The following is a 144,179-nucleotide window of genomic DNA, read 5'->3' on the forward strand; positions in this document are numbered from 1 at the left end:
AGTACAAAGCTGTGGCAGCTGTGAAGACTTGAAACTGGTCTTGTGATGGGAAGATGAACACAGAAGCAACACAGGAACCAATTTGCGATGCGTAAATCGTCTTTTAAAATGGGAAAATCTAACTATTGAGATCCGTTTAAGTATTTCCAAAAAACATCTTACTTTAATGTCTTGAAATGTTATAGCTTAATTATGAATAATTGAAGTGCAAATTTGACATTGTGCACCTTTAAATATTAATGCTGCTTTTTGTGTTGAAAATGGCTTTTCAAAAAGTGATTGTGTATGATTAAATACGAATTATTACAAACTTTACTGGTTCATCTTTCTGTCAAGCAAGGATATTTTTTAAAGCCACATGCATGATAATCTGCATATTGCTTTGTTGACCAAAACAAACACTGAACAAAGATGGCAGCAACAATTGGCCAATGAGGGTTACAATGTGGCCCCTGTTTCAGAAAAATCCTAGAACCGCCACTGGGCATGGGTCTCAAACTTGCAGTATGCAGGAGGATATTCTGCAGCCTCATTCGAAATAATTAGTGTAATTAGTAATAGTGTTCCCTGCATGTATTTTGCAGTTAACAATACATTTTTAAAGAATTGACACATTTTTTGAGGGAAATATCAATTACCTAAATAGTGCTTAAAAAATATTTTTATTTATTTATCATTATTATGTTCTACTCGATATATACTAAAAAAAACTTTAACATATTAAATATTTCAAATATATTTTTTCCCCCTTTTTTTTTCACAACTACTCCCCCCCCACCCACTCTGTCTTAGCAGAGAATGGTTTGACCCGCTATGGCGCACTCAAGGCTACACTACGGACGTGCGCTGAAGCGGGAAATTAAAGTCTGTCATTGTTATAAACTCTAAACATGGCAAGTCGTCATAAATCGAGTGCGCAGAAAAGAAAAGAAAAAAAAAAGAGATGAAGATCATAGAAGTGAACGTGAAAAATGTTTTTAAAAGGGGGACAAGAAGTCAGAGAATTGGGGCTAGAGTTGGCTGTGGACCGTGATTTCGGTAAGTGAACAACAGCTGCTAACACAACGTTGACATTCGCCATCACCGTGACCAAAGCCTGATTCGAGTCTGTCACAGGCCGCTTGTAGCATATTGAACTGCAGTATGACAAGACATGCTGCTCTCGTTAAGCCGAGGAGAGAGAAGGTGATGGGAGATCAAGGATCTATGTTAATCTGTGGGGAGAAGGTGCACGAGGTTGAACAGACTCTGGTCCAGCTGCTGGATTTATTTACAAACCACTATGTATTATAGCAAACGCTAATACGAAGCACACTGTTACACACGTGCACACGCGTAGCACACTGCTACGTATTTTCTTGTCTTTGCCAGTGACTGTAGCTGGAGGAGAGCGAGCCTTCAGTAAAATGAAAATAATGAAAAACTACCTACGCTCCACCATATCACAGGGCAGGCTTAACAACCTAGCCATGCTCTCCATTAGGCGTGAGCTTGCTCAAAAACTGGATTTCACTGATGTTATAGATGACTTTGCTATCAAAAAATCTAGGCGCATCACTGTTTGAGGGCTTGATAACCCCAGGGATGTGGACGGGGCAATACAGGTTGTTTAGTTATACTGTTTTGTTGCTTAGCAGGCAGGCATAGCACTCTCAGTTGTTTTGTATTGTAGCCTACATGGGACAATGGATAGAAATTGTTTATATTGTGTCACATCACATTACGGTCTGTTAAATTTAACTGTCCATCTCAAATTATTTGAAAATTTACACTTTCATTGCTCGCAAAGCATTAAAAGTACTGCGTATGTTGTCGTGACAAGCCGGTGGCAGGGTTGGGAGGCCCTATAATGGTCTCTTGCCCCTGCAAGTCTCTTGATAGCCCTGGCTACCACAACACGTACTCTGTGGCCTGGGCTGGCACTGAATGAGTTAAGAGAATGATAACTTTTGGAGTTTATAATTAGCAACATTAATATTTGGGGTGATTCCTTGATTCATCCCTGACTTATTTCCAGCGACCCTTTGAATAGCTGTCCACTGTCGTGACCACCTCTGTCCCTGAAAGGGTTAAATACGTCAGCGACGTGACGTCTTATTTAATCGACGTCTTCGCGAATTTACGTCATCGAGGAATAAACGTTTTATGCTGCATTCGATGGAGGTGGGAAATCAGAATTTTCGTACCCCCGATCAGGAAAAATGTCATTGGAACGCCACTCGAACTAGAGGTCCTAGTCGTGAAGTCGGGGCTGGGTCCATGTATTTTTTTCTCATAAAGAAATATCTAATAGAAGTGTAGTTTACAGTGTAGGCTATACCTCAGCTGTCGTTTTTCCTCCACTATTTCATCGCTTACGAAAAGGCAGGTTTGGTGGAGGTCAAAATGTCTTTTGATGGCCAAAATAAAAAATGAAGGAAAAAAAAAAACAACTTGTCGTGATCAGCCATCTTTAACGTTTTCATTTGCTTGGAACGTTTTGATGTCGCACCATCCGAGTTGGATCAGTCCGACTTCCCACATTCCTTGAATGCTGCGTTATTTCCCCGAGCGTTTGTCTCTTCTTTCCTCTGTTGTTGTACTCGACTTTTCTACATGTCTCTTGCGGGATGAGCTAAAATGAACAAAGAATAGAGAATGGTGCAGATTGAGGATGAATATTGCCGCATATACCTGGCCGAAAAGTCCAGGGAAATTGTCCCGGTGTAGGGTCTCGTGCTGAAGCGAGCCAATCAGCGACCTCCGGACCTAAACACAAACTAGTACAGATCAGTCAGAGATGGCGCCTAGTGCGAAATCAGGACAGGATAATAGCAAGCACAAAACACAAAGAAGATACAAAGACCACATCGTTAAACTTCTCGTGCGAGGGAAGGTATGCTGGATATTTACAATACTTAGAACTGCAATATATTTTTTTAGTAATATGATACGTGGATCCTTGTTTTCATCTGTGACCGAAGCTAACTTGGAGCTGCTACTTAGCTCGTTAGCGAATTAACAGAAGAGAATAGTTCAAAGCAGGTTCGGCTTTAACTTCTTAAGACGTGAAAAGGCATCCCAATAGAGCTCCCTAGTATTATTTTGAGTCATGTCCATCTTGTCTCAGTCAATAAAGACGCTAACAAACACCCGTTCTGCTCTTATTGTTCTATTATCTAGCTTTCAGGACAGTTTTCTCAGCATCTGTTCAGAAAGCTCCCTCCTCGTGTGTGTGTTCCATTAAAGAACATTGTCAGTGAAGAATACCTGAGAGCAGGGTAAGCCTTTGTTGTTTTTACATCCCCTCACTATTTGCCACTATTGCATTTGAACAAATAGTGTAGATGAACACAACACAATCGGTGCATTAATTACCTGCTTGATTTCTAGTAGTGGGTACCTCCTCCTGATACGATCTGCGGTACAAGGCTCACGATAACGATTATATGTATATGGCGGAAAACACAGACAATACTGAAAAAGCAGTTTCTGCTCTTGCAAGCCTCTTTAAAATAAACTGCTGTATTTTAAGCCAAAAATACTGTTGTGTTTGAATGAACAATATGTCTATATGCTGCCATAACAGATTCATGGCACATTACCCCCCCCCCCCCCCCAAACAATTTTTAATTTGTCCATTGTACCCTCAAAACCCCCGTTTACAGACATTGCACAACCGCTTTTGTTTCAACCCAGCCATAAAACCTAGGTAATTAATAATATTTATTATTCAAAATGTCATATTTATCTTAGAATCATTAATTGATGTCTAATATTTCGTTTACAAAACGAAACGAAAACAACTTCAAAAAATTATTCACCCGCATATTTTAAACGTTTAAACAAATTGTCACAATGTAAAAAATGGTGTCTGTAAAAAGTCAAGGATATCTTACCCCATAACTATCGTTTAATTGTATTCTTTCTTGTTACTAACACATTTTCTCCGATATGTTAGATGATAAATAATTGATCCAAAGAAAAATTGAAAAACAACATTTAAAAGTGTAAATGAAAAAGAACATCTCGACCACTCCTTGATGTCTGTTATATTACCATGTTTCACCCATAAACAAATTGGGGGTCTCAGAGCGGAACTTCAAGTCACCTGGGTGTTTTCTGCCATATGATCTTTTTCAGGAATCAAACGGGGTACATACTGTATATATCCCTCCATATAGCGATTAGTGTTGCACCAATACCATTTTTTGGCTCCCAATACAGATTCTGTTACCTGTCTGTGATACTGCACCTATACCACATTTTGTAAAAACATGTAAAAGATTATTTTCCCCGCCTTTTAAGCACCAAATTACTCACTTGAATGTGAAATAATTTGTTATTCTGGATTGGTCAAATTGCCTTTGTGTCTACCTGTTATGATTAGCAATAAATGAATGAACACCTCAAAAACTTGAGACTTAAAGGGAACCTCGGACTTAAGACTTGCAGGATCTCATAAGCCACAATTGTTCTCGTTTACTAAAATATGTTATTAGAAACACATAAAATATTGCCACTGATTTAAAAATGTATAATATTTAGTACATGTATTGACCTACGGAGGCCGCCATGTTTTTACACCTGCAATGAACACTCGGGGTGATGTTGTAGATTGTCACTGTCAATACTACCGGCTAAATGCAGTTCTTTCTACGCGGAGAGACGTCCAACACATGCACTCATCGGTTAAAAGTGGCGAGTACTTATTATTTGTGTTTATGAGTCTTTTATTACCTTTTCATTGCATCAAAATACTTTTTGCATGTTTCCCTGTCATACTTCTAAGCATTGTGTTTTCTTGTGGCAGCTTTAAAGCAGATTGTTGATCTGTTGACCACATTAGTCATATTTAGGCATATTTAAACCACCCTTTTGATATTACTACATTTAAGTATTTTCTTAAGACATCTCTGGTATGTTCTGTCTGCATGCATCAAAACAAAACAAGCTGAAAGCGCACGGTAGTACTTTGGGTGTCAAATTCGCCTCTTGTAGGATGTTTCGCCGGTGAAGCACATTTCGGCAAAACACTTTTTTTTTCCTACTCTCGTCTCGTCTCATCCAATCTTTCCTGTTCATTTTGCTTTTGCTGCTCGTTTTGTGAAATCGATGGTGCTGTCATTAGACATGTGCCGATTACCGGTTTCAAGGTATGCCGTGGTATGAAAACGTCACGGTTTCAAAAGCGCAAAAATGTTCAGTTCGTGCCGTTCCTACAGTATTAGCTATTTTTTATGTCTCAAAAATGCAGGGAGAAATCCCTTGCTAGCAGCTGCAAGGCTCAACCCTCCCCCACCAGTTGTTGCTCAGTGTCAGTGAGTCAGCTGTGCTCCACGATGGCTGGGGGAGGTGAAACTCCTGAACTTTTTCCCCCATAAAAGAAAACTTAATCGCCGCTACTATAACACTTCGACAACAGAAAAGTTACAGATGGCCCCGGCTTAAAGGAGGAGGGCCAACCGACATATAAATATGTTTGCGGAGGGTGGCTGCCGAGTAAGCGATACCTCCAATATGATTTCACTTTTATACATATATAAAAGCTACTAAACACTGTCATGAACGTTTCCCACCAGCTACGAGAGTGAACTTTACCTTTTTTTTTTAAAACCCAGATATCTCAAAGTAACACATTTTAGAGATGTAATTGCAATACCATGAAACCATGATATTTTGGCTTAAGGTTATCATACCGTCAGAATCTCATACCGCCACATAGAGGCAGTCGGACATCCGGGAATTTAATGACGTCACCAGCCACAACAAAGCGTCTCCATATTGACAATGGGGTAAAAGACGAGTCACTTATAATACAAACGCATTGAACTTCTGTCTTATTTGCCGTCTTTTTTCCGTCGGAATGGCTAAAAGTTGCTTGGTTGTGACACAAGGAAGAGTTCAAAGCCGCATTTGAAGTTCTTCATTCTTCCACGTGAGAAAAAAAGGATAAACAAATGGCTGAGCGCAATTAATCGAGGAACAGTAATATAAGACGGTTCCATGGACTATTTTCGCCTGTGGGAACCGAAATCCAAGCACATTTACGTTTGCAGCCGACATTTTATTACTGGTGAGTTTAATCGATTATTTTTTGCCCCAATTAGCTGCTACGATTCAATAGACTGGGCAGTGGTTATTTTTACCTTAACCGGCAACTCGCAAAGCGTTTTTTTTTTTCTTTTGCAGTGAACTGCTCTGATTAGTCAATCGGTATATTATTGGCCTGGTGGAAATTGGTCATTTTGCCGTGACGTATTGACGGCTAAATAACGCTTGGAGGCGAATTACCGGTAACGGCAGAAATAATCACTTCGTATATACTGCCAATTTTCGCAGTTCCACACAGTACAAATTCCACGTAAATGATAAAGGTCAACTTACTGGGTGACTTTATGAGGTAGTTGTAGATGTTTCCGAACTCCACTGCAGGCCATTCCTTTGTTTATCCAGCTATCAGCTGCGACTTTGTATCGGCAGCCTTGTAAGCCAGTAAATGCTAATTTTAAATTGCATCGCCTCCTCGCGTCTGTTGGCAGTGACTCGTGATAATAGTAAGCCAAGTTTAAGACTTTTTTCGGAAAAAAGACGCAAAACACCCCTGAAATATATGATTTTCAGACGTTTGTCTATGGAATGTTTAGCTGTGCGTACCCCCTTCACAAAATGGCGACACGTTGCTAAGCGAGGTGACGTCATCGTGACATCACGCCGACTTCCTCCATGCCTAGCTGTCATGCTCATTAATGTTCCTCGGGTTCAAATTGAAAGGGTTGAACAGATGACATGTTTGTCTCTAGAGTCATACTCTGGAAACACGGCAGCGTAACCATGTGACGTCAACGCCTTGCGACTTCAACAACAACGGCGACCTACTAGTTAAACTAATTTTACAAATTGTGTAAAAAAGAAAACATCAAGAGGGGTTTCAATATCAAATTATTTTAATAATAAATAATAATAAAGTTTTATCTTTAAGAACTACAAGTCTTTCTATCGGTGGATTCCCTTTAAAATGCTCTCAAAGGACAAAACATCAGTGCAATTAAACAACATTAGTACAATAGCTTAGCTCATGGACTAATCACTTATGCCAACAGAGAACACAAGTTCACTAGCATTCTATTTTACACTTTCCCACTTTCCCACCCTTTCTGACAAAGCCAACATCTTTATAGACGCTCATGTCAGTGTTCATAAATCTTCAAATCTTGGCTAGTATTAAAGTGATCCTCTAACTTAAATACATGTAGGCTCTAATAAACCACAATTGTTCTCTTGTACTAAAATTAGGGGTGTCAAACTTATCACGTTAACGAGCGGTAATTAATTTTTAAAAATTAATCCCGTTAAAATATTTGACACAATTATCGCACAAATGCCCTGCTCAAACAGAAAGGACAGCAAAAAGGACTGCAAAGTGAAAGGTGCACTTGTTGTGTTTTTCGGAGTTTTGCCGCCCTCTGCTGGCGCTTGGGTGCGACTGATTTTATAGGCTTCAGCACCCATGAGCATTGTGTAAGCAATTTTTGACATCAACAATGGCGGGCTACTAGTTTATTTTTTGATTGAAAATTTTACAAATTTTATTAAAACGAAAACATGAAGAGGGGTTTTAATATAAAATTTCTATAACTTGTACTAGTTATTATCTTTTATTTTCTATAAATTTTTATAAATATATATTTTATTTATTTATATATTTATATATTTTATATATCTTTTAAGAACTACAAGTCTTTCTATCCATGGATCGCTTTAACAGAATGTTAATAATGGTAATGCCATCTTGTTGATTTATTGTTATAATAAAGAAATACAGTACTTACTACTTATGTACCGTATGTTGAATGTATATATCCGTCTCGGTCTTATCTTTCCATTCCAACAATAATTTACAGAAAAATATGGCATATTTTATTGATGGCTTGAATTGCGATTAATTACGATTAATTAATTTTTGAGCTGTAATTAACTCGATTAAAAAATTTAATCGTTTGACACCCCTAACTAAAATATGTTGTTAGAAACACATAAAATGTTAAAACAATGGCAATATTTTATAATATTTAGTCCATATTTTGACCGTTAGTTGGCGCCATGGTTTGTGGGCTCGCAGTGATGACGTCATTGGTATCTTTCGTGTTCAACAATTGCTTATTGCTGCCTAAACTCGCGAAGTAAAATGCCACGATGTGGTGCTTTTGGATGCAATTTCCAGTCAAATGGAAACAAGGAGAGTGAAGTGAGTGGTCAAGGTGGAAATATTATCTTTTGTAATTAAAAGTGTGTATAAGTGGAAGATTCTCCCCTTTTTGGTGCTTTTATACACGTATCCTAGCTACCACCGTTACAATGTACAAGACATGGATTACACAAGGTGTGCTCTTTGGCTTGTACTGTAAGCACACGACAGCTCTGGATGCTAACAGTCTACATAATTATATTGGGATAAGTTTGAAAACGCAATATGCTTACCTTGAATATCTGCTAATAAAACCGGACAGCATACACTCTCGCTTCCAACCGGACTTCCCAACAGGACTCTCTCGCATCACCAGTTTTGCTCAACTTTTGTGTTATCAGGTATTTGCTGCACGCATTTTTTCCCTGAAGCTCGTCTTGTGAACGACCGACAGTGCTGTCCTTCTCTTCACTTTTCAGATCTGGTTCAAATAGGAAGGGTAGAACTGACGACATGTTGAGAAAGCTAACGAGTGACACGCTGGAATTTCTGCAGCGGGACCAGTGACGTCACGCACTGCGACATAACAAGAATGGCGACCTATCACTTAAAATAATTTTACAAACTTTATTAAAACAAAAACATTAAGAGGGGTTTTAATATCAAATTATCATAACTCATACTAACATGTATCTTTTAAGAATTACTTGTCTTAAAAACAGATGATCCCTTTAATGTTTAACATGTACATTTATCCACCATTTAAAGTATAGGCTCATGTTAAAAAAAACACAAGAATAAAAACTTTTTCTGATGCTGCTGCTGTTTCTTAGTACATACGCACAACATCAGCGCGTTATTTCTCAGTACAAACCGATACCGTACCGAAGCCTGCATTTTAATGCTATATCGGACCACCTTCCGGTACTAATATCTGTGCAACACTAATACCAAAATAGTAATTATCAATACGAGTCAGGAAACAATTCTACGATACACCTATTAAAGAGAAAAGCACGCTATTTCTAGATGGAAATGTAAACAATGCATATTGTAGTGTCTGCAAGGACAACGCAAACTTGGTGATTAGCCTATACACACTCATCAGGAAAACATTATATTACAATATTTTCAATTAGTTATACTTACCTGGACACCATGTTGTCCGACAGTTTAAGAGGAGGTTTGCTGTTAGCATAAGCCTATTGGGAAAGCAAATGCTATGCTAACGCTACGAGTTACATTTAGTGTGTGATGATCACTCAGCTCAGACCTTTAAAGGCTAAAGCAACATTGCATTTCCTCACATCTCTCGCCAAGAAAACAAATCTTACTGTGTGTGCAAGCCTTCACGGAGACTGGAGATGACACACTGGTGAGTCGGAAGGTGGGATGAATTGGACATCCCTCGCCGTTAATAGCAGCCAATGAGTTCACAGACACACTGTTTTAGTGGAAAATTTTGGTGGCAACTCGTTACCACAAGCCGCAAATTTTGATAGGCTATAGCTTTAACTACTGTATTTTTTTTTTTCAGAACATCATATTAAATAATATAATAAACTAGTTTTAGCTGCAGTCTCTTTTTATGCAAAAATGAAAATCAAGAAATGACACCTATGCAAATTTGGGGCCTGTTTTTTGGAGGTCACTCTGTAAAACAGTAACGTGTTTTTGAAATGATATATTGATTCCTTGCGGGACCATATCAATAACCAATAGGGATTTATTATCGTACCCTTATTGGTTTCAGGCATATCTTTCTTGGCTTCACCAAGTGTGGCCGCTACATTCTCTCCTACACCAGGGACTGTGGAGAGGATGATGATTTCTCTTTCTACACCTACCATTTATATTGGTGGGAGTTTAATCTTCACAGTAGACTCAAGCAGGTAAAATACTTCTTCAACAGTATCTTGGACTTCTACATGCTACTGTACAATCAAATTTGATATGTTTTCTTTAAACAACAATGTTTTTGTCAACCGCATTTATTTTTGTTCCAGGTCCAATATGTGCGACTGTTTGCAGGCGAGGAAATCTACAATGACCTTTATCTAACTGTGTGCGGGTGGCCATATGACCAGTCTAAAATTGTCATCTTTGGTTTTAAGTAAGACAGAATTCTGATCACCCTGTAGCTACAAAATGTGATTCAGTTGATTCATCCTTTAGTTAATAGTAATCCTATTCGCTTACTTGTTACAACCTATTTAGCTCTCTCTTGATGAACTTGATGAGCGCCGAGAACTACAGAGATATCTACATCACCATCGTCTCAATGCCGCCCCCTCACCCTTGCCATGAATGCTGCGCACTTCCTTTGTCCACATCAGTACGCAATGGTAAAGGAGTACGAGCATACTTCTCCGCTGTGCTCGCTCCTACAGCCTGTATCCTCTAATTGTCATGTGGATCTTTGCAGAAAGTGGTGAGTGTCTGGAGCACGGTTACGTCCTCAACAGCAGGTATCAGGTGGTGTACCCCTTTCCCACTTTCCAGCCTGCTTTCCACCTGAAAAAGGACCAGGTCATCCTATTGAATACGAGCTATTCTTTGGTGGCTTGTGGAATCTCCCTCTGCCAAGGTAGGAAACTTGGCTTTTTAAATCTCAACTTTTTCGAATCAAATGCAGTACAGCGGCACTTCTACTTACGAACGTCTCTACAAATGAAAATTTCAGGTAACGACCAGGCCTGTCGCGATAACAAATTTTAGTGTGCGATAATTTATCTCATAAATTATTGCGATACGCGATATTATTGTGCCCCCTCAAATTTTTTTTTTAAGCCAATTTACAATAACACAGTGAGAATACAGTATATATTAATAGATCAAATACGCCTATTTAAACGCGATAAATATTTACTCTTAAATTCAAAAATACTTAAGAAATCACAACTAAAAACAGACGATGCCTCTTAAGTAAAAGACAACAATATTAATACCGCAAAGAAACACAGAATAAATAAAATGTGTTTTTCAAGAAAAAATTAACTTAAGCATTTAGGCAAATAAAAACTTTTCCCCTGATAGCTTCTGCTATGGTGTTCCATAGGGATGCAACGATACAGTTAAGTCACGGTTCAGTACGGGCAACACGATTTTCGATCCGATTCAAAACATTTAATGCAATTGTATTTTTTATTTTTTTGTATTTTTTTATTTATTATTATTATTTTTTTTGCTAACAAGCAAAAATTAAATTGCCATCATATAAACATGCATTTTATTGCATAATATTTATGTGTTTACGTCTTATTGATCTGAAGAAATTTTGTATAAAAGTGCTGAGAACAATCTTTACTGTTTCAGGGTCCCCCCAGGATTGATAAATCTAAATTCAAGACTTTTAAGACCTTTTTTAATGCCATTTCAACTGAAAATTAACTTTTCTCGCACTCATTATTTAGATCATATTGAATCATATTAAATAAAGCAGTGAACATCAAATTCAACCTCAATTACTAATTGTGTTTAACAAAAGAATGCACATATATTGAAGATACAATTAAAACACATTTAAAGTAACATTGTAAAGTCTGTCAGACTTTTTTTAAACACACACACGCACACAATAATTATGGACAAAAAGAGGAGGAGGACAAGACTCAGACCAGCCATCTTCTGTAACAGGCTAGCCGTAGTGCACCTGGCAAGACCCCAGTGAACATGGCTAACTCTTGAGTTAAAACGGCAAAATTCACATTCATTCGAAAGGCAAACCGAAATGTTTAAGCAGGTCCACTGCCTTCGCAAGACCCATAAACTGCAACCTAAAGTATCTGGATGTAACTTGAGCCCCTATCACATACTCCAAAACAACGGGAATATCACGTGACTTAACCGTGCAGCAGTTGTGTGTGAAAACAATTTCCCGTGTCGACTGACATGGGAAGCAGTGGGCGTGAAAGCAGGCGTTAAATTCCCGGGTCACAGCAGATGGCTAATGACTTATATATCATAGCGGCGGCCGATGTAACTTCCTCCCTCTTCACAGTAAAAGAAAAACTGGTAAACAAACAGCGCAATTATAAACATAGCAAGCTGGAAACAGCTAAATTAAACTGAAAACATAACCAAAATTAAAATGTCAATTATTACGTCGGTCCGGGCAAGGGTTCTTTCTCGCTAACTTTTTGAAATAACTATATATTAACGATGTATGAATGATAAACTAAGGAATACTTGTTATAAAATAAATAATTTGGATTAAAAAAAAGAAGGCGCTGTATGGTCATTGCAGAGCCAGAGCGTGCCTATATGCCCTTTTTAATCTTCCCCTCTGCGAGTCCGCAAAACCGCATCTTTTTATTTATATTTAACAAACTTTTACAGCGTTATTTTGTTGTGTAAATAAATTTATAATGATCATCAAAATATGTAGTCTATTTAAACATTAAGAAAATGTGCGTTTTTTTTTCTGCCAACCGAGAATTCGTTATAAAAGACAGGCTTTTATGCAGACATCGTCACAAATGTTATCACACAAAACGCGGGTCGGGCTTTAATACCCGCGGACCAGTTCAGGTCGGGCTGGACTTTTTAGGCCCGATTTTACCTCTATCTTAAAGTCTTGATGAGCTTAAATTGGCTGCAGTTACGAAGTCGGGAATGCTCCCTCCGGAAAAAAACACGATCTGACCAACATTGTGTTTAACAAACTTTTCCAGCGTTATTTCATTGTGTAAGTGCATGATCATAAAAATATGTAGACTATTTAAACATTAAGAAAATATGCGTTTTTTTTTCCTGACAACTGAAAATTCGTTACAAAACGGTTACGACATCGGGAACACTCACTCTGGAACAAAGCGCAATATGACCAACATTGTGACAGCCGATGCCGACCAAAAATGACGTAATATCCGAAACAGATCACCAATGGACTCATTTGAAGTATATGAATGGTGGTCTGTTTTGGTGTTCAGAATCCACAATACTTCCGCCTGCAGGGTTTTCGTTCCACCGACAAACGGACGCATTCCTGATGCAGAGGTGGATGGATTTTCCGTTTTGCCGGGTGTGGGGGTTTGGCACGCACGAGTTGCATTTCGATTTGTAGTGCAGTGCATCGTAAAAATTCTATGCGTCATCTTCGAAATGGATTTTTTTAAAAAACGAAAAAACTTTGTCACGGGTATAATTTAGGTTGCACTGAGATCTTCTTGAAAATTAAGACCACGGTGAAAAAATTCCAGACTTAAAACAGCTAATTTAATACTTCTAATACCTTTAATAATGGAAAACTAAATTCAATTTATTTTTAATACTTTTAATAACCCGCGGGTACCATGTGTTTGTAAAGTGAGGCGGGGCACACTGTTGATTGCTACAGCTCTCTTAGCAGCTAGATTTTCTACATGAGCAAGACATCCTATTTGTGGTCCGAATCCATCTGTGTCACGTACTGAGTTTACAATATTTGCAGCATTATCTATAGTCACTGGTGTGGATTGATTTGGCCTTCTTATCTTCCGTTCAGTCATGGCGGTTTATAATTAATCGATGTAGTATATGGACTACGTGTCCCATAATCACTCTGGGCTCACGTAGCCAATGGCATGGGACGTAGCACATCTATTTCATGATATCTAGTGTGTGCGCGCATTAAAAAAGTTAGCAAACACCACAGAAGTCACGTCTGCTCATTACTGCACATTTCTGCACAACGCGGCATATGACAATCGACTTTCATAAACAGGACGAGTTTGAAGCACAGCTGTCCGTTGTCAAAGCGAGGTTGTTCGTAGCAGCCACATCCGTAACAATGTTTTGGTGGACTTTGTTGTAAATTTCCGGTGTCGTGCTGAAAAATAGCCGCCCCACGTGAATTGTCACCCCTGACTGGAGAGCCCACACGTCAACAACACCGGCACACCGGAGATAGTCCGCAGGCAATCCGGAGCACTGACGCGGCAGGTATACGTTGAACAATAGGATATAATGGGAACGATTGGCTTCGGCGCTATTTTTTGCCGGACCTGGAACGAAGATGCATTTTGAGTAGTTGGTAACAAGGAAGCCGAACTTTTAACAGCTCGTCTGCCGCACGCGCGCACGCACATGCACACAAGGCGATAAATCGCAGCGGAAAAATTACCGCCTTCATTTTTATTTATCGTGCAATAAATGGAATTATTGCATATTGCGACAGGCTTTGTTACGACACACCTCAACGAGAAAATACAGCCTCTTGTTACAAAAGAAATTTCAGATTACAAGAGGCAAAATATACAGTACAGTACTGTAAAAGATTTGCATATACTTTATGCTTTTAAATGTCGCGTCTTAAGATCCTGCTACCTGACTGCTCATTATCTTTTTCATCATGCTTCTGGAAATGAATTCTGTCCTTCTATTGGCCTATTGTTGATGAGGTTTCAATTTGGGTGTCGCAGTATGATGTCGCGCACAGGTGCACCAGTCTTATAGTTAAGTAGCGGGCTCGATGTCTCTGCCAAAAGAGCCTAGCCTCATCGTGTTTTTTTTCATACAGTTTTTGAAGCCCACACATAGGGTTCACTACATTAGTAGCACATTAGATTATTCGCGTTTTTGTGTCACGAAGAGTAAAAAAGGCGACAGGCACCACCTTGAGAGAGAAGTTAAGGTATATTATTTTTCAATTTGCATTATGTTCTATTATTCATTACAGGTATTCTGGTTAGGTTAGGTTAGGTTAGGTTAGGTTAGGTTAGGTTAGGTTAGGTTAGGTTAGGTTAGGTTAGGTTAGGTTAGGTTAGGTTAGGTTAGGTTAGGTTAGGTTAGGTTAGGTTAGGTTAGGTTAGGTGTCAGAAACCCGTGTTTTGAGAGCCGCGGGTTTCTGTGTTTTGAGAGCAGCATGCGCTGCCCTAGTGGCTCCCTGGAGCATTTTCAAAAATGTTTGAAAATGGAAAAAGATGGTTGAGGGAAATATGTTTTTTCTTGTTTTGATATCATTTCTGTAGGAGGACAAAAATGACACAAACATTCATATAGTTTTCCAATTCTGTAAAATGTATAGAATAAATAAAATTTCAACATTTCTGTCCAACGAAGATTTGCGTCATAGCCTGCGACACACGTTTCTATCATCAGGGCGGGATGCCAGGCAGGTGGCTATTGTAAACAAACCGGCGGATGTGTGATGGACCATGGATCCGAAAGGGAAAAAGATTAAAATAACTGACGATTCAACGTTTCTTGGACCGAATCATTTTCATTCATGCCAATGCGGAAGGATTGCCTGTATGTTTACTCTGTGGTGAGAAGTTGTCAAATAATTAAAAGAGTAATGTGGGTCTGCAATAAGCCCTCCCAGACAAAATGGATTGGACGTCTAGCACCGCCAATGGCACCGTAGCTTGAGTATTCACAACTGCTCCTCCTAGTTTAAATAAACTGGATGTTTATTGTTGCCACTGCCAGGCAATATGTAATTAAAAAAAAATATATATATTAGAGCTGAAACGAGTACTCGAGCAACTCAAGTAACTCGAGTTTAAAAACTGATCCGAGTAATTTTATTCACCTCGAGTAATCGTTTATTTTGACAGCTCTAAGCATCACGTTTTGCTCGGACTACTTTTAATGCGGGACAACGCGCTGTCACGTGCGGAGAGGAAGAAGGAAAAAAAAAAAAAACTTACTGCAGCTGACAGCCGCCACAAACGACGCCGACGTTGCCAAATACTAGCCCGCACGATGCTACGTTGGTAACAGCTAGCGTCTGATGCGTCTCATAAAGATCACATGTATGTTGAACTAGATGGGCAATGACAGACTCGGCCGCGTCTGGGCAGCGTTATTAAACAGCCGCCATCTTAAAGCAGTACAGCGCTAAGCGCTAGTAAAGAGCGCTAAGCGCTAATAAATAAGATTAACGTTACTGTTGCTACTAGCTCACGTAAAGTTAGCCCTGCGGAGGGCTAGGTTTCAATTAATTATGACCACTGTCGATGCGTGGCTAACGTGTCTTACATACAGGCTTTAACATAACATAGCATTGTGGAGTGATGAGGGTGTAAAATAAAAACTTTATCATGCTAACTATCAATTTTAGCTCAGTAGTCATTGCTGGATAAAACACCAAGTAGCACTGGTCCCTAATGTGCTCCAATACAGCCTGTATCATACATTTATTTTGAACACTGCAAAAACTCAAAATCCTATCAGGACTTACAGTTTAGACTAACTTAAAACTTAACTAGAACTTAAAAATGGCTTGACACAAAGAGAAATTCAATTGAAACACGTGGGAAAAAATCCTAACTTTTAAGTGATGTGTGTTATCAAGCGTAACGGCATTTTTAGGTAATATATATACATATATATATATATATATATATATATATATATATATATATATATATATATATACTGGACTGTCTCAGGAAATTAGAATACACAATATTCTAATTTTTTGAGACAGTCCTGTGTATATATACAGGACTGTCTCAGGAAATTAGAATACACAATATTCTATTTCCTGAGACAGTCAGGAAATTAGAATATTGTGTATTCTAATTTCCTGAGACAGTCCTGTATATATACACAGGACTGTCTCAAAAAATTAGAATATTGTGTATTCTAATTTTCTGAGACAGTCCAGTATATATCAACTTTAGTTTGCTATTGGGGGGAATATCCAGAATATAGTTCTTTTTCATTTTCATATTGATTTTGTTTAACATAGTATTAATTTATAATTTTGATAATTTTTTTAAATAACATATATATACAAAAATCATGATTAATAATAATATTATAATTGTGGCCTAATTACAGTATTAACATTTGGTATACAGTTGTGGCCTTCATGGCCAAAAATGTTATGAACTTGCACAGTGTTACTTCTGCTTATAAAATTAATTGGTTCTGGAAGTAGTTTCTTAACCTGAAAAGCATTTTCCATGTAAATGCTGTAATCCGTTCAAAGCCCCCACCAAAAGCATAAATATGCATCAAAATAAGGTAATACACGCACGTAAAGCTGTCGGAACAACTCATGGCCCAAAGGCGAATGGCACGGAAGCTGAGATACATGCATCAAAATAAGGTAATACACGCACGTAAAGCTGTCGGAACAACTCATGGCCCAAAGGCGAATGGCACGGAAGCTGAGATACACAAATAGTAGAGCCAATTGGATGTCAGGAAAATGCTAGGCAATAGGCAATGGCAGAGCAGCCAACGGCAGAGCAACTATAAGTATGTTACGTTTAGTACACTCTGGGCACTGTGAGTAGCAGCCCATATTTTATTTTTACCTTTCATATCCTGAAATTTATTTCGCAACAATAGCCAATATTTTCCCCGTTGAGGCGTGTCGTAACCTGAAAATTCAGTTTGGAAACGTTCATAAGTAGAGGTACCACTGTATGTGGTCTTGGTATGATCATTTTTATTTTACTTGTAAATTGCCAAAAGTACTGTAGTTACTTGCCCGGTAAAGGCTTAGGGTTTGGCAAATATTTTTTATGAGTGACTCACAGTGATTTCAGCACAAGTTTACTAAACATGGCAAATATATAATGAGTATTACGAGCTTCACAAACACTGAGCGATAAAAGGTTTTGTTCTCAAATTCATCAATGTTGCATAATTAATAAGACAAAGGGGCTGAAGTTCAATACATTTTGTACTTGGGGAATGGCCCGTTAGAAAGAGTCAAACCACTGTCTGAAATGTGCATTACCTTGCCACAAAACTAGCCTAAAACAGCACCAAATAATTTTTGGGGATATTTTTTTTCTACAGGCATGTTTTTTTAAAGTCCTGCACTATAAATAATGTGACAATATTTATGGCGTTATAGAGGCCCCTAAAATTTATGATGAATTAAGCGAGATAAGCAAATAGTTTGTCAATGTAATCCATGTCGTTTATGCTTAGTATGTTGTTGTGGTTTAACACAACAGTTTATCCGACATTCAATTGCAGTTAATTGGCTTTCTTTGTTTCAGGCAAAGCGGGCAAGTCGTCACAGATTCTCTATACTAAGAGAGCGTCTTTGTCATGTCAGGCGTCCACGTCGTCCTCTCCCAGCGCTTCAGCTTCCTCGCTGCCTCAGGGATCACCTGATAGGCAATCAACTCAGAGCAAATTAACACAGAGTCCCCTTTCTCCCCGCCAATCACAAGCCGTGACACGAGCTCGAGAATTTGCAGCCGACCTTTTTCGACGAGCCCAGGGTGGCGCTGCTGGCGATGGAAAAGAAGCCGCATTCAAACCGTCCGAGCCATTGGTATTAAACGATCGCCAAGAAGAACCGGATTGTCCCAAAAAGATGCAGAAAGACAAACAGACTTGTTTAACAGAAAAATTAACATTGGGCCATAGTTCAACACACTCGTCAGAACAAATGTTGTGTCCTGCGTCGTCTTCATCATCGCCTTCCCCCCCTGCTACGCTGTCGACATCTCAGGAGCTTGAACACAGTGAGCCTGGATATGTCAACTACTCATGTCTACACTACTGTCCCCAGCCGGGCTCATTGGAGCAGAATACAGGGGGCAATACAGGTGAAGTAACAACAGATAAACACCACGATATTGTACAATGAGGCCCAATATACAAAACTGTTGCACCTAACAGTCTGCCTATTTTTGTTTGTTTAACACTTGCCATAGTTTGTCCCTCTTTTGGGTAAAAAGGAACAAATTCACTGTGATTTAAAATTGAACATGACCTCCATTTTTTTTTCTTTCTTGGAAGGTGAGATTTTAGCTCACTTGTCTCAAAGCTTGATTTGTTTTAGGCACAGAATATTTGGATTCCAAACTATAACTTCCAAAATATAACTTGAAATAAGATCAATTTTGACTGCGTATACTTAAAGCAAGGGTCAGAATAAACAGCTCAAAGTGCTGTTTGGACCCACATCCCGCAGAAAAGAAACCACACTTTTTTTGAAAAATAAGCCTTCATGCTTAATTTAGTGTGGGGTTAGGCAATGACAACACATATTATTTCCTTGAGATTAACTGTGATGAATTGCATTGTCATACACTCGATTGCAGTGTTTAGCGCACTTTTGTAGGGCTGCAGCTGTGGATTAAGTAGTTGATTAATCTATCAATTAGTTTGAATAATAGAGTAATCTTGATTAGAAACATTGAATGCATTGCAGAATCAATTTTAGGAGATGTAAAACAGTCTTGCTAAGATTCTTGCTGTGCAGAATAGCACTTTCATTGCACAAGAGCAATATTTCAAATGTATTTGAAAATTAAAATAACTATCTTAGCCTCAAACGGTATGAAAAAATAAGGATCTAAGTACAACAAATGAACAATTGGCTAACTTGCATTGCAAAAGTTCACTAGCTTAAATGCTATAAAATGCTAACTTGTTTTCAATGCTCTTAAGAAATCGTTCAAACACAAATTCCCACAAAAAACTGCTAAATATACTTCTAAACTAAATTACGAATGCATAAACAATCATATTAGCTCAAACAAAAACTTGTAACCTTGTATTGGTCTTAACAGGGAGCACCTGGATCCAGCCAAATGAGATGAGTCATCTCATATTCGCTATTGCCACTAGAGGGCAGTGTATCCACCCAAATCAATAAAACTAAATTCAAATACTTTTAAAACAAACCATTAAGAGTATTGTTTTAAAAAATTTAGCATTTTATAGCATTAAGGCTAACACTTTTTGCAATACAAGTTAACCAATTGTTCTTTTGTTGTACTTAGATCCTCATTTATTTATTTATTCATACCATTTGAGGCTAAGATCAGGTATTTTAATTATTTTTAAATGAAAGTGCAATTCTGCATAGTTTGAGGAAACAAGGAATTGTATTTTGTATTCGCATTTAACGCTCTTTTGAAAGTGCAATCTTAGCAAGCCTTTGTTTTACATCTCCTAAATTTTATTCTGCAACGCATTAAATGGTCCTAATCCGATTACTCCATTATTTGAACTAACTAGTGGATACATTAATCGATTACTAAAATAATCGATAACTGCAGCCCTAGTTTAGTGTAATTTTCTTTAACCGCTAAACAAAAGATGTCATTTTTACTATTGTTGGTGAACTCTGTTGGAGAAAACAAAATTACACTTCTCCGTGCAACATAAACAATTAACAATCAAATATTAGCCTACGTACATGAATGTACGCAGAAACACATCTTGTTTTCCTTTTGCATCGCCCTTCGACTCAATCAGCCAATCACAACTCCCACAAACAGTTGGTTACTTAAAGGCCTCGCAGAAAGTCTGAACATTTTTAAACAACTCAAATGCAATGTTCCAAGTCCGTCAAAATTTTATAGTTTTTTTCACTTCCCAAATACGCAGAACATACTTTTAGGAATCACTTCCATACGTGATGATGATAATGTTCTGGTCTTGTTTTATGTGGCCCATACTAATGACAAATATGTGTTGTAATTGCATTCTGCTTTTTCTACACTTGTTATTTCTGGTGGTAATTGCAAAGTGCACACTTGCAATCAAACAAACTACACATAAGGACTCCCTAAAGGTTTTGTCTTTTAAAGTTGCTCATTTTATTTACCGGCAAGGTTACGAAGACGATAAAGTACAGCTGGCATTCACGGTCACCGATCTTAAAGGGCGGAGCCTGCAGCTGGTCAACGAGCCAGATGATGGACAGGTCAGTCATACAAAGAAAATGTACCACTTTCAGGCCCCATTTTATGCTAGATGTAATATAGATAGGTGAGGCCCTATCACTTTTTTGAATGTATTTTTACGTTGCATTAAGGCATCATTTACATATAAGCAGATGTGGGTAAAGTAGCCAAAACATTTTACTCAAGTAAGAGTAGCGTTACTTCAAAGTAATATTACTCAAAATAAAAGTAGTCATCAAAAAAATGTACTCAAGTACAAGTAAAAAAGTTTGTGGTGAAAAGAATACTCAAATAATGAGTAACATGAGCAAACTGGTCATAATGTTTGATTTTTTTTTTTTTAATGGTTTTTTTTTTTTTTTTATCCATATGAAATGTTATTATACTTTGAAGAAGACTATAACCTATTACATAACCAATTAATGCCAAATAAATAAAATAATAATCATTGAAATCCGACGAGAGGAAAAAAATACAGAAATGAAGCATCATTCGTCCAAAGAGCATGAGTGCCCTTTGGTGGAGAAAACATTTCCTATTATGAAAGGATCATATCTAAAGTTTTCCGTGGTCAATCTGTGCCAAATTAAAACTGGGAGAGAGGTTAAAATCCGTGCTTTCGAGTCATGTTGACGTCAGTGCTCTTTGTCAAATGCTTAACTTTTAACGGCGCTTTAAAAAGCCACATGAGTGAACAAGCCGGCGTGATCATGAAACGTCAAGCTTGAGTCTGATCGATATAATGGGGTCGTGATTCTTGTTGCGATGTCTCATTGGTGAAACTTGTAGTGCTACTGTTGGAGTCTCTGGTTAAAAAAAAATCAAAAACGTATCTACTCAAGTAAAAGTAAAAATTATGGCTTAGTAAAACTACTCTAAGAAGTAAGTTTTTCTCAAAAAGGTACGTTTACTCCATTACAGTTATTTGAGTAACGCATTACTACCCACCTCTGCATATAAGCGTGTTTTCTTTTCCAGAGCGTACGTGTGGAGCAGCTGACTCTGGACTTTGAGTATCTAATTAATGAGGTGATCAGGAGAGATGCTGCATGGGCATCACAGTTCTGCTCTTTCAGCGATTACGACGTGGTCATTTTGGAGGTGAAAACACAAGCGTGGATTTGCTCTTCACAGTGCACATTTGAATAGTTTCCAACCTGTGTCAGGTGTGTCCAGAGACCAACACCGTCATAATCAGCATCGGCCTGCTGTTATTGGCCTTCTCCCCCTCAGAGCATTGCAGGTATCAGTCCTACCTTTTTTTCCTGACTTGGCTAGCAAAGATTTTCTGCTCTTTCTTTCAGCATAATCACTTCTCTTCTCAGGCCCAACACGTACCATTCAAACTTGCAGGTCAGTTGGGACCTTAACACTGGTGTATGTTGCACTGTGGGTGTCGGCGATCTGACAGAGGTCAAGGGTCAGACCAGGTAAGAAAATACTTGTCTGAAAAAAGCAGTGAACAACAATTTTAAGATAATATCTCTAAACCAGAGGTGTCCAAACTACGGCCCACTGCATTGTTTTTTATATGCCCTGAGCAAATTATGAAAGTATCACTGAATATGGCCTGCACAAGAATCTAACAGCATTTTCACACCTGCCCTGTTTGGTCCGGGCCAGTGTTGTTTTTGGCAGCCCTATTAATTTTCGTCTTAGTTGTTTGGACGAAAATACTTAGTATTAGTCATATTTTAGTCATTTCAAAATGTGTTAGTCTTCGTCTAGTTTTACTCAATGAAAAATCAGACAAATTTGGTCTAGTTTTAGTCGGTTTACTAAAAATATTTTTGTCTGTAAAAGTTAAAAAAAAAAAAATTTTACTCCAAAACTAAATGAATAAAGGTTTCCAACTATTTCGAATGAACATTGACAGACGAGCACATATTGTAGCGTCTACAAGAACAACACCAACTTGATGATAATACACACTCAGCAGGAAAACAGTACATTATTTTCAATTATTTAAACTTACCTGGACGCTACAAACTGTGTGTAAAACGTTTTCCAAGAGTTTAAGACGAAACTCACCATGCTAATCCTGACGCTACAAGTTACATTTAGCGTGTGATGATCACTCTTTTAAAGGCTGAAGCAACATGGTGTACAGTGAGGAGCAGAAGTCACTTGCACCCATTTGCACCCCTTGTGATTCTGCAAGTTCACCCACTTAGAAAATAGGTAGATGTCTGAAATTCCAATCATTCAGATTCAGAGATTTACTTGTCATTGACACCACCTCTCACAAGATGACAACAGATGCAACAAAATTCCGTTCGATGAGTGAGCATCTGGCCGCTGCAGACTTTGTTCCGCCCCGCCACTTCTCTCTTTTCTTCAGAAATTACAGAGCAAGTTAGAAGTAGACACACATATATCATACAACATAGCATTGGTATGACAGGCCGCAAAGGAACGTGCAGGGATTTTTTTTGTACGAAAAAAAAGAACTACCAGTCATGGCTGGAGGAAGGGAGGGGCGGGGAATCAGTGATAGTAAGAAAAAGGCGGTGGCGGACCGAAGGGGATGGGGTATGTGTGATTGTGTGTATGCGCAAGTGTATCAGTATTTGTACATTTCTGTAGACAAAATAAGAGTCGCAGGGCCCTGCGACTGGCCTTGGGAAGAGATCAAGGGCAAGAGATAGGGCCATCTGCGCGGCTCTCTTCAGGAGAAGGGGGGGGGGGGGGTAAGGGTGTTCGGCAAAGGAAAGGAAAATTTTAACCAAATTAAGCCGAATAAGTAATTTAATACAGTGGGGCAAATAAGTATTTAGTCAACCACCAATTGTGCAAGTTCTCCTACTTGAAAAGATTAGGGAGGCCTGTAATTGTCAACATGGGTAAACCTCAACCATGAGAGACAGAATGTGGGAAAAAAAACAGAAAATCACATTGTTTGATTTTTAAAGAATTTATTTCCAAAGTAGAGCGGAAAATAAGTATTTTGTCACCTACAAACAAGTTAGATTTCAGGCTGTCAAAGAGGTCTAACTTCTTCTAACGAGGCTTCACTCGTTACCTGTATTAATGGCACCTGTTTTAACTCATTATCGATATAAAAGACACCTGTCCACAACTTCAGTCAGTCACACTCCAAACTCCACTATGCCCAAGACCAAAGAGCTGTCGAAGGACACCAGAGACAAAATTGTAGACCTGCACCAGGCTGGGAAGACTGAATCTGCAATAGGTAAAACGCTTGGTGTAAAGAAATCAACTGTGGGGGCAATTATTAAAAAATGGAAGACATACAAGACCACCACTGATAATCTCCCTCGATCTGGGGCCCCATGCTTGATCTCACCCGGTGGTATCAAAATGATAACAAGAACGGACCTAGTGAATGACCTACAGAGAGCTGGGACCACAGTAACAAAGGCTACTATCAGTAACACAATGCGTCGCCAGGGACTCAAATCCTCCTGTCAGACGTGTCCCCCTGCTGAAGCCAGTACACGTCCAGGCCCATCTGCGGTTCGCTAGAGAGCATTTGGATGATCCAGAAGAGGACTGGGAGAATGTGTTATGGTCAGGTGAAACCAAAATAGAACTTTTTGGTATAAACATAGGTTCTCGTGTTTGGAGGAGAAAGAATACTGAATTGCATCCGTGTAAAGGAAAGAATGAATGGGCCATGTATCGAGAGATTTTGAGAGAAAATCTCCTTCCATCAGCAAGGGCATTGAAGATGAGACCTGTTTGGGTCTTTCAGCATGACAATGATCCCAAACACACAGCCAGGGCAACAAAGGAGTGGCTTCGTAAGAAGCATTTCAAGGTCCTGGAGTGGCCTAGCCAGTCTCCAGATCTCAATCCCATAGAAAATCTGTGGAGGGAGTGGAAAGTCTGTGTTGCCCAACGACAGCCCCAAAACATCACTGCTCTAGAGGAGATCTGGATGGAGGAACGGGCCAAAATACCAGTAACGGTGTCTGAAAAGCTTGTGAAGAGTTACAGAAAACGTTTGGCCTCCGTTATTGCAAACAAAGGGTACATAAAAAAGTATTGAGATGAACTTTTGGTATTGACCAAATACTTATTTTCCACCATGATTTGCAAATAAATTCTTTAAAAATCAAACAATGTGATTTTCTTTTTTTTTTTTTTTTTTTCCACATTCTGTCTCTCGTGGTTGAGGTTTACCGATGTTGACAATTACAGGCCTCTCTAATATTTTCAAGTGGGAGAACTTGCACAATTAGTGGTTGACTAAATACTTATTTGCCCCTCTGTATGTCCAAATACGGTTGGTCTACAGTCAAATTCGCGCTCCTCATGGCATAGGCGAGATCTCAGGTCCCTTAATAAGATGCATTTCCACTCATAGAGACATAATCTAAAAAACAAAACCAGAAATCACATTGTATGATTTTTTTTAAAATAATGCATTTGTAATTTACTGGGGTTCATAAGTATTTGTACCCCTGAGAATCAGCAACAATTAAGAGGTGTCAGTCTACCTTAAAAAAAGTCCACCTTTACCCCATGAGTGAACACCCACCCACCCACCACCCGTTTGAGCTCAATATTGTCGCCTGTTCACCCCACAGTCAGTCATAATCCAACTGCTACCATGGGCAAGACCGGAGAGCTTTCGAAATAGCCCAGAGAAAAAAATTGTTGAGCTCCACAAAGCTGGAAAAGGCTAAGGGACAATTGAAAAGCAGCTTGGTGAGAATAAATCAACAGTTGTAGCAACTGTTAGAAAAATGGAAAAGGCTAAATATGACTGATAATCTACCTCGGACGGGGGCTCCATGTAAAAATCTCGTGGGGCATCACTCATGATGAAAAAAGTGAGAGCTCAGCCTACAACAACACGGCAGGAGCTTGTCAATGACCTGGATAGAATAGAATAGAAAAGCCCTTACTTGTCATTATACACTTGTACAATGAAATTATAGAGCATCTCCCTTTACAGTCCAGGATAAGGTAAAATCTCAAAAGTGACTTGCAAATATAAAAGCATCAAATCTAAATATAAAGTGTCTATGAGATAGTCCTACGTTCAGGCAATGCAAATAATCGAAGTGAAGTAACAGCATTTTGACAGTCAAGGCATTAAATATTGCACGTAAGTAAGTATTGCACATAGAATATGTGTGAATAGAAGTGAAGTAGCAGCAGTTTGACAGTGATAAGTATTGCACTTAGAATATTGCATGTAAATGAATATTGGACATTGGGAGATGTGGTGTTGCATATTGCAGTTCAGAGTGGGGATGGCTTTAGCGCAGAATCTGTTCCGCAGTTGCTTTGTTCTTGCTTTTAAACACCTATAGCGTCTCCCAGAGGGGCTCAGTTCTAACAGCTGGAAACCAGGATGTGAGCTGTCCTTAAGGATGTTTAGAGCTCTGCTGAGTCGCCGGGAGGAGTAGATGTCTATCAGGGAGGGGAGAGGACCTGTTGAAGCCAGTACAAGTGAAGGCCCGTCTAGAGTTTGCCAGAGACCATCAGAATGACCAAAGTAGAAGTTTTTGGTGCAAACTTTACTTGTTGTGTGTGGAGTAAAAAGAAGGATGAGTACAATCCCAAGAACACCATCCCCACTGTCAAGTATGGGGGTGGAAACCTCATGCTTTGGGGCTGCTTTTCGGCAAAAGGAATAGTACGACTGTACTATATAAAGCAGAGGATGAATCATCACATTTTGAGCCGCAACCTCCTTTCCTCAGTCAGAGACTTGAAGATGAGTCGTGGCTGGCTCTTCCAACATGACAATGATCAGAAGCGCACAGCCAAGCTGACCAAGGAGTGGCTGCGTAAAAAGCATATCATGGTTCTGGAGTGGCCTCGCCAGTCTCCAGACCTCAATCCAATAGAAAATCTTTGGATGGAGCTGAAACTCAACAACAGCCCTGAATCCTGACAGATCTAGAGAAGATTTGTGTGGACAAATAGGCCAAAAATCCCTGTTTCCATATGTGAAAACCTGGTGAAGAAATACAGAAAGCCTCTGACATCTGTAAATGAAAACAAAGGCTTCTGCACTAAGTATTAGCACTGGTCTTCTCAGGAGAATAATTATCGGTCTGACAATTATCGGTCCGATAATAGGAATTATGACGCCATCCCAATAAATCCAATAACATGTATTATCGGGCCTAATAATATTAGTTTTGGAAAGGTGTCGGTGGATTGGTATGTGTGCGTTTGTTTCCACTCCTGTTTTGCCAGTATGCAGTTTTGTTACTGTTCTAGAAGCCTAATTTTTCCATCACTGAGTGATGAACCTTACTATAGCAATCAGCAAATGTTTGCATTTTACAGTGTTATGTTTACAAGTTATTGAGAGGGCTATGGGTTATTGACAAACTTGCTGTCCTATAATTGCCAGGCTAGGAAAGTTGTTTCATACACAAGTCTCCTCTCCTGTTGCACCAAATATTTTATCTGCTGACAAAGCACAATACCTGTTGGGTTTATGTTTGTTTTAGTTCTCTGCTTATTGTTCAGGGGAACACATCGTCAATGATATTGACTGTTTGATTGTGATTGTAATTGAAAAAAATAATATGGGCAACTTTATTTGAAGTGAGAACTGTTCTTGTCTTTGTTTTGTTCATGTCATCATGAAAATTCTGGTTAGGTCAAAGGCAAATCTATGCTGAATCCACCACTAGTATTTTTGACCGACAGGTGTTCAAAAACTCAGGTGAATATACATTGAAAAATTATATATATGGCAGAAAACGCAGACAAGACTGAAAAAGCCGTTTCTGCTCTTGCACTCCTCTTTAAAAGAAACTGCTGTATTTTAAGCCAAAACAACTGTTGTGTTTGATAGAACAATATGTCTATATGCTGCCATAGCAGATTCATGGCGCATGAAGCCCCCGAACTATTTTGAATTTGTCCATTTTACCCTGAAAACCCCCGTCTACAGACGTCGTGCAACCGCTTTTGTTTTAACCCAGCCATAAAACAAAGGTAATTAATTATATCTATTATTTAAAATGTCTGTCGTTTTTAGCTTAGAATCATTAATTGATGTCTCATATTTCGTTAAAAAAGAAAAAAAAAACGACTTTAAAAAATTATTCGTTCACATATTTTAAACTTTTAAACAAATTATGTCACAATGAAAAAAATGGCGTCTGTAAAAAAAAGTCCCGAATATCTACCTCATAACTATCGCCTAATTGTATTTTTTTTTTTTTGTTACTGTCACATTTTCTCCAATATGTTAGATAATAAATAATCGATCCAAACAAAAAAAAGAAAGAAAAAAAAAAAAAACGTTTAAAAGGGTAAATATATGAAGAAGAATATCTCGACCACTCCTTGATGTGACATGGAGTTTTTGGATCGAAATAAGGTAAGTACGCGATAATAATTCGTTAAAGTCATGGCGTCTATAATTCTGGTCTCGCGTGCTCTCACCTCCAGATATGATTTTGCTGTTTAAAAACCTTTTTAAAAAAAAAAAAAAAAAAAAAAAAAAAATGCCCTCATGTTCAAAATTTTTCTTCCCCCAAAAAATTGAGATTTTAAGCTTTCTAATGATGATTTGAAAGTTGGCCAAATTGGGGGTCTCAGAGCGGAACTTCAAGTCACCTGAGTGTTTTCTGCCATATATTATCGGTTATTGTATCTGTATCGGCCTTAACTCATTTGCTTCCAGAAACGTATAAATACGTTCTATTTTTAAATGCTCCACTGTCCCAAAAACGTATTTATACGTCTTTTTTTTTTTTTTTGTATAAGAAGCTTATATAGCTTCCGCTGTATCTGAGAAACAAAGAACAACGCTCCAAACCCATTTTAAAGCAATAAAACTGGCAACTGGAGGGCAGTAGCGCATTTTGTAAGACGAGGCAACCCGATTCAACAGCAGTGAACGGCCGGGCAGCATGGTCAGAGCGCTGGCGGCATGAAGCCAGGCGGCGCCCCGACCGAACAAAACAACGAGAGGACGCCTGGGACGCCAGGCGCTGGACGACCGTGCAAAACGAGTGAAACCCCCCCCCGTGGAGTGGCTCGCCAAGCAGACCCCGCAGAAATGCAAAAATAATCCATCTTTGTGAGACAGACAACGATGAGGGAAAAGTTTACACAGCTGACGTGGCGACAATGGCGTCATCTCGGCGACAAACCGTCATCTCTCAGTAGTCGTGTGTGAATAAATTGTTACTTTGCTATCTAAAGCTCTATTTGTCTGGTTGTTCATGGTATTTTGCAAAAGGAAAACATTCAGATGTTTGGAATGTAACTACAGTGCCTTGCAAAAGTATTCGGCCCTCTTGAACCTTGCAACCTTTCGCCACATTTCAGGCTTCAAACATAAAGATATAAAATTTTAATTTTTTGTCAAGAATCAACAACAAGTGGGACACAATCGTGAAGTGGAACAAAATTTATTGGATAATTTAAACTTTTTTAACAAATAAAAAACTGAAAAGTGGGGCGTGCAATATTATTCGGCCCCCTTGCGTTAATACTTTGTAGCGCCACCTTTTGCTCCAATTACAGCTGCAAGTCGCTTGGGGTATGTTTCTATCAGTTTTGCACATCGAGAGACTGACATTCTTGCCCATTCTTCCTTGCAAAACAGCTCGAGCTCAGTGAGGTTGGATGGAGAGTGTTTGTGAACAGCAGTCTTCAGCTCTTTCCACAGATTCTCGATTGGATTCAGGTCTGGACTTTGACTTGGCCATTCTAACACCTGGATACGTTTATTTTTGAACCATTCCATTGTAGATTTGGCTTTATGTTTTGGATCATTGTCCTGTTGGAAGATAAATCTCCGTCCCAGTCTCAGGTCTTGTGCAGATACCAACAGGTTTTCTTCCAGAATGTTCCTGTATTTGGCTGCATCCATCTTCCCGTCAATTTTAACCATCTTCCCTGTCCCTGCTGAAGAAAAGAAGGCCCAAACTATGATGCTGCCACCACCATGTTTGACAGTGGGGATGGTGTGTTCAGGGTGATGAGCTGTGTTGCTTTTACGCCAAACATATCGTTTTGCATTGTGGCCAAAAAGTTCAATTTTGGTTTCATCTGACCAGAGCACCTTCTTCCACATGTTTGGTGTGTATCCCAGGTGGCTTGTGGCAAACTTTAAACGAGACTTTTTATGGATATCTATGAGAAATGGCTTTCTTCTTGCCACTCTTCCATAAAGGCCAGATTTGTGCAGTTTTCGACTGATTGTTGTCCTATGGACAGACTCTCCCACCTCAGCTGTAGATCTCTGCAGTTCATCCAGAGTGCTCATGGGCCTCTTGGCTGCATCTCCGATCAGTTTTCTCCTTGTTTGAGAAGAAAGTTTGGAAGGACGGCCGGGTCTTGGTAGATTTGCAGTGGTCTGATGCTCCTTCCATTTCAATATGATGGCTTGCACAGTGCTCCTTGAGATGTTTAAAGCTTGGGAAATCTTTTTGTATCCAAATCCGGCTTTAAACTTCTCCACAACAGTACCTCGGACCTGCCTGGTGTGTTCCTTGGTTTTCATAATGCTCTCTGCACTTTAAACAGAACCCTGAGACTATCACAGAGCAGGTGCATTTATACGGAGACTTGATTACACACAGGTGGATTCTATTTATCATCATCGGTCATTTAGGACAACATTGGATCATTCAGAGATCCTCACTGAACTTCTGGAGTGAGTTTGCTGCACTGAAAGTAAAGGGGCCGAATAATATTGCACGCCCCACTTTTCAGTTTTTTATTTGTTAAAAAAGTTTAAATTATCCAATTAATGTTGTTCCACTTCACGATTGTGTCCCACTTGTTGTTGATTCTTGACAAAAAAATTAAATTTCGTATCTTTATGTTTGAAGCCTGAAATGTGGCGAAAGGTTGCAAGATTCAAGGGGGCCGAATACTTTTGCAAGGCACTGTAATGCAAAAAATAGCTTTGTTAAAGTCAAAGTTACGTTTGAAATGTATGCGTTTACAAAAAGCTCATTTTTCTCCGTTTTTTCATCAGAAATTGGAAAATTGCTCAAACTAAGCTATTTTCCAATGCTGATTTCTAAAGATTGGAATAAGATACGAACTTACTTTTTTTCTGCTGAAAGAAGAGAGTCTAATCTTTCTTTTGGTGGGTTCCAAGTTAATATAGCAATAGAACAGAATCTTCTGTTGGCCTTACAAAATCAGTCAAAATCCAGAAAAAACAGCCGGGAGCGAAGGGCCTTGCTCTGGTGAAAATGGCTGGGAGTGAATGAGTTAAGGAGCAGGAAGTTTTCGATATCAATATCGGTTTCAAAAAATGGATATCGTGCACCCCTAATACTTATGAACGCCATTAAATTACAAATAAGTTTTAGATTTTTTTTAGATTGTCTCTATGAGTGGAAATAAATCTATGATTGAAATTTCAGACCTTTACCTATTTTCTAAGTGGATGAATTTGCAAAATCACAAGGGGTGCAAATGCTTTTCCTCCTCAGTGTATTTTGCCAAGATTAGAAAAAAAAACTTACCAAGCAGCACTTGACGTTTCACAAAAAGCAAGTCTTGAGCCTGGAGGATGCCGTTCAGTAAGCGTGTGTGCGGGGCCGGTGGCATGTGACACGACCAAATACTGCTACGATGCACACTAACTGCATATATGATAAGAAAATGTCACACATTGTGAATTTACGACGAAAAACTATGGCAAATTTTCATATATTTATATATATTTTCATATTTAGGGGTATGTAAAGGGTTAATTCCGACTTACGCGGAAATTCAGGTTACGTCGCCAGCGTGGGAATAGAACTCGTTCGTGACCCGGGGACTGGCTGCATATTTTTTACCGGATTCCATTGATTATTGCCTCATATTAATAAACTTTCTATGATAGAATAACATAATGAACTTGTCTCTTGTGTCAGCGGCCGTGTGTGGAGCTCTTACAGGAAGTCGTGTGTGAACACGTTGATGAAGTGGCTCATTCCTGAGAGCAGCTCGCGCTACATCAACCGCTTGACCAATGAAGGACTACACAAAGGTTTGTTGTTTTTGTCGCTTCATGTTTACAGGGCCTGAGCGTTGAAAATTGCTTGGAGTTTGAACTGTGGAATTACTTCTCTCTCATATAGGAACATCTCTTCAGGTGTTGGCTGATAGCGACAGATGCACCTGGATTGTTCTGTGATTGGTACGGAGGCAAAAGGAGTAAAACGGGCTCAACTGCACTGTGATAACATGCACATGCATCCAAATTGTACTCGGGGTCATTTATAACTGCACATTTTGTTGTTTTGTTTATACAAGTACACATTTGTATTTACGTAATGTTGTCTACTTTGTAAATACAAAAGAAAGAACAATTCTTAGGGTTTCTTTCTTAAACATAGGCATACCTGAAGTGTTTGTTTCTGAAATTTACAGTATGTATGAACTGTATTTTTGTTGATCTGCATGATCTGTTGATGTGTTTAATGGGGCTGTTTATTGTTGTTCGTGAATAACTTCTTGCCCTATTCAGTTGACTCGCAAGGCTGAAGCTTTTCAAACTTAAGAAGCAAAACAAAACTTTGTTACTCAAAATATGTTTGGATGAGATCTATAAAAATGTTTGATTGACAGAAGTTGATCCCCTACAGTTTTCACTGGTCGATGTGCCATATGTTCACCGCAAGGAAAATATTAAATAAAATATTACGTGGTTGCAGATGTGTATGGAACTCTTGGATTTCTTTTTTTTCCAGAGTAATTTGTACACAAGACCATTGTTGCCAACCTTTATTTAGCCAAGGCACCCATTAAAAATCTCACGGAACACCACCAAACAAAAATGTCACAAAAGAATCGATATTGAAAATGACGTATCAATTTTCTCACTCTGGACTTGATTAAACACAAGGCGGAAATATGTTATCAGGAAGTCATCACTCATTCCTTCTCCCATCTACTGTAATTTTCGGACTATAAGGTTCACCTGACAATAAGCCGCCACCCACCAAATTTGAAACTCAAAACATCATTTGTTCATAGTATAATGTGATTTTTACACCAAAAAAATAATTAACCAGTAACACTTTATTGCACAGCGGCATCATACGACTGTCATAAGACCAAATGAACCACCATGAAACTTTAAACCCATTGACTGCAAATCTTCATTGCTTCATTTGGTCATTGCTCCCTTGGGGGAGACAGTCAACTTCTGCTGCCACTTGCTGTCAACACTGTTGTGGTCCAACATGCCTCCTAGCATGCATCGCAGCGCTACAAATGTAAATAACAAAATTCACGTTCTGTGCTAATTATTTCCTCAGTTACTGCTCCAGTTGTTTAATTGCTAGTTATGGTATATTGGAACGCTTTATTTGATAATAACGCGATAAGACTCATAATTGTGACATGACACAGTCTTGACCATGAATGAATGCTTACAGCAGATGTCATTTAGTGTTATATGGCAAATTATCTCATTTTACAATGGATGTATAATATCCGAGCTGGACATACAGTGGGGAGAAGAAGTATTTGATACACTGCCGATTTTGCTGGTTTTCCCACTTGCAAAGCATGTAGAGGTCTGTAATTTTTATCATAAGTTCTCTTCAGCTGTGAGGGACGGAATCTAATACAAAAAAACAGAAAATCTCGTATGATTTTTAAATAATAAATTTGCATTTAAATGCATGAAATAAGTATTTGATACATCACAAAAATTGAACTTAATATTTGGTACAGAAACCTTTGTTTGCTATTACAGATACCAAACGTTTCCTGTAGTCTTTGACAAGGTTTGCATACACTGCAGCAGGGATTTTGGCCCACTCCTCCATGCAGATCTTCTCCAGAGCCTTCAGGTTTCGGGGCTGCTGCCGGGCAACACAGACTTTCAGCTCCCTCCATAGATTTTCTATCGGGTTCAGATCTGGTGACTGGCTAGGCCACTCCAGGACCTTAAGATGCTTCTTACGGAGCCACTCTTATGTTGCCTTGGTTGTGTGCTTTGGGTCGTTGTCATGCTGGAAGACCCAGCCACGACCCATCTTCAGGGCTCTCACTGAAGGAAGGAGGTTGTCAGCCAAGATCTGGCGATACAAAGCCCCATCCATCCTCCCCTCAATACGGTGCAGTCGTCCTGTACCCTTGGCAGAGAAGCAGCCCCAAAAAATGATGTTTCCTCCTCCATGTTTCACGGTTGGGATGGTGATCTTGGGGTTGTACTCATCTTTCTTTTTCCCCCAAACACGACGAGCCGAGTTTAGACCAAAAAGTTCAATTTTCGTCTCATCCGACCACATGACCTTCTCCCTCTGGATCATCCAGATGGTCAGTGGCAAACTTCAGACGTGTCTGGAGATGCACTGGCTTCAGCAGCGGGACCTTGCATGCGCTGTAGGATTTTAATCCATGTCGGTGTAATGTGTTTCCGATGGTTTTCTTCGAGACTGTGTTTCCAGCTCTCTTCAGGTCATTGACCAGGTCCTGCCGTGTAGTTCTGGGCTGATCCCTCACCTTCCTCATGATCAGTGATGCCCCACGAGGTGAGATCTTGCATGGAGCCCCAGAACGAGGCAGATTGACCGTCAGCTTGAACTTCTTCCATTTTCTAATAATCGCTCCAACAGTTGTTACCTTCTCACCAAGCTGCTTGCTTATTTTCATGTAGCCCATCCCAGCCTTGTGCGGGTCTATTATTTTATCCCTGATGTCCTTACACAGCTCATTGTCTTGGCCATTGTGGAGAGGTTGGAGTTTGTTTGTTTGAGCATGTGAACAGGTGTCTTTTATACAGGTAACAAGTTCAAACAGGTGCAGTTACTTCCAGTAATGAGTGGAGAACAGGAGGGGTTCTTAAAAAAGAACTAAGAGCCGAAATATTTACTAGTTGGTAATGTATCAAATACTTATTTCATGCAGTTAAAAACAAATTTATTATTTAAAAAATATACAATGTGATTTTCTGGATTTTTGTATTAGATTCCGTCCCTCACAGTTGAAGAGAATTTATGATACAAATTACAACCTCTACATGGCTTGCAAGTGGGAAAACCAGCAAAATCGGCAGTTTATCAAATACTTGTTCTCCCCACTGTATATGGAGTTAGTGACATAATTTACCGTATGGCACATAATGACATGTGTCATAAGCATTCAGTAATTCCCATTATAGTGTCATGTCATAATTATGACACTCTTATGACACCACTGTCAAATAAAGTGCTACCTATTAACCCAAATAAATTGGCCGCATTGGACTATAACCAGCAGGATTCAAAATGAAGGAAAAAAGTAGTGGCATATAGTCCGAAAATTACGGTAATTACAGTGGTATGAAAAGGTATCCGAATCTTTTAGAATTTCTCACACTTCTGCATAAAATCACCATCAAATGTGAACTGATTTTTGTCAAAATCACACAGATGAAAAAAAGTGCTTTAACTAAAACCACCCAAACATTTATAGGTTTTCATATTTTAATGAGGATATTATGCAAACAATGACAGAAGATATTGTGCAAACAATGACAGAAGGGAGGAAAGAAGTGAGTGAACCATCACATTTAATATTTTTTGCCCCCACCCCCCCTTGGCAGCAATGGCTTCAACCAGACGCTTCCTGTAGCTGCAGATAAGTCTGGCACATCAATCAGGACTAATCTTGGCCCATTCTTCTTTACAAAATAGCTGTAGTTAAGTCAGATGTCTGGCATGAATCGCTGTCTTTAGGTCATGCCACAGGATCTCAATGGGGTTCAAGTCTGGATTTTGACTTGGCCACTCCAGAATGTGTATTTTGTTCTTCTGAAACCACTCTGAAGTTGATATACTTATGTGTTTTAGATCGTTGTCTTGTTGCAGCATCCATCCTCTTTTTAACTTCAATTGTATGACAGACGGCCTCAGGTTTTCCTGCAAAACATCCTGATAAACTTTTGAATTCATTCGTCCATTTATGATTGCAAGTTGTCCAGGCCCATAATTTTACATACAGTTGATGTGTGCACAGAGATATTGCACTGTGCCAGTGAATTCTGTAAATCTTTAGCAGAGGTTTCTTTTTTTTTACCTGAGTATTCTGCGCTGAACTCTTGGCCTCATATTTGGTGGACGGCCATTCCTCGGAAGAGAAGCAACAGTGCCAAACATTTGTCCATTTGTAGACAGCATCTCAGACTCTCGTTTGATAAACGTCCAGACTTTTAGAGGTGGTTTTGTATCCTTTCCCAGCTTTATACAAATCAACAATCCTTAATCGGAGGTCTTCAGAGAGCTCTTTTGACCGAGCCATGATGCACATAAGACAATGCTTCTCATCAAGACAATTCTTACCAGGTGTGTGTTTTATAGTGGGCAGCGCAGCTTCGAATCAGTGACTGTGCATACACCTGACTTAAATTGTTTGGTAAAAATTGCTTTCAATTGCTCTTTAAGTCTCCTTAGGCAGAGGGTTAACTTACTTATTTTCCCCCCTTCTGTCGTTGTTTGCATGCTATCCTCATTAAAATATGAAAACTATAAATGTTTGGGTGGGTTTAGTTAAAGCAGACAGTTTTTTCATCTGTGTGATTTTGACAAAGATCAGATCACATTTGATGGTGATTCTATGCAGAAATGTGAGAAATTTAAAAAGGTTCAGATACTTTTTCATACAACTGTAGGTAGCATTTAATTGCTCGACCTGTCACTGGCATTGATGAACTAATACATTTGTAATCATTGTAATCATCTGGAAAAAAAATAAATGAATATTGATCATTTTGGTCATGATCCCTGATGTCACGGCACCCTGGTTAGGAGTAAATGCAGTAAACGTACACAATACGCACACTTCTTAGAAAGCAATCTTTTAAAGCTACAAAGATCACAGATTGTACAAAGGTCCTAAGAGGGACATCAAGATCACTTGACGAAAGTTACAGCAGCATAACCTTGAAGGTCGAATCCACATTACAGTGCATGAACAAGAACGCATTACCTTCCAAAATGTTTTTTTTTTTGTTTTTTTAAACTTTTCTCTGACTTCTACCCAGACACAACAAACACACAAAAGATTTTTTTTCAGCAAAATTCTGACATAAACATTCCTGATATAACTTTGTGCTCTTTTTAAAGGGTCAGTCTTAAAGGTCAGCACTTCTCCAAGCCTGGACCAACACCAAAATAGAGCTTAATACTCTGTAGGCTTACTACGACATGTATACTAAGGCAGTTATGGTCAACCAACATAATTTGGATATCTGACACGTGAATACGAAGCTTTACCACTACGAAAAGGCTGGTACAGTAATACACGGGTAACCACGGACAAAGTGAAGTGCTTAAGATTCACTCAAGATTCAAGTTGCCCTTCATCTTGTATGATTGTTTGCATGTGTGAATGTGTCATTATGTACTATGAAGGAAATAGAAGGATGGCAAAGGAATGATGACAAACGACCTTTGTATGAATATGTGATTACGTATCTTAGAGGAAAATGATCAGGATGGGCAAAGCAAAGATGAAACGGCATAGTAGACAGATTCATCACATGGCTCGCATGATTTTTTAATAGCTACAAAAGTTCAAAAACAACAAGGCTACTTCACAGAACCCCATATAAATGCAACAATACAGAATATATAGAATATGAGCTTTAACAATCTCTCAAAGGCACAGTGTATCAATCATACGGTAAATTGGCTGAATTAAACGCACTGAATGTACAGTGGTACCTCTACTTACAAAAGTCTCTAAAAAATTGAGTTTTCAGGTTACGACACACCTTAACAGGCAAATATTGCCTGTTACAAAAGAAGTTTCAGGATGCGAGAGGCAAAAATACAGTATGAGGTGCTGTTCGCAGCAATCGGCGGAGATTGAGGGGGGTCAGTGCCTCCCACTGGACGAAAAATGTCATTGCATGTAATTGACTTTCCTGTTGATTTAAATGGGAAGTTCAGAATTTTTGACGTAAGGCTTAATCTTCGAGTTAGCGGGGGGTTATTTATTTATTAGTCTGTGGAGTTGATTTCAACAAATTCCATGCAGTTTGTTATTTGTTAGTTTCGGGGCTCCGGAATGGCTAAGCTAGCGCGAGTCAATGGTGCCCGCTTAGCATACCAATAAAAACAACAACATATGCACGCATGGGAGTCACCAATGACCCATGCAATCAATAGTGTTGGCCATGTTTTCAGGATAAAACTATTAAAACTCATCATTGCATGTCAATAATTATAGTATGAACAGTAACATTTCTAATCCAGCAGCTCTGCAGGGAACAGACTGTCGAAGCAAGCACGGCGGAGTGATATCACATTGTTTTTTTTTCACCACATTTTTTTTTTGTGGGAACAAAAGCAGACTGAGCTCGAGTAGCCTAAGCACTCCTCACTATAGTGGTCGCATTATGCATCCCAAAAAAAAAAAAAAAAAAAAAAAAATAGTCCTACAGAATGTAATTAATTACGGCAGTGGGGTTTGACATTGTTTTAACCACATGGGTATCTCGAGAAATGATCTGCATTTTGAATTTAGGTGACCATCTGTTAATATCTTTTTTTATTGCCATGCTGAGAAGGCACTTTTGATTCGCACTAGCTCAGCCACTCCGGAGCCCTGAAACTAACAAATAACTGACAAACTGCACTGAATTTGTTGAAATCAACTCCACCGACTAATTAAACCGTCACTAATTGAAAAAATAAGCCTAATGTCTGAAAACTGTTCTGAACTTTCCCTTTAAAATAGAGACCTAGCTGTTAAAATGTTTGCTATAAAAGTTGTAAAGCAATAAACAACAAAAATGAATGAAATGAATAAGAACCCTACAAAGCAGTTCATAGTGGGTCAAAATTATTTTTAGAACAGATCATGTGACTAACACCTTAGAGGTCCTTTGCTTTGCCTAGCAAAAACTCCAGCTGAGGAGGCAGGAATGCATCCAATAGCGTACCGCACGAATGCTATTTTTAAACAGTGACGTCGCCATCGTAACTCGGAAGTGGGTCAACATGGACAGGCCCTCACATACAACTCATGTTATTATTACTCCTTTTTTCTGCCGGTAATCTTTCAAAAAAGAACATGCCGAGTAAACACTGCTGCTATGGAACTTGTAGAAATGACTCTAGACATTACGACGTATGAAGGATGTTTTTTTCATACATTTCCCGAAGCCAAAACTCGCAGGAAAAAATGTGAAGAATGGATCAACTTGTGCGGACGTCAAAATACTAGTTTAACGCCAGCAAGGTGAAGCCATTCACATTCATATGCAGTAAACATTTTGTTGGGGGGCATGGCCCTACAGTGGACGAAGAGGTAAGCCATTTTGATATTTTTACTTATTTTTTAGCGTGGCGTTTCGCCGTGCTGCTTCTGTCTTGACAATGAATGACCTAAAAAAATTAAAATGATATCTGCCTGCCACTGTTGTCACCTTTTCTGTTGTAAAAAAAAAAAAACTTTAGTAAGGGGGAAGTGTAAATAAATTATATAATCAAGATGTTATTAGTGAAAAAAATAAGTGTTCGTTGGCTGTCACTAAGTAGCATTTGCGATCGCTACACAAAAATAGCAATGTATATTACCTCCAAGAACGGTCAGAGACGTAAGACAACCACATGATATAATATATAAAAAAGACAGGGCATATGGTGGTAAAGGATAGATTGTTGAAACAGGAGAATGTCATAGTCAGTGGCATAAGGCAACGCACACAAGAAAAAGGTCGATAAAAAAAAGCTACCTCTGGATCAGGTCAGCTTTTTTCCCTGTCTTTTTCAGCCCCCGACACTCAAGCCATCTCTTTAACTGAACATTTATATGTTCTTCCACATCTTTACCAGTGAATTTGGTACCAGGGACATTATTTTCGGACAGAATTGGTAGGTTTAAGTCAGTAAAGATATTATTCGTACACTATTTCCATGCATTTAGCATTAGGGACAAACGCAAGCTTGACCTGACGAGCAACAATTGCTAACGTCATGAATATTAATGAGCAAAAGTGACGTGTTGCTTGCGGTACACCATTGTAATGGACGCTGTCGGAGAGAGGAATAATGTCGTGGGAGAAGCCAAAAGTGAGTTTAAAAAAAAAACTAAATATGGTTAGCTACAGGTGAACCCTAACTTTTTTTTTTTAACATTGCAAAACTATATTGACCAGAAATACAATCCAGTAGGAATAAGGAATAAGAAAAAATTATGGTAACTTGTCACTAGATTTGTCGCTAGTCAGTTTTGACAAAAAAAAAAAAAAAGTCACCACAAGGCTTTGGAAAGTTGCCAGATTTAGCGAGAAAGTCACCAAATTGGCAAAACTGAGAGGGACGTTTACTGTATACGTATGTGTGTATCCCAGCATCCTCCTCGTGTTCCGACAGCTTTGCATGACTGTATTAACTTTTATTCTTGGTTTTTTACATTATGCACAACTGTCATTTTATGTTTATTGTGCAATAATCCAATTGTAACATGTATTTGTTACAAGTTTTGATGCATTTATGTCTGAATTTGGGGGGGCTTGGAACAGATGCGGGCATTTACGTGGAAAATGCGTGTCTACTTACAGAATTTTCATGTTACGAGACTACATTCAGAACCGATTAAATTCATAAGTAGAGGTATCACTGTATATCAAACATGACAGCCACTCCGCTAATATCCCTTGTTCCTGATTATAGAACACCCCTGCATAGACATTGCTTAAAAGGCAATGTGAGTGCCATTTTAAAAAATCACGTGGACAATTTCTCCGCATCCAGTAAAGGTTTAAGGCGGGGCAAGGGAGACGCATAAGGATATCAAACGATTATTATATAAGGTAATCATGTCAAGTTTGGGCAGCGCTGGCCACCAAATGTTCTGGGAAGGCACGGGGATTATACATGATTAGATGACCAAAAGAATGGCAGCACAGAGGGCAAAGATTACATCATTGGCATTAAAAAAAAAACGCTCCCATTTTCTTATACATGCTGGACAAACACTTAACACCAAAGTATCTTTGAGAAATTCAAAGTACAAAGGACAGTGGGTGAAGAATGGGATGACTTGATGATGTTACAGCAAAGTGTGTGTTTACATGTTCTCTATGTGTTGTGCGTCTCTGTCAGATTGTGCAGGTTTAAAGCAGTTCTAGGCTGCTTGGCTGGCGGCTCCAAAAGCTCCTTGTCTTCCAGCATGCTCAAAGAGCCGGACTGCAAAACCAGATCGGCGCTCTCCTCCTCACTCTCCTCATCCTCATCCTCCTCTGTCTCATCTGATGGACGAGACAATCAGGCATCAGTGTGGAGATTCCAAAAGGTACAGTATCAACATTTCATAAAATTAGCAGCATAGCTTCTACACTGCATATTTATAACATCTTAATCTGATTATTTTTCTTTAAATTTAGTCAAATAATTTTCTCCCATCTTGTTTTTAATGGTTAAAGACTAGTTAATACAGTACTTCTCAAATAGTGGGGCGCGCCCCCAAAGCGGTGCCAGGGTGGGAGGGGGGCGCGCATATGATCTCACGGAACATACTTTTTTGCGTACTAGAATAACGTGTAATTGCGCATCCACTCAGCGGGTGGCTACAAGAGTAGGGTTTAGTAATCGATTATCTATCAACAAGTTAGTTCGTATAATCAATTATTAGGATTAGGAACATTTAAAGGGAAACTCGGAATTAAAAGACTTGTACAGTGTTTCACAAAAGTGAGTACACCCATAGGCGGAGTCTGACTTTTGGGACGGGGGGGCACAACATGTTGACCCCGAAACGCAGTGTCAGCATTAAAATTAACTTACAAGAATATTTATAATAATAAGTTTAAAATGAGCCTTTTTTTGTCTCCCGTTATTCTTGAGGTGAATTCTAAATCAGGCTGCTGGCAGGACAGCTATACTTTTCACCAAGACCATCATCCATTGAATATGGTACACCCGCCGGTGTCGTGCCAATGTAGTTACCTTAGTCACAAATTGTATCCACTGGGTGGAGCCATATGGAGGTAGATTTGATTCTTCATTATTCGATCAAAAAAAAAAAATGCTTCAATCAAAACAAAAAGTTGCCTCAATCAAAATATATATTTTCAATAAAAAAAAGTCACTTCAATAAAAAAAATGTGTTTGAATGCAAAAATAAATATCAAACCCCCAAAAATGCATTTTAAAGCTTTTTATTTATTTATTTATTTTTATTCAAGTCTTTTTTTTTTTTTTTTGATTGAAGTAATGTTGTTTTGTGTTTGGGCCACATTTTGGCTAGGACATGTGTCTTTATTATTGAATCAAAAAATTAAGTTGCTTCATACAAAAAAATATTTTCAAAAGAAAGATCACTTGAATAAAAAAAAAAAAAAAATTCAATCATAAAAAAAAAGTTTTTGAACGCGAAAAAATATTTGACGCTCAAAAATTTGCATTTGAATACTTAATTTTTCATTAAAAAAGTTTTCTTTGATTTTAGCAATCCTTTTTGTGTCTGGGCCATATTATGGATAGGACATTTGTGTCTAAATCATTCAATCCCCCAAAAAGTTGCTTAAATTAAAAAAAAATATTTTTTTTCAAAGAAAAAATCATTTGAAAAATAAAATTGCCCTCTCCTATTTTTAAAAAAATAATATGTCACATGATCTGTTCAAAAAATAATTTTGACCCATTATAAAAATATCTTTTTTTGTTCATTTCATTTATTTTTGTTGTTTGTTTTCTTGCTTTACAACTTAGACTTTCCTATATATATATATATATATATATATATATATTTATATATATATATATATATATATATATATAGGAAAGTCTATTACATGCAATGAAACTTTTCGGCCAAACTCCGCTTCTGAGTACACCCCTTGCATTCCTGCAGATATTTAAGTGTATCTTTTCATGGGACAACACTGACAAAATGACACTTTGACACCATGAAAACTACCGTATTTTTCGGACTATAAGTCGCAGTTTTTTTTTCATAGTTTGGCAGAGGGTGCGTCCTATACTCTGGAGCGACTTATGTGTGATTATTTATGGTCGGGACGACTTCTTTCTCGCTAACTTTTTTTTTAAATATATATATTCTCATATATTTATACTAAAACGATGTACAGTATGGATGTTAAATAACATAAATAATTTGGAAGAAACAGAGAAGGCGCTGTGCATGCCTGTGCACGTAAACGCAGTGGTTCTCTTTTCAATCTTCCCCTCCTGCGCCCTGGCGCTTTCCACGACCATTCTGGTATTTACTTTTCGATATGGAGCAGCTATAGGAGTGAAAAACAAACTAAGGACAGGGGAATTGAAAAGCAAACAACTGCAGAAGTGGGATATGGAAAGGATTGAAATTGATTGTCAAAGATGCTATACATGAACCTTTCATTCGCTGAATGTAAACGAATGTGGCGCTCTGGTCTCATACGAGAAATATATTTAACAAACTTTTCCAGTGTTATTTCGTTGTGTAAATGCATTTATAATGATCATAAAAATATGTAGACTATTTGAACATTGAGAAAACTTGCATCAGATTAAAATAAAAGTCAAATCCACTATCCGCCTGTTAGAACAGACACGCAAATATAAAAGATATCTATCTTAGAGTCTTGTTTAACTGGGAGAATTCTTTACAAAAGACAGGCTTTAATTTGTTATCATTATGCATGTATGTACTGGCATCGTCACAAACGTGATCACACAAAACGCAACCACGCATCGCATCCCCTCCTTCTCCTGAGTCCCCACAAATCAAACATAAAATTTCTCTGTTTTTTTTTCGGGCTCGTGCCTACAAACAAAACATAAAATTTCTGTTTTTTTCAGGCTCGGGCAAGCAAATCAAGTTGATTGATCGGGCTGGGGCCGCGTTGGGCTTTTATACCCACGGGCCGGTTGCGTCGGGCTGGATTCCTCTTCTGAAGACGGTACACAAGAAAGCCCGCAAACAGTTTGCTGAAGACATGTCAACAAAGCACATGGATTACTGGAACCATGTCCTATGATCTGATCTGACGGGCAGGGTTTCTTGTGTACCGTCTTCAGAAGGGGCTTCCTCCTAGGGTAACAACCATGCACACCAATTTGATGTAGAGTGCGGCGTATGGTCTAAGCACTAACAGGCTGACCCCCCCCCCCCACCTCTTCAATCTCTGCAACAATGCTGACAGCACTCCTGTAACTAGTCAAATGACATTTTGGAGGGAAAATGACAAGCAGTACTCAATTTGGACATTTAGGGGTGTACATAGTTTCTATGGGGTGTACTCACTTTTGTTGCCAAGGGTTTAGATATTAATGCCTATATTTTAAGTTATTTTGAGGGGAAAATAAATTAACTCTATTTTATAAACTGCACACAGACTACTTTTCATTGTGTCAAATTGTCATTCTGTCAGTGTTGTCCCATGAAAAGATATACTTAAATATCTGCAGAAATGCAAGGGGTTGGACCGGTACTCACTTTTGTGATACACTGTAGGCTCTGATAAGCCACAATTGTTCTCTTTTACTGAAAATCTACGGAGGATCTACGGCGGGGCGCCATGTTTAATGGATGCTCGGGGTGATCACGTAGAACAGGGGTCGGCAACCTATGACACGCGTGTCAGCACTGGCACGCGAAGGGTTAACCAGTGACACGCGAGCGCATGGCAAAATAATAAAAAAAAAATATATTTTTTTTTTTTAACCTGAAATTAAGACATTTTTAGTCGCACGCCCTGTTATTTAGGGCTTTACAGGAGCGTCCCTCCCGACCCCTCTGCCTATAGCATTATTTGCGAACAATTATGGATTTTAAGCACACTTCCAGCTCTTCAATTTCTCGATTCCTGCGCTCGTCGTTTTTTTTTTTTTCTCTGCGCGCTCAATTCTGCGCGCTCAATTCAGCACCCGCTACTAACGTGTCACGAAGCCAACCACTCAGAGAGCTGGTGGAAGTACATAGTGTTACCAGTCTGCACTTTTTGGTACTGTTACTCCAAGCCCCAGTGTGGAGGCTGGCGGGCCAGTAAGCGAGTAGACAGCCGGCGAATCGCCGGCGTCCGTGCCGGGAGCCCCGTCGCTTTAACTTTGAATTGAGATCCCGATGTCACACCCTCGCCCCGGCGCGGAGGCCGGTCACTTAAGATACGGGGCTGTACACCCCTGTCCCGGTGCATCGCAACACTCCGGTTGGACCCCGATTGCCAGCCGTCAGGTCAGGGCAGCGGTGAAGCGATGCTTGCACTGTAGTATGGAGTGGACCGGCGATTAACGTGGCTCGTTGCCGTCGATTCGTCCGGTGCTTACTTTCGGAGAGGTGGCAACGTGTATAAAAACACTGTGACGCGTTGGATGGCGTTTTACTGGAGACTTTTATTAAACAAAACAAAAACCAGCGGGGGACACAGCCTCTTCTCTCCTTTTCACGGCGCTCTCCGCTCTCTCTCAACACCTTCCATCGCTCCCTCTCTTTTTCTCGCCCAGACGCCCAATTCTTCTTCTACGCTTAACAAGCAAGCCAATCATATTGTAGGGGACAGCGGCCCCTTGGGGATACCGGTAACAAATGGTTGCCTGGTTACTTCTGGTAGCTCTTTTTGTGCATTATGCCTCGAGAGAGTTGTGTGTCGCACAACAGGTGTCAAACGCCACTACGAGACAAAACATGAAAATTCATAGAAAGCAGGGCCAAGGAACACATTAAAGTAGGTATCTTTTATATTTGTAATATAAAATCTAAAATTGTATATATATAATTCACTGTTTAAGTTGCTAGTGAACAAGACAAAATGTAAGAGTCGGCTGTTCTGACTTTGAAGGCTCTCTGTACTGTGAGAGACCTGCACTGAGAATCACACCTGTTCCCCTTTGCGTGCTGGGGTGTGTGTGTGTGTGATATGTTTGCAGTAAATGGTGCAGCTGTACAGCTGTTATTACTGTTGCACTTATTTTCAAGTTTTGATATTTTCGACAATATGCATTAGTTTTTAGTTAATTGATGAAGACGAATGGTAGTTATACAAATTAAATGTATGTCCATGTTTTTTTTTATTTGGAGTAAAATTACAGCTCTGCTGAATATAAAAATTCGGATGCGCGTCATTAATCTTGGGGTGGCACACTGATTGACAAGAAATTTTGAAAGTGGCACTCCACACCAAAAAGGTTGCTGACCCCTGACGTAGAATGTCACTGTCACTCGATGAATACTACCGGGTTACTGCAATTCCTTCAACATTGCGAGACGTCCGACACGGTACTTACTATTTATGTTTTTAATGTGTCTTTTATTACCATTTCATTGTCTCAAAATACTTTTTGCATGCATTTCCCTCGCATACTTTTAAGCAGGTGTGTTTTTGCAGTAGGGTCTTTGTTGATGGCTCCCTCTTTTGGATCATTGGAATACTGTGTTTATTTTGATTTAGGATATGGATTGCGAAATTATGACTGCCCATGTTTCACTTTATGTAGAAATAAACATAGCGTGTAAAATCTGAGATGTGGATTTGAAATATGTGTACAACAAAGACAAAAAAAGACTGATTTATGCATCTGCAGCTGCAAATACACACATTCCATCTCCGTTGCCATTGCTGTCAATGACCGGAGGAAAACTAAAGGAATTCATCAAGAGTCCTCCAAAACCGTACAAAGACAAAGCCACACCCTTCTAGTGGCATGGCGGTGAATTACAGAGCAATGCGTTCCCTCGATGCAGAACTAGGAATGCACAATGAGGGCATAGGGTCTATGCCGACGCTACGACATCACTGGAACGCAGAAGCATGAATCAGCCTTAAGGCGGCAACACCTAATCGATTAAAATCGATGAATGAATTAGTTGCCAACAAATTTTATCATCGGTTTTTGCCGGCAGCTATGAGAAGTCCCGTTTGGGTCCTTGTTTGTGTACAATGTGAGGCTTCCACGCCAGTGATTAGGGCAAGAGAGAGTGAGTTCATTGTTACACTCAGGTTAGGCTGCTGAATCAATAATATTACGAAGAGTCAAGAGTTAGATCATCTTTTGTGTTGTTATTCCCAGTGTGCCTGCGTCAAGAGGTGGGACAATGAAGCTAATTGCATAGTTTGTAATCTTTGTTGATGAGCCATTACTACTATGCACAAAGCGCTAAGCTAGTTAGCAATTCTGCTAATTAGTGTCTTAAGTGCCCGTTTATATTGTGTTTTGGAGAAGTATATTAGCACTTGAGTTATTGTTACAGTAAAGTTGTTTCATTTCTTTTTATTAAGAAACCAAAAACATAAACCCATTTATATAACCGTTTAGTCTTCTTTCAACACAAGCTCCCATTCAAAATGTAAATTGTCATACAAGAGAGAGTGCTTTGAAATTGGTTTTGGATTTTATTTATGAACAAGTGTTTGATTAATAAAACTGATTTGTTACAGTCTGCCCTCCTCCTTATTTTTAGTTCCCATTCAAAATGTAAATCGTCATACAAGAGAGAGTGCTTTAAAGTAGGATTTTATTTATGACCAACTGTTTGATAAAGAAAACTGATTTGTTACAGTCTGCCTTCTCATTATTTCATTTTATTTTTTAGTGTATGTTTAAAGAAAAATGGGTGAATGACACAATTTATATCAGCACTTTGCCCGCAAGATTTAAAAAAAAAAAGTCAATCAGCAAGCACTTTTTTTTTAAAATTTGCATGAACAGGATTTTTGTTTGAGAAATTATTTTTGTTTTCTATTCAGAACCTATATTAAACACTTTAACTAGTTTTATGCACTTAAAACAGTACAGTTGCAGACTAAAGTTAAGTCAGGAAGCTTGTTACCTTTCTCCAGGTCCGGAGTGGCTCGGCTCTTGACGGTGCTGGCAAACTACAATACATAAGAGGAAAATGTATTTTAATGGCCCATTTTCCGACACTTTTTCCATAACGGGATATTCGGACACTCACTTCTCCCATAACTGCAACCGGGGTCTCCCCTTTAGCCTGAGCTACTCTGTGCTCGATCAGGTAGTACATGTACTCATCGTAGAGTAAGCGGATTAGGTGAAAGGATCCGAAACTGGCAGCGCTTCGCAAGGTCAAGTCTCGGATGACCATGGAACTGGTGATTTGCTAAGATGTTAGAATTGAACACATTGGAACAAAAAACGCGTACTTGCCTCTCACCTGTAGAAGGACCAGTTCAGCAGGAAAACCTTGGCAGCCTTTGGAAGGGCGACAGGGTTGGCCTCGTAAGGTTTGAGCACCTGAGAAACCACGCCATCCAACCATGAGGCCCACTGCTCCAAAGAGTTCTGCTGCTGTAGGGTCATCTTAAAGTCTTGCTCAAGCTGCTGGACAATGCGGTCCTCACACTGACACACCCAAGATGCTTGTTCCTGAACGAGACCAGAAAAACATGAGGATTAGTGTCAGCCACGCTTCCATTCCTCTGAGAGCCACGCCACCGACACACCTGGACGTTGGTGAAATCCACGCGGTTGAGGTCGGACAACATCTGGTTGATCTGGGCCGAGTTCTGGAGGACGGCACGGGCCGCCTGGGCCAGGTGGTTCAGGCTGGTATAGCGACGCAGCGTTTGGGAGAAAGAACCTACGCACACCACCTAAGTGGACAGCACAGTTCTGAACTCATTGTTTGGAATTGACGATAGACAGTTCAATCATTTAGAGTGGGACGACTGGCTGTAAATGCTAACATTGGAATGTCGAAAGAACATTCGTTCATTTGCTCCTCCCAGTCAAAATGAATTGGGACGTCTAGCGCTGTCAATGGAAACGATTAAGTTAAAAAAAACTAAAAACTAAACATGCAGTACGTAAGTAGTATTTTTTTCCACTCACGACCATTTTAGTTTAGAACATTGAAAATGGTGGCCAGGCCCGTCACGCTAATTACGGAGTAAAGCTGTATCGATATATCGGGCCGATAAACCGGCCAATAGAGCCGATATTTATTGGATAACTGTTATGATCACTGTTTGGGTGATCATTTTTCTTATGAAGCTTGAGCTGATATAAGGACTTTTTTTTTTTTATCGATCGATATTAGCAGATCTATAGCTGATAGATAAGGATAACTTATTTTTTTACTGTTTACATAATGTTGTTATCAGAGCTGCAGCTATCAATTATTTAAGTAATCGATTACCGTAATCTATCAATTAGTTCGAATAATCGGATTAGACACATTTAATGAGTTGCAGAATGAATTTGAGGAGATGTAAAACAAAGTCTTGCTAAAAGTGCAATTTCAAAAGAGCATTAAATGCGAATACAAAAAAAAAAATCCTGAGTGTTTTCTCAAACTGTGCAGGATTGCACTTTCATTTCACAAGAGCAATAAATGTATTTAAAAATCAAGTAAAATACCTGATTTTACGCTTAAAGAGTATAAAAATAAATAAATAAGGATCGAGGTTCAACAAAAGAACAATGTGCTAGCTTAAATGCTATAAAACTTTTTTTACAATCTTAACAAATCGTTCAAAGACATATTCCCACAAAAAACTGCTAAAAAATACCTCTAAACTAAATTACAAATGCATAAACAATCATATTAGCTCAAACAAAAACTTGCAATCTTATGTTGGTCTTAACACGGAGCAGCTGGATCCAGCCATGTTAGATGAGTTATGTCATATTCACTGTTGCCACTAGAAGGCAGTGTATCCATCCAAATCAATAAAACTCAATGCAAACACTTTCAAAACAAACCGTTACAACACCACTCTAAACGAATCCTTGAAGTAGAAAAGTTTGATTCAAAGCTTTTTTCTAATCGATTTAATCATGGCAGCACTAGTTGTTACTAGTTATTTGTGAATTTGCACCACCTCGTGGCCAGTGTTACAAAAGGAAGTCGCAGAAGAACAATTTTACTTCTTATACATTTCTACAAAGAAGGTTTTAATTGCCTTTCATTATCAATGTACTTTATATACATATACAGTGATCCCTCGCTACTTCGCGCTTCAGTCCATCGCAGATTTTTTTTCAATTAAACAAAAAAAATAAAATACAGATGAGCTGTCCCGAGCAGATCGTGTAGTCTCACTCTCGCTCCCTCTCCTGCTCTTTGTTCATCAGGCAGTAAACGTGCACTGGAGAAGCTTATTAAAGTTAACGATGATTGACAGATGAATGTGTTTGATCTTGCCAGAATCACGAACTTCAAAAGCGCCGCATGCTTCAATCATCGTTTAACTTGTTAAACAGTTGCTGTGGCAACTAATTGTGTGTAAGTGAGCAGTTGAGTGGTTTTGAGTAGACTCACTCAATGAAGCATTTAATAAAACCAAGCATTTTTCCACTACTTTATTCTTGTTCAAAAATAATTCGGTGGGACAGTAACATGTTTAAAACTTATCATAAATATTACATTTGAAGTTCTTAAAAAACATGTATTAAAATATATAAATACCTTTTTTAAAAAAAAAGGGGGGGGGGGGTGAAAAAACATGTCTTATATGTATCTCTTTCCAATGCTAAATCTGAATAAATACCATATTGGCCTGAATATAAGATGGTGTCTTTTGCACTGAAATAAGACTGAAAAAGTGAGAGTCGTCTTATATTCGGGGTCTAGTCATTATACCCATTCATGACGCTAGATGGCGCCAGACATCATTAAAGCGAATGCTGAACCATAGGAGTAATGTTCTGTCATGACAGATCTCAGGTACTCTCAAGTTTAACCAGTTTGCATTATTTTATTGCTATGTTTTTCCTTATTCAGATTTGTTTCAAGACTACAGTTACAGTAAGACCTCACTTTGATGGTTAATGTAGTTTTCGCAATTTTGTTGTTTTATCACAGTAGATTTTTTTTATTTATATTTCAAAAACCAGAAGCCATTCATTTACGAATGTGATTGCACTTTAGTTTACATATTTAAATGTTCAGATATTAAGATTTGAATGAGGCAAAATAACATGCTTTTTCTCTCAAATATATTGTTATAATCATTTGTTTCAGATGTACTGTAATTATTTTCTGTGTAAAAATTAATTTGGAGTTCAAAAAGTCTATTTTCAAACTTGAGTCTTGGAAAATAAGGGGGTCGTCTTAAAATCAGGGCCGTCTTATATTCGGGCCAATACGGTACATTGAACACACAAAAAAAGTACTTAGCGGTTTTTCACTTATCGCGGCAGGTTCTGGTCCCCATTATCCTCAAAAAACAAGGGATCACTGTACATCAGCCTAAAATATCGGCTTACAAATTTAGTCTAGACATTGGCAGTCGACTTTTTTTTTCTGAATCGGTATTGGCCTTTAAAAATCCCATATCCATTTTTCAATTTCATAGATTGACTTAACGTCCACTATACCATTGTTTTTTAGGACGTGATAAATTAACCGTATCATCAACATTATTTGCGCTGCCTTGTTCTCGCTCTCCTGTAAGCAAACTAGCTCTCTGCCAGAGAAAGTGTTTCTGTGATGATTAATTTATAAGTAGTAGTATTATGCTAGTAGGAAAAAAAATCCACAATATTAAAATTTATCGCAACAGCTTTCGGAGAATATATATAATATATATCTTCCTACAAAATCTGTTATCGTATCAGCCCTAGGTGGCTGCAGCAAAACAGGATGCAAACCTTAATGCGGACCATCTCTTCAGGGATGTTCATTAGGGCGCCGGACAGCCAGCTCTCCAGACTTTTGGCAAAATTACGGATGGCCTGGGTTAAGGCACCTGTAGGCCAAAGCAAACATGTAGAAATTGAACAGGTCCCTCCTCTCGGCGCACTTCTTTCCATCCCCCGCGTTCTTACTGGGAATCGGTCGGAGCACATCAGGGATGAGGATCTCCACCAGTGTCTGATAGAGCAGGTTGTCACACGCTCTGGTCCAGTTTAGTACAGGCTCGAACTTACACAGCAGAACCAGGCACGATTTAGGCAGACGTTTCTCCGACTCGTGGTGGCTGGAAGATTATATGGTTGTTATTGGAACGGCATGATGGCGGGTCGGATATTTTACTTTCGACCCTCACAGGTTGAGAGTTTCTGCGTCACCGCCTTGGCTGAACCGCCAAAAAGACTTCCAAAGCGTCTCCACAAGAGTGAACTGAAGATTCACCATCACATCCAGAACAGCCTAGTGACAAGGGGGAAAAAAGACAAATGGAGGAGTACAGCAGTGCTTTTAAACTGAAATATGCAGTATATACTGTTGAGGGATAGCAAAAGTGAGAAAGAGAGAAGTCTGCTTTTCTGATGCCTAACCTCACAGTGTTCCCTGTAGAGAGTCTGAAAGGCTTTGAGGTGTTCAGGCAAGATACCATCAGGAAGGCTACGAGCTTGCAGATTCATGTCAGTGAAATCAGGCAGTGGACGGGATGCTTCTACATAACATGGAGGACATATTATAGTTACCGTTGTACTAGCAGTGTGAAAAAATATTGAAATGGTGATATATGCTTATACTTTTGCATCCCAAAAGGTTATCGATGCGCTCAGGCCAAGAATTGAGATATCGTTTTAAAGAGATGTCAATGTTAAAAAAAAATTTTTTTTAAAAAGAAACAACAAGTTGCTACCAAAATCTGTCACTATAATAGTGTCTCAGTTAACTCTATGGCTGCTATTGATCGCGCTCAATGCCCAATCCATTAAGACCGGGAAGGGCGAATGAACGTTCTTTCACTTGAAACCAGAGCATTCACAGTCACCCTTTCCAATTTGCGGGGCATTTTAAGGCAACTTTCTGTTGATTTTAGGGCATTTACAGGTCACTTCCTGTTGAGTTTGAGTCACTGCCTGTTGTTTCCTGGGTCACTTTCTATTCTGTAACCCAAAATCAACAGGAAGTGACACATAAAATACCTCATAATCAACAGGAGGTGACCATGAAATGCCCCAAAATCAATAGGAAGTGACGGAAAAACAACAGTTGATGACGTGAAATGGCCCAAAATGACCTCGTTGCCTAGCATTGGCTGCAAATGACGGCCATAGATGTGGGAGGGGCCCGACTGAAGTGGGAAAAAAATCACTGCAGAGGGTGGTGAAAGCAGCGTAGAAAATTATTGCTCCTCTCTGCCACCTCCGGAGGACATTGCTGCTGCGCGACACCTCAAAAGAGCTAAGAACATTATTAAAGACTCTTCCCATCCTGGTCATCAACTGTTTGAACTGTTGCCCTCTGGCAGGAGATACAGGGCGATGAGATCACGTACAACTAGACTCAGAGATAGTTTTTTTCCCATGGCCATCCGCGTTCTCAACACTGAACAGCACTAATTGTTCATGATGCTGCTATGTAGCGACTTTTGCACAATAATTTATTCTTTGTCTTTTATTTAGTAGTATGTTTAAGTTATGTGTTATTTTACAGTCTTGTGTTTTATGGTCCCACAGAGTAGCTTTCCAATTTCGTTGTTTGCTTGGCTTGCAATGACAATAAAGAAATTGAATTGGATTGAGGGGTTAATTCACTGCCACCCTCCCAGTTAAAAATGGATTGGACATGTACTAGCGATAAATTTACAGCAACAGGATAAAGATAGCTTGTTTTTTCCTGTTTATTAGTTGTTTTGTTGAATATTTTCCTGATCAATGTATAAATAATTCGTTCAATCACCACATCGTGAGATCATCATTATCGTGAGCTTTGTACCTCTAGTCTAGTGTCTACCAGTTCTAATAACAACTAGTTGTTGGCCAGATGCCAGTCTGCTTCTTAAATACTCCATAAGTTTTATCTGATTGTTGTTTCTTGCAAAACAAAAACTATATTACGCTAAAGTGCAAATTCAGTTCATCCTCAAGGGTAATTCAGAGTAAAAATAAAACTGTTAAAAAATATAATCAGGTCTGGGCAACAATTACAATTTTTACTAGAGCTGTCCCGACTAGTCGCCGTTGTCGACGTCATCGATGACGTAAATGCGTCAACGGGCAAAACATACCATGGACGGGTAATGACGGGTTAAAAAAAATTACATGCAGACAAAGTTTAGAATGGCGGGTGCTCACGATACAGGCGGTTGTTACTGGCACCCCCAAGGGGGCCGCTGTTATTTCAATGTGACCAGCGTTGTCAGATTGAGCAAAGAGGAAGAAAGTGGGCGAGCGAGCGAGAGAGGGAGCGAGATTGGCGAGTTGGAAAAGTGCGCGGGTAGCACCGAGTTGAGTGGCTTCATCACCCACGTTTTTGTTTTGGTCAATAAAAGTATCCTTAAAGAGCCATCCGACGCCTCTCGGTGTTTTTATGCACGCCGCCGCCTTCCCGAGGAGGAAATCGGACGAACCCAGACGAACCGACGACAACGAGCCAAGTGAATCGCCGGTGAGGAGTTGAAAACACCGTGAAAGCGGCAAAAAGCCAAAAAAGCGGACCAGAATAGCCAGAGCCTGGAATTATTTCGAGGAAAATATGGAGGGTGCCACTGTGTGTACTCTTTGCTAAGCTGAGCTCGCATACCACGGTAACACGTCGGCTATAAACGAAAACTTGAAGCGCCGTCACCCAAGTATAATTTGCGAAGACAACAAGAAAAACAAGCTAGCGGATTGTAAGTCCAAACAACTCTAACGATTTTTTAAATGGAAGTTGCCTTTACGTGCGTCGTATCAGCGCGCATTTTTATTTAATAAAATAATTAATATAATTATATATTTTTTAAAATATTATTAAATTTATTAGGATCATGGAAGCTCCCACTTAGGGAAAATATATACATATATCCTGTATATACATAATATAATAAAAAATATATATGGAAACACCACTGGCATGCTTACTGTAATTCATGACTGCACTAATGTTAGTTATTTAATATTATAATGTTTTACATATAGTAGTATACTATAAAATTAATACTATATACTTATTTTTTGTTACTGTGGGTATGTGTGCCTTTCAGTTAAAATAATTGTGGTAATATTTCAGTGTGCCCTCTGCGTTATCTTCAGGTTAAAACAAACAAAAGTTGACAGTTTTTCCCCTCCCCCAAAAATGCGGAATGCACACCGGAAAGAGCATCTGAACTCACACAAAGTATTCTGAAAATGATTGTCCAGGACACTGCAATTCATTTTAACATTTAGAACAATATAGAAAATGACATACCGCAAAAAGAGTAAGAATTGTTTTGACTCCTGTTAAAAAGTTAAAAGTCACAGTGTTTCCGTTTACATTTTTTTGCACCAGTTAATGCCAGCAGCATTTGACCTCATTGTTTGTGATTTATTATTGATATTTATGTTATTTATTTATACGTTAATAAAGATTTTTGGTGTTCCAAAATGTTTTTTGTGAATTAATAAGCTTTAACAAAAATTTCATTATTAAATTAGTAAAAAAAAATAAATTTTTTTTCATTTAGATTAGTCGACTAATCGTAAAAATAGTCGGCTGACTAATCGGGAGGAAATTAGTCGTTTGGGACAGCCCTAATTTTTACCGTAATCGTGAATAACACCCTGAGATCCTTGCGATTAACCCCGATTAATTGCGCACTCACTCATACAATTCAATAATAAATTCCAAAGTAACACTACTGTTCTGTAATGTACTGGACTGCCATATGATTGAAAATGTATGTGTAAAAAATACGAGAAAACACCTTTCACAGTCAAATGATTTTGCCGTTGTGGCAAGTACTTGTCTGACTATTCGGCAATTAAACTATTATCAAATTGTTCGGCAACTATTTTGATAGACAATCATTTAGAGACATTGTTTGCAATTAAACCAAATAACTAAATTCATTAATTTGTGTCTTGTGAGTTAAATTGTTAACTTGTCCAGCCTTGATTAAAAAAAAATCAAGAAACACCATTTAGATAAGTGTCAAAGTTCCTCACCCAGGAACTGTTGATACTGCTGGACTTGGGCAGAAATATCACAAACCACTCCTGCCTGCTGCTGGGACGTCCCTCCTGATGTCCCATTGGTAATCCCCTCTGTTTTCTGAACAGCCTTTATCCTGTTGACCAGAACACGCTGGGTATAAACAATCAACCATGCTCAATAGGTTGTAGTATTACAGAGCTTCTTGGGTATAAAAGCCCACAAGGCGACCTGTTTTTCTGTGAGAAAGGCTGTTGCCGCATTGCCATGTGCTGCTGCTCGTCCATGAGTCTGAGCAGAGGGGAGCCAGATTTGATCCTGAGTCCATAGTAGTGATACTTTGAGTTCCCCCTGAAATGAGCATGCCAAGGTTTACTACAAGGTGGGGCCTAAAAAAATCCCACTAACTAGTGCCATGTACCTACCGGGTCCCAAGCCTTCGAGTGCGGAGCCCCATGAAGACAGACCTGATGAGTTTACCAAAGGAAGCAGCATTCACCGGCTCCAGCTTCTGCTCTTGGCAGTGTAGTAGGTAATGGTAGTACAGGGTGCAGCGGGGTAAACTAACTCCTTCTGCACCCTCGTAGTTGTCACACAGCCACTGCACCTGAAAAGTAAATGTACCACAGTCACATTATGCCATAATCACTTACTTCAACGAGATTTGCAGATGTGCACCACATAAAACAGAAGCAAAAGTACAATAAGGTTCATATAAAAACACAGGTTACAGTGTACACAGATTGGGAATAAAGTGAATAAGTGACTAGCAGCAAGTGGTGATGTAGTTGTGATATAACAGAGCGCAACAGTGCGTATATGACAATTTACAGTACACATACAAGGAGGCAGATGGCTGACCTGACATGACAGTGAAAATGACAGTTTTTGCATAGATATTGATGTAACAGTGCAAAAATGCTTTCATCTAACTGCGCAAATATCGCATATGCAGTACCTAGATTGGGGTCAATGCCTGGGAACATATTACTTAGTAAGATGCATGTGACAATGTTGTGGAATTAGCAGTGCAATCACAGTAACACTTCAGTGCAAACTTGAGTTGAGTATGGTGACAGGTCTTGGACGAGTGGCTCGCATGTTTCTTGCTAAAACAAAAATATCTGTAGTGATCAATAAATGAACAAGGACTACAGAAATCCCAGAATACCTGCTGCTTTTGTCGTGGTTTGAAATACATTAAAAATAACTACATTTCTTTAACTTAAAGAAGGACGACAACATTTCAGAAGAACTTCAAAGTCTATTAGAATAGCGACTTGACAGACTTGTATCTGTACCTGACTTACATGATTTGGACTACGACGCCTGAGTTTCATTGTATTTTTTATATGTTGACTTTTTTTTTTTTTTATGTATGCTTTTATTTTAGCGCAGGAAGCGTAGAGCAGGTAGTACTTCCGCACATGAGCCCGTGTACACAAGCGCCCACCCCACACACGAGAAAGAGTGCAGCCAAATGAGAGAGGTGACAGCCTGCGCGCACATTTGTTGCTTGTGAAGCATCCAGAGGCGACAGCTGTATATAACCCCTTGTGTACTCTTTATTGTGCGTTTTCAATTGTGGTCGAATACTTGGGGCGAGTTTATGCGATTGTTTTTGATGAGGTGCGGACACAAACTGATACATGCTAATTGCTTGTTATTGCTCTGTCAGCAGCTACTTGTAAACACTATTTATTGAAAATGAGACTGACTTAATTTCATTATATTTTAGTTTCATTCTGCAGGTGTTGATGTCATGAGCATGTGAATAAAGTCAGCAAACCACAGACGTCTGACATCATCATTTCGGAGCTTAGCTCGCTGTCTAGCTAGGACTTAGCTCCTAAGTCTTGGCGAGGACAGTACAATGACATATTATACATGTTTTGGGATAGTTTTTTTTTTTAATCAATTTAGAGGGTGTTTAGAGGTATTTAAAGGGTTAATTCCGATTTAGGCAAAAATCTGGGTTACATCACCAGCACAGGAACGGAACTTGTACGTACACCAGGGACTACCTGTATATAAATTTTTTCCCCCTTCCCCTTTTTTGTATTTTTAAATTAAAATATATATTTATTAACAAATATTTACAAGTTTCCTCTTTATATTATTTGCAAAAATGTTTTTTTTCTATTAAGAAAACAAAAATTAAGATTATAAAAACATTTATACTTACATTTTCCCTTTTTTTAAAATAAAAATTTAAATTAAAAAAAGATAAATATAAGAGATTATTTGCTATCAAGAAGCTCAAAAAAAAAGAGAAGTTTGACAATTTTGTGGTACAAAATGTCTAAGAAATTCATAAACTATCAAAATCATAATTGTTGATTAATCGATTAATCGAGCAGTCCTAGTTAGCAGACGTAATGATCATCCAGAGAAAACAGCAATGTGGGCCAGATAAACATGTGTTTGACACCTCTGAATGATGTGCAGAATCTTAAAGAATGATGTTGAATGTAGAGTGGAAAAACAAATTAAACCGAAGCACTCACAGTGGCTGGAGGGGCACGTGAATTGGGGCTGGAGTAGCTCTGTCCTCCTCCTCCGGTTCCTGCCCCGCCTCCTAATAAATAAGCCCCCTGAATGACATAACCCGCCCCACTGGCAGAGTTGCCCCCACTTGTGGCACCTGCCGCCCCCACAGACGAGGAGAGAGTCTGCGACGTCACCGAGGCGCTGATGTCGGACTCTGAGCTGGATGTGGCTTCGTAGAAGTTGGAGGAAGAGGAAGCCGGAGGGGTCTGAGAGTAGAGGGGGGAGTCGGAGAAAGAGTAGCTGCCTGTTCGGCTGAAAGGAGGATTCGAAGAACTATAAGTGGCCAAAAAATGAATTGTGTAAACCTGCAAAAGTTTTTTTTGTATCTCACATAGCAGATGTATTGAACGCGTTGTCGGTGCCGCCGCCATCCACATACTGTACTTGGCCAGAATATACTTGCTCCACCTCAAAAAAAAATACACAAAAAGTAGAGCTTTGACCTGACTTGCTTGTTTTGATTTGACATGTTCATTTCAAAACTAACAAAAATACAGAATCACTTAAGACACAGTGACTGTGTTTGAAACAAATCTATATCACCTCCACCAGTGATTTTCAAAGTGTATCAGAGTTAGTGCTGCAAAAATTAATGAACTCGAGTAATTTGATTAGAAAAAAGCTTGAAATCAAATTTTACTGCTTCGATGATTCGTTTAATTAGAGCAGTGGTGTGTTTTCAAAGTGTTACATTTACTTTTATTAATCTGGGTGGATACACTGCTCTCTAGTGGCAACAGTGAATATGACATACAGTGGTATGAAAAAGTATCTGAACCTTTTGGAATTTCTCACATTTCTGCATAAAATCTCCATCAAATGTTATCTGATCTATGTCAATCACACAGATGAAAAACAGTGTCTGCTTTAACTAAAACCACCCAAACATTTATAGGTTTTCATATTTTAATGAGGATAGTATGCAAACAATGACACAAGGGGGAAATAAGTAAGTGAACCATCACATTTAATATTTTGTGCCCCCCCGCCCTTTGGCATTTGGCCCATTCTCCTCTATAAAACTGCTGTAGTTCATAGTATAATGTGATTTTTACACCCAAAAAATTAATTAACACTTTATTGCACAGCGGCGCCATACGACTGTCATAAGACCAAATGAACCACCATTAAGTTTTAAATCCATTGACTGCAAATCTATATTGCTTCAAGAAGCTTCATTTGGTCATTGCTCCCTTGGAGGAAACAGTCAATCTCTGCTGCCACCTGCTGTCAACACTGTTGTTGTCCAACATGCCTCCTAGCATGCATTGCAGCGCTACAGATGTAAATAACAATCAAAATTCATGGTCTGTGCTAATTATTTCTTCAGTTACTGTTCTAGTTGTTTCATTAATTGCTTGCTATGGTATTTCGTAACACTTTATTTGACAGTACCACAATAAGACTGTCATTAGACAATCATATTTATGACATGACACTGTCATGACCATAAATGAATGCTTACAACTGAAGTCATTTAGTGTTATCTGGCAAATGATCTTACTTTTCAATGGATGTATAAGATCCGAGCTGGACATAAATGGAGTTAGTGACATAGGTTACCGGATGGCATTTAATGACATATGTCATAAGCATTCAGTAATTCCCATTATAGTGTCATGTCATGATTATGACAGTCTTATGACACCACTCTCAAATAAAGTCCTACCTATTAACCCAAATAAATTGGCCGCATTGGACTATAAACAGCAGGATTCAAAATGAAGGAAAAAAGTAGTGGCTTACAGTCCGAAAATTACGGTAATTACAGTGGTATGAAAAAGTATCTGAACCTTTTGGAATTTCTCACATTTCTGCATAAAATCACCATAAAAATGTGATCTGAGCTTTGTCAAAATCACACAGATGACAAAACAGTGCTTTAACTAAAACCACCCAAACATTTATAGGTTTTTATATTTTAATGAGGATAATACACAAAAAATGTGAGAATGGGGAAAATAAGTAAGTGAACCATCACATTTAATATTTTGTGGCCCCCTTTTGGCAGCAATAACTTCAACCAGACAGTCCCTGTAGCTGCAGATCAGTCTGGCACATCGATCAGGACTCATCTTGGCCCATTCTTCTCAACAAAACTGCTGTAGTTCAGTCAGATGCCTGGGATGTATGACATGAATCGCCATCTTTAGGTCATGCCACAGGATCTCAACGGGGTTCAAGTCTGGACTTTGACTTGGCCACTCCAGAACGTGTATTTTGTTTTTTGAAACCATTCTGAAGTTGATTTACTTCTGTGTTTTGGATCATTGTCTTTTTGCAGCATCCATCCTCTTTAGCTTAAACTGTCTGACAGACAGGTTTTCCTGCAAAACAGGCGAAATATACGCACAATAATACAACCAAGAGTGTCCGGAGCGGAAAACACTCACGGAAATATGTAACCGAAGAAGTTTCGGAAAGTAATAGTCCAGCCGCCGCTCGCAGCCTCAGGAGGACGTAACCCACGTAGCTCCAACCAAGTTGGTTTCGAGGCTTCCGACAAGCGTGGTAAAACACAGAAATACGACCTTCGCTGAGGCGAGAATGTAGAAAAGGAACTCGTGCTGGGTGAGCGGGTGCCTTATTGGCCTGTGACGTCACCCAGGTCACCATTCTTGGCCATAGTTTAACATATAGTTGATGTGTGCACAGAGATATTGGACTGTTCCAGTGATTTCTGTAAGTCTTTATCAGACACTGTAGGGTTCTTTTTTTACCTCTGAGTATTCTGCACTGAACTCTTGGCATCATCTTTAGTGGAGGGCTACTCCTTGGGAGAGAAGCAACAGTTCCAAACTCTCTTCTTTGTAGACAGCTTCTCTGACTGCCGATTGATGAACATCCAGACGTTTAGAGATGGTTTTGTATCCTTTCCCAGCTTTATACAAATCAACAATCCTTGATCGCAGGTCTTCAGAGAGTTTTTCAGAGGGGTCTTCTCATCAAGACAATTCTCAACAGATGTGTGTTTTATAGTGGGCAGGGCAACTTTAAACCAGTCATCAGTGATTGAACACACACCTAACTTAAATTGTTTTGTAAAAATTGGTTTCAATTGCTTTCTAAGTCTCCATAGGCAGGGGGTTCACTTAATTATTTTTCGCCCTTCTGTCATGGTTTGCATGCTATCCTCATTAAAATATGAACAACCTATAAATGTTTGGGTGGTTTTAGTTAAAGCAGACACTCTTTTTACATCTGTGTGATTTTGACAAAGATTAGATCACATTTGATGGTGATTTTATACAGAAATGTGAGAGCAAGTCAAAATAAATGTTACAGTATTGCAAGCGTAAACACTTATTTCTTTGTTTTACATCCTCTAAAATGTATTCTGCAGACGTATTAAATGTCCGATAACTCGATTATTCGAACTAACTAATCGATAGATTATTTGATTACTTAAATAATCGATAGCCGCAGCCCTAATCTAAGTACTACTTGTGGTCACTTTTCCAAAGAAATGTTCAATTCTATTTACCCATAGCTTTGAATGCATTTGCATTTAATTTGAAACAATGTTTTTTTTTTTTTTTTTTTAAACATTTAATCATTTTTAAATGAAATTTCATGGGCAGCAGATTTTAATTGAATCATTAGGATTTTTTTCTTAATGTTTTTTCCCTCCTTTTGACTTTGTTGTTAACATACATATTTTTATTCTTATTTTAACTTTATTCTCATGAATTTCAATTTTTTAAAAAATGAAATGATGATGAAATGCTTAATTCTGATTTTGTCTTGCTTTAATAATTTTATTATGATTTTGATGTGATGTAAAGCACTTCAAATGACCTTGTGTTGAATTGTGCCATACAAATAAATTTGCCTTTCCTTACCTTGTAGTATCCTGTCTTAAGTCTCAAATATTTTTCCTCATCATATCTTGACTTTAGACCCTTCAACCCTAAACAGTTGTTTTTGCCAAAATATCTTTTTTTTTTTTCAGATACTGAATTTTTGTCCACTTAATATAATTACCATGCATGTGTTTTTTCATGTTCTTGAACATGAACTTTAGACCCTTCAAACCTGAGCAGTTGTTTTTGCCAAAATATATTTTTACCATATTTTTTTTTCACTTAATATAATTACCATACATGAGTTTTTTCATGTGCTTGAAAAGTTGATGCGGCTAGAGACCAAACCAGACCTGAATTGTCAAATATTTACAAAATTACCCCCAAGGTGTTATAATTAGTATGTAAAATTTGTTTGTGGATAAAGTTGTAATTGCCTATATTATTTGTTTAGACCACAACGATACCACAAACGATGATACTCAAAACTTTTTTTTTTCCAACACTTACATCTTCATAATCATCAGTCATAAATATTACTGTACTCCTAAATATGTGCCAATACACATAAACAACTTTTGCCAAATCACACATCGTACTGAGAACTAAGTGTGGTTACTTTTCTTCCATGGTCATTGTTTAAATTAGTGGATACGGCAAATATTGCAACATCAATGATTAAGGTAGAGTAGTGGAACATCTAAAGCAGGGTTTTTCAACCGGTGTGTCGTGGCACATTAGTGTGCCGTGAGAGATAGTCAGGTGTGCCACGAGAAATTATCCAATACCAGACCAGACCAGTTCCCGGTCGTGTGCAGATGAGCAATGTATTTCTCATGTTGCGTTCAAGAACTGCTCAGATTTCTACCAATCAGCCACCGTGCTATTCGCGACAATGTGGACCCCAGTAACTCTACTGTACATATTGTGATTAGACTCATCAATTGATGATATACACGAAAGTGTCCTTTCCATTTTATCCCAATGTGACGACCATCAATCCTCCACCTGTGTTTTATTCCAACACATTGTCAAGGACAGCAAGGTAGCTGATGGCTAGAAATCTGAGCAGTTCTTAAGCAAGCTTAAAAAAAGTCATCTCCAAACGAAACACCCGTCGCTTCAAACTATGGACTATTTTGTTTGCCGTTGTGAAAACAGAGAAACATGCAACTTTTCTGAGGAAAAACTACAAAGGTAAATAAGAAACCCCCTCAAAGTCAGTTACCTTGTTGCTGAACTTGTTTCTAAATCCAAAAAGTCCCACACTGTGGCAGGGACATTAATACTAGCTGCCTGCAAAGCCATTGTCAGCTAGATGTTCGGCCCTCATGCAGTTAAAGACATTGTTAAGTCCCCCTATCTGATCATTCTGAGCTTTTCAAGCTTAACCGCTATAAAAAAAATAAAATAAAATAAAATAAAACAATTAAACAGAGAGAGACTAAGAGCTGTTGAAGAAGATTCCTGCCAGGATAACGGCTTTGTTTTCATCTAAACAGGCTCAAGTTTCACACTGAGTAAGTATAAATACTGAGAAATTACTTTAAAATTAAATATATTCTACAGAAAGTAATTTTGGAACATTTCTGGTTTGTGATGTGTCGTGAAATTTTTTCCAATGTAAAACGTGCCGTGACTCAGAAAAGGTTGAAAAACACAGATCTAAAACATTGTTTGAGGAGACAATCACCTCAAACAAATGAATAACTTTTACTTTATTTTCCTCAAGTAAAAATGGTTGTGAAATCAACCACTATCACCACAGATGACAATCAACTGTAAGTGTTAATGTACATAGGCCTACTATAATGCACTAAACAATGACGGCAATGGAATATTTCTCAGTAGTTTTTATGTTTACCTCCTGGTTGATGTGCACAGACTGCAGGTTGTTGACGTGCCCTGACTGAATTCTCTTGCCAGCCTGTGACACCGTTTGCAAGACTGATCTCTGCTGGTGAATAAAAAAAAATCGTTAACCTAAAACTAGAACAGAGGTTATCAACTTCTTCTCGCACAGTACAACTTCGCACCTGAGTGGTGGTCTGCACCGGCTGGACCACCTGTGTAGGCACTCCAGGGGCTGGTGAGCTGGAATCTGACAGACTGTCATTGGAATGAGCAGAGCCCTCTGAGCACCAAACAAGGAGAGAAAGAAAGACTTGAATGAGCAACAAAAAAATTCATGCACAATATGACTACTCACGACATGCGGCTTTCAAATTGTAATAAAAGCCAGTGCAGGACATCCTACGTGTTTTTTGCTTCGGCTGAGAAGATCTGACAAATACACTCCTCTCGGCTTTATATTTCGTGTAGGGAACGACAGCCTCGGACAGCTAATCTCCCCAGATGGAGAGAAATCCCTCCATCTTGTAAACATGCATATCGGATGCGAGAGGAAAAGGAGACGAGGAAGCGTGTTGGCTACAGAATGATGTTGAGTCAAAGATCATGTAATGTACTTTTTTCATTTTAACTAATTGATTTCTCAATTGTGCTTACTGCAGCGTGACATAACGTGAAAACTGCTGGCCTTACGATAAATAACACGTTACCCCTAGGTGTCCCACTGAAACGCCTCCTGCTGCATCCTGTGACTTGTGGAACAAACCTGTATGACTTTCCTGTGAGGACAGTGATTGTATCACCCAACGGACTCTTTCTCCCTCTCTCTGCTACTACTCTTCTCAGTGACTGGCTGATAGATGTGATAGAAGTTCTGCTTCTTCTAACTTGTCAATACATCTGAAATGAAAGCAGAGCTGTATACAGATCATGAAACATGAAATGATCGGGGATACTGTGAGTGGGCCACGCTGATATCACCGTTTAAATTGTCTAACACAATAAACAAATACCATCAGACAAGCCTTTCTGGGAATTTGCATAAAGTACATTCTTACCTCAACTTCAGATTTAAAACGAAATTCTATTAAACCGGTGGTTCTTACCTAACCGTGCAAGTTTTACATGTATTTTATTTGCCTTTCACTGTTGTTGCTGCCACATTAGCCCCTTTCAGACATATATCCCTGTAAATTCCCGTGTAAAGTGCATACCTGTCAACCCAAGGCCGTTGGCCTTACAAATACTGACGTATGCCCTTACAAATTGATGACTAATCTTACAACGTTTTATATAGCATGCAATACGAAATAAAAATACTTCAAACTCCATTTTTAAAATAATATGAATTTATTGGTAATATTGTCACATATAACCTGGTGCAATCAAAGAATAATCAATATCTTCAGCTACATCATGATTACTAAAATTTAACAGAGACTTTTGTTATAATTGTATGTAGCACTTTTGGCAATTTCTATCCTGTCTTTTGATGGCTGCACTTCAGCTCGCAATTCAGTTTGACTTAAAGGTAGTTCGTTAGTGCGTCCAATTATAAATTAAAAAAGGTCAATTGATAATATTAACTTACCGATGCAATCTTTGAGTCAGGGAACATTTCTTTTGCTAATTCTGAGAAATGATCAGCAATAGTTGCAGGCAAATTGTGTTCGGCAACAAATTGGCAGAATAGAATCTCCGCTTTCGTCAATTTTCATTCTGCAGACTGCATCTTTATGACCAGTGTTGTTAATCTTACTTTAAAAAAGTAATTAATTACAGTTACAAATTACTTTTCCCAAAAAGTAATTGCGTTAGTAACTCAGGTACCTGAATGTGAGAGTAATTAGTTACTTGGCAAAGTAACCGGTGTTACCTTTCATGTATTTTTTTTTCATGTAAAAAAAAAAAAGAAGAAGAAAGAACGAAAAAAACATAGTAACCTTTGCTCTGTTTGGAAGTCATTTAATGTTGTGAATCAACTGTTAAAGTTGTTAAAATTGCTCCCGTTTTTGCATTTGTTCCCTTCTGTCTACTTTCGATACGTGAAAGTTTTAAACTTTCATCATTTTAAGATAGATTCAAGTCAAGATTTTGCCGATTTTGGAGTATTTTAGATAAAAAGTTACTTAGGTTCGCTATGAAGGTTCACTACAACAGAGACTTTCTGAGATGTCTACTGCTTTAAGATGGCGGTTGTTTACTAACGCCGCCGAGTCTGTCATTTCACATCTAGTTCTATATGCATATGATATCTAGTGTTGCATCAAGTAGGCGTAGATTGTAGGCTGTCGGCTACAGTCAGGAAATATTGGAGCCACCTAGCCTAGTATTATGTTTGAAACAGCATCACAACTCTTCCCTCCTTTCTGCTCTTCTTTCTCCGTGTCTCTGATTTTTCTCGCGTCATTCAACCAACATAGTAACGCATAGTAATGCACATTGTCTCGTTAGTGAGACGGTGACAAAATCTGAAGAAAAAAAAACCGTAATGCACGAAAAACGTACAGATTTTGAACGTACGGCGTACACATTTAAAAATCAGTGCTCACTTGTACAAAATACGCCGAAACCGTGCAACTTGACAGGTATGAAGGTGATGTGGGATTTACCCATATCATTGCTTTCACACATGGAGAGATATCCTGGGAATAACGCGGGTCGAGCATTTCACAGACTTGTCCCATGTTGCCGACTCGGCGCTCTCTGTGCAGTAGGGCGGGTTGCACGATTTTATAACTCAGACGTTCATCATTTTTTGTCGGCATCGGCAACAAAATAAACCACACATTTCCAAAGATGGACGATGGACTCTCTTCCTCCGCTCTACGATTCAGTAGCAATTTAATTTCATTATGTTTTTCAGTTGAATTTTGCCATTTCCACTTTGCCATGTTGATAACCGCTTCCTGTCTTACAGTGAAGAAAGAGGAAATGATGATCGGCCCGCCATGATATTTACGTCATCAGCCATTGCGAGGTAACATGGGAATTTAACGCCTGCTTTCACACATACCGCTTCCCGGGAAAGTCCCAGACATTATACTAAGACGCAACTCGGTAAATGTCCGCATCGTCTCCGTGTCCGTCGACCCAAGAAATTGCTTTCACACCTAAGGGCTGGGCTACCAGTTTAAATCCCGGGATTTTATCAGTGCTTAGGTATGTGTGACAGGGGCTTAACATGGAGGAAGAGAAGTTAAATGAAATTGAGTAAAGCCTGTGGATTGGGTGCAAAACAATCCAAAATCTGTTCTAAAATGCCACATTTCCTGGCCGACTCGCAGTGATCTAGGTACAGTCGCCGTATGGAAATATGGTCCTGCATTTCTTAACATTCGCCGAATCCCTTACATATACTCACAGGACCACAGGGGTTTATACCCATCTTAGGAATAGGAACTACTGTTGTAAACATTTCCACATTTTTCACTCTTCAGAACTCAGATCTTTTAAGTATGCTCATACAACAACCAATGAAAATTCCTTTAACTGGCTTTCTAGTACAAATGTAAAGAGATGGCTAGACACTTAGAGGTGAAAATTATACCTTTAATATGCAGTTACCAGGATGACTGAAGAGACCTCATTAAGACGCAGACATGCCCCATGTCTGCCTTACCCAACGTTTGACTTTGTGGGTGAGAGTATACTGTCACTTGACACTAGTAGGCAAAAATATCCACTAACAGACAGACCTAAAATAAACATCCAAGAAAAGAACCAGCCTAAGGCTACATTCTCTTCTCATTAAGGGCTGATTTTCATAACGCCAAATATTTTCCTGGACAAAGTATTTTTTCAGGCTAGAGAAACCAGGCTTCATTAACTTATTGGCTGCCATTGACAGCCAGGGATTTCGGTCTCATTTCAAGGAAACAGTAGTTGTAGTTACATGCCAATTTATGTTGCTATGGCTATAGAGTTCTTTGTTAGTAACACAGAATGTTGCAGTTTCATAAGCTCTTTGATTATGCATCGAAATCCCCAGCAAAATTTAAAAAAAAAAAAAAAAAAGCTGCATTCCATTCCTCACATTTCGTACAATGTAACCTAGCAACCACACGCATGGCATTATATTGTTTTGGTCTGCTCCTCCACACACACACACGCACGCACAATCGTATTTAGTGTGCCGATGATAGTGATAATGACTTAAAAAATACATCATGACCACAAATTAAAATGGCTAGAGAACTGAAGGAAAATAGTCAACCCTTTTCCTTCACAAACTTGATGGAATGGACTAAAACAGTGGTGACACTGAACAACTGAAAAAACAGAATGACATTTTCTTTAGAACAGACAAAAAACAGTATTACACATGAGATGAAAGCAATGGTTGAATTCTATCCACGACATGAGTGATCTTTAAAGTATTGGTGAAATTTGACAAAAAAAATTTCCAGTGCAAAGACCATTTTAGTCAACAAATTTACCTTTAAAGGAGAAGACACAAACTAGTATAAATGACCGTCAAGTAAAAGATTGTTGCAAAGTACGAAAATTGTAAATTTCATAGAGCTCTGATAACAGAGACAACAATTGTTAAACACAACAATTGAAACCGCTTATAAGTGGAGTGCAGCCATTGCTGCTGCAGTTACTGTACATGTTCAATCCATCGCTGTCTTTCTCTTTTCTCCATTTAAGACACAGACAAACCACGTTTCACTTGCTATAAACCTAATTCAAGCAACTATTTCCTCAATAAGCCCATGTCCCTCAACATCCTGTTCATACAGCTCAAAGTCGAACAAGGAAAATCAATGACTATTAAAGTAATTATTCCAATCTTACTGTTAATGGTTAGAACAATGGGGTTCTTGTGACAAGACGAGTAGGACAGACATCTGGAATACTCGCATTTGATTGGTTGCACTAGTACTTTCATTTAAAAATGTCAGACCCACTTACAATGGCCATTTCTCGAAAATGCAAGCTTTTATTTACTTTTACTCCATCACTTGTTCAGCTGCTTATACATGAAGAATGGAAAATGTAAGTGTCTAAGTTTAAAAGCTGAAAAGGTTTGAATGTGCCACATTGGAGTTTGGTTTACTCCCCTTGTGGCTGTTTATATTTTGTTGTTTATTCAGAAAGTTCAGCTGGACCGAAGGCGGTTTAGGGTGTGGGTCCCCAAACTATTCCACATTGTGGGTACACAATTTCTTTCCAACAAAACAGGACGGCACCTTTGCACCATTCTGGTGTCTTTCAAGTGCTGTCAGATGGTTCGAGTCAGGTGCTGCTTGTTTTAGCAGAAACCTCATTGGTTCCACGGTCTGTGCTCAAGTGGTAGGAACAAAAACCAGAACCCACAGCGGAGGACCAGTTTGAACACCCCTGGTTTAGGGGGACAGCGAAAAAGGAAGACGAAGAATAGTGATACCAAAAACATGACCAAATATAGTGAGGAGCAGAAGTATTTGCACCCCTTGTGATTTTGCAAGTTCACCCAGTTTGAAAATAGGTAGACGCATAGACTTCATAACATATATATGCATATGTATGTATATATTATGATGTCTATGGTAGAGGTCTGAAATTTCAATCATGGATGCATTTCCACTCATGGAGACATAATCTTAAAACAAATCCTGAAATTGCATTGAATGATTTTTTTCATAAATTATTTGCAATTTACTGACTGAAGGCTCAGCCTAGAACTATATGGCAGGAGCTGGTCAATGAACTGAAAAGAGCTGGAGGCACAGTTTCAAAGGCTACTGTCAGTACAGTGTTACGGTGCAATGGTTTAAGATCATGCATTACTCGGAAGGTTCCCCTGTTGAAGCCAGTACATGTGAAGGCCTGTCTGAAGTTTGCCAGGGACACATCTGAATATTGCAGAGGGGTCATGGGAGAAAGTCATGAGGTTAGATGAGACCAAAACAGAACTTTTTGGTGCAAACTTTACTCTTCGTGTGTGGAGGCAAAAGATGCATGAGTACAATCCTAAGAACAAGATCCCCACTGTGAAGTATGGGGGAAACTCATGGAAACCTCATGCTTTAGGGCTGCTTTTCAGCAAAGGGGACAGGACGACTGCATTGTACAAAGCATAGGATGAATGGTGAAATGTATTGTCAGATTTTAAGCCACAACCTCCTTCCTTCAGTCAGAGACTTGAAGGTAAGTCGTGGCTGGATTTTCCAACATGCCAATGATCCGGAGCACACAGCCAAGCTGACCAAGGAGTGGCTGCGTAAAAAGCATATCAAGGTTCTGGAGTGGCCTAGCGCGTCTCCAGACCTCAATACCAATTAGGGCTGCAGCTATCGAATATTTTAGTAATCGAGTAATCGACTGAAAATTCTATCGATTAATCGAGTAATCGGATAAAACATTTTTTTTAGGTAAAGAGCAATTATAAATATATATGAGAAAAAAGACATTTAATCCAATACTGAATCATTTTCAGTCAATCAATGCCTTTATTTTCGATGTACATTGTTGAAAACAGCCAACAATTGCATCTCAGATGTGACTTGAAAAAAAATCACTGCTGTCACTCCAAAAACTTCTAGATCTTATAAAAAAAAAAAAACATATTTCTTACCCAAAGATGTAATTACGCTTGATAACACACATCACTTGAAAGCTACGTGTTTTTCCCACGTGTTTCAATTTAATTTCCATTTGTGTCAAGCAATTTTTAAGTTCTAGTTAAGTTTTAAGTTAGTCTAAACTGTAAGTACTGATAGGATTTGGAGTTTTTGCAGAGTTCAAAATAAATGTACCATACCTGCTGTATTGGAGCACATTAGGGACCAGTGCTACTTGCTGTTTTATTCAGCAGTGACTACTGAGCTAAAACTGACAGTTAGCTTTATTATGTTTGAATTTTACACCCTCATCACTCTACAGCGCTGTGTTTTTACAGATTAAATAAAGCCTGTACGTAAGACACGTTAGTCATGCATCGACAGAGGTCATAATCAATAGAAACCTAGCCCTCCGAAGGGCTAACGTTACGGGAGCGAGTGACAGTAACGTTATATTTATTGGCGATGAGAAGTCTACTGCTTAAAGATGGTGGCTGTTTACTAACGCTGCCCAGACGTGGCAGAGTCTGTCATTTCACATCTAGTCCTAAATGCATGCTCATCGGACACTACCTGCTACCACATGAGCAGCGTAGTTTTTAGCAACATCAGCGTAGTTTGTAGCAGCTGTCGGCTGCAGTAAGTTTTTTTTTTTTTTTTAATTGCGTCTTCCTCTACGCATGTGACGTCAGCGCGCTGTCCCGCATTAAAAGTAGTGGGCAAAACGTGATGCTTGGAGCTGGCAAAATTAAACGATTCCTCGAAGTGAATAAAATTACTCGGATCAGAGTCTAAACTCGAGTTATTCGAGTTGCTGGAGTATTCGTTTCAGCTCTAATACCAATAGAAAATCTTTGAATGGAGCTGAAACTTCGTGTTTCTCAACAACAGCCCTGAAACCTGACTGATCTAGAGAAGATTTTTGAGGAGCAATGGGTCAAAATCCCTGTTTCCATATGTGAAAACCTGGTGAAGAGCTACAGAAAAAGTCTGACCTCTGTAATTGCAAACAAACGCTTCTGCACTAATTCATAAGTATTACATAGCATATCATAAGTATTTGTACCCCGATTTTCTCAGGGGTAAAAATACTTATGAACCCCAGTAAATTACAAATCAATTATTGAAAAAAATGTCCAATGTGAGTTCCAGATTTTATTTAGATTATGCCTCTATAAGTGGAAATGCATCTATGATTGAAATTTCAGACATCCACCTATTTTCTAAGTGGGTGAACTTGCAAAATCTCAAAGGGTGCAAATACTTCTGCTCCTCACTGAATATAGGCTAACGTTGCAATTTCAATTTGACTACTCTTACCAGGAAGACACCATGAGAGGAGCGGATACACATATTCACTGAATTTATTTGCGTTCTTCTCCAGTATTACCCATCTGAAAAACTAAATTCTGCGTGTTTTCAATTTGATAAACAAGATGCTTTTCGCTGGTATGGAGGTGCTGTCTTCTCCTTTAAGAGAGTTGTGCATGATAAGTTGAAAGATTCTCATTGTTTTTTAAATTCTCATGAAATTTGACAGCCTACTCGCAGGAGCTACACATTGGCCATATTTAATAATTCAACATGTTACTCACCTGTAACTGTCACTATGATGTACTGTGGTGAGGTACTTTGACCATTACTCTTCTGGGCCCCAGTGTGCTGGATTTCAGGGTTTATGTAGTGCCGTGCTGGAGCCGCTAAAACGGCTGCCTTCTGGCTCTGAGCCTGGGTAGGTGGTGCTTGGGAAGAAAGTGCATCCTGTCCAGTTTTGGCTGATTGGTTAGCAGATGCAATGCTTCCAGAGGTTAATGGTAGTCCAGCCAGGAAGTGTGCCGCTGTCTTTGCTGATGAGGGTGTGGTGGAAGCCGGCGTTGCTATGGTTACCGTGTTGGTCTGCTGAGGCTGGAGGTCTTCCGAGTATCCAGAAGTTGCCATGGCAACCAATGCTTTCAGCCGCTATTTCTGTTGATTAAAAGAGGGAAATGGATCTCATGCGAATAATCTAGAAACATACTCATCCAAGTCATATCCCCTTGCACATTATTGCCAAACACATTGGAGGGTGTGTCTAAAGAGGAAGTAAAGCTCCAAAACAAAGCGACATTTCCAACTAAAGGAAACCTTTTCAATACAGATGTAAACATTGACCAAACATACAAACTGCAACATAGAGCAACTACTAATTCCAGTAATAAATAGCATGATTAAGATCTTTTGTAACTTTATCGCCTATGTAGCTAAAACTAGATTCAGATTGACAATGATTGCACCCAGTCAGGACTTTAGACCATCCTGACGTAAAATAAACCACTCCTGTGTGCGCCCACACGGTAAACAAGAAGTGTAGATGATCACACTTTGAGTCCGCGGGGGTGTCTTTAGTGTCACGCCACAAACTTTTCTCAAGTCGTTAGGAACACCAAGCAAACAACTCCTGAATAGGCACGTTTAAAACAAATACGCGATTACAGAAACTGGGCAATATGACGGAGTTGCTTGTTAGAAAATGAGTGTTGAGTTAGCGAGAGTGATAGCTTCCGCAGCTAGCAGTTCATGTCACAATAGTAAGCTTCACGGGAGCTATCAAGATTGAAACAAGTGCTAACGTGCCTGAAATTGCTTGAACAAGACAATCGAAGTTAATTGTGTTTAAAGTTAGTTCACATAGTGTCACGACAGTAGTCGGGGAGAAAGTAGGGTAGTCACAAGCGTAGAACACACCCGCCATCTTGTGCTCTGATCAGAGATCTGACATCGCCATAACAACCGCCTGCGCACGCAAAAAAAGCTAGCAACCACTTTCATCACCGACATGACATGCTCGACCACTTTCACCAAACGCAGACCAGTGCACGAACAAAAAACAGGCATGCAACTTTGTATGGCATAAAATAATGATATAATCTCGTTTTGGTTTGTTCACCTCTGTTTTTCCTCGATAATGTCCCTTTTAGTCTTAAGTTTGCCCTTTACATTCGGGTTGTTGTTGACTCCCGTTGCTTGGTTCTTGTCGCTAGGACTACGGTGACTATGGCGCCTTGCCTTCACCGGGGCAACTGTTGCTAGCCTCTCATCTAAGCTCCGCCTGCTGCTATATTCTGATTGGACCACTTGGGAGGTGGTCCATGCGTCATGAACAGTGCTCTTCTCTTATTGGACAATCACAACTGTCTTTCACTCATACTGTGGCCAAGTGTCTTATGACCACTTTTAATGTCGGTGAAGAATCACCAGAGGCCTCGAGAAAACCTTGAAGGGAGAATAAAAGTCAAATCGTTCTGTTAGACGTCAATGCATTCAATTTTTTTAAACTAATGCGACTATTTCCTTCATGGAAAAAATGTGTCATTCTGAACCAAACAAAGTGTAGGGTTCTCCCATAAGTTGTTTGTCACACAATATCAGAATTGAAATGATCACAATCGTGCTAAGTAGAAATTACTTTTTTAGGGTCAATTTCAACATTTTATGGTCTTCACTGTTTCTTTCGTAGCTTTATTGTTACATAAGTGTTACCAATAAAAGTATAATGACAAAGCTACAAGTTTTCCCATTCCCCAGCTAGCCAGTTGCTTGCTAGCTTTTGGTTTAGTTTTTGTCACTGTGTACAAGGCACGGTGACAAGGGCGTAGGTTTGGTCTCAATATTGGTAGGGACTCTAGGGAGTCAGCATAACCTGCGTGTACTTTTTGCTGGGGACGGGACATTAAGAAGACCAAACAGATTGGGTGAATGGGGGTCAGGGCTAAATTTTCACGAATATGATCCTAATCAATTGATAGGCTAAATGATCAATGCAAAATACATCTGTATTGTACTAACTTTCATATGTATTGGTTCAGGTGAAACACCGTTCGATTCAAACCTTTGTTTTCAAAAACTACTAAAGAACCAGTAAAGGGCAAAAAAATGAAATCTCCTAGGGGGCTGCTTTAAACCCACATAAATAAAATAAAAATGAAAATTGTGGAGAAGGGGGAAAACCACGGTTCACAACATTTCTCACAATTTAACTAACGTTAACAGTAGAAAACATATACAGGAGGCTATTTCTATTTAAGCAGCTTCCTACTCGAGTTCGGGATATTAGCACAGATTAATGTTACGCTAACTCTGATTCAGGTCGGACTTTCAGTAGCAAAATTAGCGGTGTGTTCCCCACCTCCACAACATTGACGTCTTTTTACATTACTTACCGTGGCTGCTGCTGGCGGGAAAAAAACTTATATAAATAATATAAATTATCTGTATATAAAAATTCTAGAAAACTAATATTTCTCGTGTTCGAAGGGAACGGAGGAGGCGGCATGTTGTATTTGTGTCGGGGCTGTGATTGCGTGTGTGTGTGTGTGTTTGAAAGTGGGGGTTAAAGTCATCAGCAAATGAAACGGGCATTTAAGGGAAAAAAATGGACTGGTACATTCAGCAAGTGAAAAGGGGTCAATGTAAATCTTAACAAAACTAAATGAATGCAGTATTTTATTTAAAAATGTTAATATACATGCACGTATACATGTACAAATCATTGTTTTCTTTTATGTATATATCTCATTTATATCATAATTATTACATTTACAGGGCTTAAAAAAGTGCTTATAAAAATATACATATACCATAATTTTCGGACTATAAGCCGCTACTTTTTTCCCTCAATTTAAATCCTGCGGCTTATAGTCCAGTGCGGCCTATTTGTTGAGTTATTTGGGTAAAGATGTAACACTTTATTTGACAGCGGCGTCATAAGACTGTCATACGACCATCATAATTATGACATGCCACTGTCATTGGCATACAGAATGCTTATGGCAGATGTCATTAATTGTCATCCAGAAAATTTTGTCACTAACTCCATTTATGTCCAGCTCGGATCTTTTACATCCATTTACAAGTGAGATCATTTGCGTGCCAAAATGTTGTGCTGAATATTTTTTGTGAGAGCATTGTTCCAGGATGTATGCCAATCTTTACTGACAAGTGCAACAGTGGTATTGTATGTACATTTGGAACATTTGACGTTAGGGGTCCATTGGAAAATTTAATCTGGCTCTCTGAATTTTCCAACTACCGTAGTACTGGCTGTTGAAGTGGATTTCTGAATGAACATTTTCATATTTGAACAAAACATTTTTTACAACCCTGAAGTACTGGTAAATACCTTTACAAAATAATGAATTTTCTAAATATAAAAACAAACCCTTTTTTGATTATTTTTAAAAGAAAAAAAGTGTAATAGGCCTATACACACAAAAATACAGCAAATCCATATAGGCTACTTTACTTCTCTGGTAACTATAGTTTTACTTACTGTGTCCTCCTGCTGGTGCTTGTACTAAAAGTGGCTCATCTCTCAGACAATACGTCAAGTCACAGACAGAATAATTCGCTTTATAATGATATTATGTCAATCATCCAAATTACAAATTTGGCAGAATTCTGAACTGCTTACGGACACATTTTAGAAAACAGCTAGCAAAACCATCCACTTGTTGCAAAATTTCATACTTCAATGCACCACAGACACCTAACTGCTATATTTGTGATTACTCAATTAAAAAGGGAATTTTCACATAATAAAAAACATATACCGTGTGCCTTAACAACAGTTTCAATGTAGGTTTTTACCTGTGGAGGCTGTTCTCGTGCAGAATATGGATGTCAGACATAAAAACTTCAGTTTTGGAAGCATAGACTGTGATCAGCATTAGTGTTTTATTTGTGTTTGGTCGTGAATGTCCTGCGTGTGTCCCATGCACACATCTAATAAGTGTTATTCTGTAGTAATCTAAGACCACACTTTATTAGTACAGCTCAAAAAATGTGTTGTAGCTTGGTTGCTTGTCGCCACGGTAACAATTTTTTTTTAATGTTGGCCCACCTCACTGCCCAAGTAGGCTTAGAGTTAGCAGTGGCATGACAAATTAAATTATTTCAACAGAGGTTTGAAAGGGCTTGCCAATTGTGTGGTTATTTATCATTCTTTATTTTCATCAAAGCATATCAGAAACCTTTTAACGTGAAAACAGACATGTGAAACAGTAATAGGCAACTGGAAGTCATGCAAACAGCAAAAAAAAAAAAAAAAAAAGCGGTACCCATAACACTTTATTTGACAGGTGTTGACAGACAAAACTAAAGAGAACTCTCATTCTACAAAAACTGAACTACAGGTTTAAAGACTAATTTCATGACGTACAATACATACAATATTGATTCTTTGGAAAACGACACAATATTTCAAGGTATTACAAAGTCTGTCATGATTAGATTCAAGGGCCTTCGATCGATTTAGTGCAATATTATGTACCGTATTCTCCACACTATAAGGCACATCAGAATTTAAGGCGCACCTTCAATGAATGGCCTATTTTAAAACTGTTTTCATATACTGTATAGGGCGCACTGCATTATAAGCAGTGTTGGGCACGTTACTTTAAAAAAGTAATTAGTTACATTACTCACTACTTCTTCCAAAAAGTAACTGAGTTAGTAACTGAATTACTCTATAGTAAAAGTAACTAGTTACCAGGGAAAGTAACTATTTCCGTTACTTTAAAAAGAACTTGTTGTATGTCAAAGAATTTGAGTTTTCTGAGCAGTATTCGAGTCAGTGGAATAGAGAAGAACACACAGGTAGTTAACTTGTTAGGTGCTTCAGCAGATTTGAATTGCTTACCACAGATGTCGACTAAAGCTTTGCCCCGGGACATAAATTACACATTACATGCAGGTTCTTTCCTTTAATTTCGACAAACTTGAAATAGTGTCTATATCTCCACCTCTAAAAGGACAAATTTTCTTCTGAATGTTCTGCCATCCCAACCCTGTGCATCTGTTTTGCGTGTGTGTTTGCCGCACGTGCTGTTCCGGTTTGCTTGTGAAATCACCGGCTCTGATTGGCTTACCACGACACATGACTCTAACCCTCAGCCAATCACAATCCCTTCCATCGCATCTCTCGAGGGGCTGCATTCAGGTAGGCTCATTTCCCGACAATTCACGTCACCTTCAAAGTGTCTGCCGTCCTCAAGATGGAAGCAGAATTATTGCTGGCTGACAGTGGAGATGGGAACGAGGCTAGCATCAGGTGTAGCAAACACAGAAACGTTACCAAACTTTGGAAAGCATTGTCTAATTGAATGAGCAGGGACAAACAGCTTGGAGTCAGAAGTACGTGCGCTATTCTCGAACCTGAACGCACCCCAAGTCTTGGATGACAAATCAACAGAGCAGAGAGTCGACTCGACACGGCTGGTAGTTTCCTTAATTTTTTCAGAGTAAGTAACGCACCGCTTTTGACCGTCAGTAGCGGTAACGGCGTTGTAACGGTGGAAAAAGTAATTAGTTAGATTGTCCCGTTACTGAAAAAATAACGCCGTTACGTAACAGCGTTATTTATAACGGCGTTATTCCCAACACTGATTATAAGGTACAGTAGTAGTAGTTGTTAGGGTTGCATTATGCATCTACTAGATGAAGCTGCGTTAAAGGGAATGTTATGCCATGATTAACTAATAATGATTCATATTAAAGGCGCATCGGATTATGAAGCACACTATCGACTGTTGAGAAAATTGATGGCTTTTAGGTGCGCCTAATAGAGCAGAAAAAATGGTACACATTTAATACAATCAGTTGCATTTCACCCAAAGCAATAAAAATTAAAAAGCAGTTTTGATGTTCCTGACAATTTTCTTGCTGGAAATTTTCAGAAATTTGAATTAAAAAATGTTCTTTTAACAACAGAGCACAACTAAAGATGACGGTTTTAATCAATGCTTTGTGTTATGATTGATTTGATCGTTGCCTAATCAGTGTATGTATCGATCCAGATATAGATGTATCGGATTCAGAATCACCCTTAGTCTGAACACAGGAAATCAGTTTACCTTGCTGATTATCCATGTATTTTTAAGCATGGATACCAGTAAATCGGGGGAGCGTATTACAGTATGAGTAGCTTTAAAAAACAAAAACTGCTTTTGAAGGGCAATTGTGACTGTATAATAATAATAATAATAATAATAATAATAATAATGCATACTATACATGAGAAATGAAAATCTTTGAGACACTAACTCTTGATTCAACTTTGAAAGAGCACTTTGATAAACAACTGCAACTATCAAAATTCTACATTACGACGGCTTTAAAGAGCTTTTTCCATCAAATGGCATTCCAGTAGATTGAATCATACGGACATTGGAAATGCCTCCTCACCATTCCACCGGAAATGCTAATGCATTGTCGTGCATATGGTCCATTGATAAATTAAAGTGAGAGTGATCAGTTCCTGTCGGGGGGATACGATGACTGAGATATTGTTGTCTGTCACACAAAGCACAACAACAACTAACAGTGAGGGCAGAAAGGGCAATTAAAAGGTCACAGGTGATTACATTGCAGAGAGCTCTGTTGACGTCACCTGTGGCATCATTTTCTATGTAATCACAAGTTTTCTCTTTCTGCATGTGCATTGTTGCTCCTAAAGGTCTCAGCTCTTATCTCTGGAACATGACAAAGACCATAGATGCTTCTCTGAGAAAATTAGACCTATAAAAGATGTCAAAAACCACTGCACTGACAAGAAAGAGGCACATCTATTGGGTTTGTCGAGCCTTTCTCATCAGAGTGAGACAACCACAGCAGATTTTTAGCACCATGTGGAAGGCAGCACTCTTGACCCTGTGTCTCTTGGTGGCATTGGTGGACAGGGTGCGGCCCAATGAAGGCCATTCCTCTTTCTATGGAATGAAGCTGTGTGGAAGAGAGTTTATACGAGCTGTCATTTTTACCTGTGGGGGCTCTCGCTGGAGGAGAAGCATTGGAAATTCAGGTAAGACTGTAAAGTGAAGTAAATCATTCAAATATATATTTAGATACATATATTGATTGCTAAATATTTTTCTTTATATCAGATCTTATTGGAGCTGAGGTTTTTGAACAATGGAATGCGAAGCCTATCCCTGAAATAGCCAGTGAGCAGGATCCTGTGCAATCCGATGTATGGAAGGGTCAAAAATTCGATGTAGCCGCTGGATTCAGCCGCTCGGTTCGCTCGCCAATCTCAGAGGAGATTCTGGAGGCTCTTCGAAGTGCAGATAGGAAAGGACGGGATGTAGTGGTGGGACTGTCCAATGCCTGCTGCAAGTGGGGCTGCAGTAAGAGTGAAATCAGCTCTTTGTGCTAAAGATTGTCCTCTTTACAATGCAGGACTCTAGTTGATTTCTTTTCTTTTTTACATCAAGGTCATAAATTGTGTATAGAGTGTACATTTATTTTGCCCAGTTTGGCTGGTCAATAAAATGAAATGCTCAATAAAGGTTTGTGTCATTGTTGAGAAGATATCTTATTCTTTTCCTTTGACATATTTAGTCTTGAGGAAAATGTCTACTTTTTGCAAACTTTTGAACAGCCATGCGAATAAACCTTCCACAAAGAATAGAGCTATCAGTGTTATTACTTGCAATCTTCTGGAGGTTTAACAGGTCAACTTAATCTCACAGTCTGCAATTTTGTTAGAATGTGAATGCTGCACTGGGTCATACACCTCTTACTTATGAACATCTTTACATATGGAATTTGTAGGTTTTGAAACACCACAACGGGAAAAAATTGCGTCTTGTTACGAAAAAAATTACAGGATACGAAAGGCAAAAAAACAGTATAGTCTGCTACTCGCAGCTCCCAGAGTTTACTGAACTTAACATAATTATAGCTGCTCTGCCATTGGCTATTGCCAAGCATCTTCCTGGCATCCAGTTGGCTAAGAGGGACCTCTACTGTATGTGTATGTGTGTATCCAAGCGTCCTCTTCATTCGCCCCTCGGGCCATGAGGTGTTAAGACAGCTTTAGGTGAGTGCATTACTTTTATTCTTTACTTCTATTCTACTGTATTCTTTGTTTTTACATTATTATGGGTTTTAATAAAATTTGGCCGGGACATTCTAATGATGCATACGCATCAATACTCGAAGCCCGACTTTATATTTATTTTTTGTTTTCGGAGCTAATTAATTAGATTAATTAATTGTAGAATTAAAATTGATACTCCTCTGTTATTCATGGACAGCTCACTTTGAAATTTTGTAGATCTATTCTTGTTACAACTCTATATGCATCGATCCTCTCAGCCGTATTTGTCTTTTTTTGGGTCAAAGGTCTTACTTAATTACATAAATTAATAGTGGAATTATTGTTGCCTGTAGGCTCCTGGTAAGCCAGTAGAAGGGGTTGGGCAGTCATTGTCTATTCGGACTTTATTGGAATATTTTTGAATAGGAATGGTGTGAATCTGGTTCAAAATGTGGGAGGACACAGTAAGGGCTAACGTTTTGGCGACAAAAAGAACAGTAATATGTGGAAAGCTTGCTCTCACTTTGACATGATTGGTAAATTTGACATGAATGTGAGTTGTTGATTAACTTATTCAATGCCATTGACTGTAATAGATGTCAATTACATTTCAACCCGTAGTGCTGGCAGGGAATGATCATGTTTCAGTGCCATTCCAGTTCAAATGAATTGGACATCTATCGCCGTCACTTTAGGTGAAAGAGTTCAGAAGTCAATTGAGCATAGGCGGAGTTTGACTTTTGGGACGGGAGGCCGGGGAGTGTAGGGGGCACAACATGTTGATGACCCTGAAACGCAGTGAAAGCAATAAAATTACCTTACAAGAATATTTATAATAATAAGTTGAAAATTAGTGTTTTGTTTTTTTTTTTTTTTTTTTTTGTTTCCCATCATTCTTGAGGGGAATTATAAATCAGGCTACTTAAGACAGCTATGCTTTTCGCCAAGATCGTCATCCATTGAATATGGTACGCCCACCGGTGTCATGCCAATGTAGCTACCCCCGTCAAAAATTGTATCCTCTGGCGGAGCCACTGCGCTGCACTGATTAGCTTGATTTCTGTGTTGTGGTGATGTAGTTTTCTACGAGGTTTTAAAATGGCCCATTCATCAAAGAAAAAAAAAACCTTTTTATTTTCTGTAGTATAACGTAACATACATACTGAACGTAAAAAAAAGACCTATAACTGTTAATACTGTAATTCAAGTCCTGTATGGAGTTTTTCCAGTTTAATAAATGTCTATAGCCAAAATATATAACTGTGGTTCTTTTCTGGCTTCAATTAATTTTTGAAGTCAACATAACTCATAACTAGTGTGTGTGTGTGTGCGCTCCCGCGGGCAGGGGACACAATTTTTAATGGGGGTAACTACATTGGCAAGACACCGGTGTTGCTCTGTTGTACAATTAGCATCTTTAGTGGGGCAAATTGAAACTTCGCTCACCATTTTGGCAGTGCTCTCTGTCGTTTCATGGTCCACATTTTAAATCCTTGGTTATTGCTCAGTTGTTGTCGTCGCTTTGAACGCTTAGGTTTGAAAAAATTACATATATCCATCTTGCCTCTTCAGTCCTCGTATGGTTTTTGCTAAGCAAAGAAAATGACCATCTAAGGTGCTAGTCCCATGATCTGTTCGAAAAATAATTTTGACCCATTAAAAGAATATCTTTTTTCGTTCATTTCATTCATTTTTGTTGTTTGTTTTATTCAAGGGCGTAGGTTTCCATAGGGACAGTAGGGACATAACACTGCCAACTTTTCAGGATGCTGAAATTGTCCCCACGAACATTTAAGCATCCTTATTTGAATTATGTAATGATTATAATTATAAATTATTAAATAATTTATAATGTCTTCTCATATGTCGCAAGAATAGAATAGACCCTTCCATTATTTAGTGAATTACTGTATTTTCATTATGTTCTGACTTACAGTTGTGGTCAAAGGTTTACATACACTTGTGAAGAACATAATGTCATGGCTCTCTTGAGTTTCCAGTTATTTCTACAACTCTGATTTTTCTCTGATAGAGTGATTGGAACAGATACTTCTTTGTCACAAAAAACATTCATGAAGTTTGGTTCTTTTATGACTTTATTATGGGTTAACAGAAAAAGTGATCAAATCTGCTGGGTCAAAAATATACATACATGGATCTGAAAAAGCGAATCATTGACTTGAACAATTCAGGAAAGTCACTTGGAGCCATTTCAAAGCAGCTGCAGGCCCCAAAAGCAACAGTGCAAACAATTGTTTGTAAGTATAAAGTGCATGGCACTGTTTTGTCACTGCCACGATCAGGAAGAAAACGCAAGCTATCACCTGCTGCTGAGAGAAATTTGGTCAAGAGGGTGAAGATTCAACTGAGAATCACCAAAAAGCAGATCTGCCAAGAATTAGAAGCTGCTGGAACACAGGTGTCAGTGTCCACAGTCAAGCGTGTTTTGCATCTCCATGGACTGAGAGGCTGCCGTGCAAGAAGGAAGCCCTTGCTCCAAAAGCGGCACCTTAAGTCTCGACTGAAGTTTGCTGCTGATCACATGGACAAAGATAAGACCTTCTGGAGGAAAGTTCTGTGGTCAGACGAAACAAAAATCGAGCTGTTTGGCCACAATGCCCAGCAATATGTTTGGAGGAGAAAAGGTGAGGCCTTTAACCCCAAGTACACCATGCCTACCGTCAAGCACGGTGGTGGTAGTATTATGCTGTGGGGCTGTTTGCTGCCAATGGAACTAGTGCTTTACAGAGAGTAAATGGGATAATGAAGAAGGAGGATTACCTTCAAATTCTTCAAGATAACCTAATGTCATCGGCCCGAAGATTTGGTCTTGGGCGCAGTTGGGTGTTCCAAAAGGACAATGACCCCAAACACACATCAAAAGTGGTAATGGAATGGCTAAATCAGGCTAGAATTAAGGTTTTCGAATGGCCTTCCCAAAGTCCTGACTTAAACCCCATTGAGAACTTGTGGACAATGCTGAAGAAACAAGTCCATGTCAGAAAGCCATCAAATTTAATTGAACTGCACCAATTCTGTCAAAAGGAGAGGTCAAAGATTAGACCAGAAGCTTGCCAGAAGCTTGTGGATGGCTACCAAAAGCGCCTAATTGAAGTGAAAATTGCCAAGGGACATGTTACCAAATATTAGCACTGCTGTAAGTATATTTTTGACCCAGCAGATTTGATCACTTTTTTCTGTTCACCCATAATAAAGTCATAAAAGAACCAAACTTCATGATTGTTTTTTGTGACAAAGAAGTATCTGTTCCAATCACTCTATCAGAGAAAAATCAGAGTTGTAGAAATAACTGGAAACTCAAGAGAGCCATGACATTATGTTTTTCACAAGTGTATGTAAACTTTTGACCACAACTGTACATTTACCCCTTTTCACATGCTGAAAGTGCCGGTCCATTTTTTCCCCTCAAACGCACGTTTGATTGGTTAGTGACTAGAAGAAACAAACAAGCACACTCAAACAACCCCGACAGAAATATATGTCAACATGCCGCCTCCTCCATCCCCTTCAAAGACAAGGGATATTAGAATTTTTTTTGGGCAGCTGCAGCAGCAGCCAATGTAAGTAGGCTGTTGTGGAGGTGGGGAACACACCACTAATTTTGCTACTGAATGTCCGACCTGCATCACAGTTAGCATAACATTAAACAGTGTGAACTTGCTAACCTCCAAAACTCAAGCTTAGAGATAACTGTCCTGCTGTACTGTATGTGTTTTCTACTGTTAACGTTAATACAACTGTGCATTTATTCATTAATTAAAATTATTTATATTTTCCATCGTTCATTTATAAATAATTTTATTTGCAGCCTATACATACATTTCTTACCCCCCGCATAAAAAATAACACACACAAAAACACAACCACTGTAAATTTTAAATTGTAAAGGGGGATTTCCCCATTTTCTCCCTTGAAAATAACAATTTTAACTTTTTTTCATTTTTACGTAGGCAACACATCACAACATTTGTAAGAAATGTAGCCCTGACCCCCAATCTGTTTGGTCTTATTAATGTCCTGCCCACAGCAAAAAGTGTATATGCAGGTTATGCTGTTATAGCGTCCCTACCAATGTTGACCAAACCTACGCCCTTGGTTATATTGTTTTACCTCTTTCATAGACAATAGTTCACCGGAAAACTCTTAATTTTAAAATCATATATTGAAAAGTCAATTAAATGCAATGACACTTTTCGACCACCAGGGGGAACCCCCCCGGCCCCCACTTAAGCTCCGCGTATGCAATTGAGATCAAATCGAGGTTAAAGTGCCCTTGGAACTAAAATGACAAAGACACCTTTGGCCTTGAGAAAATCGCGAAGTCGGTGCATTGGTATTCTATTTGCCCCCCTCCCTAAAAACATCTTTTGAACTATTTACTGTACATTATTGACACGACAAGCCGCCCAGTACGGAAGCCGACCGTGTTCATGCCCATCACCGGCTTGATTGCAAGGCATGCAATCTCTGTCACAGCTAGCAACACAGCACTATCGAGAGCTCCTGAGAGTTGAAGTTGCTTTTCGGTTTTACTCATCTTAGTTATATGACGTTGATGTTTGTTGCCTCTGTGCAGCCGCAGGATTGCTTACAAAAACGTACAATCGATACATCAGAGTGAGCAGGTAAGATTTTCGCGGCACATTCAAGCAGATGCTAGCTAGCCGCGCTATATACTAGCTACCGGGGGTTTTGATTCGCGACGGTTCTGCTTTGAATATTAATACGCTTCATTTAAACGGTCGCGGTAGTCGTGAAAATAAGCCCGAGCCCCGTAGATTGACAAGGTGCTGCAGTGGTCGTTAGCGCAGGAGTATTCGTATTAAGGTTTGCAACGATGATTTGCTTGTCCGTCGGATATCTGTGCCTGTGTCGTCTGGGCCTCCTGTTATAAGATTAGTCGGATCGTGATTTTAACCATACAGGCTACCTAAAGTGCCCTGTTAACCAAGAATTGCTATTTTATCATACGGACAGATCATCACATCAACAGCCCATAAATGTAACCTAACATGGCGATACTCGTTGCGTCACAATGGGGTCATTCCAAATGTTGTTGTGTGCAATATACAGTAATGTTCATATTGATATCATCTGTTATAGTTGATAGACTGTGGACTCTACATTGTCCTTAGATGTGATTTTTTTTTTCTTTTTGTCTACACAGTATGTTCTAGCTGTACTGTCCCATGGTGGTGACGATTAGGCTCGTTGGGTTAAAACTAATTGTTTATGTGCTTCAGAATGGAGTGGCAACCTGATGAACAAAGTCTCCAACAAGTGCTCCAGCTTCTCAAGGACTCCCAGTCTCCAGACACGGCAACACAAAGAGCAGTGCAAGAAGTATCCTTACATGTCTGTTTGAAAAAGCAGAATTGGAGAATAAGCTTGTTTATTGCTGCTCTATGGTCTCCCTAACAAGTCCCTCCAAAAACTGCAGCTCCTCCGGAACTCAGCAGCACGCCTCATCACTCGGACCCCCGCCACACACCACATCACCCCCATCCTCCGTCAACTTCACTGTCTTCCTGTCAAACAAAGAATCAATTGCAAGATCCTCATCATCACCTTCAAAACACTCCATGGCTTGGCCCCTCCCTACCTTTGCAATCTACTCTGTTTAAACAACCCACCCCATCCACTTCGCTCTTCCAATATCCTCCCCCTTTTCTGTCCCATGTGTCCGCCTCTCGACTTTTGGTTCCGGAGCTTTTAGTCAGTGCGCCCCCCAGCTCTGGAACTCCCTACCCCCTGATCTTCATAGTATATCTACCCTTTCACTCTTCAAATCCAGACTCAAAACACACCTGTTCACTCTTTCTTACCCACCATGACCCCTAGCTCAGTTATATCTTTACTTCTCTTTATTGTGCTTTCAATATTTTATCTTTTTAAATTTTTTTTATTTATTTATTTTTTATTTATTTATTTTTTTATGATTGTTTCGATAATACTGTGATTCCATCTCTCTTGTGAAGCGTCTTTGTGTGGCTTGAAAAGCGCTCTAGAAATAAAATGTATTATTATTATTATTATTATATATGTTTTAAAGTAAACTGTTGTAAAGTCAAACAACTATTTCAGTTATGTGAGGGTGTGTTAGCCTTTGTAACATGTGATTAGCTGGTTGAACTCCTTAATGCAGCTACAGAAACTGGAGCAACTTAACCAGTTTCCGGATTTCAACAACTATCTCATCTTTGTCCTCACAAGCCTAAAGTCAGAGGGTGAGTATGTTTATCAGTTCATTCAATAACCGCAACTCGCTTATCACTCAAAGTATTGGAGGATGCACACAAATACTACGGAGGTTCAAATTCAAAGTGGTCACTATGCTTTTGCGTTCCAAATATATATATATTTTTCTTCTTCAATAGATTGAGGTCGGGTGTGTGTTGCGTTGATAGGTTCAAATGAATCCATCTTTTCAGTGCCCTTAAAGGGAACCTAGGACTTAGACTTGTAGGCTCTAATAAGCCACACTTGTTCTCTTTTAGTAAAATATATTATTAGAAACACATAAAACATTGCCATTGATTTTAAAATCTAACATTTAGTGCATGTTCTGACCTACCAAGAGCGCCATGTTGTATGGACGCTCGGGGTGATGGCGTAGATTGTCACTCGATGAATACTACTGGTGTTCTGTCAAAATTTGCCCTTATAAAATTTTGCTACCAAAGCTTTTGTGGCGCTGAAAAAAAAGCCCTCTTTTACATTGTTGGACTCTCAATGTTATCCAAAGGTGCTAAATAAACTAGATACATCATAAACATACATGTGCAACACGAAAATGGCGTAAATTAATGCTTAACGACACGGCAAAGTCGTTAATAGTGAGAAAGCGTTGCAGCTAGCATGGTAGGACGTGTCTGAGGAGAACTTTTCTACATTTCCTTCCATGGTCAAACTTAAGTAAATATTCCTTTAAAGAAAGTTTGTAGTGTTTACTTTGGAATCGCTGCATATGTGGCCATTTTTAATGTTACGTGCATGCGCAACCCGCAAAGTTGCAATTTTTGATGGGTTGCAAAATTTGTCAGAAGACCGGGTTACTGCAATTCCTTCTACGCGGCGCGACCTGCAACACATGCGCTCATCGGTTAAAAGTGCCGAGTACTTAGTTTTTGTGTTTTTATTGAGTCTTTTTTACCTTTTCATTTCCTCAAAATACTTTTTGCCTGTGTTTCCCTTTCATACTTTTAAGCATAGTATTTTCTTGTGGTAGCTTTAAAGAAGACTGTTGATCTGTTGACCACATTAGTCACATAGCCCTTATTTGATATTATTGCTTTTAAGTTTTTTTCTTAAGGCATTTTTAGTATGTTCTGTCTATATGCATCTAAACAAAACAAGCTGAAAGAGCACGGTAGTACTTGTGTGTCGAATTTGCCTCTTGTAGCACGTTTCGCCGGTGTAGCACATTTTGGCAAAAAAAACGTTCTTTTTTTCCCCTACTCTCGTTTCATCCCGTCTTTCCTATTCATTTTCAGCTCAGCGTAACCATGTGACGTCACCGCCCTGCGACGTCAACAACAATGGCGACCTACTAGTTAAACTAATTTTACAAATTGTATAAAAACGAAAACATCCAAGAGAGGTTTCAATATCAAATTATTTTAACTCATGATAACGTTTATCTTTTAAGAACTACAAGCCTTTCTATCGGTGGATCCCTTTAATGAAATAATTTCACAAACTGATTAGCCTGCAAAAGGATACTGCACACGCCTGTGTCTTGCTGCTCAGCGATATAAGATGATTTGATTATATCATTTAGTTTTAGCTAAAAAATATAAACCTAAAATTCAAATAGCCAAATAGATAATGAGAGTTAAAGAAGAGAAAAGTACACAGAAGTATCATGAGCAGATTGTGTATTTTATTGTAGAAAGGCATGCTACCCCTGAGTACAGTTGAAAGTAAAGAATTCAAGTGATTAATTAAAGTATTGGGGTAAATCAACCCCTATTACAGCAATTGGAAGATTTGATAGCATTTGCTTGTTGAAATTCTCCATATTCAAACATGCATGTTTTATTAATTGGACCCAGTTGTATGATTTTCTGTCTTTTTAATCATTTGACAGAAACTCATGTGTATGTAAATAACTAATATCCTGTTGTTGTCTTCAAATCGTACTTAAGAATAACAGGACATTTATGATTAAAAAAATATTTATGTGTTCAATTTTATGATGTATTAATGGTATTTGAATAAAATATAAACAATATTCCCTGCAATATTGCCCAGAAGTACCATTTTTGCATGAAAGCTGTGGTGCAAAAAAGATTGGGGACTGCTGCCCTAGTAAACTGTCAACTCGGCTGATTGCGCAGTTCTTTACATTCATCCAGTTAGGTCGGGTGGGTAAAAAATGAGCACTGCCACCATGTAATAACCTCCATCCATTTGAAAATCAGACCAAAATAGTTGTGCAACCCTGTTTACAATGTTCTCTAATCTCTTTGTTACCTTCCTTCTCTAGATGAGCCTACTCGCTCGCTCAGTGGCCTGATACTGAAGAACAATGTTAAGGCTCACTATCAGAACTTCCCTCCCAATGTAGCTGACTTTATCAAACGTGAATGTCTCAACAACATTGGAGATCCTTCACCGCTTATTAGAGCTACAATTGGTGGGTGCTAAAATGAAGCTGGAGTCAATGTGTCACACTGCTATGTAGGTGGATTGAGTGTGTGCGTAATGTGGCTGTGGAAGTGTTTTTAACTCTTATTTCAATATTCTTAGATTTCTCTGGCTGTTATATTTCTGTTTAACTTTTGTTTTGTCATCAAGGTATCTTGATCACAACCATAGCTTCGAAAGGGGAGCTACAAGCATGGCCGGAACTGTTGCCGCAGCTTTGCAATCTTCTGAATTCGGAGGATTACAACACCTGTGAGGTCAGACTGGTGTGGCGGCACATACAAAGCATACAGCTGTTGCTATAGACCCTACTCACATGACGTCACAACCACGCCTCCGCGCCATATTGTCCGTCAGCTCGTCGGGTTTAAGCATTACCGCTACGTAAATTCCTCCTATTGTGGCGTGTTTTTCTGCTCGTTAACATTAATCATCAAAATGGTGAAGGCGTGTGTGGCGGTTGGTTGCAGTAACAGAGAAGATAGATGGAGAGACTTGAAGTTCTACCGTATTCCGAGAGACCCAGAGAGGAGAGCGAGATGGACTGGTGCAATTCGACGAGAAAACTGGGCACCAAACGATCACCGCAGATTATGTAGTAGTCATTTTATATCTGGTAAGATGCATTTAATATATATTTAGAGCGTTTTGGGCTGACAAGCACTATTAAGATCATTGCGAGGCTAATCGCCGACAACATACAGTTTCAAAGATGTTTATTTCTTCCGCCATCATTATTTTTTTGAATAATATTTAGCTGGTACCAAGTGAAAGAAGCTGGCATCGTCTCCGGATCATCAGTTAAACAGGTGTGTCCAAACTTTTTGCAAAGGGGGCAAGATTTGGTGTGGTAAAAATGTGGGGGGCTACCTTGGCTGATTTACGTAGAACAATATATTTAAACACATTTTAGCAAGCCCTTCTGTGTGTCACATTTGCTTTATTATAATTTTTAAAATTCATAATTTCAACAATCTCGCCTTTGTGGCGTTCTCTTTCGACACTCGGGCTCTTGCGAAATAGTGCTGCTGTGAAATTAAACTAGCTTCAAGTTGCTATAATTTCTCACTGCGTAGCTTCCCTGTAATGTACATGTCAGCGTGTCTTGTTTGGTAATATACATCGAACTCTTTGAAAACAGCGACTGTCTTTTTGCAAATGAGGCAAACACAGTTGTTGCGTATTTTATTGAAAAAATAGTCCAATATCCACCTATCCTTGAAGCGTCGGCCATCGCAGTCAACTTTTTTTCTTTTTTTTTTGATTGTCACCATTTTTAAAAAATGGAGGTAAAGGGTCACACGGGGTAATGTTGCATAGAGTGCTGCTCTTAAAGTTTTTCAAAGTTTCGTGAGAATAGGCTGAGTTTCTGTGGACAAGATAGTTGTAGATATCAGGGTAGCAGATGTCAGGCAGAGACGGCGAAGACAGCGGGTCGAAAAATATCAATTTAGGCATCAAATATGGATCTGGCGAATGGATAGACTGAAGCTTGTCCACATAACGCCTTTTATGCAACGCATCCAATGAGTTTACAGCGTCTGAAAGCACCGGGGCTTCCATGAATTTAACTATAAATTAGAGCTGTCCCGACTAGTCGACATAGTCGACGTCATCGATGACGTCGACTATGTCGACGTCATCGATGACGTAAATCCGTCGACGAGCACAACATCCCGTCGACGGTTAATGAAGGGTTAAAAAAATATATGCGTGGAAAGTTAGAGTGTCGGATGCTCTGTTTGCAAGCGGGGAAAGCGGCACAAAGCCAAAAAAAGCGCACCAGAGTGTCCAAAACATTGACTTATTTCAAAGAAACAAAGGAGAGTACACTCTTCTGTCCTGTCTCTTCAGTGCCAAGCTTGGCTGCGCGTCGGCCGTGAATAAACACCTCAAGCGCCTTCACGCAGTTTGTAATTTTTTTTTGTTGTTCATTTTTTGTACACCAGAGGGTGCTGTCGCCTTACTAAATAATAATGTTTCATTGACAATGGGCCTATAAGTGTTATTAGTATTGTTCTTAATGCTAATTGAAAGGTTTATTTCATGTTATGGTTTATTTTAATGTATAGAAAATTATATAAGGTTAAAAGGTCATAAATATATACAGTATATACAGTCATTGCACTCAAGGGAGAGATTGTCAATGATAAGGTAATAAGGTAAAGGCAATTCATATAGGCAATTCATTGATATATAAATAAGGTTTAAAAGGAAAAAGGTGAAAAGTTTTTGTTAATTTCTAATTGTGTTGCTTTATTTGTGTGCACCGTAGCTCTTACAGTGTGTTTACATCAAGGATGGAATAAAAGTTGTAAACCATCAGTTTAAGAGACCATCTTTTCAATCGGGATGCTACACTAGTTAATTCTATCAGCATTTGAACTCATTGTTTATTTGTGATTTATTATTGTTATTTACGAGTTTATTTGTACTTTAATAAATAATTTGAGTGTTCCAATATGTTTTTTGTGAATTGATAAGCGTCAACAAAAATGTCATTGCTAAATTAGTAAAAAAAAAAAAAAAAAAAAAAAAAAATTTATTATTAGATTAGTCGACTAATCGTAAAAATAGTCGGCTGACTAATCGGGAGAAAATTAGTCGTTTGGGACAACCCTACTATAAATTGCACGACAGATTAAAACCATTGAGAATACGGATAAACAATGACTGACAATATGGCGGCCGGATACAGCGACACGTCATTCTGTGACGTTGGTGAGTAGGGTCTATAGAAAGTACTCATATTGATTGTGTGGTTTTCTTTCATAATTTTTTCAGGGCTCATTTGGAGCTTTGCAGAAGATATGCGAAGACTCTTCTGAGCTGTTGGACAGCGACGCACTGAATAGACCACTTAACATTATGATTCCTAAATTCCTGCAGTTTTTCAAACACTGCAGCCCCAAGATCAGGTCAGTTTGAATGACATTTTAACTCTGTTTCCACTAGGGTAAAACGGGTCATGTGGTTGTATTGAACCGTTATGGTTGTTTATGTCCTGTTCGGTTCACTTGCGTACCGTTTCAGTTTTGTTTTATGCATATTTTTTTCTCATAAAATTTATCACGGTATTAGTGCAAGTGAAGCGCTTCATGCGGAATCAAAGTTCTGTGTAAGTTTCCGCACGGAAGTGTCGGACACTCGGGGGTCTGAATCGGTAGTTAAGACTTTAAAGCCTGTGAAGTCCTGTAAATTACAGGCATGACAAATGGCAATAATCAGTTTGGTTTTAAACCTAAGCATGGTACAGATATGTGTATTTACGTTCTAAAAGAATTGGTAAATACATATACAGTATAAATAAAAACTCCTATGTGTTTTTTAGACACTTCCTAGGCTTTTGACCGTGTGAACCATGGGAAGTTGTTTAAGAAATTTAAGCCAAGCGGGCGTTTCCAACGATATTTTAAGAATTCTGTCATATTGGTATGCACACCAAACTATGCACGTGAAGTGGGATGACTGTGTGTGTCTTGACTCTTCCAGGTCACCAGTGTGGTTAGACAGGGGATCATCTTATCTCCAATTTTATTCAATTTTTATATGAATGATTCGTCAAAGCAGTTAAGTAGGTGTAAAACTGGCTGCATGGCTCGTGGGTTGGTGGTGAACCATCTTATGTATGCTGAGTTTGCCGACGACTGTGTGCTTTTTAGTCCGAGTTCAGCTGGTCTCCAGCAGCTGCTCACTGTGTGTGCCAGGTACGGGGAGCTACACGATATAAAATATAATGATATTAACCCTTGTGTGATCATAAAAAATATATAACGCATCATACAATTTTTACAAAAAATGTAGACGTATTTTAAGTGTGATAACTAAGTCATTTCTGAATATTTTTTTACTTTCAACCACTCAAAATGTTCAGTGGCATCATAGCTATCTATTCACATATAGTTTTTATTTTTAATTTGTACTTTTTTGCCCTCTTTTGACAATAAATGCAGCACTGCGCTACGACCAAAACTAACTATGTTGGATATATATGTACAAAACAAAATTGAATTGGAAAATTTCATATCACACAATTAGAGCCTTGAAAAGGTCAGTGAGTTATAACAACAGATTTTTTTTTACCCATGCCCATATTTGGCAATGGCCGTTTTTGTGTATAATACCCCTAAACATACAATTGTTTACAATAATTGTAAATGTTTTGAGGTGCGATAACTAAGTCATTTCTGAATATTTTTTTACATTCAACCCCTCAAAATGATTCAGTGGCTTCAGAGCTATCCATACATATATAGTTTTTATTTTTTTATTTGTATTTTTTGCCCTCTATTGACAATTAAAGGAGTACTGTGCTACGGCCAAAACTAACTATGTTGGATATATATGTATAAAACAAAACTGAATTGGAAAATTTCATATCACACTATTAGAGCCTTGAAAAGGTCCAAGAGTTATAATATCAGAATTTTTTTTATCCATGCCCATTTTTGGCAATGGCTGTTTTTGTGTATAATACCCCTAAACATACAATTGTTTACAATATTTGTAAATGTTTTGAGGTGCGATAACTAAGTCATTTCTGAATATTTTTTTACATTCAACCCCTCAAAATGATTCAGTGGCATCAGAGCTATCCATACATATATAGTTTTTATTTTTTTATTTGTATTTTTTGCCCTCTATGGACAATAAAAGCAGTACTGTGCTGTAACCAAAACAAACTAGGCTGCATACATATATATATATAAAACATGAATTGGAAAATTTCATATCACACAATTAGAGCCTTGAAAAGGTTAAAGAGTTATAACAACAGATTTTTTTTTATCCATGCCCATTTTTGGCAATGGCCGTTTTTGTGTATAATACCCCTAAACATACAGTTGTTTACAATAATTGTAAATGTTTTGAGGTGCGATAACTAAGTGATTTCTGAATATTTTTTTACATTCAACCACACAAAATGATTCTGTGGCCTCAGAGCTATCCATACATATATAGTTTTTATTTTTTTATTTGTATGTTTTGCCCTCTATGGACAATAAAAGCAGTACTGTGCTATAACCAAAACAAACTATGCTGCATACATACATACATATATATATATATATATAAAACATGAATTGGAACATTTCATATCACACAATTAGAGCCTTGAAAAGGTCAATGAGTTATAATAATATATATATATTTTTTTATGCATGCCTATTTTTTGTGATGGCCATTTTTGTGTATAATACCCCATACATACATAAATACACACACACACACACACACACATGAATTGGAACATTTCATATCACACAATTAGAGCCTTGAAAAGGTCAATGAGTTATAATAATATATATATTTTTTTATGCATGCCTATTTTTTGCGATGGCCATTTTTGTGTAAACACGCAATTTTTACATTAATTGTAAATGTTTTGAGGTGTGATAACGAAGTCATTTATGAATATTTTTTTTACTTTCAACCACTCAAAATGTTCACTGGAGTCAGAGCTATCCATACACTATAACCTTGAAAAGGAAAGTCACAACAGCTATGAAGAATTTATAACAGAATTTATATAAAGCAATCAGTCAGCGAGTCCCAGCACCACAAGCAATCCCACGTTGTGTTGACGCGTGTCCCCTGGAGGATTGCCGGTGTAGACCTCCAGCTTTGATGCGTAGGAGGTTCGGGCGTCACAAAGGGCCCAAATCTTCATGCCATACTTTGCGGGCTTTGACGGCATATATTGTTTGAAGCAGCAGCGTCCTCTAAAGGCAATTAGGTGTTCGTTCACGGACGCGTTACGTCCCACGTTATATATTTCATGCAGCCGGAAAATCCAGCTGATCCACAAATCTTAAATCGGCGACAGTTTGCTTGCATAGTACCGCTGTGGTCTAAGCAGCTTATCATCGAACCGGAGCATTCGGTTGATCTCCATGAACCCCCGATGAGCCATTGCGTCGGGGAACGTCGAACGCCCGGTCTTGACGCACCACAAGCTGCTCGTCGCTTCATGCCTGGAGCGGTACATTCCAGATAGGATAAGCAGCCCGATATAGGACCGCAGCTCTTGAGGCGTGAGGGGAGACCAGTTCTTGAGCGATTGGAGCCCTTGGATGTTGGTCAATGCGACTATTTTCGCGACGATCTCCTGGTTTACAAATAACGCAAACGCCGTCTCCCGACTGCTCATCTAGCATCATACTGCATACAACGTGGGGATTCGCGCAGGGACGTAATGTCCAGCCACTTCGTTGGTTGGATGCCATATCGCTTTTTTGTTTTCCGAGTTCCATAAGTATGATCGGCGCTGCCCGATGGATCCGACCCGACTATTATGACTGCCGTCATCCTGACGCTCCCTAGGATGACGCCGCGTAATAAGAGGAGGACCTCCTCTTTCTATCAATCGGAGCTTGACCAATCGCGGGCTAATAAATTCAAACACGACGCGGACCAATCATAGTTGAGATTCAAAAACGCAACTCAAAACGTAACTTTCGAAATCTGAGCCAATGTCTATGCAGAACATCCGTTTGAACTAAAGACGCACACACGCATGCGTATTGCGTAGACGTATAAAATTCAAACAAACACTTTATTTTTTGAAAAAGAACTCGGCCAGTCATTTCTGGAGGTCCCCACCAAGCCCTACTAAAGTCCCGACCGGAATTGTTGAACACAGATGCAAAATTTTGGAGCCGGCTGCAAAAAGGCAAAATCATTTGCGAGCCTCTGGCGTTACCCAACGGTGAAGGGGTGTAAATGCTCTCAACCCAAAAATTTAGCATGCATACGTCTGAACAAGCGTAAATAAAGCAATTGATGTGGTAATCGCGGGAAATGCATTTTTGCACATTAGGTTTACAATGCATTCAAAAATTGGAATTATAATGGGTGTCTATGCTACAAAAATGTAAAAATGCTATGTTTCAGTATCAAAAGTAAAATCTCATTGCTGCAATGCCTTAGAAAGCTCAGCAGGTGGCATTTTGAAATTCAGGACATTTTAGACACCCCCTGGAAATGGCAGCTCTCTGGTGTTTTTTTTAATATGCTTTTTCTTTGATTTAAAGGTGAGAAATTCGAAAATTTACAAAAAATGTAGACAGTGTAGCATGAGGGTTAAGGGTGTCGTTATGATCTTAAGATTTGCCCCACTGTATGTGCCTTTTAAAAGTGGGACGCTAGGAGACCCAGTGTTGTATACCGAAGTCCACTTGTTTTATTATTATTATTATTTAATCTATTGCTGTGTTATGTTGTGATTTGGACGTTGAGTCTTATAATAAAATCTTATCTATCTTACAAAAAATAAGGCTTCTTCTAAACAGAATCCTGCTATCTTCTTCAGGTCCCACGCTATAGCATGTGTGAACCAGTTCATTATTAGTCGTGCTCAGGCTCTGATGGATAATATAGACACCTTCATTGAGGTGAGTACTTTTATCATTCTCCTTCCCCCATCGTATGAATCCAGAATGCGATTATAGTGTCCCATCTAAGTTAGACTAAATCAACCTATTCTTGTACCTTTAAAGTCTGATCAGTAAAAGAAAAGAAAATGTCACAGACTGCATAGAGTAAAGTAGATTGTATTATTTCAACACAGCAGTGGTAGATAAAACTGTGATAGTGATTTGGAAGATGAGGTTTTGAATACATGCTTAAAGTAAACTTAACTGTTTTGAGTTTTCACTCACGTTTTCTCTTTATATTCTTCTCTATGCTGAAAAAAATGATCATGCAAACATTCCTGGCCTCATTGCCTTTTTCTCTTCTATCCAGAGTCTGTTCGCGCTGGCAGGTGATGAAGACAGTGAAGTGCGGAAGAACGTGTGCAGGGCTCTGGTGATGCTGTTGGAAGTCCGCATTGACCGTCTCATCCCTCACATGCACAGTATCATCCAGGTGAGACTTTCAGTTACGCTCCCATATTTAGAGTAGGGATGTCCCCATTTTTCAGGGGATCGGAATCAAGTTGAAAGATCAGGTTTTAAATTTAAAAGAAACTTAGTGTGCTGCCCAGAGTCGACAGTGTTACGAGCCAGTTGATATTTTACAGTACGTTACTGCCACCTTGTGGTCATAATAATTCATTGCATCCATTGTGTGACGCTGTTTGGAACACGGGCCCATTCACTTGCCCAGTACAGTCTGTCTGTCTGTGTCTGTCGCATTTACGCTGTTGAGTGTTTTCTGTTGCGTTTCTGCCTTGGAAACTATATGTTTGAAAGTATTTTACGTCTACACCAACCTGTTAATATGCAGTTTATGTGGAAAAGCTCTATGAACAAAATTTGAATAAATCTGCTGTATGGAAGCTAACCTATACTCACAGCTTGTGGCGCAAGGGAAGTGTGATGTCTACATGATGGGTGTCAAACCGATTCTACAAAGAGCCGCAGTGGGTCCTGTCTTCGTTTCAACAGATCTAGCACAGACACTTCAACCAATGATGTTTCTGCTAAAACAACCTGACTGCAATCAACGGATTAAACTTGTAAGACACCAGGCTGGTGTAAAGGTATTCATCTCATTTGATTGGAATGAAATCCAGCACCCACTGCGACCCTTGGAGGACCGATTTCACAGCCCTGGTTGACATAGTATTTGTATACCGGCGTGCATTGTGCAGTTTTGTTGAATGCACACATTTTTTTTTGTTACAGTTTCACAAAATTAAACGAATTACTTCATATGAAAAACAAAAGACCAAGCCCTGTGTTTCATTGGAGGACATTCAATGTTAGCTGGCTGTCAGGCCTTGCACAAGGAAACACACTATTTTGGGCAGTACACTGATATGTTTTTTTTTTAAAGGGCTAAAAAGTAACAAAATAATCCAGATAAATAAATACATATAACAATTAATAAATACATAAATAATTTTTCGGTATTGGATTGAGACTGTATCGGCTGATCCTCTAAATCAGGTGACTCTGGTGCAAAAATATGCGATCGGGACATCCCTGATGTAGAGTAAATCAGCGGGTCTTGTGGGGCTCTTTGTCATCATTATTAATATCTCTCTGTTCCCGTCAGTACATGCTGCAGCGGACCCAAGACCCAGATGAGAACGTGGCTCTGGAGGCCTGTGAATTCTGGTTGACTCTAGCTGAGCAGCCAATCTGTAAAGAGGCCCTGTCAGGCCACTTGGTCCAGTAAGTGCCGCACAATCGACTCATAAAGAAGTCAGACAAGCCTGATTTACAAAATATAGTGAAAGAAATGCCTTTTGTCAATCTACTCTTCTCGTTTCAGACTCATCCCGATCTTGGTGAATGGGATGAAATACTCTGAAATAGATATTATTCTTCTAAAGGCAAGACAATTACTCCCAGCTTTTGGCATGCAGCCACCCTTGGCTCCCTTTTATTTTAGTCTAAGGGCTCCGTCACTGCTTTCTTGTTCATCTGCCAATTTCTTGTTCTCCAGGGTGATGTAGAGGAAGATGAGGCAATTCCAGACAGTGAACAAGACATCAAACCTCGCTTTCACAAGTCCCGCACTGTCACACTACAGCATGAAGGAGGGGAGGGAGAGGAAGGAGAAGACATTGATGATGATGAGGACGATGATGATGATACGTTGTCTGACTGGAACCTACGTAAGTAAAACAATGGTGCCAGCCGATCAAACAGGACTGTTTTCATAAATTATGTGTGATTGGTAATCGGTGGATCACAATAAAAAAAAAAAGACCAAAAAAATGATCGCTAATCGCATCAAGAGTCAGTTAGCCACATGAGCCCACTCGCATTATGTTGCAGACTTTCGTGGTCATTAATGTGAGCATATAAATGTACTTGTTGGTGTCCTTCATACTTTTGCCTTCCCACCATAATGTTAATGATCATAACATCTGCTGCGCTTTGTTACGTTAATGTGAGGAGGAGAAAATTGGTATTAACATTCCATACCATTGCATTTGGACACCATTTGAACCAACCTGTAAGCAACAAAACTCCCACATATACTGACTAGCCTCATAATGGTCACTTGTATAGTATAATAAAAAAACCTAAACTAGAGATGCATAAAGTTTTCTGCCTTCAAAAACTGTGTGGTAATTGTTTTGCGGCCACTAGATGGCCTCATTTTATTCTGTCTAGTGATTGAATTTAATCTGATAATCTGTTCAATGAAAGCCCACATTTGGCTCACATTCCAACTGTTCCAAAATTAAAAGGTATTGAGATGTTAAAAAAGAGAGATTTAGAGACTTGATATAATGTAGTAATTTTCAAGGAAAAAAATTTATCCGTTTCCTTAAACCTTTGGATTTTCTTTTTGTAAAGTACTGTTGCATTTTAATTTTTGGTAATGGAAATGATAATTTTAGCATTTGGGACAAAAAGTTTTTATCTTGTTTCACTGGTAATTTTGTATGTTTTACAGTAAAACAAGATTGATTGGAAAAGCTGCATGAAAACGCTAAACTTTTTTAAACTTTTTTTTCCCACCACAACTCTTTGGTACATTCACCATGATTGGTTAACATCTTGTTATTACTTGATTAACATTTCAAATTTAATCTGATTTACTGCTGATTTTCTTTTTAAGGGAAATGTTCTGCTGCAGCACTGGATGTTCTGGCCAATGTGTTCCGAGAAGAGCTGCTTCCTCATCTCCTGCCCCTACTGAAAGGTCTGCTCTTCCACCCCGACTGGGTCATCAAAGAGTCAGGCATCCTTGTCCTCGGGGCCATTGCTGAGGGTGAGACCATCTGTCCACTTGCCGTTGTTACTTTCAACTATATACAGGGTTTCCCCTAGGATTTTTTTTAAAGGGTATGTAGTGCCCTGGGCAAATTTTAATATTCCATCATTTATCCATAAACTCATGCCTTTTGTATTCATATCATGCCACTTCGTGTAATTACACACAAGAAAATGAGAGAAATTTGGCTCGATTGTCAAGCTAAAACGACCGGCGCCCGAGATCTGGCAGATTGTGTGCGTGACGTCATGACAAGTGAAGAGAGTGCCACCGGCCACTAGGGGAGCAGCGCCTGTCTGCATCAATATAATTCCTTCTAGTGAGGGGAGAATTAGGGGTGTTTTGAGCTGTTTATGCTGATGCATTGTGTTCGTCCTGCACATATTCCAGGTTCCCTCATGAAGAAACACCCCTCGTTGTCAATAAAAGAGAATTCAGAATTGACAGTGAGGGGTGTTTCTTCAGCAAGAAAAAGGCTCAGTGCTTTAATACTGAATGGCGGCGATGATGGCAGGCAATTTCGTTTCTAGTTTCAACGACGAATCCGACGTAGAAGGACGTAACGAATGTTCATCTAATGGTGACGAGTAGAGTTACGAAGCTTTAATCGGTGTTTTAGGTTACCAATTTGATCCCAAACGAACGCCAATGCAGCGTAATGAAACGGTCATTGAGGGGAGCAATGACACTGATGAAACATTGGCAGCAGATCGTGTGGGAAACACCAATGATTTGTTTTGCATTTCTTTTTGTGAAGCTGATACAACGTGACTGCAAAATAAAGGAATGCATAGAATAATTATCATTTATTGCGCTATCATAGCTTTTCGCTCTGCCAACAGACACAAATATGAATGGGATCAGAGGATTTGTTCTATATATTTTACTTGTTATTTTTTGTTCTATATTTTATATATTTATACATGTGTCCAGTCTTGTATCCAATGCGTGACATTTTTTTATTATAAAAGAGTAGTCACTCTGGCCATTTCGAGCTTGGCTGCTCCCCTCATTTGCTTAGCTTTAGCCTCCTTTACCAGTCATCGTCCTCTTTCTTGATATCTCGGGACATTTAGGTGGCTGCACCTGTATGGTCGGCACCGCATCTCCTTTGAGCAGCAATCTTTTAGCAAAACCCGATTTCTCTTGTCCATAGTTCGAGAAGCTTTCAGGTGGAAAATGCGCACCACAGAATAGCGTGCCGGAGGCTGTGTCTAGAAAATTAGCCCTCTTTGCACGGACGAACTTTACCCATTGTCTGTGTAGTCCAGCTTTTTTTTCGCGTTCAGGAACTCATGGATACTATATTCCGATAAATAACTATTTGTACACCACATAGCACAGCAGTTTTGAACCATTTTGTGATGTTTTGGTCAAACAAACCCCAACGCTACTCTCTCGTCGTTAAAAAACAATGGCACCTGGCTCCGCCTCGACTGTCAATCACTTGTCGTGACGTCTCCGCCCCATTCTGCTGTTTCCGGAACACTTTCGGAAATGTTCGTCATTTTCGATCTATTTTCGATAATTGCTCATTAATATGATTGATTTTTTTTGGTAACTTTATCAATATTTGTTATCTTGGCACATAACGGTTCTATTGATGTCTCACACCCTCTTTGCCGCTACATACTCTTTAAGCTGTGGTAGTGGTGGGCTACATCGGAGTCGGACAGTCCCGACAAGGTGCCACGGCAAAATGGATTCATATAATGACAAATGAAAAATGTTTTTTTTTCACGTTAATTTTTTTTCCAAGAAGAACCATAACAAATATCTATTTGAAATATTTAATTAGCCAGACTAATGTCGTAGCTCTCAGCTACAGTAGATATACGTAAAATGCATAGGTGATAACAGCTACTTAGATCTCAGTCCTTTTTTTTTTTCTTTTCTGTATTGGGCCCAAATACGTACTACATTACCACAACAACCCCTCGTCCGTTGACAACTTAAATCTTTTCTTATTATACTTCAAAATACTCATCTGAAATTACAACCAGGGATATCACAACTTGCTTGAGCGACTACTAGCCTTAAGCATAGGCTGGCTTCTACAATACAACAACACTTAAGAAGTTTTGTACGTATGACTTTTCTCCACAGAGGTATGCATATACGGCGCATCAATAGGTTACTGTAAATGTAAAATACTTAGACATGTATTTCCGAGGCGGAAACGTAGCAGGAAGCACTCTCGAGTGTCAGTGCGACCGATAGACACAGCACTGTAAAAGTAAATGACTTGTGAGCCAAACTGCGTCACAAAATAGATGCAATGAATTATTTTGACCGACAGGTGGCAGCAATGCACTTCACAAGGTTAACTGGTTTCCCACACTGGCGCATATTGACAGCACAGATGTGTTGTTAAATTGTACAAATTACAAATAAGAATATATCTTTAAATAAAAAAAATCTCATTTTTAAGGTGTAGTGGCTTTTATTTTGGTGTGGCGGTGCGCCACAATCTTTTATGCCTAAGGGAAACCATATATTTATGTAATATATATATATATTATATGTATATATGTGTGTATATGTATATGTACAGTGCCTTGCAAAAGTATTTGGCCCCCTTGAACCCCTTGCAACCTTTCGCCACATTTCAGGCTTCAAACATAAAGATATAAAATTTTAATTTTTTGTCAAGAATCAACAACAAGTGGGACACAATGGTGAAGTGGAACAAAATTTATTGGATAATTTAAACTTTTTTAACAAATAAAAAACTGAAAAGTGGGGCGTGCAATATTATTCGGCCCCCTTGCGTTAATACTTTGTAGCGCCACCTTTTGCTCCAATTACAGCTGCAAGTCGCTTGGGGTATGTTTCTATTAGTTTTGCACATGGAGAGACTGACATTCTTGCCCATTCTTCCTTGCAAAACAGCTCGAGCTCAGTGAGGTTGGATGGAGAGTGTTTGTGAACAGCAGTCTTCAGCTCTTTCCACAGATTCTCGATTGGATTCAGGTCTGGACTTTGACTTGGCCATTCTAACACCTGGATACGTTTATTTTTGAACCATTCCATTGTAGATTTGGCTTTATGTTTTGGATCATTGTCCTGTCGGAAGAAAAATCTCCGTCCCAGTCTCAGGTCTTGTGCAGATACCAACAGGTTTTCTTCCAGAATGTTCCTGTATTTGGCTGCATCCATCTTCCCGTCAATTTTAACCATCTTCCCTGTCCCTGCTGAAGAAAAGCAGGCCCAAACCATGATGCTGCCACCACCATGTTTGACAGTGGGGATGGTGTGTTCAGGGTGATGAGCTGTGTTGCTTTTACGCCAAACATATCGTTTTGCATTGTGGCCAAAAAGTTCAATTTTGGTTTCATCTGACCAGAGCACCTTCTTCCACATGTTTGGTGTGTCTCCCAGGTGGCTTGTGGCAAACTTTAAACGAGACTTTTTATGGATATCTTTGAGAAATGGCTTTCTTCTTGCCACTCTTCCATAAAGGCCAGATTTGTGCAGTGTACGACTGATTGTTGTCCTATGGACAGACTCTCCCACCTCAGCTGTAGATCTCTGCAGTTCATCCAGAGTGATCATGGGCCTCTTGGCTGCATCTCTGATCAGTTTTCTCCTTTTTTGAGAAGAAAGTTTGGAAGGACGGTCGGGTCTTGTTAGATTTGCAGTGGTCTGATGCTCCTTCCATTTGAATATGATGGCTTGCACAGTGCTCCTTGAGATGTTTAAAGCTTGGGAAATCTTTTTGTATCCAAATCCGGCTTTAAACTTCTCCACAAGAGTATCTCGGACCTGCCTGGTGTGTTCCTTGGTTTTCATAATGCTCTCTGCACTTTAAACAGAACCCTGAGACTATCACAGAGCAGGTGCATTTATATGGAGACTTGATTACACACAGGTGGATTCTATTTATCATCATCGGTCATTTAGGACAACATTGGATCATTCAGAGATCCTCACTGAACTTCTGGAGTGAGTTTGCTGCACTGAAAGTAAAGGGGCCGAATAATATTGCACGCCCCACTTTTCAGTTTTTTATTTGTTAAAAAAGTTTAAATTATCCAATAAATGTTGTTCCACTTCACGATTGTGTCCCACTTGTTGTTGATTCTTGACAAAAAAATTAAATTTCATATCTTTATGTTTGAAGCCTGAAATGTGGCGAAAGGTTGCAAGATTCCAGGGGGCCGAATACTTTTGCAAGGCACTGTATATGGTGCTAGCGATCCACAATGGAGAAAGCCGTATAAAGAAAAACAGTCAATAAAGTTTTAGACTTAATCTGCCTTCAACTTGAAATACTATTTCATTTCAATTGTTGAGAATTTTTTAAGATTAATTTAGTGTTTATCACTTTATATTTGTAATTATTGCCATTATGATTTTTGTTTTTGTATTATATTAATTTCTTTATGCATTAAGTCTTTCAATAATTGTACTTGTGGAAGCTGCGCATGAGAATTCTTTGACCAGAGTCTAACAAAACTGAATTGTATTTCTTCGGTCATTTACTCACAAATCTCCCAACTGTTTTGAATGTTTAATGTAGAACTGTTATTTTTGTCTTACTTCAGGATGCATGCAGGGGATGGTACCTTACTTGCCGGAACTCATCCCACATCTCATACAATGTCTGTGTGACAAGAAAGCCCTGGTTCGTTCCATCGCATGCTGGACACTCAGTCGTTACGCACACTGGGTAGTCAGCCAGCCTCCTGACGCTCACCTCAAACCTCTTATGACTGAGCTTCTCAAACGCATCCTGGATGGCAATAAAAGAGTGCAAGAAGCGGCCTGCAGGTACAAATGTGGCCTAGATGACCTCTTCATCCACATGTGCTATTCCCAATTCCTCACTAGCCACATTTTTATTTTCTAAAGCGCATTTGCCACCCTTGAGGAGGAGGCATGCACAGAACTAGTGCCTTACCTCAGCTTCATCTTGGACACGCTGGTATTTGCTTTTGGGAAGTACCAACACAAGAACCTACTCATTCTTTATGATGCCATAGGAACCCTAGCGGACTCTGTTGGACACCATTTGAACCAACCTGTAAGCAACAAAACTCCCACATATACTGACAAGCCTCATAATGGTCACTTGTATAGTATAATAAACACCTAAACTAGAGATGCATAAGTTTTCTGCCTTCAAAAAGACAATACTTGGCAATTCCTGTTTAGTTTAAATAGCCCATAATGAAGTAATTCACATCTTACAACCCTTCTTTTTTTAGGAGTACATACAAAAGTTGATGCCTCCCCTGATCTCTAAGTGGAATGAATTGAAGGATGAAGATAAAGATCTCTTCCCCCTGCTTGAGTGTCTGTCATCTGTTGCTACGGCTCTGCAAAGCGGCTTCCTCCCCTACTGCGAGCCTGTCTACCAGCGTTGTGTCACATTGGTACAGAAGACCCTGGCACAGGCCATGGTGAGCCACCCCTACTTCAGGAATTTTAAAGCAAAGTTAATTACAGGGATGTTTCCGATCAAGTGATCTGAAATTGGGCCGATCGCACCATTTTTAAGAGGATCGGAATTGAGTGAAAAGGATCGGGTTTTTAACTTACTTTTTAGTCCTTAAATAAATTTGAAAAATTAACGAAATAATCCAGAAATACACTGGCATTGACAAAAGAAACTCGGCATCACTTCCAGAAAAAGCAGAAGAGAAAGTACAGTGATCCCTCGCTACTTCGCGGGTCAAACTGCGCACCCTCAGTCCATTGCAGATTTTTTCCCAATTAGAAAAATAAATAAATACAGATGAGCCGTCCCGAGCCGATCACGTAGTCTCACTCTCCCTCGTGCTGCTCTTTGTTGGTCAGTCAGTGCAGTGGAAATGCTTATTAAAGTTAATGATGATTGACAGATGTTTAATGTTTGATCTTGCCACAGATGCCTGAAAGCCAAAGCTTCAAAGCGCCACATGTGTCAATCATCGTTTAATTTGTTGTTAACAGTTGCTGTGGCAACTCATTGTGTGTAAGGCAAGGCAAGGCAAGGCAAATTTATTTATATAGCACAATTCAACACAAGGCAATTCAAAGTGCTTTACATCACATGAAGATCATAAAAATCACATTTAAATCAACACAACGTAAAAACCAAGACAAAGATCGCATTTAATCACAGAATAAAAATAAATAAAAATAAAACAAAAACTACTACTAATAATAATTGAAATCAGCAATGGAGATAAGCACAAGAGGAATAGAAAGCAGGTAGATTGAAATATATAGACAGTTATGGATATGCAGTGCTAAACAAAAGCGTTTTTAGCCCTGATTTAAAAGAGCTAACAGTTTGAGCATACTTCAGACGTTCGGGTAACTTGTTCCAGAGGTGAGGAGCATAATAACTAAATGCTGCCTCCCCCTGTTTGGTACTTGTTCTTGGAACATGCAGAAGACCGGTTCCAGACGACCTTAGGGGTCTTGATGTCTCATAGGAATCTAACAAGTCGAGCATGTATTTTGGTCCAAGGCCATTAAGTGTTTTGTAGACGAGCAGTAGTATTTTATAGTCTATCCTTTGACTCACTGGAAGCCAGTGTAGCGATTTCAAAACCGGTGTAATGTGGTCCAGCTTCCTTGTATTTGTGAGGACTCTGGCTGCAGCATTCTGTACTAGCTGCAGCTTCCTGACTGATTTTTTATCAAGACCTGTAAATATACCGTTGCAGTAGTCCAATCTGCTGAAAATGAATGCATGCATAAGTTTTTCCATGTCTTGTTGAGTCAGAAGCCCCTTAATTCTGGTTATATTAAGTGAAGACCTTGAGTGAATTTGAGTGAACTCAATGAAGCATTTAATAAAGACAAACATTTTTATCCTTTATTCTTGTTTAAAAATAATTTGGTGGGACAGTAACATGTTTGAAACTTATCATAATTATTACATTTGAAGTGCTTAAAAGCCATTTATTAAAATATAAAATATATATTCCAAAAGCCTTTTTTTTTTTATTATACTTTGGGGGGAAAAAAAGGTGGGAAAAAAGTCTTATATATAGCTTATATATCTTATATGTATCTCTTTCCAATGCTAAATCTGAATAAATCGCGGCGGGTTCTGGTCCCCATGAACCGCGAGAAACGAGGGATCAATGTACTGTAAACAATACAGTTCTGTAGCATGTTTGGAACTTTTGTTCAAAAATATATATATTTTTTTCGGTATCGGCTCGGGACTCTGTATCAGGAGATTCTCAGAATCAGGTGTCTTGGACTTGGGTGTGAAAATATGCGACCAGGACACTCCTGTTACTTTATATTGTGACTTTCCTTATAGTCAGGAGTTTTCCTCACTTTTGTGTGTGTGTTTTTCATAGATGTATAGTCAGCAGCCCGATCAGTATGAGGCACCTGACAAGGACTTCATGATTGTGGCTTTGGATCTTCTAAGTGGCCTCGCTGAAGGATTGGGTGGACACGTGGACAAACTTGTGGCTCACAGCAACATTATGACTCTGCTCTTCCAGTGCATGCAGGTGCGACTTGCAGTTTTTTTTTAAATACCAGTAATAAACATCTGGTTGGGGTAAAATTCTCATTTATTCAAACAGCCAACTTTAAAAAATGCAAGCGCAAACAGTGAAAGTTTTTTTTTTTTACTGCAAATTACAGCCAATACAGCTATTCTGTAAGAACAATATTATCAAAAGTATATTTTCTCTCCTTTGTATTTCCATTTCTTGATTACTCTCACTGTGTTGCCATAGGATACAATGCCTGAAGTAAGACAGAGTTCATTTGCTCTACTGGGCGACTTGACCAAGGCTTGTTTTCCTCATGTCAAACCTTGCATTGGTAATTCACTTCCCCGAGTAAAAATGTAAAACACATTATTCACTTTTGGTTTTCTCATCTAAAAGTCTTCTTTTGTTCTTATGTATTCCTTCAGCTGAATTCATGCCAATTCTCGGAACCAACCTGAACCCAGAGTTCATCTCGGTCTGCAACAATGCCACCTGGGCAATTGGAGAGATATGCATGCAGATGGGTGTGGAGATGCAGCCGTACATTCCAATGGTTTTGAGCCAGTTGGTTGAAATCATCAATCGACCAAACACTCCCAAGACCCTGCTCGAAAACACTGGTATCTAAAAAAGCATTTGCAGTATTCAGCAACTAGTAGAGCATGTTTAAAGAAATAATATGCTTGTATGAATCTGGTACGACCGCCAGAGGACGGTACTAAATGCATTGAAATATCCCTGTATGTGCGAAAAGGGATCATTCAGTGCTTTCAGCAATGCCCTCTGGCCTTGCAAAGTTATGTATGATATACAGAGGCATATATATTTTGCGTTAAACAATGGCACGTTGGTTGAAAAAGTATTATTGACAGTCAAAACTGTTAGTAAGAGAACTTCTCTCCACACAAGTTTGGTTACATATTTTTAGGGGTGAGAGGTATGGTCTAAAAATAAAATCTCAATTCCCCCCCCCCCTTTTATTTTTAATGTGTAACAATAGTAACACAAGTAAAGCAAACTTTGTCTTTAATTTCTTGTTGTATCCCCTTATTAGTGCATTCAGCAGCACCCAAATACATAGAGATAACTACATTTAACTCATTCACTCCCAGCCATTTTCACTGGTGCAACCCTTTTCGCTCCCGGCCGTTTTACTGGATTTTGACTGATTTTGCAAGGCTCACAGAAAAACATGGAACTCACCAAAAGAAAGATTATACTCTCTGCTCTCAGCAGGAAAAAAAGTTTGTTCATATCTTTTTCCATTCTTTAGAAATCAGCATTAGAAAATAGCTTAGTTTGAACAATTTTCCAATTTCTGATGAAAAAAACAGAGAAATTGAGCTTTTTGTAAAGGCATACATTTCAAACATAACTTTGACTTTAACACAGCCATTTTTTTGCTTTAGTTACATCCCAAACATTTGAATAATGTTTTCCTTTTACAAAATAACATAAACAACAAGACAAATAGAGCTTTTGATAGCAAAGTAACAGTTTATTTACACATAACTAACTGAAAGATGACGCTGTTGTGGCCGCGATAGCTGGGGTAAACTTTGCGCGTTTCCGGCTCAGTCGCAGGGGATGGGAGCGGACGGCACTGCGGCACGGGCTCTGCTCAGCGAGCAGCACTGACTCAACGGCATCGTCCGCTGCACTGGTGGTCCCGGTCATTCTGCGCGGTCGTCCAGCGCCTGGCATCCCGTGCATCCTCCCAGTTGTTCTGCTCGGTCGTCTGCCGCCTGGCATCCTGTACGTCCATTCGGTCGTCTTCTGCTGGCGCCCTGGCCGTGCGGCCCGGCTGTTCGTTCCATTGAGTCGGGTTGGGGGTCTTACCAAATGCGCTAATGCCCTCCAGTGGCCAGTTTTATTGCTTTAAAATTGATTTTCAGCATTGTGCTTTGGAGCCAAGTTGAATCAGAACCTAGAGATGTCTCTTATGAAAAAAAAAAAACGTAAAAGACGTATAAATTCGTCTTTGGGAGACTGAAACAATTAAAAATGGAACGTGTTTATACGTTTCTGGGAGAAAATGAGTTTAAAAACTCATCGAATAATCTATTGCGAAAAGTGGTTTCAAGATTTCTTTCCTGGCAAAACAACAACAACAAAAAAATCCTTCGCAATGAAGAAAAAATTAAACCTTCTTATTGCCCAACCCTGCGTGTTTTATTTTTTAAATTTGTTTAGCTCGTTAAGGGTTCTAACGGACTTGAGCGTTTAATTCCACGAGCGTATACTTTACACAAGAAACAATGGAATATGATGCAGGCTTCTAAAATATGGATGGTGGTCACAACCTGAACTAAGCGAACATTTTATTGCTCACCATTTTGTTCATTGCTGAACCAGTTGCAACTTCCTTTTGTCTGTCAAGTAGTGGATGATGATTTGATTACCAGAAGTTGTTGCGACAACGCAACATAAACATGCTTTAGGATGCATGATATCATCTTTGAGGTGATGCAAAATCTAAGAATTTTGCCATTCATAATGGAATTTATAGTTGACCCGAATGAAGCGCACTGCCTCAATTTGATCTCTTTTAGCAATCACTATCGGAAGACTTGGCTACGTGTGTCCCCAGGAAGTTGCACCCATGCTGCCGCAGTTTATCCGACCATGGTGAGAGTCTGAACTTTGAAGTCTCACTTCATTTGGTATGCTTTACACACGAAATTTGGTTGTAAATGATTTTTGCTATGGAAGGTGTACATCACTCCGCAACATCCGAGATAATGAAGAGAAAGACTCTGCTTTCCGGGGAATTTGCATGATGATTGGTGTAAATCCAGGAGGTGTGGTACAGGTGAGACTTTTTTTTTTTAACTCATTTGGTACATTTTCTTTCCTTGAAACCTTTTTAACTCACCTATCCTTTAATTATTTTTCCCCCCAGGACTTCATCTTCTTCTGTGATGCAGTTGCCTCTTGGGTGAACCCCAAAGATGATCTGAGAGATATGTTCTATAAGGTGAGGGACTGGTATTTTTGGAGATATCACTCGGAGCAGTGTTTGGCAAGCTGGAGTTGACGATTTGCAGACTGCGCAATGTTTTACTAGGCAACTGGAGTTTCATGTAGTCATAGACTTCATAATATATTGACAGGGCGTGGGGCCGATTAATAGGGGCCCCGCATTGTTGGCGTGGCCGTCAAAGCTGACCGAGTGGAATCGCAGACAAAGAGCTTTTTTCGTTGAAAATTCTTGTGAATAAATGCTTAAATCCCTAAATTCTTTATAGATATGGACGTAAAACAGCTTGGTTAAAGGCAAAAAAACGTGCAGTTAGCATTTTTTTAATGTAAATTTTGCGAACAATGATGCTAGTCAATAAGCAAATGTAGCGGCCACCTTACATAAGGTAAGGAGAGATTTTCTGTTGAAAATTCTTTTGAATAAATGCTTAAATCCCTGAATTCTTCATATATATAGACGTAAAACAGGCTCGATTCTTTGTTAAAAGAGCAAAAAAAAAACAACAACAAAAACGGCCAGTTAGGATTTTACGTAAATATGTCAAAGACGGATGCAAGTCTGTTAGACAATGTGGCGGCAGCCTTACAACAAAGAGGTTTTTACGTTGAAAATTTTTGCGAAAAAAAATTATAATAATTACCTTGAATCCTTGAACAAAGCACTCCTGAGACAATCCTTCCTGTTTGTATGCGGTACAGCTTTTGTACTTTTTCAACCTAAATCCGGTGTTGGATTGCTGCATTTGTCGCTGAGACCAACTGCGAATAACTGAAGTGGATTGTGTGGTGGCCCCCTACTTGAAGGCGTGGCGCAGTGAAGGTGGAATCTGACCCGTCAATCTCATTATGAAGTCTATGATGTAGTAAATTAGTAATCGCATCATGTCGCAATTTTGTGACTCATGGAGGGTGTGCAGTTCCTGTCGAAACACAGTATTGTTTGTAATTGGCAACTCTCTTCCCAATAGATCCTGCACGGATTTAAGGAACAGGTTGGGGAAGAGAACTGGCAGCAGTTCTCAGAGCAGTTCCCCCCTCTGCTGAAGGAGCGACTGGCGGCCTGCTACGGTGTATAAACTTGCCTCCATACACATCCAAGAGGTGACTGTACTAATAATTTGATGTCAAGTATTTTAACACTAGAGCTCTACAGAATACAATATATCTAATTTGGAAATGATACCTAAAAGGTGGTTACATCCAGATTTTCTATTGGATCAGCGAGATTATAATGAAGAGTGGTATGTAGGTTTAGAAAATTTAAATTGGGTTTTCAAATATGCAATCTAAATCAAATCTTTTACAATAAATGGATATGCTGGTTACTATATTTTTCAGTTATAAATCACACCACCCAACAATGCACACAGAAGATGGAAAAAATACGTAAATTGCTCTCGAGTATAAGTGTCATTTTTGGGAGGAATTTTATTTTATCAGACTACAGCAACAAACATTATACATTATTGTAATAACAGTAAAAAATTAAGGTATTCAGATAATTATTGTCTAAATAACATGACGTAACTTGTTTTGCAAACCCTCGATTTCACTCCAAATCCTTTAAAGTCTTAATTTTTTTATCACTTCCGAACAACTGTGCCACCACTAGAAGTAGAGGGCATACCGATAGTGCCTTTCTCAAGGCTGTCAGTGTGGAAAAAGAAACGTAACTCACACTGTGTACAAGCCAGTATCTCCAACTCTGCCATGTTGAAACTTTTGCTCCGTGGCGCCGAATCCCATGAGACTGTAATGTAAGAAGCCACCTGGGATAACTCTCGCAAGATGTTATTACTTCTGCAGAATTCAAAGCGCTGCTAGCTAGTGCACAGGAGTAGAAGTGCAGCCATTGTATTGGTTATTTCCACCAAAAACACACGTGTGAGGATTAATACAAATGGATTTTGAGTCGATACGAGAATTGCGTGATGGAATATTGCGATATCTCAGAATCTTTTTTTTTTTTTTTTTTTTTTTTTGACACCCTTAGTAATTACTTTTCAGTGAGAGGATATTGAATTGGTCCACTTGTCACTATACATCACTGCCAGAATGGATAGCATTCATTGTTTATTTGAAGTGAAGCACTTCAACATTATTTATCATAAATGTGCTCATTTGATGTCATGTTATTGTTATACACGACTTTTGTAAAAAAGTAACCTGTTTCTGTGTCTGCTACCTTGTGTGTTCAGGTGAGCCAGCAGGAGGAGGGTGAATGGGAAACTCATCCATCTGTGTATTGCACTGCCCTGATCTGGGGGGAGGGAGAGGGACGCTTATGGCCGCTCCCCCTGAAGGACGGCCCTCATGCCCTTATGTGTTTGTCCATAGACGAAGGGTGGGCGGGAGGGAATGGGAGGGACAGGGGGGACACCTCTAGATTAACTAGGCAGGGACCCGACACAGAAAAACTAACTGGTAGGGACAGAGAGAGGCACCGAGAAATTAGTAGGATGGATAGAAGCGTGAAAAGGAGGGAGGCAGGGACAGAAAGTTCAGGAAACGAGAGGGAGGGACTTCATTAACAAGGCAGGGAATATAAGCCACAGACACTTGTGTTACCGGGCTGCGAGGACAGGAATAGTTGCGATAGTTTATCAGGATTCTTATTCGCGAGAGTAGCTTGACCAACAGACAGATGAGACAAGACTGACTGACATTTATAGACTTAAAACTTGCACATTATGCTGCGGAAGCAGAACTTGGAATTGACTCTGGGTGGCACTATACTATGGACTTCTTACAACCCATAGCATGCAGTTAGAGACGGACGGGTGTCTTAACTCTATCCACTGTCAGGGTGATGTCATATTTTCCGGGGTTATAGGATTCAATAAGTTTTCCACATAGCTGTAAACTAACCTCACTATCGGGCATCTGCCATCATTTTTTCTTACCTTCATTTTGACCACAGTGCTGCTTCACACAACTTATCCATTAGATACGTTTATTGTCAATTTTCTACCTGATCTGAAGAGAGAGAGAATAGCCTCTATTGTGTCTCTTCACAGGCACCACTCCTCCATGAAGGGAGGATTAGGGCTAACAGTTTTTTGTTTTCTCACCAAAGGGGAGCATTTCATAGAATCACACCTTTGCTTGTGTTTATGACAGCTAATTGCGTGTACATACGTTGACGTGCGTGCATGTGGACTTTGTAAACCCTTCATCATTCTGTGTCCACTAGTGACTTGTGCTTTGTTTTCGACATGGTACAGTACTGAGCTTAACTTGACTCCCACTGCAACGTCCTTGCCACCTGTTAGCTGTGATAATGTGTGTGCGCGAGTTTATGTACGTGTGTTCAGTTCTACATTTGTATTGATATCCGTTTGCTGCCATATTGATAGTTTACGCAAATGTCTTTTGATGTTTTACATCTAGTCCACTTTTTTTTGCTGCTACTGATGTCTTGTTTATATATAATTACACAATAACATAAATGCTCCTTTTCAGTTACTGTTAAGTTGTTTTTGCACTTTTTATTTTATTTGACCTAATTTGTATAGACATTTTTTTTAACCGTACCCATATAATGTGTTTATCCTAATGTCAGTGTTCTGTCATTCTGCACTGTGAACTTAAGTGTCTTTGACTTGCAAAAAAAAAAAAAACTATCCCAATACTAAATGGCAAATAAAATCAAGTTTGTGAAACTGCGACTAATCCGCACTTTTACAATGACTAACCTTGCCATATTGCTTGTCTGAGTGTGTGTGCGCTTCTATTCAAGAGATAATGCATGAGAAGTTGTTTGCCTTTAAGCATGATTAAGATGAAGTGAAGGCGTTTGTAAGATGAGTGAAAGTGAACTTTCATTTTAAGGGAAATTACTTGCCCCTTTCCCTCTGTGAGCATGCTCCCTACCTGTGTTATTGCCAAGTTTTGCTTTGCATACGTGGATGCTTGATAAGTACAGTATATCAGTGCCCTTTAAACAGCTAAGACACCACCAAAAAGCAATACTGCAGATAAAACATGGATCTATTGTAGAAAGTCAGAGAAGCGTTGAATTTCTCCATGTGTATCACACTTAGTGATTTTGATATACATCTTTTAAGCGTTTGCCAACAGCTAGTGTTTGACACAGACACATTATTTGACCTAAACTGTGACCATTGCGATTCAAATACTGTATGTTTATATAGAAATATAAGACAATCCAAACCCCAGTTGGCTCTTATTGACGCAATCAAATTGGTATAACTCTTGTAAAAAGAAAAAAAAGGATGTAATCTTTATTTTAGTGGCTTATTGTTGTGAAGATTTTACAAAATGGTGCCAAATAGATGGGAACAAATGAGATGTTTTTTTTTTCTTCAATTTTTTAAAGTCATACTTTGAGACTACAATAAAGAGCATGAGTTTGGCGTAAAACTGATACATTTTATTGTGTTGATGACTGGTCAGGTGCAGCAGTTTAATAACATTTTATGTCCTTGAATCTATAAACTAAAAAGGGGGGTTTAGGAAATTGTGGAGTGGTTTTTATAATATTTTCCACCTAGAACTGACTGATAATTGAAAATACTCAACTTATGAAGTAACACCATATACATTATAGGGGAAACCCCCCACTTAATTAGGATACCTTAAAAACACAAAACTAATGATTAAATCCAAATGCACTGAATATACAAATTTACCACAACTGATTGTACCTGTAGGACTTTAATCTTATAGGGTACTGATTGATCTCACTGGTTACAATTGATGGCGCTAGACGTCCAATATATTTTGACTGGGAGGGTTGGTAATGATCAATTGACTTGACATCTAGAGCCTCAATGGCACAAATTCAGATCGCGTCGAAAAATAGCTACTTTAGTGTATTGACACACATTATTTTGTATGCGCTTTTTGGCATCTGCTTGAAAATATGTAATGCAATTTTCGCACTATAGGGCGCACCAGACTATAAGCCGCCACCCACCAAATTTGGCCCGAAAACGGCATTTGTTCATAGATATGCTGCACTAGACTATAAGCCGCAGCTGTCCTCACTGTTTTATGGGATATTTTCACCAAAAGATATTAACCGGTAAAACTTTAAGACCAAATGAACCACCATGAAGCTTTGAACCAATTGGCTGCAAAGCTTAATTGCTTCAAGAAGCTTCACTTGGCCATCACTGCTCCCTTAAGGGAGACAGTCAATCTCTGCTGCCACCTGCTGTCAACACTGTTGTCCAACATGCCTCCTAGCATGCATTGCAGTGCTGCAGAAAATCAAAATTCATGTTCTGTGCAAATTATTTCTTCAGTTACTGTTCAACTTGTTTCATTAATAACAAGTTATGCTATTTGGTAACAATGTAATTGACAATGGCGCCATAAGACTGTCATTAGTCAATCATAATTATGACATTACCTTTTCGTGAGCATTAATGAATGCTTATAACAGATGTCATTTAGTGTTATCCAGCAAATTATCTCACTTTAGAATGGATGGAAAAGATCGAAACTGGACATAAATGAAGTTAGTGACATAATTTCCCGGATGACACTAAATGACATCGGTCATAAGCATTCATTAATGCCCATAATAGTGTCATGTTATGATTATAACGTTCTTATGATGCCACTGTCACTTAAGGTGTTACCTATTAACCCAAATAAATCAAGGAATAAGCCGCACTGGATTAAAGCTGCAGGATACAAAATGATGGAAAAAAGTAGCCGCTTATAGTCCGAAAATTACGGTAAGTCCAATTGTTAATATTTTGCTGATGCTCTGTCCCAACATACAGTAGGTAAACAGTCATGTGAAAAAATTAGGACACCCCATGAAATATTCAGTTCTTTATTAAGAAATGTTCACATATCAATGTCTGATCTTTTTTTCCCTTTATCTTTGGAAGGGAAAGTGATTTAATTGCAAATAAACAACAAAAAATAAAATTGTTTTACTCATTAAACCAATATATCAACAAAAATGCATATTCTAACGGAGGAAAAAGTTAGGACACCCTACCACCTAATAGCTAGTGTTACCCCCTTTTGCTGAAATAACTTCAGTGAGGCGCTTTTTGTAGCCATCTACCAGTCTTTGACATCATTCTGAAGAAAGTGCCACACCCCTCAACGCAGAATACTGTCAGCTGTAAGATGTTTGAGTTTTTGTTTTTTTTTGCATGTCCAACCCGTTTGAAGTCACCCCACAGCATCTCAAAGGGATTAAGATCTGGGCTCTGACTCAGCCATTCCAGGACTCTACATTTCTTCCTTTTCAGCCAGTCCTTGGTGGATTTACTGTTATGTTTTGGGTCATTGTCATGTTGCAGGGTGACGTTTCGCTTCAGCTTTAATTTTTTTCACAGATGATCTCACATGTTCCTCAAGCACCCTGACACATGATAGAATTCATGGTTGTTTCTATGATGGTGAGCTGGCCAGGTCCTGCTGCAGCAAAGCATCCCCAAACCATGACACTTCAATCTCCGTGCTTCACAGTTAGTATGAGGTTCTTTTCCTGGAATACTGTATTGGGTTTATGCCAAACATGTCCTCTGTTCTGGTGTCCAAATAATTCAATTTTAGATTTATCTGTCCAAAGAAAATTATTCCAGAAGTCCTGGTCTTTGCATTCCCTCTGGCAAACTTCAGTCTGGCCTTCATGTTCTTCTAGGAGAGCAAACGTCTCCTCCTTGGACACCTCCCATGAAGGTCTCTGATTGTAGAGGCATTCACTTTCACATCAACAGTAGCAAGAGCCTGCTGTAGGTTCCGTGATGACATTTTAGGGTTTTTGGAGACTTGACATCTTGCGTTCTGCTCTCGGGGTGAAATTACTTTGACGGCCAGACCTAGGCATGTTGGCTGCTGTTTTGAATGTCCTCCACTTGTAGACTATTTTCCGGACAGTTGAATGGCTGATTTTATATCCTTTTGAGATCTTTTGAAATCCCTTACCACACTCATAAGCGTCTACAATCTTCTCAGACAGCTCCCTTGATCTCACCATGGTGTTTTCTCTTACTTCAACAGTCAGCAGTGGCGCCCCCAGGGGGTGGCCAGGGGTGGCCACGGCCACCCCTATAAATTTGTTGACCACCCCACTGGCCACCCCGCTTGCCAGTATATCATTAGATTGTTGTAGCATCAGTTATGCATTTCATCCCAAATGCAAATCTGCCAGCACCTGCTTTTCCCCAGTAATTATTTTGTTTTGTTAAATGTACACCTAGGCGGCACGGTGGCTGAGTGGTTAGCACATCTGCCTCACAGTTCTGAGATCAAGGGTTCAATCCCGGGCTTCGGCCTTCCTGTGTGGAGTTTGCATGTTCTCCCCGTGCCTGCGTGGGTTTCCTCCGGGAACTCCGGTTTCCTCCCACATCCCAAAAACATGCTAAATTGTCCGTAGGTATGAGTGTGTGCGTGAATGGTTGTGTGTCTCCTTGTGCCCTGCGATTGGCTGGCAACCAGTTCAGGGTGTCCCCTGCCTACTGCCCGTTGTTAGCTGGGATAGGCTCCAGCACCTCCGCGACCCTTGTGAGGAATAAGCGGCATGGAAAATGAATGAATGAAATGTACACCTTATGCCTAATATATACATAACACAATAAAACAGAATTGTTGTGGAACTCAAAATGTTGACTGGACAGTTATGGACTATGCACATTAAATCATTAGTAACATCAAATATTACACAATACACCAAAGTAGATCAGTAGCCGTGTCCTGAAGTCTTTCTGATAGTTTTCCCCTGACCTTTTTACTGCAATAATATAATGAAAACCTGAAAGTATGGCTTTTAGTTTTGGCCACCCCAAGATTTTAAGTGGCCCCATCTGGCCACGCCTACGAAAAATTTCTGGAGGCGCCACTGACAGTCAGGGGCACACCGAGCTAAATGTGAGGTTTAAATAAGGCAAGTCTCCTTCAAAACACTGGGTTATGATGTTCTGATCATGTGCACCTGATGTGATACACTTGTGTGTGATTTTAGCCTTTTTAAGTGGGATTGAATGTTGGGGTGTCAATATATTTCTCAACAGAAATTGCATTATTATAAAATATCTTTTTTTCAGTTTTGATTGCTTAGTTCTATTACTTGAATCTCTCAAGATTGTTAAAATTGATATTAAATATCCATATGACCAAACACAGTATGTTAGAAAAAACATAGGGTGTCATTTTTTCCACATGACTGTATGTAATTTATTCAAATTATAAACACATATTGTAAGTCTAAAATCAGAAATGTTCACGACACAAAAAGTCATTGATGAAAAATGCACTACTTATGATGGTGCAGATAAACATGGCTGTGGCAAAAGCCAGGAAGGAAGTGGAGTGACATGATGGGTCCCTTCGGTACCAATATGTATGTGGAGATCATAACAGATCATTTTCTTTCTGTGGTAGAAACAGAACTGAATCTAATTGTGCCTTTCCCAGTGAAATAATTTCCAGGCAATACATTTTATCCAAAATATTTAAAGAGGGTACAACTCATGGTGTGGCCTCCATCAATCCAAGACCCAAATCCTGCTAGTTGCCCGTCCTCAAAATGAAAAGCTATGACTTAATTTTGACCCTATCGTTGCTTACTCATCAATATGAGAAAAATAAAAAATAACCTTTCATCAATTTCCCCACAAAGTGTTATGAAATCTGACGCATTTACTGACCCCGCTTTCTCCTCCATTTATCTCATGGGGAAGGGTGGGTCACACCCGGTCACGCCGTTTACGTTTCATATTTTTTCCTCTCATTCAATTCGAGAATGGCGCTTTAAAGCCCGCCTTTCTGCGTTGTTGGCCAATGAAAAAAAAGAATGGCGCAGAAGTAGTGCCACCAAGTTGAGAAAGGTTGTACAAGCTAGTGCTTTTCACAATATATTTATCTTGAGCACAAAGATCCATATTCTTTTGTATTTATTGGTGTTTATTTTTTTCCAAATTTTGATTTTTAAATAATAAAACCGTGTGATTAAATAGATACAAACTAGAACTGATGAGGTTCACACGTCATAGCTGGATAATGCTTTTATTCTGTATTCGTTGGTTCTAGTGTTTCCTGTTTTGCCGTGTTTTTCTGTGGTGTGGTCGCCTGGTGGCACTGGTTGGTTGCTAGACGACCCGATGTGAAACAAGTAACTTCATTAACGAGGCAAAAACGAGTAACCGCCACTTGCAGATGCAATATCGCCAGCATGGAATACCGGCAGCGTTTAAGCGGAGAAGGTGGACGACTTAATACGGAGTGAGCGTGCAACACTGCAGTCCTTTTGATTGGGAACGGCTCAATGCTAGCGATGCTACTGTACTATTCAAGAAAATGAAGAACGAGTTTATCCAAGGTACATTCACCTTGTTTAAAATGTTTTTAATTGAAATTGATAAAAGTCAAAACTATAATTTTTTGACAAGAATAGTTAAAAATAGCAGTGTGACGTCTGAAACAAACTAGTGACGCCATGTTTGCCCTCATTTTGTTGCCTGCCTTGACTTACGTCATGGACCGTTTCCCCATTACGTCACACTTACTTTCGAGTGGCAAGTACTTAAGTATTCTCATCGTAAACAACCACTTACTGCTGTGCCATTTTGTCCAAGGCGGAGTGATTGAGAACACAGAGAGAAAGGCTTGAATGATAATTATGATCTTTTTTTGATTGTCGCAAAAAATATGATTGATGAATTACTGGACGGATGGAATACACGTCATAATTTAAAACTTCAAAAGGTAACGATTACAAGGCTCCAGACTGTCACCAAATGGGGGTATATTGTCCTTAAAATTCATCACAATGCACTTAAATTTTTTATCCACTTGTGCCTAGGCCTGTCACGATAATTACCATATCGACTTATTTTCCTATATAATAAAAACGATTTCATATATTATTTAATTGTTCGTACATAAAATGGCCAACAATTTAGTTATTCAGGGCGCGATAAATAAACGTGTCATCAACATTCATTCATGCCACCTTGTACTCTCTCCCTCCTTTTGAACTGTTTTACAGTCGTGAACATTTTGCCATTGATCCGGTCCATGTGACTACAGGGCCCTTATTGCCGGAATGGATACTAATTTCTATTTAAAAAGGCACTTTACTCTACTTTCCGATATTTTGAACTGTTTCATGTAGGGCTGCAGCTATCGATTATTTTAGTAGTCAATTTATCGCTGAACTAGTTAGTTCAAATAATCGAGTAATCGCTAAGGAACATAGAAAATTAAAATACCTGAGCTAATCCTCAAATGGTATAAAAAAAAAATATATGAAAAAATAAAATAAATAAATGAGGATCTAAGTACGACAAAAGAACAATTAGATAATTTAGCCATAACATAGCAAAAGTCCGCTAACTTAAAGAGCATACGACATGAGAAAAAAAGTCTTAAATAGCATTATTATGAGAATTAGAATCATATTTTGAGGCGATTCGACTATATACAACAATTTAGCAAAGCGCAGATGACGAGAAATGAGTCTTTTAATCTGCCGGTTAGCCACGCCTACCATTCTAGGGCTCTAGCGTCCCCAACAGGTGGATGACGTCAGCGGGAGACTGGGCTCATCGGTTTTACTAGTCAGCCCATTGAGGGGGAATTATTCAGTACGAGGAAAACGCGACGAAAAGAGCCGCAAAATGTCATTGTTTCAGTCTCTCTACTCCAATATTTTTACAGGATATTCTTTTTATCCAAGTATTTTTCCCCAATAGCTAAATAAATGACTTGAGAAGGACCAGTCACCCCGTCGAGGGGGAACTATTCACAACTAGGAAATTGTCATTGTTTCTGTCTCATATTTTTACAGGATATTCTTTTTATCCAAGTATTTTCCCCAATTGCTAAATAAATGGCATGGTCATGACAAATAAGTCTTGTGCTAAATGGAATATGAAATAACAAAAATGCACTTATTCAGGATGACATGGCAAAATTACTCCATAATGGTCAAAACTGTCGACTTCACCTTTACTGTCGCACCTCTCGAACGATATTTTATGACACCTAAATCGGACATATGTCATTTCCCTTCCCCGGCTTCAAAGAATGTAAACAAGCCAAGAGGCGTGACAGTTAGCCGACATGCTAACCCGAACCGAGTGATGTTTCAAAGTCTTCGAAACGGAAAATCACACATAACTCGCCCGGATTATTTGACATGACGACTGGTTTGTCGATTGTCTTTGCGGATAGGCAAACCGCCCGGCGGAGAGCAATTTACAATTCGTTCCCCGCAGGAGGGCGGCTGCAGTTGTTGTGCAGCTAACGTGCAGCTAATGTGCACGAGGAGAGCTTTTTACATGCCTATCAATGATCAAACGTAAGTAGTCCTTTATTAAAAGAAAGTTTGTAGTGTTTACTTTGTAATCGCTGTATTAATATTTGACATAATACAAAACAAGATGTTTACTCACTTCCTCATAAGTCCAATGATCCCACAGTAGTAGGGCTTGTTTTGGACAATATCCACAGTGAATGGGAACCTTTTGAAACTCCAAAAAGGCGCACACGCCTCTCCCTCATAAAGCAAGATTTTTCTGCAGCCGTTTGGCTGATGTGATGTGAAAAATAAACGTATTAATCCGCAAAATCAGCTGAATCCTTAGTCCTCATACACAACAGTACAGCTGTTTAGTGAAGAGGACGCCTTCATCCGTACACGTCACAGCGCCCTCCTCCTCAATGCAAGACCGAAGCCGGAAGTCACTCATTTTCATGGCGCGGGATTAAAAAAACTAAATAAATATAGCGATCGCTTCCACACACATCCAAGCGGTCCATATCCTTCAGGAGCATAAAATACGGCGTGTATTATGAAATAAACATGCTTTTTCGTGTCACATGCACTTTAAATGCTGTAAAATGCTAACATTTTCTTTTACACTACTCTTAACAAATGGTTCAAACACATATTCCCACAAAACGGCTAAATATACCAATAATCTAAATTACGAATGCATTAAAAAAAAAGATAAGCTGTTTGTGTTTGAGCTAAAGTTGGTCTTAACAGGGAACAGCTGGATTCAGCCATGTGAAATGAGTTAGGCCATATTCACTGTCGCCAATAGAGGGCAATGTTTCCACCCAAATCAATAAAACTAAATGCAAACACTTTCAAAACAAACCATTACGCCGCCACTTTAATTAAAAGTATACTCGAAGCAGCAAATTTTAATTCGAATCTTTTTTCTAATCGATTAATCATTGAAGCACTAGTTTCATGCATAAGTTGAAATGGAAGTGTGCCTTTGGTTGAAGTATGTTATTTTATTGGATTGCAATCCCGTATGGAAGTTAAATTCCCTGGCAGATGCTCAGATTTGAAATTGTGCACTCTGTGACATCACACGGCGCACAAATATGCAAGTACCCTCCCTCTTCATTCATCTTTCATGCCCACTATTATCAGGAGCGCTGAGCACTGAGCTGTCTGGAGGTTGCCACTTCTTGCATCCGGTAAATAAATAATACTATATTTAGATATATACATGTCCAGTTGCCTTGGGATTAGTGCAATACTTTCATCGCACGACCAGTTCCTGTCTTTTTTCACTTTTTTTTCCCGCAACCTCCATCCCCGCTCAGCTGTTCGCTGTCTAGGCGACCCAGAGGCACCTCCGCCGGTGCTAAGTTTCCCCTCCTTGTCTTGTCTGCAATCGACTTTAACCACCCCTCCATCAAGCTCTCTGACGTTTACCCATCTGACAGGTCTTGCTTCATTGCCAAAAGATGCCGTCCTCGCTTGACGTTTTTTTTCTCCACAACGCTCCTTCTAGACAAAAGGCACTTCTGCCGGCATGTTCGCCGCCAAGAGTCTCCGTCCCTAACCCCTTACTCCTGTGCTTTGTCTCCTGACGCTTGCAAGAGGACGATTAATTCCACGCACTGTGAGAGTGTGCTCGCGTCAAGCGTTTGGATTATTCATTTTTCTACGCCAATTTTTACACTTTTACCGCAAATGAATATTGGCTCCAAAAATCTGTACTCGGCCCCTCTCACTACTAATAATCAGTATCTGTCCTGAAAAACCCATCTCGGTCAATCTGTAATAGATGTACCCTCTTTGAATGCATACTAAGCATGTTTGCTTTTTTTGCAAAAATTAAAATGACAATTTTAGGATAATAAAACAAAGACAGGCCAATTGTCTTACAGTCTGTAAGATGCTAAATCTGATGCCTTGTGTTGTCAAGAGGACGCAGTAGCAACAGATATTGTACTGTATTAGATAACAGAAACTACAATATTTCTGACAGCAGCTAAAATCATGTCTTAGTTTTTAGTGAGACATACTGTATATATCCTATTGTAATTAAAGTTTGAATAAAATCTTTTTCACCACCCCGATATACATACATTTACAGTATCTGTCCCATATGACAAATTAAGGTATTTTCCTTTTACCTAACTACCATGTATGACACATTGTTTTTGAGGTTATGTACAGCATCTGTTTATATCTAAATTACGATCACTATGCGTGGCATTTTCCTTTCGACTGACACTTCACACTTCTAAACTTCGGCAGTACAAAAAAGACCTTTTTTAGACCCTTTAAAGACATTTAAAACAAATTTCAAGGAAATTACATTTTTGGTCAATTACTCTGCCTAGGTCAAATCATGTAAAACAGTTTGTTTATAACACTGGCAATAAAAAGTTCGGTTGCCATTCTAAATGCAGAAACAACAAAGAACAATTTTACCTGTACCGGTAATTGATCAAGTTTAATCAGAAATGGCTCATGTGACAAAGACTTCTGGATCATGCTTACTGTATCGTGAAAGTATCAAGATTGGATCTTTCGTCAATTTTTTTTTTTTACAGCCAGGTCAGATTTTGCCTGGACAAAGTCTTGTCTCGCCTTTAATTGATTCAACCAACCCCAGATTAGAGCTTTATTTGTGACAAATACTTGCCTGGCTCTGCCAGACTATTCTCCCTGTATTTTTCAAACACTGAGAGAAATAGTCTGGGAACCATCCCATTAACGGCCTTTTCGAGCAGGTACAAAATCAATCGACAAATCAGATTCGTTTATTTGCGTGACGTATTCTTCACGAGCAACGTCACTCTTGCGCGCCGAAAGTCGTCTCCACAACACAGATGGTCAACGGGACAACCGAGAACATGTTCCAATCCGCGGTAAATTCTGTTTTAAATTACCAAAAACACAGCGACACGAGTCATTGACAATAGTCTGCCTTGCGCTAGCCATGTTGCATAAACTCCGCTCTCTTCGTATGTTTACTTCTGCGCGCAAGTCCCTCGTCCTTCCGTCGTCAGTTAATAACGTCACGTCTGCCTGTCGCTGATTGGTCCACTCCGCTGTCTGTTTGCTGTGGCTTGCTCCGCCCTGGAAATTGTATCCGTGGGAATGGTGGCCAGACTCAATAGCTGGAACAGCGTTGAGTCTGGTGTACCAGGCAAGACAAATACTGTAACCAACACATTCCTATCTGTGTTACAAAGGATCTCCAGCACACCAGACTTTCCTGTGGGAGGCAACTTCCAACAACAACAACATGGGTATTAACAGACTAAAGAACAGACTAAAGTGCTGGTTTTCAAGAATCCGAATAGCAAATCTGTTGCCGAAATGGCAGACCTCTTCAGTGTAACCAAACGTCAAGTAGAGACGATTAAAAACAAAAACATTTGAAGAAACTGATAAAAACTAATTGACAAGTCGAGGTCAGACAGACCACGTATGACAACTTTTTCAAAGCAACTGTTTGTTGCTTTGACTTTTTCAACTGAAACATAGTTACGTGAGAAATGGTGGACAGAAAACCCAGTATCCACAAGAACAGTTCATTGAATTCTCATAAGTACTGGTCTCCGTGGGTGCATTAGGTCTCAAAACCCATCATTAATCAAAGGACAACAAAAATTCCTGTTTCATTTGCCAAGGCCCACAGTGCGAAAGAAAGATTGACAGTGGAAAAGTGTTAGGAAAAAAGTTGATTTCTCTTATAAATCACTCAATGAATTGCATTCCAATCCCAGCAAATATTGCAGAAGACCTGATAGAAGAATCCTCATCGACCCAAAATTAAACTATAAAACAATAAAATAGTTAAGTTTGCTAAAAGCAATATCGTGATTTGGCATTATGGAAATGTGCGAGGGTTCTGCAAAGTTGTTGAAAACATCAACATCTTAAAGTGCCATGAATTGATTGCTGTTAGTGACATTCTAAACCACAGCAAAGGGCTAAATCATAGAATGATGGTGGTCCTTTTTATACCTCAGCCTCCGGAACAAAGTTCCTAAAAGTGAAACAGGTCAAGGATCGCCAGGTTCGGCCAGCTCTGTCACCAGACATGAACTTTGTTAGACTGGAATAAAATGAAAGAGGAAGATGAAACCCGATAATATTGATGAGCTCTGAAAGTCCTACTGCTTTCTTTGCTATTCCGTTACCATGACTTACGGAGGCCTTCCTCAGAGCCCAAGACCCAAGAGAGCCACGTGATACTGATATTTTTCCCAAGGGCCCCAACTTTTATGTTGTGGCGTATTTGTAAACATTTCTACATTACATTGCATTTTGTACAGGGGTTGGACAAAATAATGGAAACACATAACTTTTGGCACCACAATCAGCATAATTGTTTAAAAAATGACCTGAGGAACATTCTAATGAAGTTGAGTATCTCGTATGGCCGGCACAATCCCCAGACCTCAACATTATTGAGCATTATTGGTCAGATTTAGAGATTCAATTAGGACGTCGTTTTCCACCGCCATCGTCTCTAGAAGAGTTAGAGGGTATTCTGACTGAAGAATGGCTTAAAATTCCTTTGGAAACAATTGTATGAATCAATACCTTGGAGAATTGAGGCTTTAATTGCTGCAAAAGTCGGACTTACACCTTATTAAATTAGTTTTTGTTGATTTTTTAAAAAGGTGTTTCCATTATTTTGTCCAACCCGCCTGTGACTTTTGTCCAGGCAAAATCTGACCTGTCTGTACTGACAGATTTTTTTGAATCAATAACTGATCTTAATTTTTTCCCCACAGTGAGCATTATCTAGAGACCTTTGGCTTTCAGATGAGACGTTTTTGATTCAAATTGATCACCTATAACGCCAATTTATTCTTTGTTTCTGCATCCTAGGACCGTGACAGTAGTTTTGACAGCCACTGTAGTGGTTCCACCATTGACACGTTGACTTTTGCCGCCAGAAAATACACGTGACATGGTGAAATGCCCAACAAATTGAAAGTTTGTTACATGTCACTGTTCTCAAAAATGACAAGTGATGCATTTCTCTCTTGCTACGTTTCCTCAGCAGCCTACTCCTGTCTCTGGGTCCACTCGAGTGCTACCAGAGGCTGACATGTCCATCTAACACGCACCCTTGTCAGCCGCCATCATGTCAGCGGTGGCGAGTGACACTCCAACAGATGAAGACTACGAGGTGCTAGTCAGTCAGAGTAACCGAATAACAAAGTATTGCCACTACATGATGCGCCAGCACACATCACTGCAAACCTTCAACATATTATAACACAAAAATCACACTCATACGCTCTGCGGAGAACGCTAAATACTGCTGCAGCATAATTGTAATGATGGTCTTCCTGTTCCATGATTAAGTGGATTTTCAGTATGTGTGTTTTTTTTACTGTGCAGTAGTTGCCAAGGTTTTAATGAGAAAAGGTGATTTAAGATGTGATTCTCTTGTCATAGAATAAATTAATCTCATAAATCAAAGTACTACTGAATCACTAAAATACAAAATTAAATCAAAGGAAACCTTTTTGATTTATACATTCTCTCTTTCACTACCAAACATCACATCGTAAGACGTCCCTTTCTTTCAAGCGCCACAGAATATTGCGTTCTATGGGTACATGAACACAGAAAACATACAAAAACAAAGATAAGATTCCCATCTTTCATCATTAAAATTTTTTTTTCCTACTCTTTTTCGTTCTTTAGTTATGAGCTGTTGAACATAAAACAAAAACATGGCGTGTAATGTCAAGATGTGCCTAGTCATTTGTTATTAAAACTTTTTGTTATAGGGTGAAGGCCTGTCAAGTTGGCACTCATATTGTCTTGGATTTTACACTATAAGTTTTAATCTATTCCTCCGTTGTTTGTTGACGGATCACAATTAAATTTGGGAGGAATATTCTTGGGATGTATACGCACGCATCAATCTCCAGAGCCCAATTTTTTATATATATATTTTTTGTATCAGGCATGAATGATTAATTGCAGACGTATCAATGCCTGTAGGTTGAGAGTTATGCAGTAGAGGACATGCGCTTTCTTCATCTGCATCCTGTAGTCACAAACTTTTGCCTGTTTTAATGTACAGTGGGGCAAATAAGTATTTAGTCAACCACTAATTGTGCAAGTTCTCCCACTTGAAAATATTAGAGAGGCCTGTAATTGTCAACATTTGTAAACCTCAACCATGAGAGACAGAATGTGGAAAAAAATAACCCACAAAATCACATTGTTTTTTTATTTTTAAAGAATTTATTTGCAAATCATGGTGGAAAATAAGTATTTGGTCATTACCAAACGTTCATCTCAATACTTTGTTATGTACCCTTTGTTGGCAATAATGGAGGCCAAACTCTTCACAAGCATTTCACACACTGTTGCTGGTATTTTGACCCATTCCTCCATGCAGATCCCCTCTAGAGGAGCGATGTTTTGGGGCTGTCGTTGGGCAACACGGACTTTCAACTCCAGAGATTTTCTATGGGGTTGAGATCTGGAGACTGGCTAGGCCACTCCAGGACCTTGAAATGCTTCTTACGAAGCCACTCCTTTGTTGCCCTGGCTGTGTGTTTGGGATCATTGTCATGCTGAAAGACCCAGCCACGTTTCATCTTCAATGCCCTTTTTGATGGAAGGAGATTTTCACTCAAAATCTCTCGATACATGGCCCCATTCATTCTTTCCTTTACACAGATCAGTCGTCCTGGTCCGTTTGCAGAAAAACAGCCCCAAAGTATGATGTTTCCACCCCCATGCTTTACAGTGGGTATGGTGTTCTTCGGAAGCAAGTCAGTATTCTTTCTCCTCCAAACACGAGAACCTGTGTTTCTACCAAAAAGTTCTATTTTGGTTTCATTCTCCCAGTCCTCTTCTGGATCATCCAAATGCTCTCTAGCGAACCGCAGACGGGCCTGGATGTGTACTGGCTTCAGCAGGGGGAAACGTCTGGCAGAGCAGGATTTGAGTCCCTGGCAGCGCATTGTGTTACTGATAGTAGCCTTTGTTACTGTGGTCCCAGCTCTCTGTAGGTCATTCACTAGGTCCCCCCATGTGGTTCTAGGATTTTTGCTCACCGTTCTTGTTATCATTTTGACGCCACGGGGTGAGATCTAGCATGGAGCCCCAGATCGAGGGAGATTATCAGTGGTCTTGTATGTCTTCCATTTTCTAATAATTGCTCCCACAGTTGATTGCTTTACACCAAGCGTTTTATCTATTGCAGATTCAGTCTTTCCAGCCTGGTGCAGGTCTACAATTTTGTCTCTGGTGTCCTTCGACAGCTCTTTGGTCTTGGCCATAGTGGATTTTGGAGTGTGACTGACTGAAGTTGTGGACAGGTGTCTTTTATACTGATAATGAGTTAAAACAGGTGCCATTAATACAGGTAATGAGTGGAGCCTCATTAGACCTCGTTAGAAGAAGTTAGACCTCTTTGACAGCCAGAAATCTTGCTTGTTTGTAGGTGACCAAATACTTATTTTCCACTGTAATTTGGAAATAAATTCTTTAAAAATCAAACAATGTGATTTTCTGTTTTTTTCCCCCAGATTCTCTCTCTCATGGTTGAGGTTTACCCATGTTGACAATTACAGGCCTCTCTAATCTTTTCAAGTAGGAGAACTTGCACAATTGGTGGTTGACTAAATACTTATTTTCCCCATTGTAAATGTCTTTTTAACCCATATTGTTTGTTTCTCACAGACACCACATAAGAAATCAGGGAAGCCTCCCAGTTTTCTCAGTGAGTCATAGTCCACATGATTTTTAATAAGATTGTTAAGTTTGTTAACTGACACTTTAGTGAATTCCCTTTTTTTTGCTCAGGGTCCCCGTACCGTTCAAGCCTTAGTATGAATCACAGGAAAGCGGCATTGTCAGCCTGGAAGATGCCAAGGGCATCTTTTAGCGACACTCCCGGTGGGGAGACGGTCCCGGCTCGCTTCACGTCCCTCAGCAACCACCACGGTAGATGTTCAAAACACCGGCGTGGCTTCCTCGGGAGGCTTGCACCCTTGGTAGTCTTATATAACTGGATTTTCAGTATTCCTTTATCTTGCTGACTTTATTTACATTAGTCATTAATGCCGAGTGGTCTTTTTATATTTTTATACCCTGAGCAACTTTGTGGTGATTTAAATTAGTCTTGATTGAAGCATGTGCTTTTTGAGGGGATTTGTAATAGGTGTATTTTTACCTCTGCAACATTTGTTAGATTGTTTTTAGTATTATTAACTTTGCAACTTTGGTGAATTTTTGGTAGTCGTTTTTTAACCAGCACAACTTGTGGGTTTAGGCCGGTTAAAGTAGACGTGTTTCAGCTTGCATCTGAGAAAATTGTACAGGATCAAAAATAGTCTTTACCGACTTCATATTCTTTTGTTATTTTAAAGAACTGAGATCAGATTGGGACTTGACGCCAGAGTTTCCTAGACATACCTTGCCCACCAGAAAACATATTCAGCGTTCATCACACTACAGTAAGTGGAGACGGGAAGCGGGAGCAGGCGTGACTTAATTAACCAGCTGTCATTTTTGTCTCGGCTTTGTTGCAGTTTCCAGAGAGAAGGAAGAGATGTATAATGAGATCACACTTCTCAAGAAGGTAAACCTCAGAATTTGGATTGGCATATGAATGTGCTCTGAGATGGAAAATTTTTAAAATTATTATTCCAAGACTAATTTATATTGTCTATTGTTTTGTTTTTGGTTAGAATAGAATAAAATGATCTATTCTATTCTATTCTATTCTATTCTATTCTATTCTATTCTATTCTATTCTATTCTATTCTATTCTATTCTAAACTCAAGGGTCGAGTGCCAGATCCGGCCAGCCACATAATTTTAGAAGAAAATAGAAAGCCTTTATTATTCTCATTGTACAGAGTACAAGATTTAAGGCTTTGCCATAACGTGCATCACATTAAATAGAAGCAAAAGTACCATAAGGCTAAGATATAAAAACAAAGGTTGCAGTGTACACAAATTTGGAATAAAGTGAGTGAGTAGCAGCAAGTGGTGATGTAGTGGTAATATAGCAGTGCATATATGTCAATTTACAGTACTCAAACTAGAAGGCAGATGGCTGACTTTATATGATAGTGCAAATGACAGTTTGTGCATAGATATTGATGTAACAGTGCAAAAAATTGTATGGTGTACAGTGGTATGAAAAAGTATCTGAACCTTTTGGAATTTCACACATTTCTGCATAAGATCACCATCAAATGTGATCCGATCTGTGTCAAAATCACACTGATGAAAATACTGTCTAGTTTAACTAAAACCACCCATTTATAGGTTTTCATTTTTAATGAGGATAGCATGCTAACAATGACAGAAGGGGGGAAAATAAGGAAGTGAAGCCTCTGCCTAAGGAGACTGAAGCGCAATTGTAACTAATTTTTGACCAAACATTTTAAGTCAGGTGTATACCCAATCACTGATGAGTGGTTTATAGCTGGCCTGCCCACAACAAAACACACACATGGTAAGAATTGTCTTGATGAGAAGCATTGTCTGATGTTCATCATGGCTCGGTCAAAAGAGCTGTCTAAGGCGATCAAGGATTGTTGATTTGTGTAAAGCTGGGAAAGGATACAAAACCACCTCTAAAAGTCTTGATGTTCATCAGTCGACAGTCAGAGAAGTTGTCTACAAATCGAGAGAGTTTAGCACTGTTGCTTTTCTCCCAAGGAGTGGCCATCCACTAAGATGACGCCAAGAGTCCAGCGCAGAATACTTAGAGAGGTAAAAAAGAACCCTAGCGCGTCTGCTAAAGACTTACAGAAATCACTGACACAGTCCAATATCTCTGTGCACACATCAACAATATGTAAAACTATGGCCAAGAATGGTGTTCATGGGAGGACTCCACGGAGGAAGCCACTTGTCTAAAAAAACAAACATTGTTGCCTTATTAATGTTCACAAAAAAGCACTTGGACAAAATTTTTGCAAAATATTTTGTGGACTAATGAAACCAAAGTTTGAATTGTTTGGGAGTAACACACAACGTCATGTGTGAAGGAAAATTGGAACAGCTCACCAACATCAACACTTCATCCCCACCGTGAAGCATGGTGGAGGGACCATCATGATTTGGGGCTGTTTTGCGGCCTAAGGGCCTGAACAACTTGCAGTCATTAATGGAAGAATGGAATCAAAAGTTTATCTGGATGTCTTGCAGGAAAACCTGAGGCTGTCTGTCAGACAGTTGAAGCTAAAAAGACGATGAATGCTGCAACAAGACAATGATCCAAAACACAGAAGTAAATCAACTTCAGAATGGTTTCAGAAGAACAAAATACACGTTCCGGAGTGGCCAAGTCAAAGTCCAGACTTGAACTCCATTGAGATGCTGTGGCATGAACCTAAAGGCAGCGATTCATGCTAGACATACCAGGAATCTGACTGAACTACGGCAGTTTTGTAGAGAAAAAACAGGCCAAGATTAGTCCTGATTGATTTGCCATACTGATCTGCAGCTACAGGAAACGTCTGGTTGAAGTTATTGCTGCCAAAGGGGTGGGGGGGGCACAAAATATTAAATGTGATGGTTCACTTACTTACTTAATATCCTCATTAAAATATATTTTTTAAAAACTATAAATGTTTGGGTGGTTTCAGTTAAAGCAGACAGTTTTTTCATCTGTGTGGTTTTGACGAAGATCAGATTACATTTGATGGTGATTTTATGCAGAAATGTGAGAAATTCCAAAAGGTTCAGAAACTTTTTCACACCACTATAACTGCGCAAATATTGCAAATGCAGTACCCAGATTATGCAGTACTCAGATTGAGACTGATGCCTGAGAACATATTACTTGTTGACATGCATGTAACAATGTTGTGGCATTAGCAGTGCAATGACAGTGGCATTTTAGTGCAAAGTTGAGTACGGTGACAGCTCCCCTTGGAAAGAAACTGCCTCTCAGTCTGTTTGTTTTGGCTGTTATGGCCCTGTAGCGCCTGCTAGAGGACAACAGGTTGATGAGGTGGCAGCTGGGGTGTGTATTTTATGTGTCTTTTATGATGCTCCTTGTCCACTGTTTGCAGTTTATTTCTGTATTTTGCCTGACACTCATTGCTTTCCTAATTTCTACATAGCAAAAAAAATGGTACATCAGAGTTGTGACAAAAGGAGAAACACTTGCAGAGTTTTATCTGAAAAGCACATGCTAATCTGATATGTTGGGGCAGTGCCTCGAAGACAGAGTTAATGAGCAATTCTTTTCTTAACCTCTGAATTTGGTGCACCCGCACCTTATATTGACTTTCGATCTAACGAAAGTATTATTTACGCCTGTCAGCACGACGCGGTGTACCTCTCATATAATTTATCCGTGTTAATGACCTGCAGAGTCTCCACGAGCAGAAGTCTGACAACCAGAAGATGAAAGTCAAGCTTAGGCGTCTGGAAGATGACAATGTGAAGAGGGAAAAGCAGCTGGAGGAGCTATTGGATCCCACCAATGTAGGGTAATTGTATTTATAAGCGGGAGTTTTTGTAATGTAACCTTTACAGCTGTGCGCATGTAACGTAAAAACCAAGAGACTACTGGAATATTATTTTGACCCGCGTGTCTTTTGAAGATTTACAGTAGTCATTTGTTTTAAAACGGCAATTTACCTGCATGTGGGATCTCCATGTGCAACTTCTAGATTCAGGGTAGTTTTATTCTAGGATGCTCAACTTTTGGGTATTTTATTGTTATCCTATTTTAACATGTGCAAACTTAAAGGAATTTATGACAGCCTTGTTATAACTCGTAAAATGACAAACCTCTTGAGGTTTTATGATAGTCTTTTTTAGCCATAGTATTATGTTTAACTATTGTTTTATTCATCACAAAGAGACTGAATTAATTGTTAAACCTTTAATGCCTCCACAGAGGTCCGAGTACATACGCAGTTTGGTGGACAAGAAGCATGAGGGCAGTGTGGTGAGTTGAATGTTTTGAACTGAACTTATCTTTTTATAGTATTATTAATGATTAAAATTAATCGTAATCTAAGATGGCGTCCATGCGCACAGGTGGTAAATGGTCTGAAACAGAGAATACTGAAGCTAGAGCAGCAATGTCGAGAAAGGGAAAACGCCATTGGGTAACGTCGAACAAAATTCAGCATTTTTCTCTTTATGATGCAAATGAGGTAAGAGAAATTACATTTTATACAACAGAAACCTGCAAAGTGAGTTAAGGGCTACTAACCTCTATGAGATGAGGACGACTATCAGGAACTATTATGAAGAGGTAATCAAAAATGGCTATTGTCACACATTTCACAGATGAAGGCACATTATTTAATCAATGGGACCTGCCTCTTCATCTTTCAGATCCAGAGACTGAGGCTGCTTTTGGAAGCTACAGAAAAAAGGTTTATCAATTTCTGTTGTTCTAAACTTAAACACAAAAGTCTGTGTGTGTTTGCTGCTGACTGAATGAAGAATGAGTGACGTCTTTGTATTTTTTTTATACAGCTGCATGAGTGCATCGACTCAATAATGAAAGAAAATGATAATAACTGTATGAACTTTCATTTGGCTGCCAACAGACTACTATACGCTACCGCACAGATTCAAATTGCATTACATTTTCAATATAGATGCATTCATTTATTCACTCTGTAATGATCTGTTTTAGATTTACAATCAATGGCACAACCAGTGTATTTTCTCCAAAGCCACTTACCTCTCACACTGGTGTAAAGTTGCTCCACAAGACCACTTTTTTTCTAAAGCATATTTCACACAGGGTTGATTTATTATCAAATGTGATTGTTCCCAGAGATTCATCACACTCTAAATCATCTTTCAAATGGAGGCATTACTGTTATCCTCTTGCTTAAAATGCACTTTAAAAACTGACACGTTACCCCACTCTCACATACTAAATTTTAGGAGAAAATGCATATGAATCATTGGTCAGAATGAATGATTTAATTTGAAATTTGTCCTCACCATTTTGTGTCTTCCCCCATTGCAGCGGTCTATCAGAGAGTAAAGCGTTCCGCAAGCAGCAGAAGGCATTGAGCTCCACTGTGCTACGTCTGTCGGAGGACCTCAAGCAACTGCAACTTGAAAACACCAAGCTCACAGAGGAGCTAGACACAGACTGTCCAGCCGCTGGCATCAAAGGTTTGCATGCACTCAACAGTTGAGCAGCCTACAGACAAAATGTTTGTCATCAAGTGAGGACACATGAAGTAGTTGAAACTACATATTTATATGAACTAAATGACTTGACTGTGATTGGCTGGCACCCATTTCAGAGTGTACATTGTGTCCTGTCCATAGTTAGCTGGGGTAAGCTTGTGAGGAAAAGCGGTACAGAAGATGAACAAATAAATGACTGAATAAATGAACGAATAAATGAACGAATAAATGAAGAGACACTTTTCCCCCCATGGTCTGACATTAAATCAAATAATTTTCCTTCTTTAGGTCACTTACATGACCAAAGAGGTTTCAATTAGTCAAAACCAAAATAATAATAATAATTAAAAGTAGAGCTGAAACGAATACTCGAGCAACTCGAGTAACTCGAGTTTAAAAACTGGTCCGAGTAATTTTATTCACCTCGAGTAATCGTTTATTTTGACAGCTCTAAGCATCACGTTTTGCTCGGACTACTTTTAATGTGGGACAACGCGCTGATGTCACGTGCGTAGAGGAAGAAGCAAAAAAAAAAACTTACTGCAGCCGACAACAGCTACAAACAACGCCGACGTTGCTAAATACTAGCCCGCTCATGCTACGTTAGTTGCAGGTAGCGTCCAATGAGTCTCATAGAGATCACATGTATGTTGAACTAGATGCACAGTGACAGACTAGGCCGCGTCTGGGCACCGTTAGCAAACAGCCGCCATCTTAAAGCAGTAGAGCGCTAAGCGCTAATAAAGAGCGCTAAACGCTAATATATAAGATTAACGTTACTGTCACTACTAGCTCACCTTACGTTAGCACTGCGGAGGGCTAGGTTTCAATTAATTAAGATCGCTTTCGATGCGTGGCTAACGTGTCTTACATACAGGCTTTAACATAACAGCATTGTGGAGTGATGAGGGTGTCAAATAAAAACTCAATAATGCTAACTATCAATTTTAGCTCAGTAGTCATTGCTGGATAAAGCACCAAGTAGCACTAGTCCCTAATGTGCTCCAATACAGCCTGTATCATACACTTATTTTGAACAGTGCAAAAACTCAAAATCCTATCAGGACTTACAGTTTAGACTAACTTAAAACTTAACTAGAACTTAAAAATGGCTTGACACAAATAGAAATTTAATTGAAAAACGTGGGGGAAAATCCTAACTTTTAAGTGATGTGTGTTATCAAGCGTAAAGGCATTTTTAGGTGTGTTTATATATATATATATATATATATATATATATATATATATATATATATATATATATATATATATATATGTATATACTTTTTTAATATACACATATACTTTTTTAAAATAAGATCTAAAGGTTTTTTGAGTGAAAGCAGTGAATTAGTCATTTTTTGAAATTCTAGTTACATCTGAGATGCAATTGTTGGCTGTTTTCAACAATATACATCAAAAATAAAGACATTGATTGACTGAAAATGATAAAATGTCTTGTTTTCTCATGTATATCTATAATTGCTCTTCACCTAAAAATATATTTGTTTTATCCGATTACTCGATTAATCGATAGAATTTTCAGTCGATTACTCGATTACTAAAATATTCGATGGCTGCAGCCCTAATTAAAAGAAAACAATCTAGTTGAACAGCTTGCGAAGGGTGGGACATTTTAAATTTTAACCCTATAACCGTGAGACCAAAACAAAGTATTGAAAGGAAAAAGAAAGCTTCATATGGGGTGACAGTGGCACAAAAAAAAATTCATCACCAAAAATCGAATAACTTCAAAAAATTTTATTTAGATTGACACAAAACGTCAGCTATAATAGGTGAAGCCAATGTAGCAGACATCTCTAAAGTTTCAAGTCTGTACTACAAAAACTCTGTTGCACTGGCGCTCAAAAAAAGTGCTCAAAATGAGCTCCTCGGCGTAGGAGGCACATTTGGATACGATGGGCAAAGTTCTCAATCACCCTCTCGCAGTCCTCCAGAGTGGGATTTTCTGTTAGTGTCTTTACCATTTAGGTCAGTGATCCCCAACCACCAGACCGAGGCCCGGTACCGGTCTGTGGCGCATTTGCTACTAGGCCGCAGAGAAATAATAAATCATTTGTTGGCTGCAATTACTGATGTGTTTGCACACCTATAGCAGCCCAGCGCCAGTCAATGTAAACAGTAACTTTAGCTGCTGTGTGCTGCGGGTGGCGACTTTGGACAACTTTTTTATGAGGAAAATGGCCATCTGCTGAGCCAGAAGAGGACCCTACAACCAAGTCCATTCTACATAATATGTGGCTAAAAGCTAGAAAACGAGGCAACAAAAGCAAATGCACTGAATGCATCATACCTCATGGTGAACCGTATTGCTAAAGCCAAGAAACCTCATTATGCTTGCGACCACGGATATATGCTGTCAAGTTTTAGGAGAGGCCGCCGCTAAAAAAGGTTGATTCAGCGTATGGTTATTGACATTTTCCCTGCACTTAATATTCATTTTTAGCCCTTTCGTGTTATTTTATATTTACTGGTCTTTTCTGCCACACATTGCCGGTCCGTGAAAAAAAGGCCCACATTACACTGGTCTGTAGGGCAAAAAAGGATGGGGACCACTGATTTAGGTTATGCACAGTCTTATGGGTTCTGAACTTGTTGATTCATCTGTAGATCATTGATGGGACAAGAAATTCGCAACATCTGAACCGTTGTTTGAATTGCAATTTTGCTGCGTGGATAAACTTCAATCAAACATATGCCTCAACTATAAATGTCTTCCTCTGTAGTCCATGGCATCTAGAAGGTCAGATTTGGTATTAATTATTTTTGGTAAATCCGAAAAATAAAAAGAATTGATTAATAACTTCAAAAGTTATTCAAGTTTAGGTGATGACCGTTTTTTTTTTGTGTTGCCCTGTAAACTGTTGCAATTCCTAAACTGTTGACCTAATTAGGGTATAAATACACTCAATTAAAGCTCTGCAGTCAAAGCAAATCTTTTTTTTTGAATCCAACACTTTGGTGTATAGAACCAAAACTAATAATTGTGTCCATGTTTCAATATTTACGGATCTGTGTACTTCCATTATTTCCTTTGGGAAATGTACTGTGATTTCTGGACTATGAGGCAAACCTAACAGGATGCCAGACTGACCAAGTTTGACACTCCTCCCACCTCAGCATTTGTTCCTATACATGCAGCACTGGACTATAAGCCAAAGGTTTATTCTTAACAAAAGACATGGAGTTTATCAACTAAGAAAAATCTATATTTATAGCACCACATTGTTCAAAGTGGAGGAAAAAAATAGCTGCTTATACCCCGTAAATTTTGGTGATTAGCAGTCCAGGAGCCATCAAGATGTTTTTTTTAGGGCTGTCAAAATTATCGCGTTAACGCGCGGTAATTAATTTTTTAAATAAATCTCTTTAAAATATTTGACGCAATTAACGCATATGTCCCGCTCAGAAAGTATTCTACCTTTTGGTAAGTTTTACAGCAAGGCTTTTTGTGCTGTCAAACAGCGAACTCTTGTGGTCGCTTTGCGACATGGTTTATTGTTTTCAGTCCAGTTCAATATGGCTACACGACGTCTCGGGCCGATAATGTTGTGCTTATATGATCCTTGGACAAGATTTGTCCGTAAGTATGGTTGTTGTAAAGAATGTACATATTATGTTAGTAAGCGAAATGTTATATTTTTTGTATGAGACGCTTTTTGTTTATGTTTAGTGAACCTGTATAGCATGCTAAGCTAACGTTGTTGCTAATGTAATGCTTGTGTACTTTTTTTTGTAGTTTTACGAAGGTCTAAAGAGGACAATAGTTTGAGGCCATTTTATTAATAAATCAGATGAAAAAGGAAGAAGTCTAATTATTAAGGCGTCGTTCACGAGCTGTCTAGCTTTGGAAAAAGTAGACTCTTCGGAGTGAGGACAGCATAGACAGATTTAAATGACAGTAGAGTGAAATGCCCACTACAGTCCATATGTACCGTATGTTGAATGTATATATCCATCTTGTCTTTCCATTCCAACAATTTATTTTACAGAATATATATATAATTTACAGAAAAATATGGCATATTTTATAGATGGTTTGAATTGCGATTAATTGCGATTAATTATGATTAATTCATTTTTAAGCTGTAATTAACTCGATTAAAAATTTTAATCGTTTGACAGCCCTAGTTTTTTTTTTCAATTTTATTTTATTAGAGGTTCCACTGTCTTTGTTTTTGCATGAAGTAACTATATTTTGTGTCAGAATTAGTGAGATGTGTTTGCTGTTTGTGTAAATGTCTGTGTCTTAGGGTACAAAGAGTGGAGCAAACATAGGCTTTTGAGGCGACTGCTTGAACTGGAGAAGGTCAGTTGAAGCTGTTATTGTTTTAAAATATTTCTTACAGCAATTCAAACAATTAAAAAACATACAATTCATATTGTTAAACAATATTGTACTTACTGTATTCATGGTAGCTACAAAAGGTAATCAGTAAACGATATAAAATACATTTGTATGACAAATGTAATGTATTATTTCCATAATTTCACATGTCCACATGTAATGCGTGCCTTCTTTTTTTCCAAAAGGAATACTATACACAATAATCAAAGTAGATTAAAAACACTTAGAGCATTAAATAAAAGTTTAATCCATCCATCCATTAGGACGCTAATAATAACTACAGTTTCAAGTTTCAACATGTTCTACTAGGGGAAAAAAAAAAAAAACGGGATTCATGGAGTAGGTTATCCAAGAAGTGGGGAAAGGATGGATTGATAGCAAATGATTTTGTTTAAGATATTGACATCCATGTAGGCATAGGCCAGTTGCCAGTTTAAAGGTGCACCAAGGTTTTATAAGTTTAAGGTATCAGATATTATTGAATCTTGCCCCATATTTGTGTAAACACGCCCTTGATGAATATGGTAGACCCACCCACACAAGTCATACTGTTGTGATGAAGACCCCAAACAGACAACGGTGATACCTACAGCTCTCATGTCTCTTTTGTTGGTTAATAATGCAAAATATTAATATCTTGAACTATTCATCAGATTTATTTGAAAACATGTGGCAGCATTTTCAGTTTATTTCCTCGGAGATTAAACTGTCCCTTTTGGAGAGAATATCCATTTTGCCTAGTTCTTGGAGAGAATATCTGTTTTGCCTAGTTAAAACTAATGTAACTTCCTGTGCTTTGTGTGACACTGTATTCCAATTCTCTGTCCAATCAGAGGCTGGAAGAAAAAAACGCTCTAAAAGCAAGGTATCGATCAGATCAGCCCTGTCAGACCACACCCGCCGTCGTTGAGCAAAGGGAGGTTCAGACCACGCCACCTGAGTGCCTGGACCTGGCTGTCCAGACCATGGCTGTGTACACTGCTGACGCAGTAACAGAGACCCTAGAGGAAGATGATGTGTCAAGCCTAAAAGGATGTTTGGAGCAGTTGGAGGCGGAAAGGACGCAGCTGCAGGCGGCGCTGACCAGTAATGAGTGAGTGACAATGCAGGTGCTATCGTCTCCGCGCTTGCCGTATTTTGTATTAAAATTGTGTGATTTTTGTGTTTTCAGAGAGGAAGTGAGATGGCTAAGGACTCAACAGCAAGAAGTGGAGCAAAAATCACGACTGCAGCACAAGTATGTTTAATTTGTGGCGGCTATTTTGCACACACCAAACATGAGTGTTTCTCATACACCTGCACAGTTAAAGAAGATCCAACTACTTTATTTTCTGGACTCTTTTGGACTTTTTTTCCTAAATTATATTATTATATTCAACTTTATTTCACACTGACCTACATTACTATGGAGTAAACATTGTCACGTTCCGATCTACTGCTGGTCTAGAAAAAGCCTTGCTGTTCGCTTCCTGGTATGCTGCTACATTACACTGACACTGGTGCGGGATTCTCTATCTTGTACTAAACAGTGGTTCAAATTGGCATTGCTGTGTGTCGCTTTGCACCGGAGCCAAGAACAGAGGGAAAGTCAGTGTGCATTTTGTCATCAAAAACTAAAGAACAACCCACTAATAAGAAATGCACACTTGCAGTATTTCAACTACTGCTAACATAATTACATAATTATGACCTCATGCACTGCCAAACCTCTCAGTTAACGTGCATATGTGGCATCTGTAATAGTCATCTACTATGAATACTTCTTTTTTCAAAAATGTTTTGTTATTTTTCAACTACTACCATTCTACTGTTACGTTTACATCTCCCACTGCTACTGTTACGTTTACATCTCCCACTACATGACTGCAGTTTATAACTATTAGTAGTTACTACTAGTGCTTGCTTGTACTACTACAATTACTACTATAAGTAACGCTACTGTTATACTACTTCTAACACTACTGCTACATCTATTACTATATTTACTATGCTTGCTAATACTACTGCTTATACTAGTAATGCTTCATTCACACAGTACACACAAAGCTACTACAGTGGTACCTCTACTTACAAAATTAATTGGTTCTGAAAGTAGTTCCGTAAGTTGAAAATTCCATAAGTAAAGACGCGTTTTCCATGTAAATGCCCTAATATGTTCCAGGCCCCCTAAAATTCCGACATGAATCTTTAATAAAACATAAAAATGCATTAAAACCTGTAACAAATACATGTTACAAATACAATATTTCACAGTAACAATAATATGAGAGTTGTGCATAGTGTAAGAAATAAAGAATACAAGTTAATACACTCACGTAAAGCTGTCGGAACACAAGGGGCAAATGAAGAGGACGCTGATATACACACATACACATACAGTCCAGGTCGCCGCTCTGAGGCAATGGTTGCCAGGAAGATGCTTGGCAATAGCCAATGGCAGACCAGCTATAAGGATGTCACGTTCAGTAAACTCTCGGAGCTGCAAGTAGCATCCAGACTGTATTTTTGCCTTTCGTAAACTTCGTAACAAGAAGCAATATTTTCCTGTTGAAGCGTGTTTTAAATTAACCTGAAAATTCCTTATGTAGACATGTTCGTAAGTTGAGGCACAACTGTACTGATATTTCCTATTACTACTGCTACTAGTAATATTTCTTCTACTGCTATGACTATTGCAACTGTTTCTACTATAATACAGCTGGTGCTGCTAATAACTTCTACTAAATTCTACTAGTATTTCGGTTAGTCCTGCTACTAATGCTGCAAATGCATCCATTGCACTAATTTACGACTATGTTTTCCCATTGAACAGGATTTTTATTTTTCAAAACATTAGCAATTCGAACATAAGTGTAATATTAATTTTAAATAACTTTTCATAAATTAACAAAATATTTTAAATAAAATTAAAATAAATGCAGTCCTTTAGTGAGCCTAAACCCACAGCCACAGCTCAACATTATTACTATCAAAACGAAAATAATTGAATTACAGTTGTGGTCAAAAGTTTACATACACTTGTGAAGAACATAATGTCATGGCTCTCTTGAGTTTCCAGTTATTTCTACAACTCTGATTTTTCTCCGATAGAGTGATTGGAACAGATACTTCTTTGTCACAAAAAAGCATTCATGAAGTTTGGTTCTTTTATGACTTTATTATGGGTTAACAGAAAAAGTGATCAAATCTGCTGGGTCAAAAATATACATACATGGATCTGAAAAAGCGAATCATTGACTTGAACAAGTCAGGAAAGTCACTTGGAGCCATTTCAAAGCAGCTGCAGGTCCCAAGAGCAACAGTGCAAACAATTGTTTGTAAGTATAAAGTGCATGGCACTGTTTTGTCACTGCCACGATCAGGAAGAAAACGCAAGCTATCACCTGCTGCTGAGAGAAAATTGGTCAGGAGGGTGAACATTCAACCGAGGATCACCAAAAAGCAGATCTGCCAAGAATTACAAGCTGCTGGAACACAGGTGTCAGTGTCCACAGTCAAGCGTGTTTTGCATCTCCATGGACTGAGAGGCTGCCGCCCAAGAAGGAAGCCCTTGCTCCAAAAGCGGCACCTTAAGGCTCGACTGAAGTTTGCTGCTGATCACATGGACAAAGATAAGACCTTCTGGAGGAAAGTTCTGTGGTCAGACGAAACAAAAATCGAGCTGTTTGGCCACAATGCCCAGCAGTATGTTTGGAGGATAAAAGGTGAGGCCTTTAAGTACACCAAGTACACCATGCCTACCGTCAAGCACGGTGGTGGTAGTATTATGCTGTGGGGCTGTTTGCTGCCAATGGTACTGGTGCTTTACAGAGAGTAAATGGGATAATGAAGAAGGAGGATTACCTTCAAATTCTTCAAGATAACCTAACGTCATCAGCCCGAAGATTGGGTCTTGGGCGCAGTTGGGTGTTCCAACAGGACAATGACCCCAAACACACATCAAAAGTGGTAATGGAATGGCTAAATCAGGCTAGAATTAAGGTTTTTGAATGGCCTTCCCAAAGTCCTGACTTAAACCCCATTGAGAACTTGTGGACAATGCTGAAGAAACAAGTCCATGTCAGAAAGCCATCAAATTTAACTGAACTGTACCAATTCAGTGAAGAGGAGTGGTCAAAGATTCAACCAGAAGCTTGCCAGAAGCTTGTGGATGGCTACCAAAAGCGCCTAATTGAAGTGAAAATGGCCAAGGGACATTTTACCAAATATTAGCGCTGCTGTATGTATATTTTTGACCCAGCAGATTTGATCACTTTTTTCTGTTCACCCATAATAAAGTCATAAAAGAACCAAACTTCATGAATGTTTTTTGTGACAAAGAAGTATCTGTTCCAATTACTCTATCAGAGAAAAATCAGACAGGATACCCGCAGGTTAATAAAAGCATTAAAAAAGCATTGAATTTAGTTTTCCAATATTAAAGGTATTAAAAGTATTAAATTAACTGTTGTCTTTTTTTTTTTTTTTTTTAAATCCATAACGAAGATGACCCATAGAATTTTTACGATGCACTGGACTACAAATCGAAATACAACTCGTGCGTGCCAAACCACCACAACCGGCAAAACTGAGAAGCCATCCACCTCTGCATTGGGAATGCGTCCGTTTGTCGGTGGAACGAAAACCCTGCAGGCAGAAGTATTGTGGATTTTGAACACCAAAACAGACCACCATTCATATACTTCAAATGAGTCCATTGGTAATCTGTTTCGGATATTACGTCATTTTTGGTCGGCATCGTCTGTCACAATGTTGGTCATATTGCGTTTTGTTCCAGAGGGAGCGTTCCTGATCTCTTAACTGTCTTTTGTAACGAATTTTCAGTTGGCAGAAAAAAACGCACATTTTCTTAATGTTTAAATAGTCTACATATTTTTATGACAATTATAAATGCATTTACACAATAAAATAACGCTGGAAAAGTTTGTTAAACATAATGTTGCTCAAATCGTGTTTTTTTCCGGAGGGAGCATTCCCGACTTTGTAACTGCAGCCAATTTAAGCTCATCAAGACTTTAAGATAGAGGTAAAATCGGGCCTAAAAAGTCCAGCCCGACCCGAACTGGTCCGCGGGTATTAAAGCCCGACCCGCGTTTTGTGTGATAACATTTGTGACGATGTCTGCATAAAAGCCTGTCTTTTATAACGAATACTCAGTTGGCAGAAAAAAAACGCACATTTTCTTAATGTTTAAATAGACTACATATTTTTATGATCATTATAAATGTATTTACACAACGAAATAACGCTGGAAAAGTTTGTTGAATATAAATAAACAGATGCGGTTTTGCGGACTCGCAGAGGGGAAGATTAAAAAGGCCGTATACGCACGCTCTGACCATACAGTGCCTTCTTTTTTTTAATCCAAATTATTTATTTTATAACAAGTATTCCTTTGTTTATCATTCATACATCGTTAATATATAGTTATTTCAAAAAGTTAGCGAGAAAGAACCCTGGCCCGGCCCGACGTAATAATTGACATTTTAATTTTGGTAATGTTTTCAGTTTAATTTAGCTGTTTCCAGCTTGCTATGTTTATAATTGCGCTGTTTGTTTACCGCTTTTCCTCTTACTGCGAAGACGGAGGAAGTTACACCGGCCGCCGCTATTATATT

General features: G+C 39.0%; 5 protein-coding genes across 10 annotated transcripts in view; 4 read left to right on the forward strand and 1 right to left on the reverse strand.

Moving 5' to 3' along the window:
• Positions 1-2,476: 2,476 nt before the first annotated feature.
• On the forward strand, positions 2,477-32,729 carry dcaf15 (DDB1 and CUL4 associated factor 15). The gene is made up of 13 exons (XM_057843143.1): positions 2,477-2,875; positions 3,163-3,260; positions 9,921-10,059; positions 10,174-10,280; positions 10,385-10,512; positions 10,593-10,754; positions 18,115-18,672; positions 20,692-20,783; positions 21,742-21,864; positions 21,930-22,006; positions 22,089-22,193; positions 31,596-31,711; positions 31,803-32,729. The coding sequence occupies exons 1-13, from the start codon at positions 2,780-2,782 to the stop codon at positions 31,856-31,858; spliced, it is 1,857 nt and encodes a 618-aa protein (XP_057699126.1). The 5' UTR covers positions 2,477-2,779; the 3' UTR covers positions 31,859-32,729.
• Positions 32,730-37,196: 4,467 nt separating this feature from the next.
• On the reverse strand, positions 37,197-73,240 carry LOC130920168 (MHC class II regulatory factor RFX1-like). Its single transcript, XM_057843141.1, has 18 exons — positions 73,101-73,240; positions 71,770-72,139; positions 63,812-63,909; positions 63,640-63,729; positions 58,304-58,380; positions 57,930-58,224; positions 55,848-56,029; positions 55,654-55,773; positions 55,437-55,558; positions 51,852-51,970; positions 51,620-51,723; positions 51,399-51,550; positions 51,222-51,319; positions 48,071-48,220; positions 47,782-47,993; positions 47,563-47,716; positions 47,437-47,482; positions 37,197-40,915 (listed from the first exon to the last, which is right to left on the reverse strand). Exons 2-18 carry the CDS (start codon positions 72,110-72,112, stop codon positions 40,746-40,748), a joined length of 2,532 nt encoding a protein of 843 aa, XP_057699124.1. The 5' UTR covers positions 72,113-72,139; positions 73,101-73,240; the 3' UTR covers positions 37,197-40,745.
• Positions 73,241-78,835: 5,595 nt separating this feature from the next.
• Positions 78,836-79,364, forward strand: rln3b (relaxin 3b). The gene is made up of 2 exons (XM_057844253.1): positions 78,836-79,010; positions 79,093-79,364. The coding sequence occupies exons 1-2, from the start codon at positions 78,836-78,838 to the stop codon at positions 79,362-79,364; spliced, it is 447 nt and encodes a 148-aa protein (XP_057700236.1).
• Positions 79,365-84,396: 5,032 nt separating this feature from the next.
• tnpo2b (transportin 2b) lies at positions 84,397-112,160 on the forward strand. The gene is made up of 23 exons (XM_057844301.1): positions 84,397-84,676; positions 85,295-85,394; positions 86,203-86,278; positions 88,540-88,689; positions 88,851-88,957; positions 91,485-91,618; positions 96,013-96,094; positions 96,447-96,569; positions 97,704-97,822; positions 97,923-97,983; positions 98,097-98,268; positions 99,225-99,377; positions 103,928-104,153; positions 104,235-104,406; positions 104,591-104,785; positions 106,688-106,846; positions 107,078-107,165; positions 107,260-107,454; positions 109,387-109,462; positions 109,547-109,646; positions 109,737-109,811; positions 110,785-110,917; positions 112,015-112,160. The coding sequence occupies exons 2-22, from the start codon at positions 85,296-85,298 to the stop codon at positions 110,890-110,892; spliced, it is 2,670 nt and encodes an 889-aa protein (XP_057700284.1). The 5' UTR covers positions 84,397-84,676; position 85,295; the 3' UTR covers positions 110,893-110,917; positions 112,015-112,160.
• A 6,701-nt stretch (positions 112,161-118,861) lies between these two features.
• The window catches only part of iqce (IQ motif containing E), a 34,920-nt gene continuing 9,602 nt past the window's right edge, over positions 118,862-144,179 (forward strand). The window contains exons 1-16 of one of the 6 annotated variants that reach the window (XM_057844216.1): positions 118,862-119,126; positions 125,913-125,997; positions 126,088-126,216; positions 128,739-128,778; positions 128,862-129,002; positions 129,428-129,514; positions 129,590-129,639; positions 132,396-132,509; positions 132,928-132,978; positions 133,071-133,141; positions 133,218-133,290; positions 133,374-133,414; positions 134,023-134,174; positions 138,467-138,522; positions 139,395-139,654; positions 139,733-139,798. In XM_057844216.1, the coding sequence (XP_057700199.1) occupies positions 126,172-126,216; positions 128,739-128,778; positions 128,862-129,002; positions 129,428-129,514; positions 129,590-129,639; positions 132,396-132,509; positions 132,928-132,978; positions 133,071-133,141; positions 133,218-133,290; positions 133,374-133,414; positions 134,023-134,174; positions 138,467-138,522; positions 139,395-139,654; positions 139,733-139,798 (1,247 nt within the window). In that variant the 5' untranslated portion in view covers positions 118,862-119,126; positions 125,913-125,997; positions 126,088-126,171. Of the gene's footprint in view, positions 119,127-119,354; positions 119,513-125,912; positions 125,998-126,087; positions 126,217-128,738; positions 128,779-128,861; positions 129,003-129,427; positions 129,515-129,589; positions 129,640-132,395; positions 132,510-132,927; positions 132,979-133,070; positions 133,142-133,217; positions 133,291-133,373; positions 133,415-134,022; positions 134,175-138,466; positions 138,523-139,394; positions 139,655-139,732; positions 139,799-144,179 lie in introns of those variants that run through there. The other 5 variants (XM_057844219.1, XM_057844217.1, XM_057844220.1 and 2 more) reach the window with 5 other exon arrangements.

Source organism: Corythoichthys intestinalis, chromosome 8, assembly GCF_030265065.1.
Source record: "Corythoichthys intestinalis isolate RoL2023-P3 chromosome 8, ASM3026506v1, whole genome shotgun sequence".
Taxonomy (NCBI): domain Eukaryota; kingdom Metazoa; phylum Chordata; class Actinopteri; order Syngnathiformes; family Syngnathidae; genus Corythoichthys; species Corythoichthys intestinalis.

What these genes read in the sequence shown, in the direction of transcription:
- dcaf15 (XM_057843143.1), top strand. Translation starts at nt 2,780, where the DNA reads ATGGCGCCTAGTGCGAAATCAGGACAGGATAATAGCAAGCACAAAACA. An exon ending in GAAGAATACCTGAGAGCAGG is followed by an intron (nt 3,261 to 9,920) that starts GTAAGCCTTTGT and finishes TATTGGTTTCAG; the next exon opens with GCATATCTTTCTTGGCTTCA. An exon ending in ACGACGTGGTCATTTTGGAG is followed by an intron (nt 21,865 to 21,929) that starts GTGAAAACACAA and finishes AACCTGTGTCAG; the next exon opens with GTGTGTCCAGAGACCAACAC.
- LOC130920168 (XM_057843141.1), bottom strand. Translation starts at nt 72,112, where the DNA reads ATGGCAACTTCTGGATACTCGGAAGACCTCCAGCCTCAGCAGACCAAC. An exon ending in CGGTGCAGACCACCACTCAG is followed by an intron (nt 63,730 to 63,811) that starts GTGCGAAGTTGT and finishes ATTCACCAGCAG; the next exon opens with AGATCAGTCTTGCAAACGGT. An exon ending in GCGTTCAATACATCTGCTAT is followed by an intron (nt 58,225 to 58,303) that starts GTGAGATACAAA and finishes TCCTCCTTTCAG; the next exon opens with CCGAACAGGCAGCTACTCTT.
- tnpo2b (XM_057844301.1), top strand. Translation starts at nt 85,296, where the DNA reads ATGGAGTGGCAACCTGATGAACAAAGTCTCCAACAAGTGCTCCAGCTT. An exon ending in CACAAGCCTAAAGTCAGAGG is followed by an intron (nt 86,279 to 88,539) that starts GTGAGTATGTTT and finishes TTCCTTCTCTAG; the next exon opens with ATGAGCCTACTCGCTCGCTC. An exon ending in CTGTCAGGCCACTTGGTCCA is followed by an intron (nt 97,823 to 97,922) that starts GTAAGTGCCGCA and finishes TTCTCGTTTCAG; the next exon opens with ACTCATCCCGATCTTGGTGA.
- rln3b (XM_057844253.1), top strand. Translation starts at nt 78,836, where the DNA reads ATGTGGAAGGCAGCACTCTTGACCCTGTGTCTCTTGGTGGCATTGGTG. An exon ending in GAGAAGCATTGGAAATTCAG is followed by an intron (nt 79,011 to 79,092) that starts GTAAGACTGTAA and finishes TCTTTATATCAG; the next exon opens with ATCTTATTGGAGCTGAGGTT.